The 122,304-nt window shown below is 38.0% G+C and overlaps 4 protein-coding genes and 1 pseudogene across 8 annotated transcripts; 2 read left to right on the top strand and 3 right to left on the bottom strand.

Moving 5' to 3' along the window:
- Positions 1-4,044: 4,044 nt before the first annotated feature.
- On the bottom strand, positions 4,045-10,935 carry LOC127626367 (dolichyl-diphosphooligosaccharide--protein glycosyltransferase subunit 1-like). Its single transcript, XM_052102106.1, has 10 exons — positions 10,560-10,935; positions 9,689-9,753; positions 7,901-8,207; positions 7,581-7,790; positions 6,983-7,175; positions 6,778-6,877; positions 6,532-6,670; positions 6,299-6,418; positions 5,924-6,169; positions 4,045-4,866 (listed from the first exon to the last, which is right to left on the bottom strand). The coding sequence occupies exons 1-10, from the start codon at positions 10,791-10,793 to the stop codon at positions 4,684-4,686; spliced, it is 1,797 nt and encodes a 598-aa protein (XP_051958066.1). The 5' UTR covers positions 10,794-10,935; the 3' UTR covers positions 4,045-4,683.
- Positions 10,936-13,710: 2,775 nt separating this feature from the next.
- On the bottom strand, positions 13,711-61,413 carry LOC127625910 (protein polybromo-1-like). 4 transcript variants are annotated; one of them, XM_052101357.1, is made up of 30 exons: positions 61,305-61,413; positions 58,817-58,964; positions 58,307-58,404; positions 57,941-58,088; positions 56,464-56,613; positions 56,041-56,151; positions 55,857-55,925; positions 55,660-55,758; positions 55,486-55,571; positions 50,328-50,419; positions 49,329-49,545; positions 48,510-48,651; positions 46,116-46,210; positions 45,608-45,887; positions 45,302-45,407; positions 44,340-44,979; positions 42,810-43,021; positions 42,487-42,672; positions 40,730-40,887; positions 40,359-40,613; positions 40,088-40,233; positions 39,256-39,413; positions 38,851-39,034; positions 34,223-34,424; positions 33,679-33,880; positions 30,743-30,814; positions 28,201-28,350; positions 27,670-27,719; positions 14,661-14,868; positions 13,711-14,380 (listed from the first exon to the last, which is right to left on the bottom strand). In XM_052101357.1, the coding sequence occupies exons 2-30, from the start codon at positions 58,952-58,954 to the stop codon at positions 14,217-14,219; spliced, it is 4,818 nt and encodes a 1,605-aa protein (XP_051957317.1). In that variant the 5' UTR covers positions 58,955-58,964; positions 61,305-61,413; the 3' UTR covers positions 13,711-14,216. The 4 variants fall into 4 exon arrangements, 3 of the variants coding, with proteins under 3 accessions (XP_051957317.1, XP_051957318.1, XP_051957319.1); XM_052101358.1 differs by lacking the exon at positions 28,201-28,350; XR_007968382.1 differs by lacking the exons at positions 13,711-14,380; positions 28,201-28,350 and adding an exon at positions 25,914-26,024 and having other exon boundaries at positions 14,833-14,868.
- Positions 61,414-61,508: 95 nt separating this feature from the next.
- Positions 61,509-83,941, top strand: LOC127626389 (guanine nucleotide-binding protein-like 3; annotated as a pseudogene).
- A 13,082-nt stretch (positions 83,942-97,023) lies between these two features.
- LOC127626299 (signal peptidase complex subunit 1-like) lies at positions 97,024-101,748 on the top strand. The gene is made up of 4 exons (XM_052102000.1): positions 97,024-97,186; positions 100,798-100,857; positions 100,947-101,033; positions 101,602-101,748. Exons 1-4 carry the CDS (start codon positions 97,151-97,153, stop codon positions 101,725-101,727), a joined length of 309 nt encoding a protein of 102 aa, XP_051957960.1. The 5' UTR covers positions 97,024-97,150; the 3' UTR covers positions 101,728-101,748.
- A 539-nt stretch (positions 101,749-102,287) lies between these two features.
- Positions 102,288-121,034, bottom strand: LOC127626298 (serine/threonine-protein kinase Nek4-like). Of its 2 annotated transcripts, none has more exons than XM_052101999.1 (16): positions 120,825-121,034; positions 115,438-115,704; positions 115,100-115,297; positions 114,629-114,736; positions 114,260-114,414; positions 114,002-114,134; positions 113,108-113,728; positions 112,861-112,914; positions 112,616-112,750; positions 109,295-109,429; positions 109,075-109,141; positions 107,311-107,417; positions 106,693-106,784; positions 106,276-106,493; positions 105,920-106,053; positions 102,288-102,422 (listed from the first exon to the last, which is right to left on the bottom strand). In XM_052101999.1, exons 1-16 carry the CDS (start codon positions 120,909-120,911, stop codon positions 102,324-102,326), a joined length of 2,610 nt encoding a protein of 869 aa, XP_051957959.1. In that variant the 5' UTR covers positions 120,912-121,034; the 3' UTR covers positions 102,288-102,323. The 2 variants fall into 2 exon arrangements, with proteins under 2 accessions (XP_051957959.1, XP_051957958.1); XM_052101998.1 differs by having other exon boundaries at positions 109,295-109,438.
- Positions 121,035-122,304: the final 1,270 nt, after the last annotated feature.

A 122,304-nucleotide genomic window follows, 5' to 3' on the forward strand; every position in this document is an offset into this window, starting at 1 on the left:
ACCCCAAGTCAGGTGCCACAATGTAACCTTTCAAAAATGCTCCTTTCATGTAGTTGCACAGCTTGAGGTTTTCTGACAGAGTGTGTGTGTATGTTTTGTTGCATGTGTGTGTCGTGGTGTGTGGACAGTGAGGGCGGTGTCTCTGTCACCGTGGTGATTTATGAACGTTCTCAGTTGCAAGCTGCACAGTGCAGGATATTGTTCTCTGACACTGACGGGTCTCTCTGCAGTCTGTCAGGGTGTGTGTGTGTGTGTGTGTGGGTGTGCTTGTAGGGGCTGCAGGTGAGCCTGGGCCGGCACAATCAATCAACGGTGGGTCAGTACAGTCCTGAGGCCTGAGACCACCTCACACTCGCTGCTATTGTTAGCGCTCTATCGCTAATGAACACTGGCCAAGTTAGAGTCTTTGTTTGGTGTTGGATTCTTCATAGCTTCTTGAGCTTTCTGCCAGAGCTGTCATTTAACAACTCAGCTTGGGAAGTGTGTGTGTGTGTGTATACAGCCACATTATTCTCCTCCAACCTCCCCCCACACCCTTACATACACCTCTTTTTCCACATCTCAGCTTTCATAGTACACCACATCAGGATACAGTACTGCTGGTAGATTCCGGCTCAAACAGAATGTAAGCTCCGGTTTGGTCAACAGCTAAACCGCAGCTTTGGCAGGAGCTGACTGTAAGTTCCAGAGAAAGCTATATGAGTAGGGCATCACCCATAACGAACTTCAGACTTGTCCTTATCAACCAATCAGCTTGCAGTGAAATCAAGACAAACCTCAACTTGCACACACGTGGACTTATTAATATAAAATATATGACATATGGCATAGTGTTAAAATCAAGTTGAAAAGTAGTTTCTTAAACCTAGAATGCATATGTGGGTCTAAATTGCACGGCTGTCTAATTTTTCGACTATAATTTTTTACTTTAAGTTGTCTTTTGATTTGCCAATCCAGGTATTTCCTCAGTTAAGGGGTCTTTGACCATGTGAAAGGACTTTTAACATTAAGTATAATATTTATTTTAATTATATAAGAATTTACATCACTACCCCTAGAATTAATATGTGGGGCATATGGTGTATGTCTTTTTTTGGTGTTCAATGCATTTAACGCTCTTGTACTATATTGACTGTTTCAACTTTTTCCTCTTTGTAATGTAATGAAATGTATGTTATGTATTCACATGTGTATAATGCAAGTGTAGCAAGTTGTCATTCAGCCCATGCTTTTATACATGACCTTACACCTGTTACAGGGACAGTCCCCATTGAGCAACCTGTGGTTAGTTGCCTAGTTCAAGGCAAGTATACAATAGTAATAGTTCCACAACCACTTCTTAGTGTGTCTGAAACTGCAACTTTTCTTAATTCAATACTCCTCACCACTCTGAACAACAAATATAGCAACATAAAGTAATATTCTGTAGAAAACAATTCTATCCTAGTCCATTCATATTGTATGTTTGTGTGGGTAGGGTTATGACATTTTTTATTTTACAACCAAACATGAAAATGTACCATATTTCTGTTATATTTTTTTTTCTCCCACATATATTTTAGGGGAGGTAATGTTGCATATGCATTCTAGGGTTAAAGATTACAAAAAACAAACTAACTTTTTGTGGTTCATGCCTAGGGTTAACAGTACATCCTCTTTTTCCCGGACATGTCCTCTTTTTCGGACCTTAAAAAAAGCGTCCGGCCGGGATTTATAAATTTGTGAAAATATCCAATTTGGCTATAGTTGCATTATGGTGTGAATCTGGTCTAATACTTCATTATGTGTGAGTGCATATTTGCATTGCTTTAACCCGTCTTTGTAAGTCCCGCCTTCTCACACAACAATAGGTCAATTATAAGAGGCTTGCAGCAACTATTGGCAAAATTCCTGCCTGTCAATCTCTTCGAGAATACGCAAAGCATTGTTGTGTTCGGAATCACACAGTTGCTTGACAGAAGCAGCAAATGAGTGGAAACAATGCCCAAACAAAAGTGCAAATTTACAGAAGATTTACACAAAAAATTCCCATGCTTTTGTCCAGGTCGAGATCCGTTGGAAGCAGAATGTATGACATGTAAAGATGGTACTTATGTGTCAGTTGCTAATAAAGGTGCAAGTGATTTAGAAGCACACATTAGCTCTGCGAAGCATAAAGGGTCAGCAAAAGGTGAAATTTCATCAGGTAAATTAACGTACTACTTTTTGCGACCAGGTAAAATGATCACTTTTCTTCATTTTCCATGGCCATTCAAAATACTAGTAATAGTACATGAAAGTACACTTATCAAATAAATGCTACTACTATTACTATTTTATTTTAGTACATTGGAAATGTTTTATTTATTAATATGTATTTATGTTATGCTAATAGTGTATTTTTCGCTGTTTTAAAGTTTGCATTCATAGTAACACTGTTTTGAACCCTGTTATGGAAGTATTTGAACCCTGTAGGTCCATAAAATGCAAGTGAATGGTGCTCAGGCCTTTGAAGCTCCAAAAAGGAGATAACGTCAGCATAAACATTAAACTCCAGTGTTTTATTCAATGTCTTCTGAAGCGATCCAGTTGGTTTTGGTTGAGAACAGAAAACATTTTTTTCACTGTACTGTACATCTTGACCTCATTCTCCTTGGCGATCGAGAGTTCAAGCTCGTTTACACTTCTTATAGCGCCATCTAGTGCTCTGTTTATTCATCAAGCACTAGGAAGTGTAATCAAGCTTGAAATAGAGCTTTAAAGGCCTGATTAACATTTACTTGCATTGTATAGGTGGTGTGAGGGTGAGTAAATGAAAATAATTTTCATTTTTGGGTGAAATATCCCTTTAAGCATAAGTATGTGCAACAGTAATAGTGATGCATGCCTTAGTTTTATAAATCTGTTAATAATATATGTGTATACACACTTATGACCCAAAATAGTGTGCTGACAGATGCTGTCAAGTTCTGTAACTATTAAATCCAGCATGAATACTTCAAGTAAAACACGCATATAGCTTTATTCTTTAAACATAACCATTCTCAAAATGTTTCTGATGCACATTAACAGATACCCCTCACTTTAACAAAAGCCATTTTGTTAGCACTTTGTCAGCAAATGTGTGAGAATAAGGGTTTCAGAGGGTTTCCCAACCTTGGGTGCAAAAGACTGACCACAAACACACAGAATGCTTGCCATTGTAGTCTCGCCATCCCAAGCATCATTGCTAACAGACATTGTCTTGATTTCCCTCCAGTGTGTATTTTCAGAATTATTATTGTACAGCATATACAATATGTCTGCAATATCATGGAGATGAGATTGACTTATTATTTTGGCACAGGAAATGGCCTTCTGGTGACCTCATAAGGAAAGTGATGACCTCAGGTTGGCCTCTACTAGCCTCTTGGGTTTGGCTGGTAATGGTATGCGGACACTATAAAAGTCCTGCATTGAAGAACCTTGAAGGCAAACAAGGTAGGCTGCAGAATACAAAGATGTCTAATATGTCAAAGTTTGGGAATTGAAAGTTGTTTATCACGTGAAGCTACAAAATATTGCATTAATGATAAACAGACACTTCACCTCCCCTGCATTCACTGATCAAAAAGGTATATCATTGCTACAAACTTATGGTGATTTTAGAAATAGAGTTTCATTCATATTTACATAAGCAGAGGGGATAAATTATGTTTACAACAAAGATAATGGTTTAAAAAGACCTATGAGATGACTCTACAATACATTTATGTCTAAAACGTAATAGTGCCCTCTTCTGGTCATAACATACAAGCTCTTTACAGTGAGGTAATACAGGTAAATAGGCTTAATTTTTTTTTAAACGCACACTTATTTACTGTGCTATGGTGGTGTAAATTAATAAAATAAAAACCTGTAGTAGTACCTACCCTTAAAAAGAGAGTCGTAGCTCAACTAAGTTTAGTCATCTATTCTACAAAGAGGTCTAAACTAAAGAAAGCCAAGACAAACAAAAAATTTTGCCATTGCATTGATGAAAAAACTGTTTTGGACCAGCAATAGTTTTTTTTTTTTTTAGACACATTGTTTATTTTAGACACCTTGTTTATTTTTCATGGATTGAAAATGTTTCAAACACCAGCAAATATCTCACATTTATTTACCCTTACAAAAATCAATCTCACTCCATTAATGGAACTGAAGTACATCATTTACAAAAATGGAAAAATCATACAAAAATGAGAAATCAAAGCCCACTGGCAAACATGCGCAAATCTGTAGTGAGTGGTGACAATTACAAAATCAGATGTTCAATATTGTTTTTGTTTTAGGATGGGGAAGAAACATTAAGTGCAAAGATGTTTTTCAGGTGTTTTACCTTAAGGTTATGGAACTAATTTTTAATTCACACCTGACCCCAAACCTTGTTTGCTGGACCATGAGACTGAAAACTGCATCTGACATTCAGCAACTTGAAAAATGTAAATAAAAAAAATCTGCATCCGAATAAACACATGAAACCCTCTTTCACAATCACACACATCCAACAAAAAAAGTTTAACTTCATGTCCCACAAAGGCATCAACATGGTGTTCACAGAATGATGCATAATGTATGTGTGAACATATTGATCTTTCAGTCCAGTCTGCACTGAGTATGTGTGACAGTTTGGGAGGGGGGTGTTTCATGGCCTTACTGAAGACTGGACATCTGATGTTTGATTTACAAGGCATCCAGCAGACTGTCAATGCGGCCAACCAGCTCGTGCCTTTTGCTTGCCAGAGTTTTATCAGAGTCGATGTAGGCATCCTTCTTCACCTTTCCAGCCACCAGCCTCTCGGCCTCCTGACAGGAACGGCACACCAGATCCTTCAGTTGGCCATCCAGCTTCTGGATCTCTCCCACCTGCAAGGGGGAAGATAGATAATTATAAAACCAGCTCATTTCGAAGGATTGAACTCCTCTATAATATCCACTGCATAAGTATTTCCTGCACAGCACCACTGCTAAATCTTTTTTCCTCACTGACTGCACATACAAACAAAAGTTAGATCATCCAAAAATGTAAATTCACTCATTTACTCACCCTTATGCACCATCCCAGATGTGTATGACTTTTTCTGCAGAACAAAAACTAAGATTTTTAGAAGAATATCTAAGCTCTGTAGGTCCATACAATGCAAGTGAATGGGATCCAAAACTTTGAAGCTCCAAAAAGTACATAAAATAATCCACAAGACTCCAGTGGTTAAATCAATGTCTTCTGAAGCGATCCAATCAGTTTAGGGAGAGAACAGACCAAAATGTAACTACATTTTCCACTCTAAATCTTGACATCTGTAGTCTCCTTGGCGATCATGGTTTCAAACTCAATTACACTTCCTATAGTGCTCTGCGCATAAGTCAAGCACTAGGAAGTGGAATCAAGCTTGAAATCATGATCATACCTTGAGACTACAATGGCAAGGTGTACAGTGATATTTAGGTCTGTCCTCACCCAAAATCAATTGGATCACTTCAGAAGAGTTCTAATAATTACTTTTATGCTAACTTTATGTACTTTTTGGAGCTTGAAATTATGGACCTACAAAGCTGAGATATTTAAAAAAAATCTTTGTGTTCTGCAGAAAAAGAAAAAAAATCATACACAACTGGGATGTATGAGAGAGTAAATGTTGAGAGAATTTTACATTTTTGGGTGGACTTCCTTTAATTCAATCTTAATTTAATTATTAATTTAAAATAATTTAAGTTAGAAATGAGGCAAAAACTTTTTACTGTTTTATGTGTACTTTTTGAAAGCAATGTTAAAAATACAAGCTTGTAAGATTAGATAATCTAGTAAAATCAGTAAAGACTGTTAGTTAAAATGGGGGGGGGGGGGGGCGTGACTGGGTTTGAGGGGTTGCCCCTCGCTGCAAACACAAAATCTCAGAGGAAACACTACACTTCCAACATATACCTTTTCAGCCAGATCAGAGCCCTCTGATTTCAGCCGGCTCTGTAAAGCGTTGATGTCATTGGTGAGGGTGCGGTGTTCGGCCTCCAAGGTCTTGCGGCCACTGTTTAGAGCGCCGGTATCGCGGGACTGCTTGTAGCGGTTCACAACTTCATCCATGTGGCGGTACAGACCTAGACGCTTGTTCACCAGAGTCAAGACCTGCTCTGTGATGGAAGCCACCTTCATGCGCACCTCTGCTGCTGGGTCCTGATGCAGGAAAAAAAATAAAAGCAATACACATTCACAAAAAAAAATTTCAGCAACAGTAAAAGAACACCTACAAATCTGTGAGCAATAATCCAAATAAATACACATTCCGCTGACTTTGAGATATACCTTTGTGATGGAGAAGTCAAGGCGTACATAGATGATCACCGTGAAGAAGAGGATGTAGAAAGCTCCCACCACCAGCAATGGCTCCTGCAGCATCAGGATCTTATTAAATGTGTAGTGAACCTAGCAAGCAGAAACTTGTTAAAGACACATATATCAAAACTATTTAACAACTCAACCAGAATCTTGACTTTTTTAAAAGACCCAATCAGACTCCGATTGTTATTCAGGCTTACCACAACATCCTGAATATGCTGCTCCACAAGATTGTTCTTGGTGGCAACGAGCACAGGTCTGCCAAAGGTGTCCAGGTAAGTATAATGCAGTTCATCTGGACTGCGGCTGATGGGGTAGGGAGTGTCCATGTGGATATTTCTGAGGAGAACATTGGGGATGTGGTCAATCTATCTGAAAATACTAAGAAAAATAAATGTAATTTTGAGAAGTGTTGATGCTAGTGCAAATCGGTGTTAGATGCTCACCTAGCTCCTTCAGGAAGGATCAGCTTCACAGTTAGCTGATCAATGACCTGGTCATCATAGACATGATCTACCAGACGCATCTTCAGGGCATACTGATCACCTAAAGGATTGTAAAACATTGTAATATAATTAATTCCCCGTAACTTTGTGGTAAATTATTGACCTGGAAGTTTACAAAGGATATTTTATTTTGTTAGCCAAGTACCCAAGTTGTAAAGATACTCGTAGCTGGGAAGATTGTAACCAATGATGTAGTGTGTTTTCCAGCCACCGAACAATGGGAAACGAGGCCGAATTTCAACTTCTACAGAATCTTCGAGAACTTGCAGGTGAGAAGTAGAGATGTTTCCGATCTCGTCGCGGTAGTACACATCCTGAGCAGAGGCTGGAAGGATAGTCTACGGGAGGACAAAATAGACAGTTCAAGAACAGCAAACCCAAACTTCATCACTTAATGAACGTATCCACTGGCACATGGTGAGTGAAGCAAATTGGGCATTTTTAAATTCATTCCAATGGAGGCCTAGCACAATGCTTGAAAGGTGGATTCTCACTTAAAATTAATAAAAAATGCCCACTTTACTCTCCACGTGCCAGTGAACATGTACCGTCAGTGATGATGGACCAGCACTCCATTTGAGATACTTTAAAGGGGTCATGACATGCCTTTTATTATTATTTTAATATGTCCCTTGAGGTTTACCTATAATATTATCAGTCATATATTTGTAAAACATGATAATTTCATGGCTGTGATGAAACTAAAGGCTACTGGCTTTTTTTATTAATGATGAGACCTTCACCTTGAAAGATTTGACGGAGGAAATACCGCTATCGGACTGTCTCTGGTAGTCATAGCGGGAGAAAGGCCCCTTTAGGTAGGCACCGGTGTGTCTCAAGTCGATGGTTTCCTCCACAGCAATGTTACCCCAATGAGAGACCTCAATAGTGCGGGTGATGCTGCTGATGGTTAGGAATGGTGTGTTGTTTTCATAGTGGATCCTCATAACATCCTATCCAAACCAGAAACCAATTTTCAACAATTTAGTTTGGGGTAAAAAGCTGGAATAAACACTGCCTATTCACTCCATTAATGTGACAATATTGTACTGAGGTCAGGCACCTGGCTGAATGGAGGTACATCTTTGAATGGTCCATACTCAATAGCCTCGTCACTCTTCGTGGGGTTGCCCAGCTTAGTGTAGGTCTCTACGGTTTTGGAGGCCAGGCGTACACTTGTGGTCTGGGAGCGAGTGAGGTATGGGGAGTACAAGTAGTGGTTCCCTTGGAAGACAACGAGCTGCCGTTCATCCTGTGTGATGTGAGTGGGGAAGGGCTTCAGCACGTGACTGAAGACAGTCTCAAACTTCACTCGCAGTTTACTCCCCGCAGCGAGAGGAGACGGCAACTTTGCCTCAAAAAATTTACCACTGCGAGGAGGAAGACACAGAAGTTTAAGCATCTCAAAGAAAAGGAAAAAAGAAACGCAAGCACTGTGCTGCTCAACGCATATATACATAATGAGGAGCAACTCTCATATACTCTATTCTGAGGCCCATTTCACACATATTGCTTCTGCAGCATGCAACTTTAATTTTAGTGCCCATAATAAAGATTCAAAGCAAGCATGTTGAATGTGTAGGCAGCATGGCACAGTGTAGTACTATATGCGACACTGCAAGTCGGGTTTCGTCACCAAGCCTATTTCTGATGTGTGCCGCACTTTGAACTCACCAGAAAATACTGTCAAAATTCACTGTAAATGTATACACCGATCGGCCACAACATTAAAACCACCTGCCTAATATTGTGTAGATCCCCTTCATACCATCAAAACAGCACCAACCCGCATCAGAATAGCATTTGTCCCACAATTGTACTGAGCGGTTATCAGAGTTACCGTAGACTTGGTCACTTCAAACCAGTCTGACCATTCTCTGTTGACTTCTCTCATCAAAAAGGCATTTCCATCCACATAACTGCTGCTCACTGGATGTTTTTTGTTTTTGGCACCATTCAGAGTAAACTTTAGAGACTGTTGTGTGTAAAAATCCCAGGAGACCAGCAGTTACAGAAATACTCAAATCAGCCCGTCTCCCACCAACAATCATGTCATGACCTAAATCACTGAGATCACATTTTCCCCCATTCTGATGATTGATGTGAACATTAACTGAAGCTCCTGACCTGTATCTGCATTATTTTATGCACTAATGCCACACGATTGGCTGATTTGTCGCCAGACTGGCTGGTTTGAGTATTTCTGCAACTGCTGATCTCCTGAGATTTGAACTTACTCTTGAATTTACTCCAAATGGTGCCAAAATCATAAGACATCCAGTGAGCGGCAATCTGTGGACAAATGCTTTGTTGATTAGAGGTCAACAGAGAATGGTCAGACTGGTTTGAAGTGACCATGTCTATGGTAACTCAGATAATCGCTCTTTGGTGGCACAAGGGGGACCTACACAATATTAGGTAGCTTATTAAGAAGCTACATAAAATAAATCGCATAAACATCTAAACCCATTATTTTAAAAAAGATGTTAAGACTCGATGCAAGTTACACACTTAGTGACAAGGCACACAAACTGCACTTTCTATTAAAGTCTAACTTAATTAAAATGGTTAAAGATTAGTTTATAGTCTACAGTTTGGGATTTGGGTATCATGTAAATTACTTTCATTTAGATGTAAATGTAGTCTCCCTTCTAAAGGAAATTAGATATCAAATCATGAAGTTTCTTATAATTCTCATACTTTATGGCCATTTTTAAAGGAAACACTCAATCTTGTAACCCAGAAATTACTGTATCCCTTAAGCAGCAGAAGCAGTGTCTATGTGAAAGCTCAATGAGTATCTGCCTTTGCAGCTACTCACTGCAGGCCTGATACTTTCTCCAGCGTTTACCTTTGTCCATGGATAGTGGTCTCTTTCAGCTCGAGGGCTTCATCCTCCTCATCCTCTCCTTTTACCTAGTGAGGATACAGGTTTTAGTTAGTGTTTTTTAAAAACATTTCTCAATTTTAATACAAAATAGTGTCAGTCAATAAACTTAAATTTAATGCCTGCTAAAGAAAACATTTGTCTACAGGTAATAACATCTAGAAAAGTCAACTAAAGTGCACATGAGCTCTTATGTACTAATTTAAACAAAGGAAAAGACCTATTAATAAAAGCAGGAAAACCACACCGAATTACAGTTTGAACTATTTACTGGAAACATTGTAAATTGTTGTAGTGATATAGCACGGAAGTGAATCCAGTCTCCTGCGCTTACGTGTCACGCTGGCACTGACAGAGCAAAGCGGAAGTGCGCTGCACACACATTGCTAATGCTAACATCTACACAGAGCACATAAATTATGCCCAGTGCATTACGTTGTAATTAATGTGAACAATTAATTTGAACCAAAATTGTATCATAACCATGCTGTTTAAGACAACATTTGTAAAAAAAAAAAAAAAAAATAATGTGTGCAAATATACAAATTACGTGCAATTATGTAGCTAGCATAGGCTATAGTACATGCAAAAGTTGCACCTCCTATTGTCCCTCATATATATATATATATATATATATATATATATATATATATATATATATATATATTTCACAATTCAATAATGCATAATATTGTCCTGAATTTAAAAAATTTCACATGCGGGGGGAGAGATAGTCGGTGACTTAAGTAATTTAATATCATCTGGCTATCACTCACTTCTAACTCTTTGCACTTATTTCTTATTATTATTCAGTTTTTAAATGATGTTTACTCACAGATGCACCGATGAAGGCGAGGTGCGGGACAAGCTCGGGCTCCAGCGCGAGCGTGAAGCTCTGCACGCGCGAGTGTCCATGATTCGCGAGCTGAATCTCCGTCGAGATCTTCGCGAGGTGAGTACTCAGATCCACCGTGCGCTTCACCTCCTCATTCACCAGCCCGTCCGCACACAGCGAAGCGCAGACAAAACAGGATATTAGCACAAAACTTGCCGCTCCGGTGCTCCACATTGTCTTGTGTCTATTTATTTTGATTTGGTGGGTATAGTGTACAATTTTTGTAATGATTTGCCTTGTCAATGTCTGTGTGCGCGCATGCAGTAAGGCCTCGCGCTGCAGGAGCTGCTGCTGAAGGATGACGCTTCATTCATTATCTCGTCGTGACGACACAATCATGGCGGACAATGAACATCACTCTTCAAAAGAATAAGTGCACTGATAGGTATTATTTTTTTCTTGCTATGAAAATGTTTCGGTTTTTTTATTAATACAAATATATTTTAAATAACGCCCTTTAAATACTATTATATATTATGAAAATATTTATGTCAAACTGGATTTGTGGGACTATACAAAAATGCACAACGAAAACTTTTGTTCCCTTTCAATTCAGTCATGAGTGCTGCGTCATAGCTGACACTGTGGGGGTATCCCTGCAGGCATTGCCAATCTCTGAAACTCTTTATAATTTTGCCAATTGTAATGGCCAGATAGCGCTTTGTGCTCCGCCTCCCTCGCACACATGCAAATAACAGCGGTGCATTGCACTACAGCCTTAGAATTGTCTCCTTCAGGATGCTGATAATCACTCTCTGGTACTCTGCACGGAAATTTAATTTCTCTCTACAAGATTGCCATCAAGATTTGTACCTATCACAGCATAGTTTTCTTCTACCCCCAGTGATGCTCCAGCGATCCTGGATTGCTACATTCACTGTTGAATGGCAGTGTGTAGAATTTCCGTTTTGCAAATGTTTCAATAAGCACATGAAAACCCTCTGTCTGGCAGGCGTGAACGCTGTTTTATATACAGCGGTGCTCATTGAGGCTGATTGTGTTCACTGTGAATGCATGAATCTCAAAAGATGCTGGCTCTCGGCCCGTTTTTCGTTCTGAAAGCCGAAGACATCCCCCACTTCTCTCGCTATAGGCTACTCCTTCTGTGGCTTCCGAGGAACCACACAAGGGAGGCATGTGAGGATGGGGAATAAACCATGGAGATTTAAGGAGGATTTATTGCCGGTTTTTGCCTTGGGTTTCTCCTCACCTCTACATCAGGGTTCTTCGCCCGTTCAACATAAGTGCTGGGCAGAGCCCATGCTGACACATTGCTCACAGAGTTTGATTGCATTTTTCGTGGGTCCATAAAAATTATAAATGCTTTTCTCTCCTTTCGCTTTAGCCGAAAAGCCGAAGCTGGTCCCCTTTCCCCCTGCCATACTCCTTCTACGGCTCCTGCGTGAGGATGGGATATAGAGCACAGAGAAGCTATAGAGGCTTCGCCTGCCCAGTACGCCCGTGACGTGCAGCATGCATGATGCGATCACGTTTGGCGGAGTTTATGATTAGAGGGGTGCTATGTCACTAACATTATCCCTGCCTTGCACAAAGTGCTCGTTGAGATTGATTGTGTTATTGCGAGCGAGTAAATACTCAAATGCTTTGCTCTCGACCTGGTTTATGTCAGGGATACTCTGTCACTGGCTTACATTAGTGGACATGTACATGCTCAGGTGAGACATTTACCAATATTTCCCCCTCTGGGCGGGAAAACATTATGAAGCGGTGATGCCTGAAGATTTCTTATTTAAGCCTTAAAAAAAAAGGCTAGGGGTTTCATGTTCTGATCAGATCTGACAACACGGCAGTCGTGGCCTACATAAATTGCAAAGGGGGAGTTCAATCATGGCAAGTGTTCGCTGATTGGTGTTTCTCTTGGTATGAGGACCCTGTACAATGCACCGTACAGCTGATACTTCACTTTTTACAACAACGTTTAGATGCAGGTCTCACCCATCTATGTTCAAAGTGTGTGTTGCTGCCATAGCAACCAGACATATCCCTATATGCAGTCTATCAATAGGCACACACCCTTTGACTTTGAAATCCTTACGTGGTGCGAGGCAGTGCAGATCATCTCGCCCCACCACCGTGCCAGTTTGTGACTTGCCACTTGTGTTAAAGCACACACAGGCCCGCAATTAGAGTGATTGGATTCAGTGTGTTTAGAGAACTCATTAAAGACTGTGCTGCTTCTCACTTTGGCTTCAGTAAATTGTGTCTGGGAACTTTAAGTGCTGTCGGTCAACAACACCTGCTAAGAGTTTGGACCAGGCTTATCAAAAGCCATTCTTAAACCCAGGAAAGGCTATGTGCCAAAAGTTTTGACCACTCCCTTCAAGGTGCAGGTTATTATCCTTCAGGCATTCTTCCCCTCTGTTTGCTTTGCACAAAGCAGAGAGACTACACACACTGTGTCCTGTAAGAGCACAGCATGCATTTATCGATCGCACGAGGCAAATGTGCCTTTTAGATCAGCTCTTTGTCTGTCACGGGTTGCTTTAAAGGGTTGGCTGTCTCCAAACAAAGGTTTTCACATTAGATAGTGAATGCCATTGTTCCTGAATATGACTCACAATGCATACAGTGTCATATTGAAGTAAAATCTCACTCCACTAGAGGCATGGCATCTTCATGGGCATTGTCTAATGGTGTTTTCCTTGAAAATATCTGCCTAGCTGCAGGTTGGGCTTCCTCTAGCATTTTGGCCAGATTTTACAACCTGGATGTCTCCTCTCTCTCTTTCCAGGTGCTTACTGTGAAGGAGAGGTAAACTGTGTATTCTGCTGCTTACGACCAGCTTATTTATAGATGGTCATCCCAAAAACCGCAGTTAGCGATCACTTTATATAAGTCTCCACTACCCATTTGGTTAGTCGCTTTTATATGTACTTATTTACACATGGTAGTGATTTAATTCATCCATGATGACTGTGCTACCCGAACCGGTTAGCATCATCGCCATGTATATCCATCTGTAATATTGTTTAATGTATTAATTTATGTCTAATTAATTTTTGAGCACAGTAGTAGCCAAAGGAAGTTACCACACTTATCATCACCATGTTGGAAATGTACTAACTGGTATTTTGACCGGAAACCAAATTTCTTGTTAGAGTTTTTTGCTACGTCAACAATGTTATGTAGTGCTACTGTTAGTTTATTGAAACAATAGGCAAATGGTGTCCATTCCAAACTGACATTTAGCTAATACAAGTGAAAAATAGGCTTGTTTTTTTTAAACACCATCTTCCGAACCAAGACAAGACCAAAATGGCCATTTCTACATTCTTTTAGAACAATCTTACAACAAAATGTAATCCTGTCACAACTTGCAATGCACAAACATTAAGTTCAACACTTAAAAGTTCAACATTTTATGAAAATGTTTAAATCAGTCTAAGAACATTTAACAACCAACATACAAAATCAGCCAATTGACAGTGCTTTCAAGAAAAATAAAATGGCAAAACCACCAACAAAGCCAACAGAATATATTTAGCATTACAAAACCCTAAACAGAACTTTATATCATAACCACACTGAAACTCTAAGAACGGCTCATCTCCTTGTATGAGAATATGAAGGAATTGTTCAGATGTTATAAGTCTGTTGAATGTTAAGTGTGTCTTGTAGCATTAGGTCCCGCAGTCGCCACAGAGCATCAGCCATAGTCTTGTGAGCTCCCTTACTCTTCAGCCAATGAGAGGGCAGACGACTCTCCTGCTCTTTTGTAAGGCGCACATCTTTCCTGCGAGCTGGGGAGACATACATATTCACTAATACAAGATATAAAAAAATCCAATATGTTCATAAGTGCATTATAAACACTGTTAAATGTTTTAATAACCATTGTATAAAATAAATATTTGTTTAATTCGAAAATTATTTGTATGTACTATTTGCTAGCATTACATAAATATCATATTTAGCATACTGTATATTGGCATTACATCGGCCCTAAGTTACCTTGCCATTTAAAAACACTCAACCACTAGCCTGATACATAACATGCAGTAAATATGGTAACACACTCACCCGTGAGTGTCTGGTCCCACTTGCTGACTGTAGTTGACTCAGCACTGAGTCCTTCGATATACTTCAAATATGCCTCTGAATGTAGAAGGCGCTGGGCTTTGGGTGGTGGATCCACAAATATGGGAGCAGAGGGCTGCTGCAGAGCGGGCTGCCCAATCTGCCCCGGGTAAGTTGGGGGGGCCTGTTGGCCTGATTTCATTACACCAATCTATAGAAATATACAATCTCTGATTTAGATCAGCTCACTTAAAGTGAAAAGCAAAATTTGACAACAACTGACATATTTAAAGGGGTCATAAAATAGAGAATACAATTTTCCTTGATATTTACTGTAGACATAAAAACATGTATGTACTGTACTATAAAAACATACTCTAAATTTCAGAACTCAAAACTTCCTCCCCAGCATTTATATTTGCCACCCTGCAGAAACATCTAGTTTTGAAATCTCTCTGTTCATGACGTCATGACACATTGCTCATTTGTATTTACACATCCTACAACATGCGTCATTGCACCCTCGGCCCCATCTACTGTCAAAATGGCAGGCCTTGTGTGGCTAACTGTTCCTAACATAACACCAGAGGGGACCCATCTGGACTATATTATGTAATTAAATTTTTTTAAACAATCTTACAATAATAAAGATTAGCAAAAGAAAAGAAAAAAAAATATATATATATATATATATATATATACACAAAATCAACATTTAAACCCCACAACCACCCCTCCCCTTACAATCCCCAACCCCGCCCCCAACAAACATCCCTGTGGTCACACATGAGTAAATTTACAGGAAAAAAAAGCAAACAAACACACAATCAAAAAAAATATATATATATATAATAATTATACTCTATTTCAACTATACTACTCTCTCCATGCCCCACACATTCCCTCCGAAAACAAAAAGTAATTTCCCCATTTCCGAACAAACAAATCTAATTTATCCCGTCTTCCAAATGACACCTCTTCAAAAGCCACCACCCTGCCCATCTCCGTGTACCACTCCCAAAATGGAGGTGCACCAGCTGACCTCCAACCCCTCAAAATAATTGCCTGGCGATCATCATACAGGTAAGAACCCAATTCTCTATGTGACTATTCCCCACAAAAGTTGTAAACACCTATAAAACTCAGATCTGGAAATCCCAAAATGTTTAACCAAATTTTCAAAAGATCTCAACAATCCACTCTCATATAGGTCACTGAGCGTATTAACCTCCCTCCCAATCCACTCTGACCAGCAGAAAGGGGACTTATTAATACATAAGTTTGGGTTCTGGCACATGCTTGAGGCAACATTTAAATAAATGTCTCAGTTAAACACTCTGAACACTTTTGTTCATACCGCATGCAAAGGGTAATTTCACAGGACCTGAAGTGGGAGACACACACTTACTCCATTGTGAAAAAGGCCCAGCAGAAGTTGTACTTCCTTCGCCAGCTGAGAAACTTCAACCTGCCACAGGCGCTGTTGATACAGTTCTACTCAGCAGTCATTGAGTCTGTCCTCTGCACTTCAATAACTGTCTGGTTTGGTGCAGCTACGAAATCAGACATCAGAAGACTACAGAGGACAGTTCGGACTCCTGAGAGGATTTTTGGTTGCCCCCAATTCACCCCCCACCCCACCCCACCCCACTTCAAGAACTATACACTACCAGAGTGAGGAAAAAGGCTGTAACAATCACTCTGGGTCCCACTCACCCAGCCCATTACCATTTTGAATTGTTGCATTCTGGCCGACGCTTCAGAGCTCAGAGCACCAGAACCGTCAGGCACAGGAACAGTTTTTCCCTCAGGCTATCCATCTCATAAACCATTAAAACCGCCCCAAGAAGATTCATATGAAAAATGATGAGTTTTGAATGTCTGTTCGGGAGACGTTAATTTCACAAAACAGTCATGCTGCAGTTAAAATTAGGCTTGCTTGAGCATTAAGTGTCATTTCAAGTTCTGGCTTTTGTATGTGGACGTGTTTTTAAAATGTCAATTGGTATTACTAGTTAGCTGCGACATAATGTATGATGCCCAATGGCATAGGGTGTCTTATTCATTGTGAAACTTTGTTTTCTTAATGGTATGAACCACACTGAAGGCCTAGACTGTAAATGCATGGTCCACTACTGAGTCTTACTTGAGTCTTACATGGTCTTACTTGAGCCAGCACTAAAGAAAATATGTCCACCACATATCTTCCCAAATTATTCAGCTTTCTGCGGGGAAAGATTTGTAGTGGTTTCTACTTAATTCACAGATGGCGTAGTGATTTTTGATCATGTGTCACTTAAGGTGTGGTTACGAGTGTACCTGATAACCCCTCCCCCTTTTTAATATGGGGCACCAGTAAAGAATACTATCTTAAAAATGTAAGAACACTCCCAAAAGAGCTGCTCGATAATTTAGAATTAATGTAAACTAGAGGAAGCTGGTCAGCTGATATACCTGAAGGATTTGTGAGAGTCTGGACAACTAGTAGAGTCTCTGATCATCAACACAATGAAGACACGGTTCTAATAAAATTTATTAAATGTATTAACTATAGATATGCAAGAGAAAATACCACAACGATTAATAATGCTAATAATGAATATGCACTGCTAAAGGATAATAAACTAATAACCAAAAAGGAAAGTACTGAATTAAACAATAAAAAATAAAAAAAATATTTGAACACAGAATGGATAAATGCAATGCTGTTGCACTGAATGTAGCAATCGGAAAGAATTGTATGGGAATGCTCCTTATGGGGAACCACCCGACGGCTATGGCATAATGGTGATAAATAATGCTTATTTATCCTTAAACAAATAATATACCTATTATCTGTAACAAGCTGACCCCAGGTAACTTTTATCTAAGCAAGTTAGAAAAACATATGTTGCAGGTATAAACTAATGCCAAGGTCTCTAGAAAGAGGTTGGGTAAGTTTATATTTATGTTCCACACAGTCGGGTGATCAGTCTGGCAGTAGAGACGTCTTCCACTGGCAATGCGGGTAATGTGTAGTTGGAAGGGTACAGAGTTGCAATCCAGTAGTCTTTGCCATGCTGGGCTGGAGGATGCTGAACTTCGGTTGCGCCAAGAGGGTGTTTAAAGAGTGGACTGGGCAGCTGGGTCAGCTGAATCTTCATAGGGTCCTTTGCAGGCTGGCTGTGTCACTGAAGAGCTGTGTTGGACAGGTAACAAGGTCCTTTGTGAACTGGGCTGCGCTTCTGGAGGGGCTGCAAGGGTCAGATAAGGTCCCTCAATGCTGGGGCCCTTTTTCAGCTTAAGTGCAGCAAAATAGCAATAAAGCAATATAAAAGGTTTTGCTTGCAAAAGCTTAACCTCAACTATCTTGTACCCTCTTTCCTCGTCAGGTCAGAAACACAGGACAAGGGTGTGTCTACCCGGGGACATATTTATCCCTTTCTGATGAGGGCGAGATTGAAATCTGGCGCCTTTCCGATCTTGGAGTGTGATTTGCCACTGGTGTCTGAAGTAGCCAGGGTGTTGTCCACCCTAGTGTGGAACTCATTTGCATAGCATAAAGTACATTGTTTAAACAGTGCCTTTAACATTTTACACCAAACCCTTTTCAAATGATTAAAGGCATCGTATAGAACAGAGACCAAACACAATAAGAAATGGTTAAGCCATCCTGCATGCATTAGTTTATCTGTTGATAGGTATGTCCTGTGAACTGTTGAGTTAACAGTCATTAATCATTAACATAAACTGTGCTTTGCATGAAGATGGAGTGGATGTATTGCAGATTATATTAATTTAAGGCCTCCACGCATATGTATGAATAGATCTCTGTGGCCCTCCACTGCTGCTGCTGCATCCGGGAGGTCCTGAAGGAATTTATGGCAGCTCTTGCCTAAACCTTAGAAATGAGTTTGAGTTAAAGTCAACCTGTAGTCCAATGAGAAGCCCTCTCCTCGGTGGTGGTTGGTGCAGAAGGTCCCCCTCCCTGACCTGTAAGAGGTGTCTGGCAGTTGTCTTTGCATCTTATCTGATGTTACTGAACATTTGTTTATGTTCATTCACCAAGGATCCAATCACAGTGTGGCATATCTTCTGCCACAACAGCAGTTAGAGAGGGGCCCTGCCATAAACTGGACCCTGAAATGCCATCTGTGACAGGGCGGAGGGCGGGGCCGCATCGTAATGCTACACACCTGGCCCCTAATCAGCCTAATCAAGCCTCAGAGAGGGATAAAGGCCATCTGGAGACTGCAGTGGGACAGAGAGAGTGATTTACGGGTAGCTGTCCAACACATTTGTGTGTTTGTCGTTTTGTTTAGTTCTTCATTAAACTATTATTTATATTGTAAAGCCGGTTATCGCCTCCTCCTTTCCATTAATCCCTTTACACCATCTTAACTGATGTTAACTACATGGCAGTTAGAGAGAGGCCCTGCCATAAACTGGTCCCTGGAATTCCATCTTAACTGATGTTCACCACAGATGCTTATTTAAGTGAACATTTATGGGGTGCCCAACCCATTCACATTCCACATGGAGAGTGACAATCCACTTATATTAAAATTTTACATTTTGACATATTAGAAAAAATAGATTGTGTGTCAAAAATAAAATTATAAAGACCATATTCCAACATTAGTGCAACAGACAAACCCCGAACTTCCCCCCAAACCAAACAAACAGAAAAAAGAAAATGTTAATGTGCACAACAGAGCCAACTGTCATCCATCCCTCTAAACTCAAGCAGTCCATGTATGCCTATGAGAACCTCCACGACAACTTTGCCATTGGATTGCTCAAGTCCGGTGCTTCTGTACAAATTTTGTGAGACAGAATTACATAACAGAGGAAAATCTATAATACAGACTCCAGCCAATAGACAGAATAAACACAGAGAACCTGTAGATTCATTCATAAAATTGTCTCGAAGGTGTGTTCCTTCACAAAACAAGTTCCAGCCGCTAGCGGAACCAGCAAAAAATTAATAAAAAAGTCTGTTCAGTTTCCTCGGACAGTCAAACAAATGTTCTGTGAGCCGGCTGTTCATGAGTGAAGCAAATGACCTAATCCTTCCAATGTCCTGCAAAAAATACTCCACAAAACAAACTCCAGCCAATAGGAGGCTTAAACACAAGAAACATGCAGATTCATCCACAGTTGTCCCAAAGGAGTGTTATTCCACAAAATAAACTCCAGCTGCCAGGCGGAGCCATCACAAAAAGATACAAGAAAGGCACCCGGCTTCCTCACAGTCAAGTGTATGTTCAATGAGTCAAGCTCACTTGGGGGCAGCATGAGAAACACCGAATGGCTTACTCACCCCAAAGACAATGCTTGCTGTGGGAATCCACTGCAACAAATTATTTTCAAGATAAGTATTTTTGTCTTGTTTTCAGGTAAAAATATCTAAACATTCTTAAAATGTGATTTATTTACTTGACAAGAAAACTGGCATAAGATTTTAAGTTTTGTTTTCGAAATAAATCTTATCAAATTAAGTGAACTTTAGACTTAAAACAAGAAAAAAAAATCTGCCAATGGGGTAGGCAAAATAAACTTTTTTTACGTAAAATAAAGTTTATTTTGCTTAAAACAAGACAATATCTTATCCCATTTTGCTTGACAATAAATAAATCACATTTTAAGAATGTTTAGATAATTTTACAGGAAAACAAGACAAAAATACTTATAAAAAAAATTGTTTTAAGTGTGTAAATACTTTACGGCTATCCTTAGTATCTATTCTCAATTTGGCCGGAAATATCAGTGCAAAAGCAATCTTCTGTCGAGTTTCTTGAAGGAGTATTACTACACAAAACAAACTCCAGCCGCTAGGCGGAACCAAGCATCCTCATACAGTCTTGTGTATGTTCAGTAAGTCTAGCTCACTTGGGGGCAACATGAGAAACACCAAATAGCTTACTCATCCCATTGTCTTTATGAAAGACAATGCTTGCTGTGGGCATGTAAATATTTTGCGGCCATCCTCAGTATCTATTCTCAATTTGGCCGGAAGCATCAGTGCAAAAGCAGTCTTCTGTTGATGTATGAGTTTCTTGCATTCCTTGAATCGATCACGTTTCTCTCTTGTCGAATTCACAAAGTCCGGGAACAAGAAAATGTTGTGGTTCTTCCAAGAAAGCCTTCCTTTGCTTCTCGCGTAGCACAAGATCTTTATAGGATGATCTCAGACATTTGTCCAGAATTGATCGGGCCTGTCTCCCTCAGCCGATCTCCGAGCCAGCACGCTATGAACTTGCTCGATTTTCAGCTTATGGCTTGTTATTTCGAGCAGACTTGGAAAGAGCTCATCTCGCAATTTCACCAAATCTCTGCCTTCCTCGTGCTCAGGAATTCCAACAATTGCCAGACAATGCTAAATGTCTTCCATGGCACTGTCCAAACCGAGTCCTTGGTCTGTGGCCCTGTCTGGGGTATCAGCTTGTGCACGTGTCTTTTAATATCAACCAATCAGTCAATCAATCAATCAATCAATACTTACAGTATCTCACAAAAATGAGTACACCCCTCACATTTTTTGTAAATATTTGATTATATCTTTTCATGTGACAACACTGAAGAAATGACACTTTGCTACAATGTAAAGTAGTGAGTGTACAGCTTGTATAATAGTGTAAATTTGCTGTCCCCTCAAAATAACTCAACACACAGCCATTAATGTCTAAACTGCTGGCAACAAAAGTGAGCACACCCCTAAGTGAAAATGTCCAAATTGGGCCCAAAGTGTCAATATTTTATGTGGCCACCATTATTTTCCAGCACTGCTTTAACCCTCTTGGGCATGGAGTTCACCAGAGCTTCACAGGTTGCCACTGGAGTCCTCTTCCACTTCCATGACGACATCACGAAGCTGGTGGATGTTAGAGACCTTGTGATCCTCCACCTTCCGTTTGAGGATGCCCCACAGATGCTCAATAGGGTTTAGGTCTGGAGACATGCTTGGCCAGTCCATCAACTTCACCCTCAGCTTCTTTAGCAAGGCAGTGGTCGTCTTGGAGGTGTGTTTGGGGTCGTTATCATGCTGGAATACTGCCCTGCGGCCCAGTCTCCGAAGGGAGGGGATCATGCTCTGCTTCAGTATGTCACAGTACATGTTGGCATTCACGGTTCCCTCAATGAACTGTAGCTCCCCAGTGCCGGCAGCACTCATGCAGCCCCAGACCATGACACTCCCACCACCATGCTTGACTGTAGACAAGACACACTTGTCTTTGTACTCCTCACCTGGTTGCCGCCACACACACTTGACACCATCTGAACCAAATAAGTTTATCTTGGTCTCATCAGACAAAAGAACATGGTTCCAGTAATCCATGTCCTTAGTCTGCTTGTCTACAGCAAACTGTTTGCGAGCTTTCTTGTGCATCATCTTTAGAAGAGGCTTCCTTCTGGGATGATAGCCATGCAGACTAATTTGATGCAGTGTGCGGCGTATGGTCTGAGCACTGACAGGCTGACACCCCCACCCCTTCAACCTCTGCAGCAATGCTGGCAGCACTCATACGTCTATTTCCCAAAGACAACCTCTGGATATGACGCTGAGCACGTGCACTCAACTTCTTTGGTCGACCATGGCAAGGCCTGTTCTGAGTGGAACCTGTCCTGTTAAACCGCTGTATGGTCTTGGCCACCGTGCTGCAGAGTGAATAGGGTCTTGGCAATCTTCTTATAGCCTAGGCCATCTTTATGTAGACCAACAATGTGAGAGCGATGACGCCAAATTTAACACACCTGCTCCCCATTCACACCTGAGACCTTGTAATACTAACGAGTCACATGACACCGGGGAGGGAAAATGGCTAATTGGCCCAATTTGGACATTTTCACTTAGGGGTGTACTCACTTTTGTTGCCAGCGGTTTAGACATTAATGCTGTGTGTCGAGTTATTTTGATGGGACAGCAAATTGACACTGTTATACAAGCTGTACACTCACTACTTTATATTGCAGCAAAGTGTAATTTCTTCAGTGTTATCTCATGAAAAGATATAATCAAATATTTACAAAAATGTGAGGGGTGTACTCACTTTTGTGAGATACTGTACATAGTTGTCTGGAATTTTTCCTGGTGAGCTCACAATAATAAATACAATAAAGAGAAGAAAAAAATAAAACTGAGAATATCATCGCAAGTGCAACAGCAAATCAACATCATGCACCAAAGGGGACAACATAAGAAAACAGCCCATCATTGTATGGTATATGGTACAGATGCGTGAGTCCTGGAGTAGTTAATAACATGAACAATCCTACAATAAGTACTAATTAGGAAGACTTCACTTTAATTGCCCTGAGGCGTCTACCTGAAGGTAAATGAGTTAACAGGCACTTAGCAGGATGTGTGGGATCAGATTTTCATTCCTTTACTTTGCATACGTGACACATAAATATCAGAAATTGCAGGAAGATCATGACCAATAATCTTTGAGGCAGATCAAACTATGCCACCGATCTGCCTTTTCTGCTGAGCTGTGGAGTTGCCAAACCACACTGTGACAGAGAAAGTTAATACGCTTTATATCACTGCTCTATAAAAATTGGACATACCATCTTTTGATACATCAAACATTTTTAGCTGTCTTAAAAAGAAAAGTCTTTGATGGGCTTTTTTTTATAATGACTGTTAGGTTATCAACCCATTTCAGAGATGCAGAGATAGTAATTCCCAGGAACTTGAAGCTTTGTACATTTTCAATATCCTGGCCATTGATGGTTAATGGCAGAACAGCATTTTGTGGCCACCAGAAATCAAATCCCATTTCCTTTGTTTTTAAGACATTCAACTTGAGATTATGAGTACAACACCATTCAATAAGTGTAGGACACCTCCCTCCTGTAGTCTGATTCATTATTATCTGTTATAAGACCAATCAATGTTGTGTCATCTGCAAACTTGTAAATTAAAAAAATCACAGTGTGAGATACAGTCATTAGTGTATACAGAAAATAGTAAAGGAGACAGGACACAGCCTTGGGGAGCACCCATACTTATAGACACTGAACTCGAGAACTTGTTATTAATTTACGCTACTTGTGATCTGTTTTGCTGGAAGTTCAGAATCCAAAGGGCAAGGGAGAATTACCCTAATTTATCAAAAAGTTTAACCAGGACAACTGTATTAAATGCAGAGCTATAGTCCACAAAGAGAGCCCTCGCATAGGAGCCCGGAGCTTCTAGATGTTGCAAGATAGAATGAAGACACAGTGCCACATTATCGTCCACAGACCTGTTAGCCTTATAAGCAAATTGGTAGGTGTCCAGACAGACCAGAGACTAAATGAGTACCAAATGCTCAAAGATTTTCATGACAACAGAAGTTAAGGCCACTGGTCTGTAGTACTCCAGAGTATCTCCAGAGCCCAAGGATTTAGAATTCTTTGACATGTTGACATCTTAGAACAGTTATTTAGCAGAGTGTATCGAATCTCACCGGTTATGACATAAAAATAATTAAAATTAGCAAAGTGTGTAGAGCTCGCCGTTCACACGTCTGACCCTTGATTCATCCATCTGGATTATTTGTAATTATTTTGTATATAAACATGAACTACACAGACTCTTTGACCACTGCCATGTATTTAGCTACTTTTAAAAGATGGGGTGTCAAGTTAAAACTCTGAGAGGGAGAAGAAATTCTCTGTCATTCAGCTGCTGCCTCTGTCTTGGATACGTTCTTTCGGCCACCTGCGCAATTTTTAATTGTTGGTGTATGTAAACATAGGATATCTTTGACGATGGACGTCTTTGACCGTTTCAGTGTGTTTCCAGTGATGTGCACCTCATTGCGCCTTCAGTATGCGTGTGCGTAATTTCACCATTCTTTGGACTATGATGTGTTTTTTGGCTCATGTCAGCATGGATTGCTGGTGACCAGTCAAAATACGATTCAAGCTTTGCAAAGGAATTGTTATTGAAGAATAATGCAGTTACAAAACACTTAAACCATTTAATTCATGAATATTTCAAATGTCATGACTGTTTGATATTTTATGGTGTCCTGTGTTAACAGTTGTGCTTGAGATGAACAATTTAATATATTAAAGATGCAGTGTGTTATGTGTAAACTCTTGAATTTTGTTTTACAATGTCAAGGTTCATTCTCTTCGATTGAGTTTGCTGAATTTGAGGGGCAGCATAATGTTAGCCAATCATAACAGTGGGCCTTTAATTTGAAGTTTTAAGGAGGCGTTGAGGGCAAAACTGAGCGTTTTAGACAGAGGGTCAAAAACAGTGTGGAAAATTATCATATATTACTAAATAGTGACTGTTTTGGTGCAAAAAAATATTTTATAATATTATCATTGGACCTCAGGTAAGATCTTTTTTTTCTTTTTCTTTTAAAGCACTTCATGACCCCTTTAATTGAAGTGCATTACAAAGGTTCTTAAGTTTTACAATTACAAGCACAGTGTTTCCATGCAACGACAAAGACATTTTAAATAGTACATTTTCTATTCAAAACTCTATTTGCTTTAGTGCCCAAGCAGGAATTCTAACTTAGAAGCCCAGTTTGCACCTGGTATTTCCCTACATTCATCTTGGGTGATGCAATCACAAGTGGCAAGCACTAAAGATGGGTATAAATTGGGTTCAAAATGCTTTGTGATGATTACTGAAACCACAAGATAGTCTGAAATGCATGTAACCAATTCACATTAGTAGTGTAAATGTTAATGCATCCTGATGTCATCGCGGATAACAGCAAAGGACTGCCTACTTGCCTACTATCCAATTTATCGAGTGATTTTTAGGTGTTGGCTTCATTAATATAATTGCCGGCCACATGGAGGGAGATTATGCACGCATTAAGGGGGTTGCACACATAACGTGTCTGGCGGACGACATGGCATGTTCTAAAATTCAAAAACAACTGTTTGCTACGAATGTATGCCCAGCTACGACTCCGGAGGCTGCTCAAATTTCTGCTGCACCACGGAGCGCAACTTCCATAGTTTTCTATTAAATTGGACACAAATCATTATCAAAAGACATAGATTATTTACTCTTGTCATTACTGGATGATATATTGTGTATATATTTCTTTCATAGAGCCTACACAATGTATTGTGAGATGTATAGATAAATTGCATAATTAAAATTAATAGTTCCATTTGCGCAATAACACCAGATTAATACACTAACCTGCAAACTCATCAACATCACTTTGGTCATGCTTGAAGGGAAAAACTTTGTTAACTTTTGCGTGAACTGTCTGCCACCTGAACCGCATCAACATGCCCTGTGTTTCATACCTATGCCGTGTCCAACCCGTGACGCGGTGTGGCACTTCTCGTCTGGTGTGTGACCACCTTTAGAGTCTGTCAGTGGGAGGTTGTTAATCAATTGACCGTTGAGACTCCCTGCTGATTAAATGGAAACCAGCAATGGAAAAAATTATCCAACATGTTAGAAAAAATCTTTCTGTCGACAAGGCAGGCTCTTGTGTTCTCTTCAAGTGACCAAGGAGCCTTTTTATTTTACTGAAGAACTGACAAGATCTCAAGATGATCTGAACGTCTTCATCGCACTCATCTCATATCTGCATATCATCACAAACGCTTATCGTAATCCATATTATTCTGTCACCAAACAATATTCCTTACAAAAAAGGCTAATAAAAACAGAAAGCTGTTGCATAACTGTCTGATTTTATTAAACGCATATGAACATACTCGTTCTACGGAAAGCTTTAAGGGGATAAATACACAATTACCCACTTTCCACAAGGTAAGGTTTCTCTATGAATTGTTTCCTAAATCACTTTTTTACAATTCTTTCTGCTCACGCGATATTCCTATTGTTATTTCGGTGAGCTCAATGTAACTGAATAAGACAGAGAGAGAGTTGCGGTGAGTTGGTATGTGTGTCACTTTTCCACTATTTTGTAACTTCTCGATGAAACCATGATCACATGTGGTCACATGAATCACATTTGAGGTGCAAGTTAATACCAGGGCCAGAAGCACCAGGTTCCACTTTAAAGCACACTTTAAATATAAAGCCATATGACACCCACCTTTTTACCCAAACATTAAAGTTCATCAGGGCCATTCCGTGTAAACTCAACAAGTCTGGGGCTCAATTTAGTCTTTTATATATAATTTTTTTATTATAATTTTTTTTTTTTACACGAGATAGGTAGGTCTTATTAATATCAGCTGACTTCAGCACCGCTTGTTGCATTATATGCCAATGATGTATATTTTTTTTTTCGAAGTTTCAGAACAAACTTTCTTTTTTGTATCTGAATTATTTAAGGCTCTATATGATTAAATCCCAGAGATATGTGGCTCTCAGTGTGGCTACATCTGAAAACTATTTTAATTTGACCCATTTTAAATTGTCGAAATCCAAATGTGGGTCACATGGTACAATATGACACAAGTTTTCTTGTCTAACCAAACAAAGGTCTGCAGTACAAATTCTGTTGAAACTAGAAATATACCTTTATTTAATAACATTCAAATCTTGATTTTCAAGAGTCCAAATATACATCATTATTAAGAATATGTGACATGTGGCTCTTCAGTTTGATGTTAGATGTATCTTTAATACTTCTGGAGTTATAGGCACTCCAACTTTGTAAAAACAACAAAAAAAGATTTTTCCCATTTGTTTACTTACACCATTGGCATGAAACAAGGGTTGCTTGATGTCAACTGATTATAGTAAGAGTAATAGACCTACCAATCTCTGTGTAAAAATAAAATAATGACAATTCCACGGCCACCAAGATTGTAGTTTTGCTCCAAAATTATAGGCGAAATTTTATTTTGACCCCCTAATTGCTAATTAATTAATTAATTTTGCCAAATTAATGGATTACTTAGTAAATATCGATCAATGACATTTAATATTTTGGTTTTCATCATAATTTATATTCATATATCTTAAAAAAAAGTATTAAAAAAATAAAAACTTTAATCCAGGAAAGGTTCTGAAATTTGGTTGAGTTGACATGGAATAATCCATAAGCATTTAGAATTCTAATAAATATGTCAGTATTACCTGAGTCCCATAAGTGTTTCCTGTAGAACCTGGGGCCATTCCATTCATACCTGTGAAAGAGGTACCAGCATACACTGTGACCAAGATACTTTTAAAGTTCACTGATACCCTGAGCTCTTTAAGTTCTTTTCATGTGTATCTATTGAGATAAATGCTATTGTCTAAATGAAAAAAGGGATACATTAATTGTTACAATATGCTCCACCCCAACATCAATAAAAGAAATGCGTCAACATAGAACACACGGCTGTGCTTATTAAACAATATCTTGGGGTTTTAAGTGCAAGCCAAGTCATTCTACTGAAGTGGTACTGCCTCTTTATCAACAAATAAAATGTTAAGAGACAGTTTTCTGGTGAGAAGTCAGATTACTTGGGAGTCTGTTTAATTGGATTTGATATGGCCAGGGCAGACTGGTTACTCAATTGAAACACTGAGCCTATGGTACAGGTAGCCCCTCTTGTTAGGATTTCGAGAGGCACACAGGAAGCAACTGCAAGTGGGGACGTGTGGCTGTGAAGTGGTCCTTACCGAGAAACGGCATACCAGGCATACCCCATGGGAAGTGGTGGGGTAAAGCAGGCATCCCCATGAGATGTGGAATCATGCCGGCCATGTTAATCATGCCATTGACAGGACCCTGAAAGGGATGCATGGGCGGCTCGTAGCTAACCATCATGCCTTTGGAGGGAGAGGAGGAAGGTGGCGATACAACACATGCATGCTTCAGTACATCATGCAACTAATTATAGTTATGTTTCCATTCAAGTTACGAATGCATTTTATTTTGAAAAATCGGAATATCACGAATAAAGAAGCATTTACATACCTCGTGTTTAAGAGAACAAAATCGTCACTTACATGACACTTATGAGGAAATTAGCACAAAATAGAAATGAAAATGGAAGTTGAAGCCACTGTGACTCTTATAAAATGTAATCAATAAATAGCGTTCAGCAGCAGATGCCTTATGTCTGCGATAGTGAAAGCATATCAGACAGTTCTGGAAGGTAATAATAGCCATTCATTTTGATGACAGAATTTGGTGTTTCAGAATAACCAGAGCAATTTGAGATGGTATGCATTGACATTCATGACATTGTCTGAGCACATTATGTATTTAAATGGCTTGTTTAGGCAGTCACATTACTTTTTTATATACAGTTGAAGTCAGAACACTTGGAAATCATTAAAAATCATTTTTTAACCACTCCACCGATTTAACATTAGCAAACTATAGTTTTGCATTTAGAGTCATTTTTCCAAAAAAAATGTAAAGACAGATTGTTTCACTTTAAATGGACTGTATCACAATTCCAGTGGGTCAGAAGTTTACACACAAGTTAACTGTGCCTTTAAGCAGCTTAAAAAATTCAAAATAAAAAATTATGTCAATCCTTTAGACAATTAGCTTCTGATGGGAGGTGTACTGAATTGGAGGTGTACCTGCGGATGTATTTTAAGGCCTACATTCAAACTCGGTGCCTCTTTGCCTGACATCATGGGAAAATCAAAAGAAATCATCCAAGACCTCAGAAAAAAATTATTGAGGACCTCCACAAGGCTGGTTCCCCCTTGGAAGCGACTTCCAAATGCTTGAAGGTGACACGTTCATCTGTACAAACAATAGTTCGCAAGTATATACACAATGTGATCACACAGCCATCTGTCTCCTAGAGATGAACGTTTGGTACAAATAGTGCAAATCAATCCCAGAACAACAGCAAAGCACCTTGTAAAGATGCTGGAGGAAACAGGCAGACAGTATCTGTATCACAGTAAAACAAGTCCTATATTGACATAACCAGAAAGGCTGCTCAGCAAGGAAGAAGCCACTGCTCTGAAACCACCATAAAAAAGCCAGACTACAGTATGCAAGTGCACATGAGGAAAAATATCTTTTGAAAAAATGTCCTCTAGTTTGATGGAACTAAATTGAACTGTTTGGCCATTATAACCACTGTAATGTTTGGAGGAAAAAAGGAGAGACTTGAAAGCCGAAGAACACCATCCCAACCGTGAACCATGGGGGTGGCAGCATCATGTTGTGGGGGTGCTTTGCTGCAGGAGGGACTGGTGCACTTCAGAAAATAGATGGCATCATGAGAAAGGAATATTATGTGGATATATTGAAGCAACATCTCAAGACATCAGCCAGGAAGTTAAAGCTCGGTCGCAAATGGGTCTTCCAAATGGACAATGACCCCAAGCATACCTCCAAAGTTATGGTAAAATGGCTTAAGGACAACAAAGTCTTGGTATTGGTATACTCAATCCGATAACGAAAAAACTATTTTTTTTTTGTGGGCATGTAACTGAAAAAGCATGTGCGAGCAAGGAGGCCTACAAACCTGACTTAGTTTCACCAGTTCTGTCTGGAGGAATGGGCCACAATTCCAGCAACTTATTGTGAGAAGCTTGTGGTTAGCCAAAGCGTTTGACCCAAGTTAAACAATTTAAATGCAATGCTACCAATTACTAATAAAGTCTATGTCAACTTCTGACCCACTAGGATATAAGGAAAGAAATTAAAAGCTGAAATAAATACTTATCTCTACTATTATTCTGTCATTTCACATTCTTAAAATAAAGCAGTGATCCTAACTGACCTAAGACAGCGAATGTTTTATACAATTAAATGTCTGGAATTGTGAAAAATGAAATGTATTTGGCTAAGGTGAAAGTAAACTTCTGACTTCAACTGTATATTCATATAAAAATCCTATAGGAATATATTTGGTTTATTTTATTGATTAAAATCCATGCAATGTGCAAGGATGACAAAAGCATGCTGCATTCCAAATCATATGTATTCTGATAAAAAATATTAGTTTTGGAATTACAAAGACCAAAACATGGCAGAAAGAAATCAAATTAATTGGATTAAGATAAAAAGTGCATTGGAGATGAAAATATATGCAGTTAGGCTTCTTATTGCAGCTCTTTGTGGTACCAGAAAGGTGTGTCCATCACACCTAAGAGGGGTTACCTGCCATAGGTGTCATGCTGTGGCTAAGCATCCCCATTGGGGTCAAGGGAGGTACCACCCCCATGACCGCCTCTACTGGAGTACCTGCTCTTGAGGAGTTCTGCTGGTGTGCCGCCCTTTCTCGCTCTTGCTGCTCCGCTACCTTAGCTGCCCGCTCTGGATAGACAGCAAAGTAAAAAAAAAATGATTTGATGTCACATGGAGAACCTCAAGACCTTGTATTCAATGCATCAGTTTCCATTTATGATTTGCAGACAATTGTACTGAGCACTTTATTGAGCAATTTATTAGAAACACTATGGTCCTCGGAAATTACCCAGCATGGTCTTCTGCTTTTGTTGCCTCAAGGTTCGATGTGTTGTGCATTCTGAGATGCTATTCTGCTCACTACAATTGTACAGAGTGGTTGTCTTAGTTGCTGTCATAATTTGAAAAGAATATATATATATATATATATATATATATATATATATATATATATATATATATATATATACTAGGAGCCAAATATTTGGAATAATGTACCGATTTTGCTGTTTCGGAAGAAAATTGGTACTTTAATTCACCAAAGTGGCATTCAACTGACCACAAAGTATAGTCGGGACATTACTGATGTAAAAACCAGCACCATCACTATTGATAAATGGTAAATGGTCTGCACTTATATAGCGCCTTTTACACTGCGTCTCATTCACCCATTGAAAAACACATTCACACACCAATGACGGTAGAGCTGCCTTGCAAGGTGCCAGCCTGCCACTGGGAGAAAATTGGAGTTCAGTGTCTTGCCCAAGGACACTTCGGCATGTGGAGTCTTGTGGGCTGGGAACTGATCCACCAACCCTGCGATTAGTGGAAAACCCACTCTACCACCTGAGCCACAGCTGCCCCATAATGGTTGATCAATAATTATTGATAAAATCTAGACAGGCCCTATTTCCAGCAGCCATCACTTCAACACCTTATCCTTGAGTAGTTATGCTAAATTGCTAATTTGGTACAAGAAAATCACTTGCAATTATATCAAACATAATTAAAAGCTATTTGGTTTGTTAAATTAAGCTTAACATTGTCTTTGTGTTTGTTTTTATGTTGCCGCAGTATTCAATAGATTGGCATTTCTTAAGGTCAATATTAGGCCAAAAATGGAAAAAAAGAAACAACTTTCTCCAGAAACTTGTCAGTCAATCGTTGTTTTGAGGAATGAAGGCTAAACAATTGCCAAAAAACTGAAGATCTCATACAAATGTGTACATTACAGTCTTCAAAGACAAAGGACAACTGGCTCTAATAAGAACAGAAAGAGATGTGAAAGGCCAGATGTACAACTTAACAAGAGGATACATCAGAGTCTGTAGTTTGAGAAATAGATGCCTCACATGTCATCAGCTGAATTCTACCCGCTCAACACCAGTTTCATGTACAACAGTAAAGAGAAGACTCAGGGGTGCAGGCCTTATGGGAAGAATTGCCTTATGGGAAAAAAAAAGTTTGAGTGGGCAAAGAAACACAGACATTGGACAACAGATAATTGGAAAAGAGTGTTATGGATTTTAACTACATTGAGCTTTTGTGGGATCAGCTAGACTGTAAGGTGTGTGATAAGTGGCCGACAAGACAAGAAGTGTGGGGTGAAATGTCATCTGAGTATCTGGACAAACTGACAGCTAGAATGCCAAGGATCTGCAAAGCTGACATTGTTGCACAGGGAGGATGTTTTGATGAAAACTCTTTGTAGTAGTTTAAGAAGTTCTGAAAATATTTATTAATAAAAATAGTATTTTTTAATGTTATTAATGTCCTGACTATACATTGTGATAAGAGGAATGCCACTTTGGTGAAAAGTACCAATTTCTTTCCATAAGAGCTAAATCTGTACATTATTCCAAACTTTTGTCCACCAGTATGTATATACAGTATATATATAATCAGAACAATTGTAGTGAGGTATTCGAGGGTACAGGTATCCAGCTTTGTGGCCCCTGACCTTTCTGAAGTTGAGTAGCCCTGCTCTAGTGTTTGCTCAGAATGGTGCCAAAAGCAAAAAACATCTAGTGAGCGGCAGTTCTGCTGACGGAGACTCCTTGTTGATGAGAAACGTCAACAGAGAATGGCCAGACTGGTTCAAGCTGACAGAAAGGCTATGAAAGGCCTATCATATAACTTCTGAAGACACAGATTCAACCATTGGAGTCTTATTGATTCATTATATGTTGCCTTTATATGCTTTTTGGAGTTTCAAAATTCTCATTTAAAATTTCATTTTTGAGTCAACAATTTTTTGTAATTTTTTAAAACATATGGGGTGTAACAGTTCGATTTTCTGATATAGATAATTTCTGTTGTCACTGTGATTGTCAAATAACAAACACCATAAGTGTTCAACATCACATACACCAGAGATGTGTTAAAAAACAATAACGATATATCCAAAACATGTCATTACGATTTTTTCACCCCCTTAGCATAGTAGATCACTAAATAGCATTTATGTGAATAGCATTTGTGTTAAGGCAGTGACAGTGCAGGAAAAATTGTTATGATTTCCTTTAAATACTCTTGTCATGATGAGTACAAATCTCTGATGAGCTATTGAAGAGATTGGACAGATTTGCGCCGTGTTGAGTAACTCTCAAGTAAGATTGTGAGCGTGCATGTTTGATTGACAGACCACGTGGGAGCGCACATGTGCGGTGTATGAACGTGCGCAGACCGACCGCACCTCTCATAACGTCAGCCATGCTCGGATATTTGTTGTTGTTTTTTATTTGTAACATCCTCTTGCAGTTGAATTCCCTCTCTAAAGTGATTTAGCAATGTAGAGAACAATTGTAAATCCTCATGAAAATAGACACCTCACAATTCATACAGATTTGATAGGTTGCTGATAAATATACAGTATTTCTGATTGGCAGAATAGATAATCACATGAATAAGTAGGCGCACAGGTGTTCCTAATAAAGTACTCAGTGAGTGTATGTATAGCAAAGGATAGTGTGACGTAAACTTTGTTACTTCACCTTCATACTCAGCTTTCTTGGTGGCCTCCAAGTTTCTCCACTCTGTGCCCACCAGACGACTGAGCTCTCCAAAGGAGAAGTCAGGGTGCTGGGCCTTAATGATAGCTCTCATCTCACTGCTAAAGAGGATGTACCCACTCATGTTGATCTTCCTCTTTGCCCCTTCCTTCTTTGACAGCCCCTTAATTGACTTTGGAGTAGACTGTGGCACAGAATTATGTATTGATTATCTAGTCTTGGCCCATGGGCACACGCATCTGATTTATTTTGCACACAAAAATGCCAAGAGCTCCTATACATTAATCCATTACTGAACGAAATACAAATTAAATACAGCCATATACAGAATATTACAATGACAACCTCTTATCTAAACCCCTTAACTAAATTAACTATTATAGCCACCCCTTCTGAGATCTGTTGTTTTAGATGCATAAAGCATGGAGGGTAAATGAATGACAAATATAGACAATTTATGACCGGTTTTGGTTTTTATTGTACACAAAAGACCTTTATTCTCATGTGACAACAGCAGACTGCATACCTGTGCTGGTGCATAATGTAGCATGTCCATGTCACTGGTCAGCGGAGTATGTAGCTGTGGCATGCAGTGAGCATCACAGCCATCATCATCCTCACCCAAATCCTCCAGCTCTTCATCAGTCATGTCCGCAAACTTGGCCTCCAACTCGTGAATCTTCTTATCCAGCAGTGGAGACGGCTCTTTCTGAGGCACAATGAGCTTTCTGATGGGATAACAGAAAGTCAAATCTCAGGGATGCAAACTCTGGGATTTTTAAATAAGCTTAAAGCACCCATTACTAACTATTTTAATCATTCAAACATAGAAAATGAACAGCACAATTTCTCATTGTGGACCTTCTGCTTCTTTTTCACATATGAAAAATCTGAGCACAAGCTGATCTTTGAATAAAGGTCATTAATCACTATTATGACATTTATGTAAAATATTTAGTTTTTCTTCATTGACTCAGATCACTCTTTTAAAATTTAAGGCCACGTCTGTTTCCAGCGCAAAGTGCGAATGTCTAAATTTAGTTCCTACATTTGCAGTCTGGAGCTTCCACCAGCAGGTGGTAATAAAGTTAATTTCCAAACTCTGAAAATATAGCAATAAATTATTAAAATAATTAAAATAAATTATGTCCCTGACAATAGCCCTTTAATGAAAAAACTATGTGTGCTGATTTGTGTTAAACTATATTTCATGTTTTTTTTTAATTTTTATTATTGAATATATATATTATCATGTATTTATGATCAAATTTGTATTGGTATTTTTCCAACTATCTTCGAAGCTGATGGAAGATGTTGGAGAGAGTAAAAGGTTTGGATTTGGTATGATTTTTTGGACCTCTTAGTTATTTTAAATTATATTTTAGTGTCTTTTGAAGTGTGTAAAACAGTTAAAGGATGGGCAAGGAGGAGGCAAGAACCGGCTTGTCAATATAAATAATAATTTAATGAAAACTCAAAAACACATAAACAAACACACATGACGGACATGCCCGTAATTCTCTCTCTCTCTCGAACAATCGTCACCGGCCGCCTTTATCCCTCGCGCGCCTCATCAGGCCGATTGGGGACCGGGCGTGTGATATTCTGACCCGGCCCCGCCCCCCTCCGCTCCACAAAGTGTAATTTGATTTTAGATTTAATTTGATTAATTAGATTTTTGTTTGTGTTTAAATAAATTAATGTAATGTTTCCAAATCAAAATAGACCCGTAGAACTGAAATGCATTACGATAAAGTCACTGTTAATACTAGCCATGATTTGTGTGTCAGTAGATGGAAATGATTCATAATTCGGTACTTATATTCTCTATAATTTACCAGAGTATAAATGCAAATTCTGACAAGAACCACATTTTCCATGTGCATAAAAGGTGTGTCACTATCATAAAAATATGCCTGACATTCTTTCTTTAATGCACAAAAGAAGTAAATCCATATTTCTATTCTTCTAACTTATTTCACAGTCAATTTTTACACTACCAACTTCTTATGAATGTGCTGTCTTTGTTTACATTGCTGGCGCTTGAGGAATTAATTATATATTAGCAGACGCTGCAATTACTGGAGAAGAACCTCAAATCTGAGGTTCTTCTCCGATTTGCTCGTGTAATTTAGCCAATCCCACTTGCACCTAGACTTAGCGCATGCAAAATTTCTTGGCCATGCCCACTGACTTTGTGCTTATGATTTAAAGCATAGCTTAGCGCTAGCACTCTTAAAATTGGGCCCACTGAATCAGAGCTGTTTTTGTTATGCCATAAACGGACGGTCCATGACGTCCGAAGCTTTTTTCCGAAGCATGAGACTTCTAAGTGCTAGGATGCTGTTATCACAGTTTATTTTGGTTCTGTTTCATGAAATGCTTTTGGTTTGTTTTGGGTTTCCTATGTGTTTACTTGCATGGTCTGTTCCTCTGTCTCTGCCTATTATCAGTTATTTGGTTTCACCTGCCCTCCTAGTTTGTCATCCTGATTTCCCACACTTCATATTCCCGTTTTTGTTCCTCCTTTCTTGTGTCTGGACCTGTCTGCATTTATATTCGGATTCCCCCGATTGTGTTTCTTTTAAGCCGGGCTCTTGCTACCCGACTGTCAGACTACCTGAATTACAGTACTACTCACATTATGCAACAAAGTTTGTTGTTAGCTGTTGTCTTCTTGACTTAGCAGAGCTAATACTACACAACAGAATGCAGACAAGGTGCACAAACTACAAGATCTTTGACCAAGAGGCAACCCCGCCCAACAGTAAAACATTGTTTTCTCACATACATTTAAGTGAGAAATTACAGTGATCCCGAGATTTATCCAGGAATGGAGGGTCACGATAAGCTTGCTGTCCAAAAGTTGTCTGTGCACTTATTTTGTCAGACAAACAAAAGAAATGAAAAACAAAATATGGCAGCAACAACGTTTGGAAAGACGTGGTCTGATTTGGGAAAGACTGGAGGTTGGAGGTATAAAATAAAACAGTGTCAAGTAGAGTGTGCAGACCATATATTTATTTGTTACAAATTATTGTTAGTTTATTGCAATAAACCATAATTATGATCAAATTGTGGCTTTCCATTCTTGTACATAACAATGCATGATAAAGGCTGGAGCAGTTTGTTCCTTCATCACTCACACTACAAGATTCTGTGGAGATAATATCAATCATGGCATGAAAATATCCCAGCGTCTGTGACTGCTCAAATCTGGCTCTGATCATGTCGATGAACTGCTCATACTTAATGTGCATTGCCGATCGTTGGGAGCACCGATTTGGCAGCAATCCGGCTATTTTTTTGGAGACCTTGGAAATCTGTCTGCGACAGCAAAATTGCCTTTAGTGAGAGCCCGGCTTTAGTTGCATCTTTCAGTTTATGCCCTCCAGAAGGTCAGTTTTGTTTTGCCCGCATTGATGCTGAGGACTTTGGATGAGCGTCTCAATCAGCTCCCTAGATCCACGGACAACTTACCACATGCCCCATTGAGAGCGAGAACCCCTAATCGTGACCACGATGAGGTTACCCCATGTGACTCAACCCTCCCTAGCAACTGGGACAATTTGGCTGCTTAGGAGACCTGTTTAGAGTCAATCAGCATACCCTGGATTCGAACTCGTGACTCCAGGAGTGGTAGTCAGCATCAATACTCACTGAGCTACACCAGGCCCCCCATAAAGGAGATTATTTTTAACGTTCTTCTAACAACTCTAATATTTAAAAGATTGTTTCCCATTTATGATAATTATGGGTGAAAGACATTTTAAACAACATCTCTATTTGAGAGAAAATAAGGCTTAAGAGACTTCAGAAGACATAATGACATTTCCAGTGAGGGAACATAGTGAGCATTGATGCTCCCTGGTTTTAACAGTGCATTCAGGGAATTTTTTGGGAGCAAACATTACAGTGCACTGGAACAATTTTGTGATTGAGACTAGAAATGGCAGGCTCTCTGATTAGTGCCCTAAATAGGGAGCTCATTGAGATGCTCTCCAAGTGGTTTTTAGTTTTTTGTTTTGTTTGCCACAGTCATTTGTTTTTTTTTGTATTCTGTTTTTTCAATAACGTTTCTTATTTTTTTCTACAGCTGTCTGCAATTGGGTCTGTTTATGTATGCTGTCAATTAATACCTTACCAAGATGGTCATTTTGTCAAAAATATTAAGCGTTTTTGACCATATACCCTCCCAAAATGTGAACATTTCCACATAAAATTGGATTAAAAAATGTGAAATAATCATTTTTATTTCTGAGTTTCTAAAATACAGATTTCCCTTTTCAAAAGCTTTAATATATATGATTCATATTCATGTATATTTCATTTATAATGTCTATTTTGAAAACATATGAAAGAAATTATTTCACAGCTAATGCTATAAATTATACAGGAGACCTAACTAGGAACATTACAAATATAAATTTTACACGTTATATTTATATATAACATCCTATCTGCCGCCCTGCGATGGACTGGCGACCTGTCCAGGGTGTCCCCCGCCTTTCGCCCAATGTTAGCTGGGATAGGCTCCAGCCCCCCGCGACCCTGTACACAGGATAAGCGGTTGACGATGGATGGATGGATGGATCCTATCTGCCAACAACCAAGAAATACTGTGTCCAGGTGTACCTAGGAGAATTGGTGCTGTTTTAAAGGCAAATGTGGCCACACCAAATATTGATTTAGCTTTTTTTATGTTCAATGGACTTGTATGAGGTTAATTGATAAATAAAAACAATGGCATTATTTTTGATGACATCCTCACTATGCAACATTTTTCACAAGTGCCTAAAACTTTTGCACTGTACTGTATATATATATATTAAAATGTTTATTGTTGACATGCACAATTTTTACTATTCACAAGTATTTACACTGATTTGCAAAATACGTGGTCTCTTTAGAATAACGGTGTTTCACAGAAGTGTTTTGGTTAAACACATTTTAATGAGAAAGTTGAATGGCTTCTTTACCACATCCTTGCTAAGCATGATATAACATTTTGATCATTGACAAAGGATATTAAAATATATTTTTTATTAAAAGAATAAAAGATTGTTTAATGACAAATGGATTGCATTGATCTCATCTTTGGACACATAACAAGGAACAAGTCAAAACAAATTTTACTCTCAAATGTAAACTTACCTGAAATAATAGATTTCATCCTCAACTACTTTGGCAGACAGAGTGAAACGCTTCAGGCCTTTGAATTTCTTCATTTGCTTCTCACTCTCAATGTAGCGGCTCTCACACAATAACACATCATCCTCTGTTATTTCGGTTGGCCGGCATGACAGGAAATATTTGAAGGAAGACACTGTACACTTCCCTGAGAAAAAAAATACATAAAAATAATCAAGATATGATGCAAAGTTTTAATCAAACTAACCTATTACTTTATGTAATTACAGTAATTTCGAAGTACATAAATCAATGTGTCAAAATACTGGAGTGCCTGAATCAAGTACCTTCACCTGTCCTTGTAACTATACAATAATGCAATTTTTAAGATGGACCTTTACTTTTAAGGTAAGTGAAAAATACTGTTACCTGCAATACATGTCATAGGGCAGGATTCTTCCAGGTTGCTAAGGAATACTTCCTTTTTGTAGAACATCTTAGTGGGTTCATGGTCTGTCTCTTCAGGGTGAATGAAGATGGGCCCTAAGAAGTAGGGAGCTCCATCTCGAACCCACATCTTCTCTATCCTATTACAACACAAATCCACAAATATATCAGGAGACACAGTAATCAAACAGTTCATATGTTGATATATCTAATATAAACACAAGCCAATCTGGTCCCCTGCAAGAAACTCAATGTCCCACACAGTAAATAAAGAACAATCTTGTTGTTAATAACATTTTACCCTGATGCAAAAAGGTAAAGGTAGGAAAGGTAGTCACCAGAAAATGTGACAACAGGGGAGTCTGGTGTGCTAGTGTTCCAGCAAGACTTTTTGACTAGCTTCTTCGACACAACGTCGAAGTGAGCGACAGACGGGGAACTTGTTTTCAAGAGAACAACAATAAAGTTGGTTTATCTTTCAACCTGTTTTGTAATGTAATTCATTACCGTGATAGTACTGTATACCGTGATTAAAGCTGTGATGTGAAAATGTTATACCTTCACATAACTAATTGTGACATTTGGTTGGAGATGAGGGGTTGAAAATGTTTAATTACCATGACATTTATAACACATTTATTTCTTATGGATCAGTGCAGAATAAAATGCACTGATAAACTGTGCACAATAAGACCAGGAATGTGTATTGAGAAAGTAAATAGTGTCAGTTTTCAGTTTCATGTTGACTTTAAAATTGCGACTTTAAAACAGAATGTAAAACTGCGACTGTTTGGTTTTGTCATTGGCACTCTACCTGCCCACGCGGTTGCGCACAAGCCCATGGGAGCGGATGTACACACAGTCTCCCACTTTCAGCCACATTTCATTGTAGCAGAGCTGCTCATAGTACCGGCATCCTGGCTCTCCATTACTGATATCCATGGGAACATCCTCTCTCTCCTAAAGACAAAGTTTAATGGTCTGACAACATCTAGTAAACAAATTAAAGTTCATGAAGTTCTTAAAGAATTATGTTGTCTTATAGTAAATGCAACAACACAGGACAGCATTCAGCTGGCTCTCACCTTATCGATAAAAGAAGGCCCAGCTTTGCTGTCCTCTGCCACCTCATTAGGCTTTTCGCTATCCTGCTTGGGTGCAAACATAGAGGCCACACGGACAACAGGCAATGGCATTTCACGAGGGACAAACTTCACTGAGCTCAGGGGCATCGTCCACATCTTGATCTTTTTGAAGGACTTGGTCTTGGCAGAGTAACGAGACTCACAGACAAAAACATCTTCAGGTCTGAAGGTGTCAGGCTGAAGCTTGAAATACTCCTGAAATAAGTAATGTATGAAAACAGATACATAATGTTTTACAATTTAATAGTAACACAAAAATATGTTCTCTTTATAGGGATATATGTTTCGGAGTAATTGCTGAATGGTTTTACCTTCACAAACATGACAACACATTTTCCCAGTATTTTACTGACGGGTATTTTGTTGTAATAGTCACTTTTAAAAACTTCTTTCTCCAGAAATTTGCGTGTAGCGAGATGGAACGTTTCATTGGGTCTATAGAACCAGCAGCCATAAAGCCATTTCTCTCCTTAAAAAAAAAAAAGGCAGAATACAGTCAAACAAATCAATCACTGCATGAATCCCTCCTATGGGATTCATAAATTAGCCCAACATTTGGACCAAAAAGTTTAACTTTCTTTTTTTAGTTTTATGATGATAATGAAACCATTTCTACTTCCCTGAAGTAATAACAATACAATTATGCACTTCAATTGGGATTTTACGCTATTTTGATCTTATTTACACTTAAGTTTCTCAATTTACCATAAATTTGAATATGCAAATAAGCACATTTATTAAACTTTATTACAGTAGAAACCTACATTTCTAAAAGTTGAAACATGGAGAAAATGAGAATGTGACATACACTGGAGGCAGATTGCTGCCATCTGGTATGCAAAATATAAATGACTCGAAAATCATGTTGTGACAATAATAGCCAGTAGATGGCTGCAGGGTCATCTTAACAGTAAAGTGTTTTGCCATGGTGCTGGTACAGAATGAACTCTGAGTAAGGCTCGACAAGGCCACATTTATAACTTAGAGCTGTTCGAAAATGTCTTTGTTTCCATTACGGAAAGATACGGTGTTTTGTGTTCCCACATTTGAAAAGGTATACTTTCGTGCATTTGGGTCACTCCAAATTTTTTCTTTGATCTTTGTTCTCTCTGTGTGTGCATGAGTGTGTGTGTGTTCTACGTTCACACTTATGGCTGTGTTAGTCTCACCCATTTATTTTATTGTGAGTGTGTGTTCTGTATTGTGGGTGTGTTATTGTCTCACCCCCTCTTTTCTGAATGTGTGTGTTTTGCATTGTGGCTGCTCTGTGATATAGTCTCACCAGTTAATTTGTGTGTGTGTGTGTGTGTGTGTGTGTGAGTGTGTATTTATCACTTTGTGGGTACCAAATGTCCAAATAAGGATAGTAAAACCCGAAATTTTTGACCTTGTGGGGACATTTTGTCGGTCCCCATGAGGAAAACAGCTTATAAATCATACTAAATTATGTTTTTTGAAAATGTAAAAATGCAGAAAGTTTTCTGTGAGGGTTAGGTTTAGGGGTAGGGTTAGGTTTAGGGGATAGAATATAAAGTTTGTACAGTATAAAAACCATTATGTCTATGGAAAGTCCCCATAAAACATGGAAACACAACGTGTGTGGGTGTGTGTTTGTGTGTGTGTGTGTGTGCGTTTTGCACTCTGGATGTTATAATTTCACCCTCTCATTTCTGTGTTTTTTTTTCTTTTCATTGTGGCTGATTTATTGATTGTATTTGACAGATTAAAAAAATGCTCTGTTATGGTCTTTCACATTCATTTTTAATGGTTGGTCAATTTTGACCATAAAGACAAAAGGTGTCGCTTTGTTTTTACGACCACTTAAGACCACTTAATCGAATCATGGCAAAAAAACATTTTGTATGTTCAGAAGGCAAGTGGAGGAATGGACACCAAGTCTTGTTCCACTCAGATAAAGGAAACCAAAACTGACCAGACCATAGGAGGGTTAAAAAAGATTAAAGTCTACATTCTCTTTAAACAGTGTTAGAGAATGACATACATAATAATTAAAATGTATAGCAAAATAGCAAAAATTTGCTTTCTTACTTAGTTTAAAGTGTAATACCTGCATCGTCCTGCCAAAGGCGCTCTATGCAGACAATGTGTGGCTGCAGGTTTGGTTCTGTGGGTTCTACATAAACATAGTCTCCCACATGGTACATGTTGTCTTTGAAACTGCAGTCCTGGCTGTAGGTGCGTTGCAAGGTTACCTTCCACCCACCACCTGTAGACTCCTCACTCTTCTCAGCCTCTGCAGATCAATACGGAAAGATTCTTGAATAGTCATTTGCACCACACAACTGAAACACTGCGTGACGCTAATTCACGTGTCTTGCTGTTAGGACACACATTAATACAGTTAATTCCTGAATATCACTGGAACAGTACCTTTCTTCTCTTCCTCTCTCTTGAGTTTGTCCTCTTCATACTCTTTAGGCAGCTTCTCTTTCTTTTCCTTCTCCACATCACTATGCAGGTGTTTAGTGGTGTAGCTGAGGGCAGGCGTCAGCAGAATCTCTCCATTCTTACACAGCTCATCTCTGATTCGGATGAAGAACTGCTGGAGCTCTACAGAATCCTCAAAGATCTCAGAGTCCGTCCTATATTCCCCAAATCAAATGGACAAAAACATGACAGTGAAATGCATTTCACTGAATAGATGCATCTTATTTTACTGGTGCCCTCCTCTCAGTCACAATGTCTATGCACAAAAAAAGGCAAGAGCTGGCTGAATAAGCCAGTGTCAATCTGAATGGCTTGCTGCTACTCAACTTCTGGGAATCAGAGTCCACATGTTTTTATTGGTCCACCAAGTATTGGAAAAGGTATGGGACTGCTCCAATGAGCTCTTCCAACGAAGAACTAGTTGATGGGTTTGGCAAAGTTTAATGCATCAAATCTTTGACAAAAGTGTTTGAAGCACTTTGTAGCAAATAAAATACATATGAACTAACGTAACTATTTATTTAGATTAAAAAAAAAAGTTCTGTCAAATACTTGCTGCTTTGGATAGACAGAAATTCTGATCATAAAATCTGCACACATTTTAAGCTAATTTCTACAGTGTGTTTTGTACACAAATCGTTCACAAATCTGAATGGGTTCTTTTCCACACCAGTATATTTAGGTGTTATTTTCTATTTCAGATTTATCCACCCCTTAACAGCACATCAAATATTAAGCTGCAAAGTGCATCTGACTTTGCAATTGCGACTTGCCAATACACATAAATCTGGTTCAGCGAGGCTTCTTGTGCCCAAAGTGGTACTAAAATAGTTATCTCTAGACATATAAAAGGGATAGTTCACCCAAAAATGAAAATTCTCTCATCATTTACTCACTTTCATGCCATCCCAGATGTGTATGACTGTATTTCTTCTGCTGAACACAAACAGTAGGTCCATACAATGCAAGTAAATAGTGATCGGCACTTTAAAGCTCCAAAAAGCACAGACAGTCAAAGTAGAAGTAATCCATACGACTCCAGTGGTTTAATATATGTCTTATGAAGCGATGCAGTAAATTTTGAGTGAGAAACAGATCAATATTTAATTTATTTTTTCACATTCTAGAGCTTTATGGTAAAAAAATTACTTAAATATTGATCTGTTTCACACCCACACCTATTATATTGCTTCTTCAGACATAGATTTAACAACTGGAGTCATATGGATTACTTATATGCTGCTTATATATGATTTTTGGAGCTTTAAATGTCTGGTCACCATTCACTTGCATTGTATGGACCTACAGAGCAGATGTATTCTTCAAAAAATCTTTGTTCGTGTTCTGCAGAAGAAAGAATGTCATTTACATCTGGGATGAAAGTGAGTAAATGATAAGAGAATTTCCTTTTGGGGTGAACTATCCCTTTATAACTCTAGAAGAGGTGATTAGGAATTGGTTATAGAACATCACCTATGCAGATGTCTGGCTTTCTCCAAGACTTCAAACATTTGATCCTGGAACACATCCAGTCTCCTATAACGGCCCTTATCCACATTTGCTCTGATGATCTCAAAGTTCAACAGAGGCTTATCAGGGTTGTTGGGGTCAACAGCTGGAATCTCTGCGAGCGAATCGCTGTAGCAACGTCCCTCATCATCCTGGTGACCAAGCACTGACACAAAAAGATTGCGAATAAGTTCCTGGATGAGTCGTGCTACATCTGGGACATGTGCATCTTCGCCTCCCTCTAGGTCTCTCCTGGTCTCCAAAAGCACTTTGTGAAGCACCAATGCGTCTTTGTAGATCAAAGATGCGGGCTCGTTGTAAGTACAAGCGTTGTTGAACATCAAAACTAAGTCCTCCACCAAGGCGTCAACATCCTGGTACTTGTTGGCAAGCATGTGGCTTTTAATTTTCTCCATGTCCATAGGTCTTTTGATGGCCACGTAGTAGTCAGGTAGCTCAGAACGGGATGGAAGACGGAGGAAGATTGTGCTGAGACGTCGTCTGCGTTTGTCAGTGTAGTTCTTCACCGATTCATAGAGCTCATTGAGTTTCTGCTGCAGAGGAGTCAAATACTTCGACTTTTTAGTAGAAAAGCCACTCTTCCCTGGAATGACAATGGAACACTGAAAAGGTAAACTTCTGGTTTAACAAATAATGTAAACTGGGGGCAGGATTATCTGTGATAAGCTGTTCAGAACTGAATTGGCTAGCCTGTATAAACAATAGCATATCTTGGGCAAAGCGGAAAAGAGTGGTAGATGTGTTTGGGAAACAATCATGAGTGATGCAAAAATTACACACTTCATATTGAAACTGGATTATATTTGCTGGTTTAAGTTAATTGGTGAAACATTGCCCTACAAAGAGCATCCTACAAATGTTAATGCATGCGTAGAACTAGACAACACTAAGACAAAGTGACGTACTCATTTTCAACTTGGGTGAAATTATGTCATCATCATCAGGCGGGGGGCCGAGTTCTCTTCGTTTTTCTCTTAATATCTTCTCCAGAATGTTGGCATCATTATAAACCTACAGTCAAATCAGGTAACATGCAAGTCAAGAAAAAATATCTGCAGTCTGTATCTCACTGCTTCTGTTCAAAGCTTCACAAAGCTCAATAATTCAGTGGTTCTTTTCATACACGGTTACTCTATAAAGTCTTACAAAGCTTATTGATAATCCTCATATGCTGTCACAGGAAACGTATAGAGCCCAGAGTTTACACTCACTCGTGAGCCTTCTTCATTGTAGTGCCGTGCATTACGGAACATCAGCTTCATGTCCTCCATCATGGAGTCCTCACTGGGGTACCTGTCGGAGCGGATGTTGTGGTCTATGGTCCTTAGGTCCATTGGTTCTGATATGATTTTGTAGTAGTCTGAGTAGTCTTTCTTTGAAGGCTTTACCATGAAGAGTTCGCAGAGCCTCCGGCATGTGCCCATCTCCCGAGCCTCTGCCACAGCTGCGTACAGAGCCTTCAAGCGGTTTTTCTTTGTGTTCTTCTTATGGCTGCCATATTAAGAACATAAATCATGTCAATAAAGACCTCAAAGATTTCAAAATGGGTGGTACAGCTGAATCTATGAAATACTCATGAAGGCTTAGTGATCAAAGACAAGCTCTAGAGAAGAGCTGCAGAGACGAAAAACTAGAAGTTCAGTAAATCTACAGTAGATGTATGCTTGACTTGAAAACACTCCAGTCATCATTAGCAAAATAAGTAGGTTAATGGTGTACCTCTTGCGCTTGGTGCTGCCTCCATCAGAAAGAGTGGACGAGAGCATACTGTCCCCATCTTCATCATCCCTCCTCATTAGTTCTTTCCTCCTTATCTGAACATACACACAATAATACAGCGCAATAACTATCAAAGGTTGCCTTTTAATATTCTCAAACACTTGAGACACAAGGGTATTTCACCCAAAAAAAAAAAAAATCTAATTCTGAACCAATATGACTTTCTTTTTAGTATGGAATGCAAAATTTAATAGAAAGTAGGGATGGGCATTTCTAGTAATTTTGCACTAGATTAATCGATTAATTTAAATTTAGAATTTAAGTTCAACCTTCAAATTTTGAGCACAATGCATAAACAACAACATCTAGATTAAAAAATTACAAAAAACAACATTTGCACTCACACATAGAAACATATATTCAAGTCTTCTGAGGTGGTAAAATCACTTCAAATCACAATATTCAAGTGGTGTTTTCACTGATTGAATATTTAAAGTTGAACGACTACTCGATTAATCAATTACTCATGCACATCCCTAATAGAAACAACATTTAAAGAATGTACTAGTGGCTCTTTTGCATGTCACTGCAAATGAATGGCTTTGAGTGGCAAGATCTTCAGAGAGTAACAACTTAAATTTCTATTTTTCTCACCCAAAGCTGCTGATGACTTCAGAATATAGAATATAGCACAAGAGTCATGTAATACATAGTCAAGAGACTACTTTTATTATGCTTTTTTGAAGCTTGAAATCTCCAGTCCTCATTTAAAGCAATGGAAAATAGCAACCGATACGCCTTAACAAATTTCTCTTTTAGTGTTCTAAGAAAGAAATCCGTATGGGTTTGGAACTAGGAATGCTAACTCATGAGGGATGAAAAAGGCAGAAACTCACAAGTCCACTAACATTTAATAATAATAATAATAAGCTAAAAGCACCCTTTTCAAGCTTTTTAATTATTCAAATTTAGAAAAGTAACTGCACAATTTTGTAGAATTTGCAAATTTTTTCAGCAAGTATGCTACTAGTTTTTTAGATTACATTACACTTTAAAATACACATAATCAGATTCCTGTTACTTTTGACATGAATAAAACAAAAGACTAACCCATAGATGAATGCATACATTTAATGAATTACAATTATGACATTTGTGTACAATTCTAAATTTTTGGGGGGAGATTTGAGAATAAATTACGCCACAATTAAATTAATACCACACATATTTAATATCCTCTGACTCACACTGCTCTTTTAAAGGGCTCTTTTAGGGGCAAAATCTGAAAATGATCAATTAACAATTTATTGCCATTGTCTAATCATGTAATATTTTATTATTTTATAATTTAATCATGTCAAAAGTAACAGGAATCTGATTATGTGTATTTTAAAGTGTAATGTAATCTAAAAAAACTAATAGCATACTTGCTGAAAAAAGCATATCCTGCCTTAATTTGCTTTTTTGGACCTTCAGAGTTCTGGCTACCATTCAATTGAATTGTAAGGACCTACAACCTACATAGCTGAGATATTTTTCTAAAAACCTTTGCTTGTGTTCAGCAGATGAAAGAAAGTCATACACATCTGGGATGGTATGGTGGTGAGTAAATTATGTGAAAATGTTAATTTTGGGGTGAACTATCCATTTCAAATTTAAAACCCAATTTTTTATATATATATTTTATTGACATAATTTAAATAATGCATTTAATAGAAATAATCATGTACAAAACTGTAAACTAAAGTATAGGAACAGTGCTTCTAATGGAAATGCTGGATTTTTAAATGTTTATTTAAGTCATCTCTTGGAATAGCCTATCTAAAGGCAAACAAAATTAGGTTTTTCCCATACAATAAGAGAGTATTAAAACAGATTTTAGACTTAGCAGTTTTTACAGAAGAGTAATACTGACAGCTTGGTCAACAATTAATGGAGGTCCAGGCTCTTAATCTTACGTTTTTCATTTGTAGGAAGTACCACAGGTTAGACAATGGATGGCTCATCATTGTGTAGGTCAATGTAACTATTGTTTCTATAAAACAAACTAGACTATAGCATTGTGAATTGGCAAAAAAAAACAGAAAGTAGAAAATTCTCAGTTTAATTCAAATGAGTTCCACAGGTTTTGTGGTCTGTGCCATGCTGTTTAGTGTAATTCACAAGATCCAGTCAAGCATGGTGTATGACACGTCCACACAAACGTGCCACACTGTACAAATGGGTGGAACAAATCTTCTTTTATTATCAAGTAAGAGTAGTCTTCATTTTAGCTTACCTGTCCATCTAGGGCACTAAAAATCATCCCAACTGTCCCACCAATATGACACCCCTGGCACAGTAACTCTAAATCTGCTATTAGCACAGAATGGAACACAAACAAAGTTGTATTACCTGCAATATGTGCTGCAACTTTAGGACGCGCTTGTAGATATGAGTGTTGGGATCATTGTAGCGCTTTGCATTCTCAAACATCAGGTTAAGATCTGCATCTATCTGTTCCACACTTTCATACTCATTAGTCTTCATCTTACCCCTGAAGAGAGACAAAAAATAAGTAACATAAACATGGACGGAGGAACAAGTTATACAATGGCAATGTTAAATACTTGATTCTGATTGGTTAACAGATGTTTTAAGGTGCTGATTTTGATTCAGTAATTGCACGACTATAAAGTAGTTTTATATTATTTCGCCAAATTATTAGCCATACAGCCTGCCATAGCAAAATAACCAAATAAAAACAAAGACATTTGCTATGCAAATTGGATAAAAATGACAAACTACTGTATTTTTATATAATCCGAAACACATAGACATTCACACGCACACAGAACCTTGGAGCTTAGGTAACTTCAACACACAAGAGCGTTTTAGGGATGAAAACCTGCATTGATTTTCAATAATTCAACAGTCTATCATCAGTTATGCCTTACAACCTGGTAAAACTGCAGAATGAACAATTGATCAATTAAGCATATGTTTACACCAACATTTTGCCACCTACTGGTAAATCATTATAAAATAATTAACATTATTATTTTAATAAAATCTGGGTTTAGGCAGAGTTTAGCAAGCATACTCTCTGTTTATCACTGAAGACATCTGCATTGAAACAGTGTGGGTAATTTTAGTCAAATAATTTTTTAAAACAGCACGTTCAAAACTAAACATCCTGCTAATCATGCAATGCCTGGTGTTGTTCTGTTGTACCTTATCTGCTGGAGGGAGATTGGATGGCTGATTTGCTGGAAGTAGTCGGGGTAGTCCTTCCTGGAGGGCAGCTGAAAGAAGGGCTCGGCTAATAGATGCCCCTGGCTGTTCCTGCCACCCCGTACTGTCTCATACATCTGGAAGATGGGGTTACTCATGTCTACACTGGAGTTGACGGTCTCAGCCTCTGATTCACCCTCATCATTATGAACAGAGCCTTGACGACATGGATACAACAAATCTAATTAATTTACTATATATGCCAATGCACAAATGTTTACCAAATCAAAGTAAGACACACATTAAATTTGGGGAAGTATATTTTGTAGATTTTAAAGCGAAAGTTCCCCAAAACATTTTTAATTCTCTCATCATTTACTCACCCTCATGCCATACCAGATGTGTATAACTTTCTTTCTTCTGTAGAACACAAACAAAGATTTTTAGAAGATTTCAGCTCTGTAGGTTGATACAATGCAAGTAAATAGTGACCAGAACTTTCAAGATCCAAAAATCATATAAGGCAGTGTAAAAGTAATCCATAAGACTCAAGAGGTTAAATCCATGTTTTTAGAAGTGATATGATAGGTGAGTAGGTGTGGTTGACAAACATATCACTATTTAAGTCCTTTTTGTGAAATGTGAAAGTTTAAGTGGAGATTTATAGTAAAACATTATTGAAATATTGATCTGTTTCTCATCCAAAGTGATTGCATCGCTTCAGAAGACATATATTAAAACACTGGAGTCATATGGATTACTTTTATGCTGCCTTTATTTGATTTTGGAGACTCACTTGCATTGAAAGGAACTACAGAGCTGAGATATTCTTCTAAAAATCTTCATTTGTATTCAGCAGAAGAAAGAAAGTCATACACATCTGGGATAACATGACTAAATGATGAAAGAATTTAAATTTTTTGGTGAACTATTCCTTTAAGTCTGATGCTAAAACAACCTGTGAATTGTTACATTTAAAAATCATTATGTCCAAGATACCAGTAAGAATGGCGTCCTCTTCACTTTCTGATCCATACTGTAGAGCTGTAGTGATGGAGGAGAGACGGTCTCCTTGTGCAAACTTTCTATTCCTGCTCACAAAAATATATATGATTTTAATGACATCAACACTGTTAACACTGCATGTCATCAAAAAGTAGAATCGAAATGTGTATGTTTGTATATATATATATTCTTAATTTATTTTCAAGGTTAAATCATTGGCAGATCTTTCAAGGCTTTACTGGAGAGGAGAGGTATCCAAGTCACATCAGCTGACCACTGGTGCTCCTCTAGGATCAGTGCTTGGACCCCTCCTCTTCTAAATATACACAACATCACTCTGACCGATCATTGAGGCACATGGCTTTTCCTACCACTGCTACGGTGATGACATGCAGCTCTACCTGTTGTTCCAACCTGATGACCCTACTGTCTCAGCTCGTATCTCTACCTTCCTCTTGGACATTTCGGTCTTCGGTCTGGTCTTCAATCAGCCAAAAAAGGCAATGTCAATTCAAGGCTTTGACTCTAGCCTTCAGGATAGCCAATGGAACCACACCCTCTTACTTAAATTAAATTCCCCAGGTCTATGCTCCAACTCGCTCTCCGTGGTAGATGAACGAGTTGCGCCTGGTTGTCCAATCACAAAGATTCATCTCAACATCCAGAATCAGCTGAAAACACATCTGTTCCACGAGCACTTAACCAATCAACACTAATTGTACTTACAACCCCAAATCTGAAAAAGTTGGGGCAGTATGAAAAATGCTAATAAAAACAAAAAGTGATTTGTAAATTATATTCACCCTTTTCTATATTGAAAGCACTACAACTACACATTATATAATTTTTTTACCTTGTGGATTTCATTATTTTTTGAAAATGTACAGTAATTTCAAATCAGATGATTGCAACACACTCCAAAAAAGTGTGATGCGAAATCTGAGATGTTAAACAGGTGAGGCAATCGTGTCATAATATATAAGAAGCCTCCAAAAACAGCCTAGTCCTTCAAGAGCAAGGATCATTTGAGACTTATAAATTTGCCAACAGATCTTACAGCAAATAATCCAGCACTTAGAGAACTATGTTCCCCAAAGACATATTGGAAGGATTTTAGGCATTTCACCCTCTACAGTGCACAATGTAGTTAAAGATTCAAGGAATATATTCAAACCTCAGTGAGTAAAGGGCAAAACGAAAACTACTTCTGAATGTGCGTGATCTCTGATCCATCAGACGTCACTGACTTAAAAAACATAACTAATCTGTAATAGATATCATGAGCATGGGCTTGGAATATCTTTAGTAAACCTTTGTTAGTCAACACCACTCGCCGCTGCATCCACGGATGCAAGTTAAGACTTTGCTATGCAAAGCAGAAGCCATACATCACCACTGTCCAGAAGCTCTTCCAACTCTTTGGGATCAGTCTCATCTTAGCTGGAAAGCAGAATAGTGAATATGTGATTTTTTTGGTCTGAAGAGTCCACATTTCAAATAGTTTTTGAAAAACAAAGCTTTTGTGTTACCCGGGCCAAAGAGGAAAAGGGCCATCCAAGCTGTTATCAGCATCAGGTCCAAAAGATAGTATCTGTATGGGTCCGGGGTGTGTCAGTGCCCATGGCATGGGTAACTTGCACATCTGTGAGAACACTATGAATGCAGACAGATATGTACACATTTTGGAGCTACATATACTGCCATTCACCACAGTCTTTTCCAGGGACATCCCTGCATTTTCCAGCAGGACAACTTCAAACCACATACTGTACGGATTACAAGTGCATGGGTGTGAAGCAGAGAGTGCGGGTGCCAGATTGGCCTGCCTGCAGTCCTGACCATCTCCAGTTGAGAATGTGTGGCGCATTATGAAGCACACCATATGGCAACAAAGACCCCGTATAATTATGCAGCTAAAGACTTACAAAATGGATGAATGGGGGAAATTCCACTTTCTAAACTTAACAAACTTGTGTCTTCAGTGCCTAAATGCTTAATAAGTGTTATTAGAAGAAATGTGTAGTTACACAGTGGTAAACACTCGAATGACCCAACTTTTTTGGAGCATGTTGCAATCATCTGATTTGAAATTATTGTACATTTAAAAAAAAAAAAACTATTCAATTCACAAGGAAAAACATCATATAATGTGTAGTTGTAGTGCATTCAATATGGAAAAGGGTGAATGTAATTTACAAATCATCCCTTTTTTTTTATTAGCACTTTTTTCGGAATTGGAGTTGTACTATTGAACTTAACTTGCACTTACTGTACAAAAACAAAAAAATCTTGTTCGATGAGTTTGGCAGTAAAACACTGTAGATGTTGTTGAATTTTGTATGACAAATTGCTTGCTATGTTCTTCATTTGTAAGTCGCTTTGGATAAAAGCATCTGCTAAATTACTAAATGTAAATACGAAGTGGCACAGCAAAGATATTATATTGTCAGTTGTCAATATATATGCTTTAACAAGTTATGGTCATTATCACAAACTATGCCAAGAAAGGATGATCAGGATCCTACAAAGCAAAGGATACATACTAAATAAATAAATGGGCATGAAATATTGATTTAAGTCAACATTATTTTATAATGTGAGACTGTGATGTGATACAAGAGACAAAAAACAAGCACAGCTATAGGGCTGCAACAAACTATTATTTTGATAATCGATTTATCAAACGACTATTTGAACTGTCACAGTGTGTCACTGCTATGTTCTCAAGGACTCTTATTTTGATATGGTTTTTTGTCTTATGTCATCAGTTTGCCATAAACTACATTTCCCATGATGCACTGCCCTCATCAGCCATCTGTTCCCCATCTTCCTCACCTGTTCTCCTCTTCCTCATCAGCACCTGTTTGTATAAATACCCTCTAGTTTTGTTTGCACTTTGTCAGTCCTTGTTCCTTGTTACAGGTTTTCATGTTATCACAGATGACTGTTAAGTTTTATAACCTTCTTCTTCATCATCTTCTAGGTATTCTTGTCTTCTTTATGGATTAAACAAAAGTTGAATTTAGATCCTGCTCTCTCGCCTCATTACTACAAAACTTTAAAAGGACGATTATTCGACTATTCAGCCATTATTGCAACGATTAATCATTAATCTTAACAAATTATTTAGCTTGTGCCCTGACTTAAAAGGTTGTATTAAGTGTGCTTACTAACAGTAAAGAGGACAAAATCATCCATCAAAAAAACCTCTAAATGGCATGAATTAAAGGGGAAAAACTACATTTTATTAAGTTTAATTCTGTAAAGAAATTCACTGCAAAAAATCCTATTTTATCAAGTGGATTTTCTATAAATCCTTAAAACAAGATAATTACATATAATATATTTAGATATTAAATATAGATCTTAAATATAAGTTTATTTTGTATATAAGTGTATTTTTTTCACTTGGTTATAATTCTATGAGTGCAGTAAAGACAATATACTTATATTCAAGATCTATTCTATAAAAGCTTCTCAAATATTTCATATGATGCTTCTCAGGTGAATGCATCTTTTTTTTTAAAGGATGTTTAGACATTTTAAAATATTTGTATTTTTAATATTATAACATTCTCAGATAACCATTTTTTTCTTCATCAGTATAGCTGTAAAGCAAATGTATGTTGATTTAAAGGAGTTTTAGATATTTATATTGGAAAACAATAAAAAAACTATTTTGTTGCATTGTATAAAGACTTCCTCTCTCACCTTTCTGTTCACTTCAATCCATCATTAACTCACAAAAAAAAACCTCTAATTAAAAAAGCTGCGTATTGCCAATTTTCTTCACAATAAGAGATGCACAGTGACATATATTATCATTCAATAAATTGCGTGCCATCATGTTATAATCTAGCTGCAGCAAGCGCACGCTCTTGAGGGATGAGCATTCACGCGCCAGAGTGCGCATCAGCCGGGCGTAGTTTCAATATCTCCCCCTTAGATTGGGACATTTGCGCAACTCACAGACGAGGCAATGACCACACAGAGAAATTACAGGTTCAGAGTTTGTAGTTATTTACATGACCTGCTTCCGTATTATTTGAACTTTAATAAAGCTATAATGCATTAAATATAACTGCATTTAAGATACACTGGGATGTTTCCTATAAAGACACTCAACATGCAAGTTTTGCTCCAGCTCCACTTATTCCACAACGAGAGTGCATCTGTATTTACTTATTTTGTATTTTTGCATAATAATTCCCTCATACTTTGCGATCTACATCATCTGAAGCTGTGAAAGTTTAGAGTGCATCTGGACTGAGCTGTGTAATTCTTCCTCTCCTCAGTCAGGTGCGAGCTGTAGTACTGCTCTTGCACGTCATCATTAGAGTTTAACGTGATCTCATGTTACGTTAAATGAGATCAAACGACTATTCGACAACGAACAGTTTTGTAGACAATTATTTATTGTTGACGTTGTCGAAAACCTCGACTAATCGTTTCAGCTCTACACAGCAATGTAGCAAATAGGTCATTACACAAAGATATTTAACAGCAGAATTCCACGATTGGCCAAACAGAACCTAACCAAACATAAAGTATTGCAGAGAGCCATTTAATAATTGTTAATAACAATAGCAGTAAATGGTGACTCACATTAAAGCTTAAAAAACAACTAAAGTGTCATAAAAGTAGTACATGTGACTTGTGCATCATATGTCAAATCTTCTGAAGGCATACAATCACTTTGTATGATAAACAGACCCAAATTTTAGTGATGTGCACTCAATTAAAAGAAAATCATTGATCAGATCCTGTAAAAAGAGCAAAAATCAAACATGGCAATACGTCGCTAACATCAAAATTCATGACGTGTGGTCACAAGATGCACAAAAACTAATAAGAAGACTTTGAATGTGACGCATGAGTCATGTGGAAAACTTTTATGACACATTGTGTTGTTTTTTAAGCCTTAAAGTGTGTGATTATTTACTGCTTTTGTATTCAAATTGCCAATCAGAACATCCTTTAAAATATCTACTTTTGTGTTCAGCCGAATAAAGTTATACATGTGAATAAACAATGACAGAATATAATTTTTTTTGGTAAACTATTCATTAAATACCTATAATATGATTAGCACTTACATCTATGACTAACTTACATGACACACCCCTTATAAGACCTCATTGAGGTAACATACCTGATCCTGATGCTGGTTTTAACAGGTTCAGCATGTTCAAGTTCCATCTTCCTCTGTGCAAAGATCTTTTTGATGGTGTTTGCATCCTGAAAATATTCATAATATTCATAATTCAACAGGCAAAAGAATGCAGGTCTAAGATATGAAAGAGGTTGCATTCCAGGGATACATTACTTTAAACACTTGTGATCCTGGTTCGTTGTAGGTTTTGGCATTTTTGACTAACAGGTCAATATCTTTTGCCATATGGTTTACACTTTTGTAGTAGCCCATCTATTGAAAAAACAAACAAACAAAAAACAACAACTTACAAATAAAATAAAGAATAAATGGTAATAATACATATGCTATACACGAGTGGTGAAAGATACCTGTCTTCTGTGGGCAATGGCCTTCAGATCTATTGGATCTTTAATAATAGCATAATAATCTGGATATTGCTGAAATGGAAGGTAAATTATCAATCAAAAATAATAATAATAAAAATAGCAAACATTGTCCAAACAATGGTCTGTACAGTGGCTTTAAATATAATCTGGAATAACTGTCACAAACCATTTTAGAGGGAAGCCTCTGGAACAGTTCACTAATGAGACGTCCGTGTTCTGTGCAAGTCAGCACAGCATCCAGAAGCTGCCCGAGAACTTCCTTAAGGCTTGAGATAGACTGGAAACACAAAACAAATCAGAATGAACTTGTCTGGACACATATAAATCACAGTTCACAATCTGAAATAAAATGTGCTTCATGAAGTAACATATAAAATAACTGGTTTTATTCACATACCAAAAATCTTACCATCACTGAATCAACCTGAATATATTAGATTACACCAACAAAACACATTTTAAGGGGTTAGATCAGGTATAAATAGCTCCTTAAAGTTACCAGGTTTCACAGTGTAGGTGACCAAAAGTATCTCTTAAAAATTAAGGTCTAATAAGGTGTAAGTAAAATCCTCAAAAAAGCATCTCTGACCTCCTCTTCAATGAGGCCTCCAGGGTTTTCCTGTGTGTCGTCACAATAGTCATCATCTTCGTCATAGTCCCCTCGCTGTATAAACTCATTCTTTGTGCGAATATACAGATCCCAAAGCTTACAAGCAGCTCTGTACTCTGGAGTCTCTGGCTGCAAAAGAAAAACTGCACTTTTATTTGTAAAAAACTTTGTATTTTTGCAGTTAGAAAATTTCACACTTGACCAGTGTCAGATCTAAAACAATAAATCAAGAACAATCAATATCTCAAATCCTCTGATTGGATGAGCAGTGTTCCAAGAGTGCTGATATACAGTCCAACAGCACTAGGATGCTTCACTATTTGTTATGTTATGAGTGAGCAATAGAGTCCTTGACTTAAGTGATTTGGACAACAACACTGGAATGATCATGACTGTATCAATGGAAGGGAATGAGAACAATTCGTTAAGAAACACAGATTCATTATGAATGAAGCACAACTAGTTCCAAACCAGAGTATGAAAGCAGAGGGTGGAGTTGTGCTTGAAGCTTGAGAAGAAATGCAAGAACTAACTGGGCAATTTTAGTTTGAAACATTCATATTTGAATATTATTTACTTGTCTGCTGAACTGTTGTATAAAAGCAATATCACACTTGTAATCGTGCTATTGGTCTAAATGTCAGCATGGCTGTGATTACCTGCATTATCATGCCCATTCAAAACAACAGAACTCTTGTTTGTATAATATTGTATAAAGTGATAGTTTACCCAAAAATGAAATTTCTGTTATCATTTACTCACTCTCATGTCGTACTAGATGCATTTAATTTTTTTCTTCTGCTGAACACAAACAAATAATATTTCAGCTCTGTAGATCCTCAGAATGAAATGTAATGTGTAACAACATTTTAAAGCTCAAAAATGCAAATAATGGCAGCATAAAAGTAATCCATAAGACTCCAGGGGTTAAATATATATCTTTAAAAGTGATATGATAGGTGTGGTTGAAAAACAGATCAATATTTAAGTCCTTTTTTACCAAGAATTTTTCTTCCTGCCCAATAGGAGGCGATATGCACAAAGAATGAGAATCACAAGAAACAAAAGAAGAATGTTGAAGTGAAAGTGGAGCTTGATAGTAAAAAAGGACTTAAATATTGATCTGTTTATAACTCGCACTAATCATATAGCTTCTGAAGATATGGATTGAACCACTGGAGTCTTATGGATTACTTTTATGCTGCCTTTTTGTCCCTTTTGGAGCTTCCAAATTTTGGTACCCATTCACTTGCATTGAAAGGACCTACAGAGCTGAGATATTCTTCTAAAAATCTTTGATTGTGTTCAGCAAAAGAAAGTCATACACATCTGGGATGGCATGAGGGTGAGTATATGATGAAAGAATTTTCATTTTTGGGTGAGCTATCCCTTTAATAATAAAGCACTTCCAATTATTTATAAACTGTATTGAGATCTGTTTGTGGTAATAGCATACTTTGTAGTACGTCTTGGCATTGTTGAATAATAGCTGAAAATCGGCTGTGAGATGTTCAACATCATCATACTCTTCCATCTTCAGCTTCTGCTGGATCTTCATCATGTCAATCGGCTGAGACACCACATCATAGTAATCCGGCTGGTTCCTGGAGGGAGTTACCGATTGTTTTATACATTATGATGTAAAAACTGCACCTTTCGGATGTTTTTTCAACGGTCTCAACAAAATCTAACCTGGACCAAAAAGAAGTTACACTGGGAAATGTCCATATTTAGATCCTAGTGGTAAACTATGATGGTGTAGAAAATGTTAATGGTGTAAGAAATTTTCAGTTTGAACCAAATAAACCTGTTTTTAACTAACCTTCTCTTTGGTGCTCTGATAAACAGTTCACACAGCATCCTGCCCTGATCATCCTTATAGTCTCTGATAGTGTTGAACAATTCATGACACACAGCAATCTGTGATGAAACAAACAGGACACAAATAAGGCATGAAACACCGCAAGTAAATACATTTTTACTATTTATAACTAGACTTTGTAATGTTAGAGTAGAGCAGTTAAAACATCAATGCACCATTGTGGGTAAGGACCCACAATGGTACATTTACATTTATGGATTTTGGCAGATGCTTTAATCCAAAGCGATTTACAGTGCACTTATTACAGGGACAATCCCCCCAGAGCAACCTGGAGTTAAGTGCCTTGCTCAAGGACACAATGGTGGTGGCTGTGGGGATCGAACCAGTGACCTTCAGATTTACAGTTATGTGCTTTAGCCCACTATGCCACCACCACTCCCACAAACTGTGTTAATGTGCAATCTCTAAGGTTCTCACATTAAATACATATGTTAAATGTTTTGAACTCACAGGGTCAACAGTGGGAATGTATGTGGTTCTTCTCCTCTTCCGACTGGTTGAAGGTATGGATGTGCTTTGGCTGTCCTCAAAATCTCCTCCACTCACACTGCTGGACGGAGACGTGGCTCTCCATCGTTTGGAGCCCATCGCAAAAGCCCTTTTACAAACAAAGGATGTCAATATTCAGGTTAATATTCAGTAAACCATTAGTTTACTACATACAGCCGGTCCACTGTTATTGCTTTTGTAGTAAATAACCAGTAATCTAGTTAGAATAATCTTACTGTACAATATTAAAGTGAAAACTGGCTTACTAACAGAATTAGTGGCAACTAATATATCAAGACTGAGTTTGCTTTTTAATAAAATGTACCATTATAACAATAGTTCCTACCAAAATGGCATCATTAGAACAGTTCTTAATGCAACAAATCTGTGGTAACTTGGTATGAGCCATCACTGTAATACAAAATACATACACTGCCTAGCCAAAAAAAAGTTTCATACTCTAATATTTCATTGGACCGCCTTGAGGTTATACCCTGCAATTAATTGTGGCATTGTTTTGACAAACTTATGCAAAGTCATAACATTTATTTCCGCCCAGAGTTGCATACATTTTTGGATGAGATCTTGTACTAACGACTCTGAGCACTCTGTAAAGTCTTCTCCAACACATCCCAAACACTTTCAATGGGGTTAAGATCAGGACTCTGTGGTGGCCAATTCATGTGTGAAACTGATTCCTCATGCTCCCTGAACCACTCTTTCACAATTTGAGCCCGATGAATCTTGGTATTGTCATCCTGGAATATGTCTGTGCTGTCAGGGAAGATAAAAATCCATTGATGGGATAACCTGGTCAACCTGCTGAGCCTAGACCTGACCAACTGAAGCAACCTCAGATCATAACAGTGCCTCCAGAGGCTTGTACAATGGGCACTACGCATGACGGGAACATCGCTTCATGCACTTCGCTTCTTATCCTAATGCAACCATCGCTTTGGAAAAAGGTATATCTGGACTCATCAGAACACATTATCTTTTTCCATTGCTCCACAGACCAATCTTTATGCTCCCTGTTAAATTGAAGTCGTTTTTCAGATTAGCCTCACTAATAAGTGGCTTTCTTTTGGCCACACAGCTGTTTAGTCCCAATCCTGTAAATTCTTGTTGCATTGTGCATGTGGAAATGCTCTTACTTTCACTATTAAACACAGCCGTGAGTTCTATTGTCAATTTTTTATGATGTGTTTTCAAGTGTTTTAGTGATCTCCGATCATGATCATTTCAAGACTTTTCTTGACCACATTTCTTCTGCGAAGTTGACGGTTCAACACTATCATTCCAGGTTTAAATAATGTGTTGGACAGTTCTTAACCCAATTCCAGTAATTTCAGTAATCTCCTTAGTTGTTTTCTTAGCTTGAGGCAGGCCAATAATTTGCCCCTTCTGAAACACAGTAACATATTTTCCATGACCACAGGATATGTCTTCCAACATGGTTGTTTAAGAAATGAGAAGATAAACACTGCATCAGTTAGGGTTTGAAGAATTGTTGCCAGCAGAAACATATTCATCACTGCAATAATGATTCAATCATAGGCTCTTAAGTATCTGCTTATTTACAGCAAATCCAAATGGTAACTTTATTTTTTGCCCAGTCAGTGTAAAATAGAAATACAATAAAATGACTCAAAGATTCTGGATGCTTCTTGCATTGTTAGAAGGAGATACCATATTAATTTCAATATTATTTGCTACAGTAGTAACAAAAGCCTATAACTAAGGTATTTTATTGGAAACTATGGATACCATTGTACATTTTTGTAAGGGGAAACCAACTGGAAATTATTCCAAAATCAAATGCATTAATTATCAATCAATATAGCCTAAAGATTTTGATTGCTTTTGTAGTAATAAATTAAGAGTAATCCTGTAGTACAGTAATACTAGTTGATTCCAGCTTACTAACAGAATTATTGGCAACAAAATGTCTAGACATTGATGTGCTAGTTATGAGGACGATAACAGTCTATAGTTTTAAAACAGACAGGACAAGAATCATGGCAAAAAAAAATCGCTGATTGCTATATATCAATACAAAAGAAAATATCTACTGCACAGACTAGATCTTATAATGCTACTTACAATAGCCTCTACATTACATAACTGATATTTGGGGAGAAAATGGATGTTATGAGAGAAAGCATGAACCTGTGATCGGAAGAACGTATTATTATTGTTTGCTGGGCAATGATGATGGTGATGGTCAGGTGGTGGGACCGTTATGTGTCTGCACACTGCACAGGCAAGCTGTATGACACATACATCAGCACAGGCAGATAAAAACAATGGCACGCGCGCACACACACGCACACACTGAGAGGCGAGCTGGGCCGTGCAACACTCTGCGCGATGATGCGCGAGCTTTATTATAGCTTGAACAGCAGTCATGGCAGCACATACACATATCGGCGCGAGCTGCAGGCCTTACCGTCAGAGTCTGCTCAGCTGTCTCTCTAAGCTGTCTGAGAAACGAGACACATTCAACACTGAGGCTGATTGACTTATTAAGAAAGCAAGAGGGAAAAAAAATTAACCCCTCACAGTGCGAAAGCGAAAGCGGAAGCGGAAGTGAGGAAGATGCCCACGCGCTGCTCTGTGTGAGACTGTAGCGCGTGCAGTATCAGCAAGAGATATGAAGAGACCAAGTGAGTAAAATTCTGAAATAACTGTAATTATTTACACATTTGAATCACTCTAACATAAGGTAAAGCGTGACATTAGTGCAATTATTCGTTATAAGGCAACGACAAACTAACAGGAGCACGCATATGTTAGATTTCGGCTACTTTGGTAAAACTCTGTAACGTAACTCGCACGTGTCTCTCTTTTAGAGTTGAGGAAGGCGAGCAAGCGCGTATCATGCGATGCGCCAAACGCTTCAAAATACAGAAGAAGGTAAGATATTTCAAGTTTTAAGACTCATAATATAAGTTATTTTATGCCTGGCCATTGTCATCAAACGTCGTCACATTAGCTTAGTTTCACAAAGCAAAGTGTCATGGTAACAAGGTAATTCCATGGTGTCCGAAGGTACATCTTAGAGTACTAACTAAATAACTTGGCATTCGAATATGGTAATCATTCATTACTGTGGTATTACCATGAGACCATCTCACTATGATACTGCATCTGTTTTTGTTTGTTTGTTTTGTGTAAATTATGGCGGTCCCAAATTCGATTTTTAATATTTAATTTTTTTCTAGTCAGTTTAAAGGAATATTCCGGGTTCAATACAAGTTTAGGTCAATCTACAGCATTGGTGGCATAATATTGATTACACAAAAAATATTTTTTTTTACTTGCCCCTCCTTTTCTTTTCACACACAACCAAAAATCTGGTTGTGTGTGATTAAGGCAATGCAAGTAAATGGGACCAATCCGTAAACATTAAAATGCTCACCGTTTCAAAAGTATAGCCACTATACATAAACAATAGGCATGTTAACCTGATTTTAGTGTGATAAAATCACTTGCTAACCTTTTCTGTGTAAAGTTATATAGATTTTTACAACTTTGTTGCCATGACCATGTTATGTCAACACCCTAAAATGATTGTAAAAAAAGACTATTTAAACTTTATAGCACAACTATTACATTAGTTTTAACAGATGAATGAATGTAAGTGCTTTTATAAAAGTATAAGCTTCACATTTCTACCTTTTAAACCCTGCAAAAATGTTCATCACTGTAACCTTGATTTTTGCCTTTTATTTATTTATTAAACATTATGCCACAAATGCTGCCAATTGAGCTTAACTTGTATTGAACTCAGAATATTCCTTTAATTTCCTGTGATTTCATTAGCCTATTTCTTCTATGTGTTGTGTGTGAAATACACGTGGGCCTGTTAATATACATATTTAAACTAAAGTCTGTCCTTCTTTTAAGCTTTTTCACGGTACCAACATTTCAGTATTCGGTACCAATACCAGTGAAATTTCACAGTACTCGATACCATTTTCGGTACCAAAGCAAAAACAGGTTACTAAACAACACTCTTATTAACAAAGTCTACAAAACATTAGCAGCAGAACTAAGAACAGAAATATGCCATTGAGTAACACTTTAATTTAAATATATTATTTTTTAATTATAACAAAACTGAACAATGTATGTTTAAAGTATTTTTGAAGACTTATATAAGATTTGCTTCAACTTTTGCAACTTTTACTTTAAGTTTTTACCAAGTACTAAAAAAACCCAGAAATAAACAAGCATACAATAGAATAAAAAACAATTTCCAAACTAATGTGCAAAGTGTTTGTATTAATAAAGCTGCATATTGCCATTTTTCTTCACAATAAGAAATGCACAGTGACATATATTATGATTAAATAAGTTCTAATCTAGCTGCATTAATCGTCCCCGAGGCAGAGTCTCTCTCAGCCGGGTGCAGTTTCAATCTCTCCCCCTTAGATCAGGACATTCGCGCAACTCATTGAAGAGGCACCGACCACACAGAGAAATGCCAGTTTCTGAGTTTATAGTTATTAACATGATCTGCTTCTGTATTATTTGAACTTTAATAAAGCTATAACACATTAAATATAACTGCATTTGTAATGCCTGGATGTTTCCTTTAAAGAGCTCCGGCCCCGCTTATTCCACAACGAGACTGCTTCTGAATTTATTTATTTTTAAAATTCCCTAATACTTTGGGATCTACATAAAATGAAGCTGTTAAAGTTTAGAGTGCATCTGGACTGTGATCTGTGTAATTCTTCCTCTCCTCCGTCAGGCGTGAACTGCAATGCTGCTCTCGCGCGTCATTAGTTTAATATTATTTAATTTTACATTAAATGAGATCAAACGACTATTCGACAGTGAAAAGTTTTCTCGTAATTTTTTTTATTTTCGATAATGTCGACTAATCGTTTCAACCCTAATGCAAATGATATTATGCTTTTAAACTCACCTGCTTTGGTTGCTTCAATTAATCCAGGTGTCTTGTCTTTCAGGTGCTTTATTAAGTTTGATGTGTTTCCTCCTCTTGTCAGAAAATTGCGAAAGCACCGTTTACAAATAGGTTTTTGCTGATCTATGATGTTTCCCTTTTCATCAGACTCAAATACAAAGAATTTCCAAACCTGGCTTTTTCCACTTTTCTTTTCGACAAGATTCAGTTGAGACTCTGCAGCAGCAGCTACTTTGCTTGTCGTCATCTTTTGCTTGTTGTTGTCACAGTTCTTCCTGACACTCCCAGCACTTACACTCCACGTTCTCTCTCCCGAATACTAATCACCCGCACCTGAAACCTGTTCCCACATCAATCAGCTTCACAGCATATAAGCTCCACTCTCCCGTCACTCTTTGTCTGGTCTCCCACGTTGATCACAGACTCACTTACCTGCTTCCTCTCCTAGACGTTTCATGGTCTTCGTCCAGAGCTCCTCGCTCCTTTGTTCCAGCAACGTTCTACGTAGTTCTCCTCTCCAACGCTCCTGCGTGTTCAAGCTCCTCACTCCATCGCTCCATCGTCAAGTTCCTGTGATCTCCTCTCCATTGCACTGCGGTGTGCACTCAGGTTCACCAGCTCCCCTTAATCCCTCAATAAACTACACCTCTGGGTTTAACACTACCATCGAGTCTGAGTATCTGTTACAGTTGTGAGCGTTAAGTTCCCGACTCTGATTGTGTACTGGGTAGACCCGGTACTCGGTACTCCGATACTTTCAGAAATTCTGGTATCGTAAACATTTTTTTTGTTTCTGTACCGACTTGGTACCGGAGTACCGGCATATTTGACAACACCATGTAAACATGGTTTTTAATAGATGATTCATAATTAGTTTATTTGTTTATATTTATAGCAGTTGTTGTTGTTGTTAAAGCACATTTGCGCTATATAAATATTTTTTCACGTCAAGGTTCGAGAACATAACCGTAAACCATGGAAAGAGGCTAAGAAAAAAGGTATAAGCAGAAAGCCAAAGAAAGATGTTGGGGTACCAAACAGCACACCTTTCAAAGAGGAAGTGCTTCGAGAAGCTGAACAGAGGAAACAGGAGGTATGATAAAATTTCACAAGTAATAATTTGCTTGATAATGACCCTCATAAACTTTTTTGTTACTGGACAATTACTGCACAGGAGGTTATATCTTTGCACTAAACAAATGTATCATCAAATGTGGTTCTTCTAGCTTGAAGCCTTGAAAGAGCAAAATAGGATTATAAAGCTGGAAGAAAGAGCAGTAAAGAGGAAGAAGGAAAAAGAGGCAGGTGGCACTGAAGCCAAACCAACAGCTAAGAAGGCTAAAAAGGTAAATAAGGTGTAAATGCTGACACAGCAAAAAAGAAAAAACCCACCTCAGTTTTCACAGACTACATTGTACAGTTGCAGGGGGAGAATGCTTAAATAGCAAAGGCCACAGCAGCCAAAAAGTTCTAAAATGTTTAGATGCTGCGAGCTGAAAAAGGCAAGTTAACAACCAGCAGAACATGCACAAAACTTTTATATTGACTACAATATGTTCTTTAATTGGTATGACCATAGTCATCATTCACAGGGTTGATCTTAAGTTCCATTGAATTCTTCTGCAGGTGATTGAGGCCTCTGAGGTGATAGTGGAGGTCTTAGATGCCAGGGACCCTCTGGGCTGTCCTCAGCTAGAGGAAACCATCCTGAAGCATGAGGGAAAGAAAAAACTAATGTTCATATTGAACAAAATAGGTACAGTCCCCCTTGCATTGCCTTTGACCGATAGACGTTTTATTGACATATACATTGATTACTTTTCATTTTTTTTATTTTCTCCCACTTTTTCTCCCCAATTTGGAATGCCCAATTCCCAATGTGCTCATAAGTCCTCGTGGTGGCTTAGTGACTCGCCTCAATCCGAGTGGCGGAGGACCAATCTCAGTTGCCTCCATGTCTGAGAGTGTCAATCCTCGCATCTTATCACATGGCTTGTTGAGCGCGTTACCACAGAGACATATTGTGTGTGGAGGCTTCACGCTATTCTCTGCGGCATCCACGCACAACTCACCATGCACCCCCACCAAGAGTATGAACTCCATTATAGTGCCCACAAGGAGGTTACCCCATGTGATTCTGCCCTCTCTAGCAACCGGGCCAATTTGGTTGCTTAGGAGACCTGGCTGGAGTCATTCAGTATGCCCTGGATTCAAACTCACGACTCCAGGGGTGGTAGTCAGTGTCTTTACTCACTGAGCTACCAGGCACAAAAATACATTGATTCTTAAAAATATTTTTATTTTATAGATCTTGTTCCTAAAGAGAACTTAGAGAAATGGCTCAAATACCTTGAAGCTGAATGCCCAACTTTTGTCTTCAAAGCATCAACACAACTGCAGGACAGAACTGTGGTGTGTATGAGCGGTGGTGCTTTCTAGACTAAGAATTTGATCTTAATTCGAGGAGCTGAACTTCAAAGTTCACATTCTTGTTTTCTTTTACAGCAACAGAAAAAGCAGAGAGTATCTAATGGTGTTTTGGATCACAGCAGAGCAGCTTCATGTTTTGGCAGCGATTCTCTCCTACAGACACTTTGTGACTTGGCTAACAAGACAGATGACGAGAGCATGCTCAGAATTGGTGTTGTCGGTAAGATTTGTTATTGTATAGACCACTGTAGCACTGGGTGGTAAGTTGCTATATGCCATGCAACGGAAGAAATGTCAACCGGTAGAGATTGTACTGTATTGTGGTTGATGCAAATGCAAAAATACAGAGTGGGACTTTCCAAAACATTTCAAGATGAGAAATTTAGTTTTTTCAAGTGTTGAGTTAGTTTTTAAGGGGTGTAAAACAGAAGGAATGTTAAGTTGCTTAGTGATGTTGTGACTTCCTGCATTAAGATAGAATTAAATTAATTTGCAGTCACAAGAGTTCAGAACTTTTTATGTTATTTACAAAAATACAGAATATAAATAATTTTAAATATTTAATACACTTGACTGGATTATCCAATAATAGGTATTACTACAATGTAATAAAAGCATTTATTTGTTGAATGTGAATTTTGACCTTAAACAAGGCATTTCGAATCCTGAACCTAGTTTAAGTCATTGCTGACCCTCATTACCCAACTCTACGTGTTATAATTTAATATATTTGTATAACACAAATAATCCAATATTAAGGTGCCTTACACTGTTGCTTCTTCAGGTTTCCCTAATGTAGGAAAGAGCAGCATCATCAATAGTCTGAAAGGAATCAGAGCATGCAACGTTGGTGTTCAGAGAGGATTGACCAGGTAAAGCTTTTCCATTTATTTATTTATTGCCATGTACAGTGTTCCCATAATCATTGAAAGCCTGGAAACATAATTAATTGACCTGAAAAGTCATGGGGAAAAAAAACAACTTTAATGGTAACTTCAGTTTGCCAGTAAAAAAGTTTTCTTTGAGGGTAACCACCTGTGGGATTAATTTGTATGAACGTTACTAGGTATAGGCCTGTTGCGATTTATTAAATAACCATCTGATCGAGGTTACTTGAGAACCATGATCATTGGGCATTCTAATTCCATTCACATTTTAATGCCCAAATAAGGGAATTTTAAGATAATATACTGTTTAACTGCTATGGATGGCACGTTTGTGTGTCATTTAGTTGAACTCTGAGTCTGAGCATCACTGATCCGCACTACTGAGTCGTGCGGACGTCAACCATCTCCTGTCCAGAAGAGCCTCAAGCGCTCTGATGCGTGCACTGTATAAACGGTGGCAGTGAAGGCAAAGTGCTCCGGTTTCACTAAACGATCGCGTAATGGCAATTGTTCCTGGTTCATACACGGAGTGACACAGAGGAAACGCACGCTTCTGTGGAGTGATGAAACAAAATTTCGACGGTTTTGCTTCATGACAAATAAGGGCTTGTGGGTTTAATCAGAGCATTAAAATAATGTGTGAAAGTGAAGAAATTAGGACAGAAATATTTTTCTATTAATATAATAAAATATTAATATATATTTTTTTTTTTATAAAAATATAAAATTAGTTAAAAAAACAACAGTGTAAATGTAAAATTGACCAAAACTAAAGATGACTAAAAAGAGAGACATAAAAGAATTTGAAATATTTTGATTTTTAAAACTTTATTTTTAAGTTTTTAAAGCCTTAAAATTAAATCACATCCCTATTTTATTATTTGATTTATATATTTCAAGTTAAATGTGTAACAATGACTTCTTAAAGTGTATGAAGCACACATGCAGAAAAAAACACACCTTAAGAAATTTGACAAATTATAAGACAGTTAATAGTGAAAGCAGTAAAACAGACAATTAATCATCATAATTTGTTTGGCAATTAATCATTAGCCAAATTTCATAATTGTGACAGCCCTACTAGGTAACTACCGCTGATGATATATGAAGTGACCTCCCTTTAGGGTCCATTTGAATCTCAGATGTTTCTCGTCTTATTGGTTTACAAATATCTCATATGAATAATAATTTTTCAAGGATTGGTTCCTGACAAACAAATGTAAATCTACTCCAAAACAAAACTCGATAAATTACAGTCCATTCAGACCCCTTAATTTATTTTCACATTTTACAATGCATCCGGAAAGTATTCAGAGCGCTTCACTTTTTCCACATTTTGTTATGTTACAGCCTTATTCCAAAATTGATTAAATTCATTATTTTCCTCAAAATTCTACAAACAATACCCCATAATGACAACGTGAAAGAAGTTTGTTTGAAATCTTTGCAAATTTATTAAAAGTACAAAACGAAACAAATCACATGTACATAAGTATTCACAGCCTTTGCCATGACACTCAAAATTGAGCTCAGGTGTATCCTGTTTCCACTGATCATCCTTGAGATGTTTCTGCAACTTGATTGGAGTCCACCTGTGGTAAATTCAGCTGATTGGACATGATTTGGAAAGGCAGACACCTCTCTATATAAGGTCCCACAGTTAACAGTGCATGTCAGAGCACAAACCAAGCCATGAAGTCCAAGGAATTGTCTGTAGACCTCTGAGACAGGATTGTATCGAGGCACAGATCTGGGGAAGGGTGTAGAAAAATGTCTACAGCATTGAAGGTCCCAATGAGCACAGTGGCCTCCATCATCCGTAAATGGAAGAAGTTTGGAACCACCAGGGCTCCTGGAGCTGGCTGCCCGGCCAAACTGAGAGATCGGGGGAGAAGGGCCTTAGTCAGGGAGGTGACCAAGAAACCGATGGTCACTCTGACAGAGCTCCATCGTTTCTCAGTTTAAATGAAACTCATTTCTCAGTGGAGAGAGGAGAACATTCCAGAAGAACAACCATCTCTGCAGCACTCTACCAATATGTATGGTATAGTGGCCAGACGGAAGCCACTCCTCAGTAAACGGCACATGACAGCCCGCCTGGAGTTTGCCAAAAAGCACCTGAAGGACTTTGACCATGAGAAACTAAAGTCTCTGGTCTGATGAAACCTTTGGCCTGAATGGCAAGCGTCATGTCTGGAGGAAACCAGGCACCGCTCGTTACCTGGCCAATACCATCCCTAAACTGATGTGGTGGCAGCATCATGCTGTGGGGATGTTTTTCAGCGGCAGGAACTGGGAGACTAGTCAGGATCGAGGGAAAGATGAATGCAACAATGTACAGAGACATCCTTGATGAAAACCTGCTCCAGAGCGCTCTGGACCTCAGACTGGGGCGAAGGTTCATCTTCCAACAGGACAACTCTGAATGTCCTTGAGTGGATCGAGTTGAACCCGATTGAACATCTCTGGAGAGATCTGAAAATGGCTGTGCACCGATGCTCCTCATCCAACTTGATGGAGCTTGAGAGGTTCTGCGAAGAAGAATGGGAGAAACTGCCCAAATATAGGTGTGCCAAGCTTGTAGCATAATACAAAAAAAGACTTGAGCAAAGGCTGTGAATGCTTATGTACATATGATATTTTAATTTTTGAATTGTTTTATAAATTTGCAAAGATTTCAAAACAAACTTCTTTCATGATGCCATTATGGGGTATTGTTTGTAGAATTTTGAGGAAAATAACACATTTAATCAATTTTGGAATAAGGCTGTAACATAACAAAATGTGGAAAAAGTTAAGCGCTGTGAATACTTTCCGGATGCACTGTATGTTGTATTCTTATGCTAAAATGCTTTATTTTATTTTTTTCACATCAGTCTATATACTCCTTGACCCATAATGTCAAAGCAAAAATCTGATTTTGTATAATTTTGCAAATTTATTAAAAAGAAAAAAATGAAATATCACATTGACATAAGTATTCAGATCCTTTGCTATGACACTTGAAATTTAGCCCGGGTGCATCCCATTTCTCTGGATCATCTTTGAGATTTTTCTACACTTTGAGTGGAGTCCACCTGTGGCAAATTCAATTGATTAGACATGATTTGGCAACACACACACCTGTCTATATAAGGTATCGCAGCTGAAAATGCATATCAGAGCGAAAACCAAGCCATGAGGTCAAAGGAACTGCCTACAGAGCTCAGAGACAGGATTGTGTCGAGGCACAAATCAAAATATTTTGGCTGCATTGAAGATTCCTAAAAGCACCTTGGCCTCCATAATACTTAAATGGAAGAAGTTAGAAACAACCAGGGCTCTTCCTAGAGCTGGCCACCCTGGCAAACAGCAATCGGGGGAGAAGGGCCTTGGTAAGAGAGGTGACCAAGAACCTGATGGTCACTCTGGTTGAGCTCCAGAGATCATGTGTGGAGATGAGAGAAACTTGCATTAAGACAACCATCAATGGAACACTCCACTGATCTGGGCTTCATGGCAGAGATGCCAGACACACAAAAAGATTATCTGGTCTGATGAAACTAAGATTGAACAGTTTGGCCTCAATTCCAAGCATCATGTATGGAGGAAACAAGGTACCGCTCATCACCTGCTCAATACCATCCCAACTGTAAAGCAGGGTGGTGGTAGCATCATGCTCTGGGGGGTTTTCAGCAGCACGGACTGCTCAGGGTTTAAGGAAACCTGAATGCAGCAAAATACAGAGATATCCTTAATGCAAACCTGGTCCAGAGCACTCATGACCTCAGACTGGGCCGAAGGTTCCTTCCAACAGGACAATGACCCTAAGCACACAGCCAAGACAACGCAAGAGTGGCTTATGGACAACTCTGTGAATGTCCTTGAGTGGTCCAGCCAGAGCCCAAACTTGAACCCAATCGAACATCTCTGAAGAGACCTGAAAATGGCTGTCCATCGACGGTCCCCATCCAACCTGACAGCTTGAGAGGATCTGCAGAGAAGAATGCTAGAAACTCCACAAATCCAGGTGTGCAAAGCTTGCTTTATTATACCCAGTAGGTCTGTCAAATTAAAATGAGAAAATGTGATGAATTTAAGAAATAAAAATACATATTTGAACGCTAAAACTGTGCATTAAAATTTTGGTTGTGTGCAAAGCACTGCCGATGACTTTGGATCGATCGTATTCTTGCGCTCAAAAAGGCTAGACAGCACAACAAATACAGTTTAACAGAAAGCAGGTGTCTCAGGATCTCAAAACAGCATCTAAAAAAACAGCACTCCTGCATGAGAAGCAGAATAAACTTGGTCGTTGCGTCTTGCTCTCTCATAAGTGTTTCTCATATTAAGCAAATTTTTATTTTTTTTTAAATGCTTTGTCAGGAAAGGAGTTCCACTTAGAAATGTGTGTCTTGCTAATCTCTCGCTCTCTTCCGTTCTGTCCATCTGATTGAAAAGCCCCGGGCGTGGGCTCATAGTTTGAGCCGTTTCACCACCGAGTTTAGCCGAATACCACTGCTATCTGAGAATATTGCTACCCTACATACAACTGTAATTAATATAAAACAATGTGGTATTTCACTGTTATTATGAAGCTTATGTCTGGAGTAGTATACTGTGGCATCAGTGCAAGTGTAACATCATGTTGACTGCCTATTGAAGCATTTCCCCCCCTCATTTTACTTTTGTCTTAACATTTGAGAATATGGACTGACTAAAACTTATTTTATGCACATTAGTTGAAAATAGAATGCTGGCATGTTCTTTTCAATAATATAATGTTGCTGTATGGTTTATGTATTTAATGCACCCTCTTGTGGACAAAGGAAACAACGTCAATTTAAAAATCAGCTGACTTAAAAATGTGAATTTATTTTTTCTGCCCAATTGACAGACCTAATACCCAAAAAGACTTGATGCTGTAATAGCTGCCAATGGTGTTTCAATTAAGTACTGAGTTAAGGGTCTGAATACTTATGTCAATGTGATATTTCAGTTTTTTCTTTTTAATCAATTTGCAAAGTTATCAAAATGGCTTTTGCTTTTTCATTATGGGGTATGGAGTTTAGATTGATGTAAAGCATTTTAGCGTAAGTCTGCAGCATAAAATGTGAAAATAAATTAATGGGTCTGAATACTTTCTGAATGCAGTGTATTGTCCACCGATATAGGATTTTGCCGATAACCGATTAATAGTTTTTTAAAATTGATACTGAATGAAAAAACAACATTTAAAATAGGGATGCACCGATACCGCTTCTCACTTCCGATTCTGATACTGGAAATCTCTGTATCGGCCGATCCCGATCTGATACCAGTGTTGTTTTTTTGCATAATCAGTTTAGAATATCTTTACATTATTGTGTGGAACTAATTGGGAGTACTCTTTAATATGTAAAGAAACACAAACCTCTAACTACACATTATATCAATATAAATGTATAGCTTATTAGAGAAACACTTTATTATTAACTAGTAGAGCCGTGGCTAAAAGTATTGGCAGTGACATAAATTTGGTGTTTTGCAAAGTTGCTGCTTCGGTATTTGTAGATAGTTTTTTACATGTTTCTATGGTATACTGGAAAAAAATGATAAGCATTTAATAAGTTTTAAAGGCTTTTATTGGCAAAAACATTCAATATATGCAAAGAGTCAATATGTGCAGTGTTGACCATTGTTCTTTGTAACGTCTGCAATTCACTCTGGCATGCTGGATATCAGCTTCTGTGCCTATTCCTGACTGATGGCGATCCATTCTTGCCTTCTTTGTGCTCGGAGTTGATCACAATTTGTGGGCTTCTGCTTGTCCTCTCACCTTTTGAGGATTGACCACAGGTTCTCAATGGTATTAAGATCTGGGGAGTTGGCTGGCCACGGATCCAAAATTTCAATGTAATAATCTCAGAGCCACTTCGTTTTCACTTTTGCCTTGTGACATGGTGCTCCATGCTGGAATATGCACAGATCATCACCAGATTGCTCCTGGATGGTTGGGAGAAGTTGCTCTTGCAGGATGTTCTGATACCATTCTTTATTCATGGCACTGTTTTTGGGCAGAATTGTGAGAGAGCCCACTCCCTTGGTTGAAAAGAAACCCCACACATGGATTGTCTCAGGATGCTTCACTGTTGGCAGGACGCATGGTAGCGTTCTCACCTTTTCTTCTCCGGACTATCAATTTTCCAGATGTCCCAAGCAGTCGGAAGAGGGCTTCATCAGAGAAAATAACTTTGCACCAGGCTTCTGCTGTCCAATCCTTTTAATTCCTGCAGAATTTCAGTCTGTCCTTGATGTTTTTCTTGGAGAGAAGTGGCTTCTTTGCTGCCTTTCTTGACACCAGGCCATTGTCCATAAGTCTTCGCCTCACTGTGCGTGCAGATGCACTCACACCAACCTGCTGCCAATATTGAGCAAGCTCTGCACTGGTGGTGACATGATTCCATAGCTGACTCCTCAGGAGGACATGGTCCTGGTGCTTGCTGGACACTCTGGGATGTCCTGAAGTCTTCTTCACTGCAGTTGAACCTCTCTCCTTGAAGTTCTTGATGATCCGGTAAATGTTTCTTGCATTTGTTTGCAGCAATTTCCTTGCATGTGAGGACATTTTGATGCAAATCAATGATGGCTGCACGTCATTCTTTAGAGGTAACATTGCTAACAAGAACAATGATTGGAATCACTTGTTCCCTCTTATAGCAATCAGTCTGCTCTTATAATCCAATCAGATTCACCTGACTTGTACTTGTTCACACTTTCCCAGGTGCTGCTGATTTGATTAGTGAAATTATGTTAGCTGGTCATTTTGTGCCAGGGCCAAAAAACAGTGAAATTTGGGTTTCACTGTTTGTTGTTCGGGAGTAGCACGCAAATATTGCGCACTGCCCTGAAGGCTAAAAATAGCCGCGAGTGTGTGTAAACAGAGCAGCACCATTCACTGACGTGCTGGTGCTGTGCGTGCCTTTTATATATTTACTTCTTAAACACAGCCTTTTGTGAATCACAGACATCTTCAAGTGGCTGATCACTTCACTTGTGGTGAGGGGTCTTTAATATGAAACTGGGCAAACTAGTGAATTGCAATATCTTATGCTATTTTTAACGCTTCTATAAGATTCAGTAATATTTTTGTTTGTATTTTGCGCTGTTACGCTCGTTTAAATTCTCCAAAAATGTTGTCACACACACGGATCACTTGATGATTATCTAATCAAAATTACAAAAATACGTATTACTGTGAGTATAAATCATTTATTAAAATCTGAGTTTCTGATTTGTTTATACATTTCTCTTGACTGCATGAAGATATTTTTCTCAAATTTCTCACTAACTTTAAATACTTAGCTGGCTAAAGCATAAACGTGACTGGATCTAAACTAATGCAAATAGATGGTAATACATTTTATTTAAACATTTATGTTGGACTTTTGTGTTTTTTGTCACATTGTTCTAACTGCTTGAGGGTAGCTTTAATGTTAGCTTCCTCTCAGCCTAGTCTGCAAACATACTGCTGTTCTTTATTAATGCAGCATCTATTCAAGAAATTAATTACTTTATAATGATATGACAACATGTATTGTATACACACCTTTTAGTTGTTGGTGTTTTATATCTGCATTGTTCAGCTCCGTTAAGTGTTCCTCTGCATTCAATGTGCAGTCTCACGTGTCAAAACAACCGCCTACGAGGCATCAATGATCGTTTTTATTTCGCCTCTAGAGGCCGCTCTCATACTGTATAATGACAGCGCGCCCTTCACAGTTGCTCCAGTACCGGACACAATGGGGGAAATTATCGGTGTGGATTTTTGCAGATAACCGATAGTTCCAGAAATCGTTATCATTGCCAATTAATCGTCAAAACCGACATATCGGTTGACCTCTAGTCAAAAGGTCTGGGAACCCTGCATGTTGATATGAATTTGAAGCATGATGAACTGTATTGATCTGACCATGACATGAAGTCTTCAATCAATCCAACACTGAACTTCAAATCCCACCATGCATTGTATGTACTTAATTGCATTGTGATACTGCTCCCAAAACAGTCTTCCACCTTCCATACAGATGTATGCAGGAAGTGCATATTTCTAAGAGAGTGAAGATGATTGACAGCCCAGTGATCATGGCAGCCTCTTGTAACCCAGGAGATATTATGGCCCTCAGGAGCCTGCAGGTGGAGGAGAAAGAAGAGAATCCACTGGAAGCAGTCAGGACTTTACTCAAACAGTGAAATCAGCAGCATGTAAGGAGAAGAATGTTTTTTATATTTCAGTCCACATTTACACATTCATACTTTATTTCTTAGACCAGGGGTCTGCAACCTATGGCATGTGTGCCAGCATTGGCACGCGGAGGGGTTATGGTGAGAGAGGAGTAGACTGTTTTACTTATATAAATTCCGCACCTGCATTCCATTCTACAGCTTGATGTAATCCGCCCTCATGATCATGCAGCATGTTTTCATGAGCTGAATGGGTGGCTAAACAAAAAGTTAAAATGCGACTAGACTGCAGTATACCTAACAGACTTGTGCAGTGCGTGGAATCCATTTGTGCATCACGAGCTGGCAGCGCTACACCTTCGGTTAATCACACAAGTAAACGCGCCCGCTTTGCTTCGGTCAGGGTGTGTGAATGACGGCTTACCTTCCGTAAGGAAAACGCCACTATTAATCCTTGATTTCCAACTCACCATGTAGGTACACCCAAGGACTGATTAAGACCTGAGAGGCCCACTGGCCGGTACAGCATGGAGGCCCCCATGTCGTGACTACGTTCACCTTTATGCGCTACAGAAAGCTTGGCTGATTTGGTTGGATTTTTCCAATAGACAATGTCTGACATGGCCATTTATAAACTCTTTCAACTGCTTTTATTTTCAGCAAACTTAACATGTGTAAATATGTGTATGAGCATAAAAAGATTCAACAACTAAGACATAAACTGAACAAGTTTCACAGACGTGTGACTAACAGAAATTAAATTTATATATATATATATATATATATATATATATATATCATGAAGGAGGGAATGAATTTATTCACACACAATGTATTTTCCTGGATAACTAAATACCCGACTGGTAGATAATGCACAGATGAAGTAGGTTCTTTGCCAGAGAGATGTTGACAACTGTTGTAAAACTATCTTTCAAAATGTTGAACACATTTTAATTGCATTTATTTTTGTTTCCAGTTTCATTAGAATTTTTAGTTAAAATAAAGTTCTACGTTTGAAATCAATGTGTCTTGCTTTATTGTGTAGGCTTAACACTAACCCTGCTTAATGAATATTACCCCATAGTAGTACCACCTGTCGTCCAACCAGCGCTATTACGTAGTTCGTCGTTTTTTTTCTGCAACCAACGGACCATTCAAAACTTGGTCGACTAAGATTCTTCTCACCGACTAACCTTTGGTCGAATATCAGGGGGCAGCCCTACTTTAATAGTGTTTAGCCTCCCATTCATCTGCGTGATCATGTGGAAGGATTACATTAAGATGTAGATTGGAATGCATGTGCAAAAAACTTAATATAATAAAAATAGCCTGCTCCTCTCTTGCTGTTGCTTGCGTACTTGTGATTACAATGACATAAGAAATATTTATGATTCCATACAATTGAGTGATCAGTAATCAATTAAGCAAATTTGTGACATTAACTGTTAACTTATTTTGTTCAAAAGGACAGGCTTTCTTTCATTAAAGCACTTAAGATGCTCTGTGAAAATTGACATAAATCCGGCACAGCCATTGACTAGGAAAATATAAAATGGCACTCCATGTCAAAAAGGTTGCCGACCCCTGTGTTAGACCATATATCCATCTGTTTGTAAAAACAAGCAAACATTCTTTGATAAGAAATTATATTTATTGTAATAATTGTTTTACTATATTTTATATTATGCTCTTAAGTGCATTACCGTAGACACTGATTTCAAAATCAAATCACTTTGTCACACTACCTGGTACACAAGTGCAACAGTAGGTGAAAGTCTTGTGTGCAGTTCAGAGCAACATATAGCAGTCCTGACAGTGATGAGACATATACCAATTAGAATAAACAACATATTTACACAACACATTTACACAACACAATTTACTTTTCAAATGTACGCATACTTACACAACACTAATTATATATAATGTACAGTAAACAATACACATACAATAAAAATAAAAGAGTATATAAAAAAATATATATATAGTAGTTGTATTGAGGACAATATATTTGACAGTCCAGTGTGAAATATAAGATTAATAAAGTGCAGTGCTGATTATTGATCGTGAGAGATTTTCGAAAGTCTGGTTCCTTGGGGGAAGAAGCTGTCATGTAGTCGGCTGGTGCGGGTCCTGATGCTGCGATACCACCTGCCTGATGGTAGCAGTGAGAGCAGCCCATGACTCGGGTGGCTGGAGTCTCTGATGATCCTCCGAGCTTTTTTCACAAACCGCCTGCTTTTTTCACACCCGCCGATTTTGCTTGCTTTTTCAAACAGATGGACAGATCTTAATTATTTTCTATGGTAATTGCCAGCATGTTGCAGGTGGTATCTATATAGAGCAACTTGAATTAAACACATAACATTCCTTTTACTTAGTTTTACATAACTTTTCATATGTCTATTTCAGATAATGCTGCAATATAATGTCCCAGACTACAGAAACTCTTTGGAGTTCTTGACCACATTTGCCAAGAAACGAGGCTTCCTGCAGAAAGGTGGAGTACCGAACACAGAGCTGGCAGCTACAACATTCCTCAACAACTGGACAGGGTTCGTTTTGGACCGTAGTCGTAATTTCAGATGATTTAATGCTGACATATCTCTGTAAGGGTGTGAGTTCGAGAGGTCATGAGCCCTTGCCAATTGGAGTCAGTCAGTTTATAATCAATCATACAGATGCAGTGGTACAACGGTGTATGACCTGGCGAGTTCTGATGAAAATCATATGAATTATCATGCTACGTAGTCAGAGGAGATTGTTTTCCTGGTTGCTGCAATATCCTGGAAGTTACTGCACAATTGTAACATGTCACAGTTGTAATGCCCATATTTTCAAAATGTGTAAAAGTTTAATAAAAAGTTAACGTATATAGTTTTCAGAAATTGTGTGATTGTTATTGCCATATAGATATAATCCATATCCCTGCATATAATCAGTGACTTAAGTCACTTGGTTTGAAATTGTGAAAATCTGTGTAACAGTCGGGAGCTCTTACAGCAAGCTATGCTGCCCTAACAGACCTTGTTACTGCACAAGCCCTCTATATTTGTTGCACTTAATTGCAGAATTGTTCTTCCTGTCATGTTGTTTTAGGGCTAAACTGAGTTATCACAGCAGAGTTCCAGAGCGACAGGGCCTCCCCTCTTTCCTCTCTGATGCCAAGGTGACAGATCTGCAATCAGGTTTGGATATGGACAAAGTGAGGAAAGGCAATGAGGATGTTATCAAAGGTATGTCTCAGATTTTGTTGAATCGATTTATATCTGAAATCTTCCTATAGTATTAATTTAGCAATTTTTTTGAACACATCAGAAAATAAAAATTTATTTTTGTGTATTCATGAAAATGTATCTGTTGTCAGGTATGGGATTTCCAAATTTAGCAAGCAGTATAAGTTTTAACTCAAAGGGCTTCACTGCTGGTGTGCTCGATGTAAGTGAGCTGCCTAAAGAGACGACGTCAACAACAACCACTGATGTGAAGGTGGTGGACATGACCGCCAACACGGAGGAGGTACTTAATATTCGTATGAGAACTATAAATGCTCTGTAATGACAAATTTGACTTCTGGAGCACCTTCTGTTATCTTAGACTATGAGAAATGATGAGTCTGTTATTTACAGATGTCTTTGATGACTATCTAATCCAACTCTGATCTCTCTGACAGAGGTCTTCTACCTTGAGACTAACTCAGTGCAAACATACTCTATGCAAGTATGCAGACACAAATGCTTTGGCAATACATTGCAAGTGTGCTGTCCCATTGTACATATGCAATGTGTGTTGGGGCACCTGCACGCTATCCCTCTATTTGTCTTATGATACTGCACCCTCCTTTTGTCCCGTATTGAAAACTATTCAAAATACATAAATTCTTGATTAGTGTACAATGGCACTAAAGACCCCCCTTAATGAAAGTTTTAAATGCCAAGGATGCCTCAATTTGTTTATTTCAATCACTTTTGACATTTTAAAATATCTTAACAAGGGCTGCACAATTAATCAAAATAAAATCGAAACCGCGAATATGACCTTGTGCGATAATTAAATTGCAACGGGCTGCGATTTAATTAAATAAATAAATAGTCTGCTCCCAAGTTTAATTGCGTGGCTCTGTCCAGTCTATATTAAATTAGAGCATTATTAAAAAAAAATTCAGAGAGGTTCTGTGCTCCACAACTCCCTCTCATGCTTCGAGTAACAGAAGTGCTCTGAGTTTGGTTCCATTTCTCACTAAACGCTTTATTTACACTAAACTGGCGTGTCCTGCATGCAGCGTTATTTTTATTATTATCTGCGGTAGCAGCATCTCAGTCTCCTCAAGGCACAGGTATCATAATAATAATGCAGTATACAAGATTGGATATAATTCAAACATCTTTATTAAATGCTTGCTGAGCAAACGCCATTAACAGTTAACACATGCCGAGTCCAGCAACATCTCTTTCTCCATTCTCCGCTCATTTGTTTACTTCACGAGTGAGCGTGTCGCCCTTATTACACTCTCCAATGGAAACAAGTGAAAGCGGAACTAATATTACCAACATCCAACAAAATGAAAAGGAACATGCATATAATAAATCAATATAAAATATTTAGTTACTATAATATAATGCATTGCTAAATTAAATATAATAAAACAATTAATACAAATAATTCAATTTAATGGTGACAAACTAACCACAATTTTCAATTTAAATGTAATTACCCCAATGGGTTATCAATTCAACTTCAGTTTGACATTAAGCCTCATTCTTTAGGACTATCTTATATACAGTAAAGAATAGTTTGTATAAGCCAACTAGATTTTAAGGCCTAGAATAAAGAGTTAAAATTATATTTTGTGTATACTGAATTATTCAATCAACCAATGTTATTTTTGACAGCAAAAACTAGGCAACAACTATGGTTTTACAAACAGGGACATTTAGTTAACAGTAACATTGAGCAGAAAGTTTACATATAAAAATAATTTTTTACAGAGCTGATAAAAGTTAAATGGTCAGCATCGATTGATGAAATGAAAAGAAAATTGGAGATCGGTATTGGATGTTGTAATCCTGATTGGAGCATCCCTAATATTCAAGTTGACTGTGTTTCAAAATCTAATGTTGATGATTAGTGGGCTGAGATCCTGTCACAAAATGGACAAAAATGGGTACATGGTGGATGGTAACATTTGAATATGAAGAAGAATTCGTTTCACTGTTTATATATTTATTTGTTTGTGGTTGAACTGAAAAAATGTCTCAGTTTGGTTCTTTTTAAGAGGGTTCAAGTGTGAAAACCCCAGCAGCCTTTTTGCAGTTGAACATTTGGAAAACATTACCATCATAATCGCAGTTCAAATCGCAATATTTTTCTAAATAATCGCAATATGACTTTTTGTCCAAATCGTGCAGCCCTAATCTTAACTATATTACAACAATTTCTGATTTGTTGTTCTTGTAGAAAATAATTTAATACATGCCTACTTGACAAATAAATATATATTGCCTTTTCCATCAGTCAGAATGGGCTCACTTTGCCCATCCAAGGAGACAAATCCATTTGTTGCAGTGATACAGGGGTTTAGGAAAGTGTTGTGATAGTTCTTTCTGCCATCTAATGTTTTAGGAGAAAATATTCAGTAAGTCTATTACCATATTGTACACTTTCATATAAAACATGTTAGTAAACATATTTATTATCTTCATTGAAAAATACTCTGTGTATTTGGACATGTGCACAAACCCCATTTGAGAGGAAAGTATGTGTTATAAATGTGTGGGAAGCAGGAGAAGGCAGATGGGAGATTCGGATCTAAATGCGGTTTTAATAACAAGCGAAGAAATAAACAAACACAGGTACAAATAAAAAGTCCACAATGGGAAAATCAAACTAAACACTATATAAAGTCCAGGAGTACACAAAAACATCAAGGGCAAACATGAAAGAACAACAGGAACAATTAAATGACATGTAACCATACAACGAACGACAAAGGAAAACAACAGGGTTTAAATACACAGACACAATGAAGACTAAACGAGACACAGGTGAGAACAATGATAAGTGCAGGCAGTGAGGGAGGCCGGGAATTGTAGTTTTTTTAGACAAAGACAAGTGAAATACGGAGCGGACAACAAGGAAAATGTGACATGGAACGGGATAAGTGACACGTGAAACAGAAAACACGGGGCAGACAACACGGAAACGTGACAGTATGCAGCTTGTGGGTAAGATGCAATACCCATTGGAGCAGTTGAGGAAGCTAGAGAACAGTATGGGGCTAGGGGCTAAATTTGAGAACATTTGAAATAAGTTTTAATTAAATGTGATTCATAGATGTACAAAAAACGATTTAAAGCTGAATAACAACCACAAAGTCAGAAGGTGAAATATTGACCTGTTAACCCTTCATCGGTCTTGCTGATGTTTCAGACCCATTTAGAACCATTTTAAAAACTGGTCAAAATAACCTGCAAGACCACAGAAGGGATAACAAAATGAAACATTTTGTGTTATATCTCTAAACATTTGTATACAAAAAAAAATTATTTATTTTTTTTGTTTGTTTTGATGGTCCTGACCATCTATTGGTTCCATTGGACCAACTATTGGTTCCATTACCAAAACTTATGCAGCATTTATAAAGTATGCTATACCTGTCTTGGGTCATAAATGACACTCAGACAATAGGAGAGCTAGAGGAAATTCTGGTGGAGCTTTTGACTGATAGGAATGTGTATGATGTGTTTTGAGATTGTGGAAAGAGCTGGTCAGTTTGAAATGAATTGGATCCAAACATTGCATCCGAATATATACATTGTTCACTCAAGCAAAGCAGCACCATAATTCATGAATGAAATGGTTTACTTAGATTTGCAACCAGTCCCAAGTGTTTTTAACTGCCCCATACTTCAATAAAAGTTCCTTTGTAAACAATTATCTGATGGTTGTAATTAACATCATAGTTGGTGATCATTAACTACAAATGGCTTTCTTTTGTAGATAAGTTGGTTTTTAGTGGGTTTTGTCACGGACATGATACGCGTCAGGTGAGTTCAGGTGTGTTAGTGGTTCCATCTGCAAGGTCCAATTGTATGGCAAGAACAGTATTAGTTAGATCGTCATCTGCTTGGAATATATTGGATTTAAAAACAAGGCATATATCCAACATATGTAATTTTAAAAAGACTCTAAAACAGATTACAATTAATAGTATTACATCAGTTAATTTGTGACTGTTTATAGGTACTGATATTGTCAAATGCTGTATGAGTGTGAATGTGTATACGTGGATAAATGTATACATACGGTAATGTTATATGAATGTTATATTTATGTATGTTATATTTGTGTATTTTAACTGTACATATGTTTCAGTACTTTTATGGGCCCCAGGAAGACTAGCAACCACATTGTGGAAGCTAATGGGGACCCAAATAAATAAATAAATGGCTGCACTGTTGGACTGATGTGTTGTATTTAGCGCTAAAAATGTCAACAAAAAAACGTAACCTGCTTCGAGGTGAATCACATTACAAACTTTGAGTTGAAGCAAAAAAAGTATTTGAAAATAAAACAAAAGACAACGTACTAGATGTCTTTCAGTGAGGGCATGAACTACAATCTGATGAAGCATTGCAAATGACAATCAAATTAAAATATAAAACTTTTAAAGTTGTTGATTCTAGAAAATGTTAAAAAAAAATTGCAAAATATTCAGATATTTCATTGGAGAGTAGGAAAACCATCCCGATTGCATCATTCATAGTACATCATTTTAGTGGGTGGTCACTGCAGCAAACAATTCTCTGATTGGTGGAGCGTTTCAGGAATTCCACAATTAAACACTATTTCTAAAAAAATTGTTTTAAATAATGCAACTCTCTGTAGGTCTGTCTTTAAAGGTTTATAATCATTAAAAATGGATTTGCCTATGGAAAAACGAATGAGATTTTTATTTCCATTTTTGCTTTCAATTTAACTTCCATAAAGGATAGTAAGAACACCTAAAATTTCGTTTGCATATCTAAAAGTATTTGCGTTCATGTGACTTGCAAAGACTGTTTCAGGGCTTATTCTGTTTGATATATATAATGTGCATGAATACCTCAATACAGTAACTGACTATGATGTTAAAATGTTGATTGGAACTCTTTGTTTTCAAGCCTGAGTTTGAAAATCCTGTTTCCACAATGGTGACAAAGATATGTCAATTAACACAGAAGAGTAAAGGTATGTTGTATTGGTATTACCTTTTAACACTTTTGTGTCATTTTCTTCTACAAGTCTCTGTTTTATTTCTCATCTCCTACAGACAAATCAGCTAAAACTGTAAAGTTTATCCCCATCAACACTGACCTGACTTCAATTCAACAGAACAACAACAATGATGATGCATATGATTTCAACACAGACTTTGTGTAAAATGGTAGCAGCAGGGATTCAATGAGCAGAGATCTGTTTTTGGCACAGTGTTTGTGTTCTTTGTGTTGGCAGATTAACATGGACTGAAAGGTATCAGGTTCTGGAACAGCACCCAGTTTGAGTGCATATTATAGGATATCTGAATCTACATAAGCGTCTGCTGATGTTAACCCTAATTTTGTGTCTATGTATTAAAACAATATGATTGTTCCATCTGATATTTGAGATTTCAATCATTTGACTATGTAATTCCATACTCTTGCATTGCATACAAAATTTATATTTTAATGTATTTTATAGTTTCTGTTAGAACAATTTTCCATTATGTTCAAATGGACACACTTTCCCCTAAGCTTAAGCTTATGAAGGACGAAACGAGACTTGCTGAGGTAATGTAACCAGTGAAGCATAATCATAAAACAAAAAAACATGCATCTATAGAAATGTTTATAGTACTACAGAATACAAATGTAAACAAAATTGACCATACAAAAAAATAAGTGGTTAAAGTGTTGTCAAATACTGGATTATACATTTTAAAATTTCACAGGTCTGTGTGTTGAAGACATAGTTTACTCTTTAGTTTAAATTGCCATAATTTACTAATGTCGTGTTGTTTTAAACCCGTATGACTGACTTTCCTCTGTGAAACACCAAAGGGAATGGTAGGCAGTGTTAGCCTCAGTCCCACTTTCATTGCATCGTTTTTTTTGCTTTTCCTTACAATGAAAGTGAACAGTGACTGAAACTGAACTTTCTGCCTAAGATCTTCTTTTGTGTTCCTTGAAAGGAAGTGCTGTGGGTTTGAAACAACATGAGGGTGAGTAAAAAATGTTTTTGGTTAATTAACCCTGTAAGCTCTGAAGCTTTCTTAAATATCTGATGAAATTAAACTAAAATATTGAGCTAGTAGTGCGTCCACAGTTTTCCACTGAAATGGGAAGATACATACCACGGACATAACACAAAATGTAATAGTGTTATAACTTTAGACGGCGAATGCTGAGGTAGTGCATTGGTGCTAAATGTTGCATCCTGGCCTTTGTTGTTTCAATGTTAGTCCCAGTAAATTGAGTATTGATAGGTTTGATAATGATCTAGCAAGATCTTTATGAAGGGTCCATGTTTTGCAAATAATTACTCCATCAAAGCAGTTATCAAAGTTATCATGTGAAAACACAACAGGTCAGAAACGTTTTTATGAAGTTCAAACCAGACTATTTGTCTGCGTGTCTCCGGATTGGTTGGAATTTACCAGTGGGATCTGGAATGTACCACCTGTCCCAAATATCAGAGAAAGAGGAGGTCCTGCCCCATGGTTTATAATGTCCATTCCAATGGAGAAGTTTAGCAGCCCTCACAAACTGAGGAGAATACCGATTCCCTGCTCCAGTTCCTGGAAACATATCAAAACAACTATTAGGAACTGAGAGAATTATTTGAAAATCATTTGCCTCCATTTTTGGAAAATGATACATTTCATGTTACATTAAAGTTTTACAGTTCAAGAAACTACATGAATGAATAGTACTTTTGACAAACATGTTCAACGTGATGTACAATAACATAAGATGAAGACTGGAGCTTCTACCCAAATCACAGACTTTTGAAATACTCCACGCCATTTTGTAGTGCGAGTATACAAATTATGTACTACAACTTAAATAGGGGAGTGTTGAACACTTCATGTTTGTCCTAAGTAGTGAAAGGTGCAAGATTGCCTGGCCATGTTGCTGGTCTGACAAAACCATCGTAATTAAAAGTAAATATGGCAAATAGCTAAATTTGTGAAGATGTCACCTTACAAATGGGAGTTGAATGCTTTACAATCACCTTCGCTGTGTGAATGTCCATTATTTAAGATACAAGTTTTGGAATGAGGTTGGCTAATGTGTCATTTGGGAGACAGCTAGATCACATCAGTATCCTAGAAAAACCCATTTTATTCAACAAAAGCGTGGTCCCTCTCTTGGTGGCGACTATGTTGAGATCACATTACAAGCTGAATATTATTTAATGTATCTAAATATTACCATATCATTGTATAATTTCAGTTGTGGAATAATTTAATCATGGGGCACAAATATGCCTGCAAATTAAGATATTTCTAAAATGGCATCATGAAGCCGAAAACAATTGTGTGATGCTGCATCCACATCAATAGATGTTAGTATAGAAAGTCAAAGTCCACAGTCATATCAGCCAGTGAAACATAAAAAGATTACTTGCACCTTTAAAAGGCACCTTTTTTTTTTTTTTACAAATTTAATTCAAGTCTTATGCTTGAGATTTAGATTACAAGGCTAGGTTAGGAATAATGCAATTAAGTATTTCACATGCTCTTGAATTCCATTTGGGTCCTGTGTTATTGAACACTAGAGGGTCAAAAAACGTCTTTACCAAGGTGTCGGACATGCCACATTGGATTGATGCTTGTAGAATACAGTGAGGAAAGGTGATGTTGTGATGCTCTCTGCTAAAGTCTTACTGTAAAGTTCCTCCCTAGAGTAAGGGGAGGGGAAAATAAAAACAACAGAAAGCCATTAACATGGTCCACAGAGGCCCAGACCTTAACCAAAAAGAGGATTTTAAACTAAGATTCACCATTGGAAACATAACTAAGGAGCAGGCTTGACCAATATGAAGATTGGTACAAGTGTTGCATGCTGAACAGCTTTTATCAGTCTGAATAGCTTTTCAGCACTGATAAAGGAAGATAACAAGTGATAAGTTTACTATAAATTCTCCTCCCTTCCACATATGCATGAAGAATGTGAATCGACCAAACAAAAGATGAAGAATGTGAAAGTGCCAATTGATAGTATTTCAGAAGATATATATATATATATCTATATATATATATATATATATATATAGATATATATATATATATATATATATATATATATATATGACTGTCATTGTGGTATTATTAATGACCACATAAATTCAACATGGCTGGCTATTATTTTCTATCTGGACAGATGTACAGTTTAAGTCAGAAGTTTACATACAACTTAGCCAAATACTCAAATAGATCACTACTTTATTTTAAGAATGTGTAATGTCAGAATAATAGTAGAGATAATGATTTATTTCAGCTTTTATTTCTTTCATCACATTCCCAGTGGGTCAGAAGTTTTAATAAACTTTGTTAGTATTTGGTAGCATTGCCTTTAAAGGGGGGCATGGTCATGTGTCATAGCAGTAAGAGATACCTCTAACACATGTCTCTCTGTCCTCTCTGATGCTCTGCCGTGCCTTTTAAGTCTCCCTACACCATCACTATGATGAGAGACAGGTGTTAGAAATAATTATGGGCCAGGTGACAAGCCTTACCGCGCTCTCTCTCTCCAACAGACTGACACATGGCCATGCCCCTATGCCACAAGGACATTTCTACAAAAAATAAGATCTTTGTCCCGTGTGCATTTGAAAACCGTAGTCTGGCTTTTTTATGATGGTTTTGGAGCAGTGGCTTCTTCCTTGCTGAGCAGCCTTACAGGTTATGTCGATATAAGACTAGTTTAACTGTGGATATAGATACTTGTCTATCTGTTTCCTCCAGCATCTTCACAAGGTTCTTTGCTCTTGTTCTGGGATTGATTTGCACTTTTCGCACCAAACTACGTTCATCTCTAGGAGATAGAATCCGTCTCCCTCCTGAGCAGTTTGATGGCTGTGTGGTCCCATGGTGTTTATACTTGCATACTATTTTTTGTACAGAGGAACGTGGTATCTTCGGACATTTGGAAATTTCTCCCAAGGATGAACAAGACTTCTGGCAGTCCACAAAGAGGTCTTGGCTGATTAGTTTAGATTTGTCCATGATGTCAAGCAAAGAGGCACGGAGTTTGAAGGTAGGCCTTAAAATACATCCACAGGTACAATTCCAATTGACTCCAATGAGCCAATCAGAAGTTAACTGGCTAATTGCCTAAATGCTTGACATAATTTAACTGATACATAGTTAACTGGGGGCCTGGGCAGCTCAGATAGTATTGACACTGACAACAATACCTGGAGTCACGAGTTCGAATCCAGGATGTGCTGAGTGACTCCAGCCAGGTCTCCTAAGCAACCAAATTGTCCAGGTTGCTAGGGATGGTAGAGTTATATGGGGTAACCTCCTCGTGGTTGCGATTAAGTGGTTCTCTATATCAATGGGGCATTTGTTGTGTGTGGATCGTGGAGAGTAGCATGAGTCTCCACATGCTGTGAGTCTCTGCGGTGTCATGTACAGCAAGTCACGTGATAGGATGTGCATATTGATGGTCTCAGAAGCAGAGGCAGCTGAGACTTGTCCTCTGCCAACCGGATTGAGGTGAGTAAACCGTGCCAACACGAGGACATAGCATGTAGTGGGAATTGGTCATTCCAAAATTGGGGAGAAAAGGTGATTTAAAAAAAATAAAATAAATAATACTCATTTTAAAAAAGGCACCGTTAACTTAGTGAATGTAAACTTCTGACCCACTGGAATTAAGATATAGTCTATTAAAAGTGAAACAATCTGTCTGGAACCAATTGTTGGGAAAATTACTCATGCGCAAAGTAGATGTCCTAAACGACTTGCAAAAACTTTAGTTTGCAAATATGAAATCTGTGGAGTGGTGAAATAATTAGTTTTCATGACGTTAAAAAGAGTGTATGTAAACTTCTGACTTCAAGTTTTAACAATTAAACAAAAAAAAAAACATTTGAATTATTGTTATGAAGTAATAATGAAGTAATTAAATAAAGACATACATATACACACGCATATATAAATATATAAATGTGTATATGTATATATATATATATATATATTTTTTTATGTGGTTTAACAGTTCATGCATCATAAGGGTCAAAGTTTATGTTCAAATATATATGAAAAGAAATAGAAAATATCAATAAAAAATTTAATCCGAAGAAAAAAACAATTTCAGGGAAACATGCTTCATTGGTATTTAAAATATATTCACCTCGCTGGACGGTCATTGCACTTTAGTTTTGCATAAACTTCAGTTATGCAATTCTGAATTAAAGCAAGAAAATAACACGAGCAACATTTGTAAACTGTAAGGAAACATTCAGAAATATGTATTTAACTACAATCTGAACGCAATTAAATTTGTATAATTGACGTATAATAATTTTACAAGTACAAAATATCTGCATATATGGAATTTATACAGCTTCAAACTAAATGAAATGTAACAAATGGGCAAAAGCCTAAACATTTCAGGTATGCAGACCTTATTTCTTATATTGCTTTGACCCCTCTTTGGCTCTTCATCCAAAACGCCAAATCAACGTCAACAAGTCCAGGTACCCTTCAGCCCTGGGATGTATTCCAGAAAACTGGGTTAATTTACCATCAGATTAACCCTGAACTATGGGTTGATTAACCCAAAACCTGCTTACTCAGGGTATGTCGGTTCCAAAACACCTGTGTCGAGTTAGTTTAATCAACCTACTGCTAACCTCGAGTTAATGCGCGTGCACGGCGAACATATAAAGGCATTTTCAATGGAACTCCGAATTCAGGAGTCACCATGGAAACTAAGGGTGAACAGTTACGTGCCGCGTACTTCTCCGAAGCGGAGTTAGAAGTTTTAATGTTGGCTTATGAGGAGTTCAAGCCCATTATAATGAAAAAAAAAGCAATACAGCTGCATATGCGAGGGAAAGACAATTGGCTTGGCAAAAAATAACCGACAGAGTAAATGCGTCCTTTTTTTTTTTTTATTACATTTTAAATATGCTTGCCTTTGTTAATTTGCAAAGTTGAACAATTGTCTTTTTGAGCATGTGGCATGACTCGACAAGCATTTACTTTTCTCTACATCAGTTTCTTAAGAATACAGTGCAATGTATATTGACAAGAAATATTTAGGCCTCTTGTTTTATAAGGTGTAATCCTTCTGGAGCCAAAAGAACTCTTTCCCAAGTCAAAATGAAACAAAAAAACATTCTCCAAAAATGTAACATTTTATTTTAACTGTTGTAAGATCAATGTCTTAAGTTACTTTTACAGTATTCTTCCTATATAGCTAATAGAAAGAAGGCTGATGCCCATCTAACTGGCGGGGGTCCACCTCCACTTCCTCTCACTCCATCAGAGGAGTTGGCTCTTTCACTTAATAAAGGTCGCCCTGTGGTCGATGGTATTCCAGAGGGCACTTCGTCAGACTTTGCTACCTCCCACAAATCAAGTGACTTGGTACAATGTAGGTATACTATATTAGTACTTATGATTATTTAGTCATACGTTTGGACAAAACTATCTAACTCTTGTCATTAGGAAGAAGGCTAAATGCTTCCCAAATGCAGTCATTGTTTCACTTGTGCATTATGCATACACATTCTATTTTACAGCATATGCTGTATACAGTAATCTGGTTTTTTTTATTCTTGCATGTTCCTAATGCCTTTATTCAGTGTCTGTCATACTTTAGTAATTTACACATTGAGTGTTTTTTTTTTCTTGCAGTTGCTGATGGACGCATTGTATTACTGGATCCTCCTGAAACCACACAGTCTGTCACAATTGTTAGTGGTGCATTTTAAGAACCAGTTGCTTTTAGATCTTTCACTTTGTCTGCCAGACAAAGTAACCTTGCATATTTCCACTCTAGAATGATGATGAAGAGACCACATCTGCTGTGACTGAATTAGAAAGTGCTGGGAGACCCACAGAGGTATGATGCATATACTGGACAATGCATAGCTTTTTAGATGGAGTGAAAAATGTGTCATGGGGATGTACATGCAGATGAGGGTCCATCTACCTCTACACATAATCTTAGCAGTGTAAGAACTTGTCCCTGGTTGTCCTTATTTACATAGTGTTACTATGTGGCAGATTTTCTTCTTTAACCATCTTATTTACTTTGCCTTCCTAGTTGTCTGCAAAGGAGCTGTATAAGGTCCATCTATTAAGGCAAATTAAAAAAACTGACATGGACCTTATACAGCTTCAGCTAGAGGAGAAAAGGCTGGCCATTAAAAAGGCCAAACTTGAAATAGAACTACTGGAGCATCGCCTTAAGGCTTGTGTGTGTGTGTGTGTGTGTGTGTGTGTGTGTGTGTGTATAAAGCAATAAATACAAATCTGTCATGTCTCTTATTTCAGGATATGAAGAAATAGAACAGATTAAATAAAGTGATTTTGACAAATCATGTCTCTAAGCATTCTGCCATCTCTGTGGTCTGCTAGATTCAATGGATGTTGTTCTAGGTCATCAACATCAGGACAGAAAGGGGATGCCTCTCTCCTCTTATTGTGGCAATGTTGTGAAGTACCACACAAGCAACTGTGATGTCACATGCCCTATTTGGAGTGACCCTGAGCCCACGCAGACACTGAAACCTCGCCTTCAGAATGCCTATTGTCATCTCCACCTTGGCCCGTGTTCTGCTGTAAGACAGGTTGAAGCGTGTCTGTGGTCCAGGCTTAGGATCAGGGTAGGGTGTCCTCATATAGGGGAGGCAAGGGTATCCTCTGTCCCCCAACCATAGAAGTGTCCTGTAATGTTTGAGGTGTTTTGTAAATGTAATAAAGACTACAAGCATTTGTCTAACAAAATGTACCCTGTTGAAATTTGTTGCACAGAGATGACTCTCTAAATATTCTGGCATCATATACAGACCCAGGCCATTTTGCCTCAACATTAGTGATGAGGTGGGTTGCATCACATATTACCTGTGGAGAACAATAATTTATTATTTGTAACACCAATATTAAGGAGCCAAAATATAGCTATTACCTGCACATTGCTATGCACACACTTCCTATTAACATAGTCTCCCTCATTGATAGATGGAGCTTTAAAGGGTAACTAAACACCTGCTCAGAGTCTGACTCCACCCACTAGAAATATTTAAAAATGCAGGAAAAGTGGGCAGACCCCGGCGGGGATAGAGGGAACGAACCGAGCGGGGGCACCTGAGACTCGTAGTGACGGATTAATTGACAGCTGCTGTCAGACTCTATGTTATTATTATTCCTCACACGGTCGCAAGACGACATGTACATGAATCTGGCGTGGTGAGCTGGAACCTGCTTACGTCAGCTGTCACCGCTTACGTCACGAAGTACCGCAACAGCCAATAGGAAAATTCAACTGCAGTAGCCACCGTTTAACCTGAAGAGGGCAGCACTCAGACGTTTTTACGCCATATATTGTAGAATTAAAACACTTTATACACAAATGTCAAAAAAATTACTTGAATCAATGACCAGTACTAATAAAGCCCCATGCTTACAGATCATTAACTAAAAAAAGTTGGTTTAGGGTTTAGTTACCCTTTAATAGGAATGTGGGTGCCATCAATGCAACCAATCACGTTTGGGAACCCTGAAATTAAGATTAATTACAAGTTTAAGTCTGTGTAGCCTTTACGTGTGTGTGTGCAGTCAAAATAAACCTATTAAGAAATGTCATTTAATTGAAGTAGATGACAGAATTTCTGAGAGCAAACCTGCCACCCTGTGGAATTCTTCTTTAATAAAGCGCACAGGTTTATGGCCAGGGAACTGTACAAAAGTGTGTAGAAACCGTTTCAGTGCCATGCATACTGTAACGTTAAGCGTTTTAGAATGTCCCTCTACACACTATTGCCTTTCCCACATGCTCTGCATCGCCCACATTGTAGAGAAAACTCCCCGTAGCAAAAAAGCGCAGAGCAATACAAAGAATTTGTTCGGCACTAAGCGCTGACCCGCGGTTTGTTACGTTTGAGATGTGTGGTTTTAGTAGGTTTGTTAAATAAATTAACGACTCCCTAGAAAAACGATAGCGCTCCTGCAAATATTCGTTAGGATAAGAAAAGACACCGATACGTGGTCTTATCACCCTCTCACGGCGAATAAAACCCCGTATAATCTGTGCCTCGTCCACAGGATCCTCATCAAAAGGGCACGCCATGCTCGGAAACCTCTCTGAAACAAACTAACCCTGCAACATAACCTGCTCCGGAGCAGGTTATCATCAGAGCAGTGGCGTGTCCAGGATTTTATATTTGGGGTGGCAAAGAGGGGGCAAGAGCTGAATGAGGGGTGGCAACTAGGCTTCCCATGATATAGGCCTATGTAAAAAAATAAAAATAAAAGTGTTATACTGGTTATGAGGGACATGTGCTTATTTTAATGAATTTCTGATGTTCAGAGAGGGCTAACAGTAAATTCTGAACTATCAGCCATTTCAACTGAAAGATGAAGGCTGTAATACTAACGTTGGATAAGAAATCTTTAAAGTACAATCGTTTTCATTCTGTTTCTAACATTGTGTGTAGGAGTATGTTTTTGAGTGTGTGTGTGTGTGTGTGAGAGAGTGAGAGAGTGTGTATGAGTGTATGTGTGATAATGTGTGTGCATGAAAATGTGTGTGTAAGCATATTAATGGGGTAATCAAGGAAAAAATGTCTTTTACTTACTTGCCCTTTCAAAAAAATCCACTTGTGTCGCCGCGGACAATGTTGTCGTAGGCCTAATGAGCTAACGATAGCAACTTTGCATTGATTGAAAATATACATAAGTCATTATAACAACCACCACTCAGGTAACTTTTGTAGATTAACGAGCAAGATAGACACATGATTGACTTTACCTGTTTCTGTGCATTAAAAAGAGAACAGTCTAAACGGCTTCAGCCTGGTGGTCGCGGGCCTGCCACATGTTGTAGTTTTGGTGAAATGATTAAAGAATGGGGGAGGGGTGAACTTAAGATATGCCAGTGACATCACTATATGACGAACACTGTCCCAATAAATATTATTTAGTTTGCACAGACATTTTATTGCTTTGCCATTTTAATATTTGCTTAGGCTATATTTGCTTTTTACGGAAGCGTATTGCATTCACTTGAGAAAAAAAAATCTACTCTGTTTTTCTGAATTAACGACTTAATTATCTCAGAATTACGAGATAATTTTTCATGAAAAAAAATATTTTTTTCTGTTTTTCTGAATTAATGAGATCCCTCAAAATCCTGTCAGGAGCTCTATTTTAGCTGGATGCGCATGAATTTATAGAGATACATTTTAAACTTGGCCTTCAATACAAAGACATTACTGTCTATGACATTTGTAATACTGTCATGGCTGAGACACGCTTTGATCTTCCAAAGGACACTAATCAAGCAATAGACTTGTACTTGCATTTAACACGAGAACTACCGGAATTCTAGAACTACTAGAATGGCCATAGCGGTCATTCTGACCGTTCATACTAGACTGGACCAAATGTCATGTCATATTTACATTCGACACTTCTATTGAGGTTTTAGAATGAAGCTTCTAATGTCTGTCGTCATATTTTATGGCGTCATCACCCTAAAAATGTATTGAATAAAATAGAATAATATGGATCAAATGGAGCTAAGCTGAACATGAGATAGTCCTACATATCATGATCTTTTTTGTAATATATATGCTAGACTATATAAATACATAGGCCTATATATTATATATTAGCTGCTAGACTGCCCCGGAAGGTGCTTGCCTCGCTTTGTGTACAGCAAGTTTTTTCCACCACAGTGAAAAAGTTTTCGAAAGTCTAAACGCCAACAAACATGGATTGAGGCGGAATATTTCGTTAGATAAAAACATGTTGTGAATTTTGGAAATTATTACATCTATCCTTTTTCAAAACATGTTGACTTTTGGACTTTACAACTCTGGAGTTATTGGAAACATGCAGCCACCACTGATACAAATACAAATAGATACAAATTTGATTATTTATATTAAATTATTCTCTTTGTAAAATAAAAACAAATCAATACAATAGCTTATAAAAACATCACCAATGTGTATTTCAATGCATAGTAAAAACCTTAGACATGTATGAAACACATATAGGCCTAACCCAAAATAACCAAAGCGGTTAATAAAGAATGAACATTCGCTAAACTGTGGGAAAACTGATTTAGAAAGCAATATTTGTTTTACAGTGAGCAAACATATCATGCTGTAAAACTATAATGAAAATAGTATGCTGTAAAATCATTATGAACGAATTCTCCTAAAAGTGGGGTCACTTGAACAAAAAAGGGGGCCCCCTTTTAGGAGAATAATTTAATATAAATAATCACATTTGTATCAGTAATTAGCTACAATAGCAAGTTCTGTGGTTGTCGATGAACTAATACATTTTCACATTCATTAGAATTAAAATTTCGTGTCCTGGTGTTTATTATTAATATAACAGATTCATTTATTCATGGATTTTGATTCCAGTGGTGGCTGCATGTTTCCAATAACTCCAGAGCGTTGTAAAGTCCAAAAGTCAACATGTTTTGAAAAAGGATAGATGTAATAATTTCCAAAATTCACAACATGTTTTTATCTAACGAAATATTCCGCCTCAATCCATGTTTGTTGCGTTTAGACTTTCGAAAACATTTTCACTGTGGTGGAAAAAACTTGCTGTACACAAAGCGAGGCACGCACCTTCCGGGGCAGTCTAGCAGCTAATATATAATATATAGGCCTATGTATTTATATAATCTAGCATATATATTACAAAAAAAGATCGTATTATGTAGGACTATCTGCGTTCGCTTGGCGCTCCATTTGATCCATATTATTCTATTTTATTCAATACATTTTTAGGGTGATGACGCCATAAAATATGACGACAGACATTAGAAGCTTCATTCTAAAACCTCAATAGAAGTGTCGAATGTAAATATGACATGACATTTGGTACAGTCTAGTATGAACGGTCAGAATGACCGCTATGGCCATTCTAGTAGTTCTAGAATTCCGGTAGTTCTCGTGTTAAATGCAAGTACAAGTCTATTGCTTGATTAGTGTCCTTTGGAAGATCAAAGCGTGTCTCAGCCATGACAGTACTACAAATGTCATAGACAGTAATGTCTTTGTATTGAAGGCCAAGTGTAAAATATATCTCTATAAATTCATGCGCATCCAGCTAAGAGCTCCTGACAGGATTTTGAGAGATCTCATTAATTCAGAAAAACAGAACAAAATATTTTTTTTAATGAAAAATTATCTCGTAATTCTGAGATAATTAAGTCGTTAATTCAGAAAAACAGAGTAGATTTTTTTTTCTCAAGTGAATGCAATACGCTTCCGTAGCTTTTGATACATTTACATTTTAATAGCAATTAGTAATTAATCCCAAACCAAGTAAGATCATCTTGGAGATATGTTAAATGTTGAATATATGTTTTAATTATGTTTATGTAAAATTAAATAAAAAGCTTTTAATATATTAATTTAAAAACATTTATATAGTTAACACATATAATTTCTCCACATGCTTTTTTTGTCAAGTTTTGTCTCCTGAAATCACTGTGATTTGAATGACAATTTCAATACCATTACTCCTGTCAGAATATGCGATTCAAATGAAAAATTTGCTTTCGTGATTCGTGGAGATTCTCACAACTACAGGCTACTCGGAGTCCACTCTGGACAAGACGAGCGCATTCTTCCTCCGAGACGAGTCCGCGCGCACAGTTAGGCTACTGCAGCAGCGCTCGCTGCGCTCCGTCACCCGTGGATTTACCGATCTGCCGTTTACACTAGCCTGCTGCAGGGGCAGAAATGCACTTTATCTACATAATAAAGACATCAGACTTAAAACTAAAACTATTGTGAATTATAGATCATATTTGATAAGTACTTTTTGTGACCCAATCGATTGAAGTAGCCTATGGGGGAAGTTAAGCCGACGCCCCTCCGTATCCGAGCTGTCATCTGGGGTGGCAAATGGGGTGGCAAAGCTATTTTTTAGGGTGGCAGCTGCCACCCCGTGCCACCCTTGTGGCCACGCCCCTGCATCAGAGAGTCAGTTGCTATGGTTACTTACATAACCCGAAAGTTACCTCCGTTTTTGGAACCGAAAGCAGAGGTTATCCGCTTACTTACTCCTAAACTTACCCGGGTAAGTCACATAACCTGCTTTCTGGAAATCACACCTGGTCTTCTGGGAGGACAGTGAACATGCCACAGCGCAACCATTCCTGATTTATATGCTATACTCATAGAAAACATATGAGCAATTTCTGATAACATGATCTACAGATCGAATTAATTCCGCCTCTGGTGACGTCATTGCACATGCCCATGACCATATATGGCCTGAAAATGGCATCTAGATTATTGCCTGACTTAAAAAAAATAAAATAATAATAATTTTCAAGTAATGTATTATTGTATTAAATTGGGATGGGTTCTTATTTTGTTAATATTTAAACTGAATAATTGCACAACGAGTTGTGAAATGCAATCACTGGAGGAATTTTCCTGAACGTGCTCTGTTCTGCGCAGATTAAGCGCATTTTAGCCCGTTTAGAGTTTCTTGGAAAGAGGTCCTGCAAAACTCTACAAACGCATTTAAAACAGGAAAGCTCATCTGCCTAGAAAAGAAAAGAAACCCTATCTGCTTTGTTTTACGGTTTTAGGATGCTTTCAATGTTTAAATCCATTCCGACCCATATGGTAAGATTTACGTTTTTAAAGAGTAGCTAGACAATAAAATTAATAGCACTAGTCAACATCTTGACATATGGTGGCAGATGCTAACGCGTTAGCGATGGTCCTGCAAATACATTTGAAAATGTAAACTGCAATACATTTATTTATCTTAATTGCATAAGCTGCAGTCATTATATTGATCACACCAACAAAAAATATACTCCTAAAATGTTTACATGTAGTGTGTGCACAGTAGCTTTGTCCAGTCGAATGCTAATCATTGTAAATGTCTGTATATTTATGTCAGAATATGTCGTAGAAGACGCATTCAGTTAAGTACATGCACTGAGCCAATTATCTTGCCTAACGTGGTCCTGTTAAAAGCTGCAACTTCAAGATTAATTATTGTGTCCTCTGTATTTGACTAGTATGACATTTACTCCAAGGTAAATAATTTGCGTATTTGAGAGATCACTAAACTTTGTAAAGCTAACAATACAAGTTGAGAAAGGCTACAACAAAAAGCAGGATAGTACAGGAAATCACGCTACATGGTCAAACTCAAAAAGTGAATCATTTGAGTCATTCAGGTTCCTGGGCACCATCTCACAGGACCTGAATTGGGAGACCCACAATGACTCCTTCAACTTGAGATTCAGGTTGAAGGATTCCATGTGGGTTCAACCTGCTACAGGTGCTGCTGATACAGTTCTACTCCAGTCATTGAGTCTGTCCTCTGCACTTCAATAACTGTCTGGTTTGGTGCAGCTACGAAATCGGATATCAGAATACTACAAAAGACGATTGAGAGGATTATTGGTTGCCCCCTGCCCTCCTTTCAAGAACTGCACAATTCCAGAGTGAGGAAAAAAGCTGGAAAAAAAATCACTCTGGACCCCACACACCCTGCCCAACTTTTTGAACTGTTGCCTTTCTGGCCGACGCTTCAGAGATCAGGGGCACTGCACCAGCTGTGCGTAAGTTAAAATTTAGCCTTTTGGGGTGCCACAAGATGACACCATCCTATACAAATCGGGTCCTGCATTGGACACTGTGCTAACCAATCTCCAAGAGAGCTTCGATGCCATTCAAAATGCATTTTGGGGACTTAAGTTGCTTCTAAACTCGAGCAAAACTAAATGCATGCTGTTTAACCGCACACTGTCTGTACCCGCCATCCTGACTAGTATCTTGACTTTGGATGGATCTAGACTAGATTACGTGAATAACTATAAATACTTAGGCACCTGGTTGGATAATTCACTTTCTTTTCAGTTTCACATTAACGAGCTTCAAGCCAGAATTAAATCTAGAATTGGCTTTTTATTCAGAAATAAAGCCTCCTTCACTTATGCTGCCAAACATACACTGGTAAAAATGACTTTACTACCAATATTGGATTTTGGCGATGTCATTTATAGATCTGCCTCTACCTCCCTTTTGAAAAGGTTGGATGTGGTCTACAACAGTGCCATCCGTTTTGTCACCAATGCCCCTTTCAATACTCACCATTGCGACCTATATGCATTAGTGGGCTGGCCCTCTGTACATACTCGACGCCTGACCCACTGGTACCATTTTATATATAAAACAATATTACGCAAAACCCCTCTGTACTTGAACTCTCTCCTTGTTATTGCCCTACCTATCCGTAACCTGCGCTCTAGCAGGTACATCTCCTTAGGACTACAAAAGCAAATACTTCTTTCGGCCGTAACTCCTTCCAGTTTGCTGCTGCATCCGACTGGAATGAGTTACAAAAGACTATGAAACTTGAGAATACCATCTCTCTCACTTCCTTTAAAAAACGACTATCAGAGTTTCTGCCGGTCCGTTGCACATGTTGACCCCTTTATTATAAATTAATATTTAATTTATCTCTGCTCTAGTTGCTTTTTTTTTCTCTCTCTCTCGATAACAACTTGATGCCTTTACTATTGATTATATTTCACTAATTGTTTATATACCGACACTGTCTATTTTATTGCCCAGAAAACTTGTATTTTACTTAAAATTTTGTTCCTTGTGTAGGCCTATTTAATTGTATAATTTCATGTGTAACTATTTGTATGTCTTGCACCTTAGCTTTATCTTGGCCAGGTCGCCGTTTGAGAACGTGTTCTACGTGCTCACCTGGTTAAATAAAGGTAAAATAAAAAATAAATAAATGAGCACGAAGTCACTTACGCACTACTAAATATTTGAGCGTTGCACCATTAAACCTACATATAAACTAAATATTTACGGAAGCCTCCGACAAGGAGTAACCGATGGAATAAAAAAGCAGACTGAAATTGTATTACGTCGATGAGCTCATGTTTTGAGTGACAGGCATCAATCATTTCGACATACATTATGATGTTGACATTTGAGAGAGCGAGAATATGAATGAATGTACTGTAGCGTCTCATTAGCATAAAACCGAGCAGTTTTCAGGATGCATCGCCCGGTGTCAAGTTAAAACGTTCAAAATGTATGTTATTGAAATGTGGAAAGGTTTTTCCAGCCTGTTGTATTAGTATTTATCACTCATTTATTTTAGATACAGTTCCTATAATATTGTTATTTATACAGGGCAAATATACTATTTATCAAATCATATTTTAAAGGGGATTTAATTTATTACAGCGGACAGTTACTAGAACATCAACCATAACAAGACCAAATTGAAGTTCATGGATTTTTAACACTTCGGTGTATAAATATGAAGGCTGTTTATTGGATAAATACAGGTAAACCTCATAATATGCGACTATGCGTTACTTTACGGAGAGCTTACGACCTATTTGTTAAGTCTTGCCTTAAGAACATGTGGTGCAACCAAATTAAGCACTGACTTGGTTACAAACTAACTAGTAGTTATAAGCCCTTAGTGTGAACTTAACGTCCTAACTTACGTGAGAATTTATGCACAGCTGGTGCAACCCTACCGTCAGGCACAGGAACGGTTTATTCCCTCAGGCTATCCATCTCATGACAATAATTATGGGCAATTCACCATCTAGTCTTTTTATATTTATCCCACACATCCATCTTCTTCTGCACTACATTCCCTTCCACTGTATATAACATTTGTATTTAGTTTTGCAGTTCACATTTGTCTTATTGCGTATTCTACTTTATTTTATATTCAATTTGTAATTATTATTTATGTCTTGCTGCTATTTTGTATTCTTGTGCACTGGAAGCTACTATCACCAAGAAAAAAATCCTTGTATGTGTAAAGCATGCTTGGCAATAAAGGCTTAGAGCAACATACAGTATACACTGATCAGCCACAACATTAAAACCAACTGGCTAATATTGTGTAGGTCCCCCTCGTGCCACCAAAACAGTGCCAACCTGCATCTCAGAATAGTATTCAGAGATGCCATTCTTCTCACCACAATAGTACAGTGCGGTTATCTGAGTTACCGTAGACTTTGTCAGTTTGAATCAGTCTGGACATTCTCTGTGGACACCCCTCATCAAGGCGTTTCTGCCCCTCACTGGATGTTTTTTGTATTTGGTAGTAAACTCTAGACGGTTGTGTGTGAAAATCCTAGGAGATCAGCAGTTACAGAAATACTAAAACCAGCCCATCTGGCATGGTGTATATTCCATATAAAATCATATTTATTTGGATTATTTTGCAGGACTATAAAGGACAGAAACTTGCAGAGCAAATTTTCCAAGGAATCATTCTAGTGGCAGCAGTAAGTAATTGTGTCACACAACACCTTCAGCTTTACATCCATCATAGCATTATCTCACCTCTGACCTGCCCCATCTCTTTACCCTGCAGGTGATCGGATTCATCTATGGCTTATTTATTCACCAGTTCGGGTGGACAGTTTACATAATGTTGGCTGGATTCGCAGTATCCTGTTTGGTATGTCATAATAACTGCTTTTAAAGGAATCGTTCGCCCAAAAATGAAATTCTCTAATTTACTCACTGTAAAGCCATCCTTGATTGTGTTTGACGTTTTTCTTCTGCTGAACATGAAGATTTTTTGAAGAATATCTCCTCTCTATAAAGGCAGCATAAAAATAATCCATAAATCTCCTGCAGTTAAATCCAAGTCTCTTGAAGCGATCCAAATGGTTTTGTGTGAGAAGTTCAAGCTCAATTACACTTCCTAGTGTAATGGCGCTAGGAAGTTTAATCAAGCTTAAAATCATGATCGCCAAGAAGACTGCTGATGTCTATATTGGGGAAAAAGTTATATAAAGTTATAAAGTCATCATTCACTTACATTGTATGGACATACAGAGCTGAGGTACTCTTCTAAAAATTTTGTTTGAGTTCAGCTGAAGAAAGCCATACACATCTCGGATGGCATGAGGGTGAGTAAATGATAGGATCATTTAAATCTTGGGGTGATCTATCTCTTAAAATGCAATACAAAACAAATCCCTCATGTATGAGAGTTGTTATGTCTGCATTCTCTTCCTCAGCTCACTCTGCCTCCCTGGCCGATGTACAGGAGAAATCCTCTCCATTGGCAGCCAGCCATACCCGAGACATCTGGAGAGAACCGTGACAAACCTCAAGAGAACCTAAAGAAGAAAAAGCACAAGTGATTCACAGATTTAATTTGGATTTGGCACAGCAAACCATTATGGATAGAGTAGAAACATATAAAACCTACATGAAAATTCAGTCATTTCGTCACTGTTCGAACATTCCAATACGTAATAAAGATGTCCATTTTTGTGATTGGTACATTGTGTGACACTTATTTGTTTGACTGGATTTGACTGGATAACCAACAGGTTAATTAATGAAAAAGCACATAATTAACTAAAAATGTAATTTATTATAAATCATTCCTTACTGATCCATACTTATATACATTTACACTTTGTCCATAAATAGGGGAAGAAAAACAAAAGTTTTGTGATAGGAAACTTGAACCCAATCTATATTAACATTTTTAATAGAAGTAAAAGTTTCTAAAAATGTTTATGCTTGTGTGTATTTGAAATGTGCATAATAACATCAGCATTGTTGCACATCTAGCGTTTGACTCCCATCACTATACGTGTAAAATGGGTAAAAATTGTAACAGTAATTATTGATAAGAGGCTTCAATCAAGAGTGTCTTTCTGTAAAGTCTACTGTCCATCAGCAGAATTGACATAAGTGTTTGAAAGTGGATCCCTCATCTGCATGTGGCTCAATCTTTAAACGCGACATCCTCAAAGAACTGTAGCTGTCGTACTTTCACTGCATACAACTTATATTTCTCCTCTCCCATTTGCTGCTGCAATAGGTGCTGCATAAAGACAATAAAAAAAAATAAGAGACCATTTTATAAATGTCATTAAATTAGTTACTGAGCAGCAAATACCAAGTATAAATTCAAAATGCAGACTTGTCTAGAAACAGTTATGACATATTATCACTTTTGAAAGAGTTTGATGTAAACGTCAACCATGTCATTTAAAGGGACAGTTCACCCAAAAAGGAAAATTCTCTCATCATTTACTCACCCTCTTGCCATCCCAGTTGTGTATGACTTTATTACAGAACACAAATGAAGATTTTTAGAAGAAAATGTCAGCTCTGTAGGTCCATACAAAGGGAATGGTGACCAGACCTTTCAAGCTCCAAATATCACATAAAGGAAGAATAAAGTAATCTATACGACTGCAGTGCTTATGTCTTCAGAAGCTATATAATAGGTGTTTGTGAGCAACAGATCAATATTTAAGTTTTTTTTTTTTTTTTTCAATAAATTTCCACTTTTATATTCTGAAAGTGAAAGTTGATATTTATAGTCCCAAACACTGATCTTTTTCCTCAACCAAAGTGCTTCAGAAGACACAAATTAAACTGCTTGGATTACTTTATGCTTATTTTATGTGATTTTTGGAGCTTCAACTGTCTGGCCACCTTTCACTTGCATTGAAAGGAACTACAGAGATGAGATATTCTTCTAAAAATCTTAGTTCGTGTTCAGTAGAAGATAGAAAGTCATTCACATCTGGGATGACATGATAGTGAGTAAACGATGAGAAAATTAATATATTTGCGTAATATAAATATATTAATATAAAACTATCCCTTTAAGAATACAAAGCTGCAAAAATGACTCATATAGAATGTGCCTTGGAATTCACATAAGAACAATGAGTGCATTAATGCAGGGTTTTTTTTTAACTGGTGTCCGAGGACCTCCAGGGGATGCTAAGGGGTCTGTAAAAAAAAGTGTAAAAATGTCAACCTTATTTTACATTATTACAGTTTTGTTATAAATCGTGAGATTAATAGTGATGTATCGTTTTTAAATAAAAACAAAAATGCATATGAATTCATATATTATGAAGAAACAAAACATTTATTTGTAAGAAATAAGGGTTGTAATAAATCTGAATTAAACATCTAGCATTAACAAAAAAAAAGACACATTTGGCACTTTTCCACTGCACGTTACGGTTTGACTTGCCTCAACTACTCGCTTTACATTTATGAGCTTGCATTTTCACTGCAGTTTAGTACGCCTCAACGTGGGTGGGATGATCGTCATAGTTGCGCCATCTCTACTACCATGACATCATCTTAAACGCGACACAAACTGACCAAAACAATAACACAACTGCTAGCGTTTAGCTACTAGCTCATTGTGCTGCATAAAGCAGTTGTTGCATGGTGATTTTACACAAGTGTAACAGTTAAATTGGCCTGGTTGTTTTAGAAGCAAGCATCCAGTAGCTTGTCAACTAAATAAAGTGAAGCTTTTAAGCAGAGTATAGAGTTAACATAGCAATATGTACCATCCTGAGTCCAGGGCACTCTCCCTTCCATTGCTCGCCGGTTTAGATAGCGTCCATTTGGTAGTACCACTTCCACGTTTCCTTGACGGTTATGTAGTCACTCTTAAGTTTAATTTTAATTTTTTTTTCACTTTTCCCTATACTGTTGGTAGCTGTGTGCGGCCAACAGCTGAGACACTTCCTGAGAGACTTTAATGATTCGGTCATCGCTAACGAGTGGACCGTCTGCACCTCGTTTATTGACCACGGCGTGGTTTTGCGCACAACCATTTATTTTCATAATTCCAATGTCTCGTGAACAAATGATACCGCTATCAGTATGGATACTAATCAGTGATCTGTAGGATTTTGACGTCACATTTATGGGGGCTTTGCCAATGCACGGTACATCTGCACTCAACTCTGCTTACTTTTTGGGGGTTTTCCACTGTGGATAGTACCTGGTACCTGATACTTTTTTTAGTACCACCTCAGTCAAGGTTCCAAGCGAGCCAAGCCAATACTAAATGTGATGTCAAAATCCTGCAGATCACTGATTGGTCAGGCAGACTTGTCACTACCAACGTAATTTCCGACACGCAACATAAACCCGCTAGTTTTAAAGTTAGCAACAGCGATAACAGTATAATTTGTTCATGCGACTTACGAATTGTGAAAAAAGAAATGGCTGTTGCGCAAAACCATGCCATGGTCAATAAACAAGGTATAGACGGTCCACTTGTTAGCGATGAGTGAAACAAAAAAGTCTCAGGAAGTGTATCAGCTGTTGGCTGCACACGGCTACCACCGGACCTACCAACAGTGTAGGGAAAAGTAAAAAAAAAAAACTTAAAAGTGACTACAGAACCATCAAGGAAAAGAGGAAGTGGTTCGACCAAATGGACGCTATCTATACCGGCGAGCAATGGGAGGGAGTGCCCTAGACTCAACCACGATGGAGGATGGTATATTTTGTTATGACGATCAGCCTATAATCCCACCCACGTTGAGGTGGCACTACACTGCAGTGGAAATGCAAGCTCAAACGTAAAGCGAGTAGAGTTGAGGCGAGTCGAACCATAACATGCAGTGGAAAAGTCCCATTAGTATCGGCTCTCGCTTGGAACCTTTCCGAGGTGGTACTAAAAAAGTATCAGGTACCAGGTAGTCTCCACAGTGGAAAACCACAAAAAAGTGAGCAGAGTCGAATTGAGTAGAGATGTACCATGCAGTGGAAAAGCCTAAAAAAAGTTTACAAAAAATTGTGAACTACATATACTTTCATATTGTGAAAGTACATATTTTAGGGGACCTGGGGTAGCTCAGCGAGCATTGACGCTAGCGAGCATTGACGCCGACTACCACCCCTGAAGTTGCGAGTTTGAATCCAGGGTGTGCTGGGTGACTCCAGCCAGGTCTCCTAAGCAACCAAATTGGCCTGGTTGCTAGGGAGGGTAGAGTCACATGGGGTAACCACCTCGTGGATGCAATTAGTGGTTCTCGCTCTCAATAGGGCATGTGATAAGTAGTTCGTGGATCACGGAGAGTAGCATGAGCCTCCACATGCGGACTCTCTGCAGTGTCAATATGTGCTACGTGACAAGATGTGCGGATTGACGGTCTCAGAAGCGGAGGCAACTGAGACTAGTCCTCTGCCACCCGGTCTGAGGTGAGTAACTGTGCCACCAAAAGGACCTACTAAGTAGTGGGAATTGGGCATTCCAAATTGGGAAAATATTATTATTATTTAAATTTTTTTAAGTACATATTTTCCATATACATTTTTAATAATTAATTTGACTTCTGTACAATGACAATATACAAGCCAATTATTTATTAATTTAGCAACATGTTTTTATAATATAAAATTTAAATTCTCAGATATGTTGTCTCTCACGATCATATTTGAGAGTCCTTGGCATCAAAACATTTGAGAACCCATGCATTAACATAAGATCACCCACATTTACATTAATATGTTCTATATATTTCGTTTAACATAAATACGTTAGCTTGCCTCTCTCTTGTCTTCATCTTCTTTCTGCATGATGTCCAGGACTCTGTCCAACAGCTTCATGCCAAGTCCTTTAACTACATCTGTACGCAAGTGCTCAATCACTCTCCTGATCTTTGCTGGACCTGTGCTATCATCTAAAAAGAGAAAATTTAACATGTCATGCCAGCAAACTATAGCAATCAAAAATAAATACAACTAAAAGTGTATCCCTTGATAATATATTGCCTAAATTCACATATAATGTACTAATTGTTAAACTATTAAACCTTTGCAGAATTTAAGAGAACTGGCAGACTAGTTATTTGGAAGAATGTTAGAGCAACCACAACAACAAAAAATTATCTGGAATTACCAACCTAATGGAAAGTCACTGATCTGCAAGTCTCCCTGACCCTCTCTGGCCTTCCCATGAAGCATCAGAGTATCCCTGTACTTCCTGTTTAACCTGAACTCAGGCAGTGGAGTAGAGTGCCCTTTTGGTCCATCAGGCTCATAGGATACATCTCTGGCATCCATGTGTAATGTCTGTGTCATCATTTGCACCAAGTCTTGCATCTCATTGGTCTCGCACTTTCTGTAAAAAATGAAACAAACAATCTGATTCAAGGCCACTTGCACATACACTCATGACACAATTAAATAATATTACAGATTCAATACAAGTTAAAAGTATTCAACAGCATTTGTGGCAGTGTTGATTACCACAAAAAAAGAGGGTAGGAGGGGGGACAATTTTTTGTGTGTGACTGGGGTCTGTGAGAGGGAGGTCTTACCGTTCTAGGTAATCTCCTTCTGACCGCTCAGTGGAGCTGGTTGAGGAGCTACATTCATCTTCATCAGAATGTCTCCATAAGGACTTCCTCTCCTGATACACACAGACAACCACTACAGTTCAGGTAAGGTCCCTTTTGATCAATTAGTCAAGATCTTTCCCACTCATTTTGCATATTAAGATAGCATATTATATTTTGCATTTGCTTTGTGATGAATAAGTTGAATAAATGTGTCTACATTTGATAAAATAATACATAAATTGATCAATTGTCACACATTATACATACATTTCTGCAAATACATGGTGAAATTATTTATTTTTCACATATCCCAGCTAAGCTGGGGTCAGAGTGCAGGGTCAGCCATGATACGGCACCCCTGGAGCAGATAGGTTCAAGGGCCTTGCTCAAGGGCCCAACAGTGGTGTCTTGGTGGTGTTCGGGCTTGAACCCCTGACCTTCTGGTCAGTAACCCAGAGCCTTAACCACCAGAGCCTTAACCGCTGAGCCACCACTGCCCTTTGTGTGATGTGTGGTGATGGGTGCATTTTCGTACTTTGAGTGAGGATTTTGTCCCATATTGTCTGTCCCGAGTCAGAGTGTAAGAATCAGACATACCTTTTTTGTTTCCATGGTTGTGCTGGGAGGTCTTGGGCAGTCTAGTTGATCTTTCTGCTTACTGCCTAATGAGGGGACATCATAGGGCACCCTTCTGACCGGACACGCTGATTCAAAGAAGAGTAAAGAATCTAAGTAGTCATATACAATGAAACGGTACAAAACCTTTTCATCCATGGATGAATTCATGGATGCAACACCTGTGTGCTTTGATCACAATGAACAATCTAGAGCCCTTATGTATTCTAATGGGCACATGCAGAAACATCTTGCTTTGATCTACCAGAACAGTTTTCACACTTGAGTCCTCTCAAAACACTGTAAGTGGACCAAAACGTTATTTTTTTCTAAAAAGCATTCACATTTTCTCTGGCCCTACAGGTGGACTCTTTTCTAGACTCAGATCTAGTAATATCTAGATAATATAAATTTGTCTTATTAATATTATTATACAATAGTAATATAATTCTGTTACAATGTCTTCAATTTGACGGCCTGTTGAAAGGTGGTCCAGAAAACAGAGTATTAAATTACATTTTTTACAAAAAATATTAAGAGGACCTTTGTTGAGTCTGTGTGACATTGATAAAAAAGAAAATCCAGATTCTGTGACTCATCTCTACCTTATCGTGTTATCATTACCTTGGTATGGCCATTATTTAGAATTTTTAAGTTGCCCTGTAATTTTTTTCCTCAATAAAAAAGTTTTATTCCTAAAGAAATTAATAGTAATTATTTAACATATGTAAAAAATAATGGCCATTTACATGAGGAAGACTCCAGTCATATCAGTTACCTTATAAAAGACCTTTTATTCTGCATGGAGAGGGTTCATTTATGGGGGCAACCATGTTAGGATCACCAGCCGAATACTACTGGCTTAATTTCAGTAACCAGCCTATTATTGGACATTTTCACTCATGGCTAAATGTGAATGGATAATTTCTACAAAGGCATCAGTAATTGAAAACTGTTGCATTTGAATGATGCTGCATCCAGGCCCCTAGGTGTCAGTGCAAGTCCAAGATATCATAAATTAAAAATTACTGAGTGTAACTTCAAAATAAATAAATAAATAAAATAAACTGACATGGTTTGTGTCCTGTTTTAAGCGAAGAACATCACAGACTTAAAAGATAAGAGTGCACATTTTTCAACGTTAAAATACCTTCCCCTATTCAAGTTTAATCTAAAGAGACCATATAAGTAATCCATTACTGGTGATTTTCTTCCAAAGTGTAAACACTATGGCGCTATCAAAACATTGCTCGGTTTGTTTGAGCATTCCAATCAGCTTGACCCAGCAACTTTGGCTCAACCAGTGGTGTGGGTTTGGGTCGGGGACTATCTGTTTGTTTGGCCAACGGTAGATGGGGGAGTGTTTGGGGAACCTATTTAAAAGTCATAATTTTCTTAAAGATGCATTCAGTAACTTCTGTCTGTGTCATCTTGGTCTTACACTGACACCCAGCTGCTTGGCTGCAGTATCATTTAAAATCAATAGTTTTTAGAAAAAATTAATGAGTGCACCTTTAATTATATTTGGTCGTGCATATATTAAACACTTAACATATTAAGCGCACCATACTCAGACCACCTACCGAGAAGTCTCAATTTGCTTCTCTTTAAAGGGGTATGAGATCATGTGAAGCAATTTTAATTAAGCCAAAATTCTTGCAAACCCCCGGGAAAAAAAACAAGTGTCAAAAAACCACAAGGAAGATTCTATGCACAATTTAACAACACTCAAATAAATCCCCAAACCTTGTTGTCTTGAGTTCTCCTCCAATTGTTTTAGTCTTCTCCTTTCCCTGGCTGATAGTGGACGATTCTGGAAGTAAAGCAATATCTGTTAGAAAAAGCAAGTAGCATGTAAAAACAAAGATTTACTGGCATAAAAGCTGGAAATACACAGATTAGATGTAATAAGACACCATCACATTGTCTAAAGTGGTCTAATCTACAGTATTATATACAGTGTAACCTGTTCCTCTGCTGTGTTCTTGGTAGGGGATGAGAGACTGGTGGATTTGTTTTTCTCAGAATTGGCTTTTTGCCCACTGATCTCTGATAGGGCATCTTCAAGAAGAGGTGGCAAAGGCCTGGGCACTGCTTTGACCTGAAAAGTCTAAATACTTTTAGTGAGTAAGACCAGTGCCGGGCAGTATTAATGATATCAGGAAGAAGTGAATACATTTTCGTTCATATTTATTTTTTGTCAGGCATTTAATTTGATTACAGTGGCCCCAAAAATAATTTGAACACTTACCAACACAACCTTTGATCACAAATGCAATATTTCCGAGCAAATATTCCATAAAAATAGGTTTGTTTGGTTACAAATGATAAAACAATAGATCTACTGTTAAAAAAGAAGACAAAAAAGTATTTGGAAACTTTCTGGTTGTCTAACGTATGTGGAATTTCATATACACATATTTAATGTCATGAACTACACCTGTGGATATTCTGATACCTGTGTGAACTTGTGGGGAAAACCTTTTTGTATTTTTTGTTTGAGTCACACTTAAGTTGTTTGTAGGTCACAACTGAAGCAAATATACATGTGAAATATAATTTTTTTTTTAAAGATTTTTAATAACACTAATTTTATTAAAGTAAAAACACTAAAGTTGTGAATTTTTGGTGGGGAATTTATGGTATTTAGACCTTATTTACCTTTAAATTACACCATTAATTTTCATATAGCATAAGCACATTTTATGTTATCTTTACTCCAATAAAAACCTTATATTTCATAAACTTATAAACATCAAAATATGTCATCAAAAAACTATTACATGAAATGACAACTATGGCCAGTAGATGGCTTCAGGGCTGCATGCATTGGATAACCTCTAAAAGCAAATGTTGTAAAAAGTTACAAATTGAATATAAACTCAGCAAAAAAGAAAAGTCCTCACTTTCAACTGCTTTTATTTTCAGCAAATTTAACATGTGTAAATATTTGTATATTGTGTATGTGTATTGTCTGTAAGCTGTTAGTGTCTTAACGACCTTTCCACAGGTGCACGTTCATTAATTGTTTATGGTTCATTGAACAAGCATGGAAAACATTGTTTAAACCCTTTACAATAAAGAACTAAAGTTATTTGGATTTTAACAAAATTATCTTTAAAATACAGTGTCCTGAAAAAGAGACGTGTCTTTTTTGCTGAGTTTATATTTAGACATTATAAAAAAACTATTATTTTTTTACTTATTATAAGTTACCGAGTTTTTTCCCTTCTTCAAGAATGAACAAATTGATGTTCACGAGTTTGCAGGTTAGTGTATTAAACTGGTGTAACAATGCAAACCGAATAATAAGAAATGGCTGCGTAAATTATGCAATTTCTCTATCTGTAGCATTGAATGGGCTTCATTCAAGCTGTCAAACCACAAAAGACATACTTGTAACTGAAAACATATTGTATAAGGCCAGTATATACCAAGGCCCCCCAACACTGCACATTTTGTATATCTCCCTTATCTGACACACCCAATTCAGTTTGAATAGTCTCTACTAAAGAGCTAATGAGTTGAATCAGGTGTGTTTGATTAGGGAGATAAACAAAATGTGTAGGGTTGGGAACCATTGGTGTAGGCTATATGAAAGATACATAAACACAATATATCATCCAGTGATGGCTAGAGTAGATAATCTATAAACTATGAGAGTTGCACTCTGTGGTGCAGCAGAAATTCGAGGTGCCTCTGGAGTCGTAGCTGGGCGCCGCCGTCATTCATTGAAAACAATTGTTTTGATGTTTAAAACGTGCCATGTTGTCCATCAGATGTATCTAGTGTGCGACCCCCTTTAGACCTGTATAATGTGGTGATGGGTATGTGTGGACAGGTTTATGATGCTGACAGGTAGATGATGCTGATCTTCAAATCAAGTGATGTGCACATATTTGTGTGATGTTAGACTGAGAGGTAGTTAGCCTGATATGAAATCAATGGAAGTCTATGAGATATCCTTACTAATATAGTAAAAACATCCTATGTGTGTTCTGCTTTGTGGTCTCACTCCTTAATTTTTGTGTGATTGTGCTCTGTGTTGTGTCTGATTTGTTGATTTTTATTTGATAAATAAAACAAATTGTGCTGTGTTGTTCTCTCCCATTCATTTCCTATTGTGGGTCAATTTTGACCCGAACATTACAAGAATAGTTATTTTTTTTTTAACAAAAAGAAACAAAATTAAAATGGGTAAAAAATGACCAGAACAATTTATGAGAGTTAATACAATCACAGACAAGTCACCTTAAGACCAATTGGTTAAAATTAATTAAAAAAGTTAGTTCTGAGAAAATTTCTTGCATTTGTAGATACCACCTGGTTTGATATTTTGTTTTCTGATGCAATGATCAAAAGATTTCAATGTGTGACTTTCACCAATCAGCCACAATATTAAAACCACCTGCCTAATTTTGTTGTTCCCCCTTATGCCACCAAAACAGCGCCAATCTGCTATTCTTCTCACCACAATTGTACAGAGTGGTTTTCTGTGTTACAGTAGACTTTGTCAGTTCGAATCAGTCTGGCCATTCTCTGTTGAACTCTCTCATAAACAAGGTGTTTCCATCCGCAGAAATGCCCCTCGCTGGATATTTTTGTTTTTGGCATCATTTAGAGTAAATGAAATACTCAAACCAGCTCATCTGGCACTAACAATCATCCATGCAATTATCTAATCAGCCAATCGTGTGGCAACAGTGCAGTGCAGTGCATTAAATCATGCAGATACTGGTCAGGAGCTTAAGTTAATTTTCACATCAACCATCAGAATGGGGAAAAAAATTTACATTGTTGGTGCCAGACGGGCTGGTTTGAGTATTTCTGTAACTGCTGATCTCCTGGGATTTTAACACACAACAGTCTCTAGAATTTACTGCAAAAAACATCCAGTGAGGGGCAGTTCTGCGGATGGAAACACCTTGTTTATGAGAGAGTTCAACAGAGAATGGCCAGAATGGTTCGAACTGACAAAGTCTATGATAATTCAGATAACTGCTCAGTGCAATTTTGGCGAGAAGAATAGCATCTCAGAATGCTATTCTGAGATGTGGGTTGGCACTGTTTTGGTGGCACGAGGGGGACCTACACAATATAAGGCAGGTGGTTTTATTGTCGTGGCTGATCGGAGTATATGGGGCCACTGTATATGAGAATATGAGTGACAACATAAAATGTCAGTTTGAGGGCCTGTATTGATCAGATGAGATAAATACATTTTTGAACAAAGGTAGTTTAAAAATAATATATCTATTTGAGAAATTTCAGTGTCCACACAACTCACTTTATTCTGGTCATCAAGGGACTTGTCCTTCTTTCTTTGTCTGCGCTGACGTGACATGGATGGTTCAGAGGAAGAGGAAGAAGGCTGAAGAACTGCTTTGGAATGATCTGCAGAGGAATCTAAATAGGGTTCCTCCTAAACATAATTACAAAAAAATCTTTAAATTGGTTTAAACTATAGTTAAAAGATTGAACAAAAGCAATTTGCACTTGAAAAACATAACCAATAAAAACGCCAAATTTTACCATCAAAACAACAGGAACAGGCTTAAGTAGTTTCTCTGTGGAGTCCAGACTTTCCTGTAAATGGACAGACATTAACATTGACTTTAATGACAAGCAAAACAATAAAGAATCATTTATTCTTGAGAATGTTTCTTTTGGCACCTGTGAGATCATAATCAAAATTGAAAAGTTCACAAACCTAAACTATAAGTTTAAGGTTTTAAAGATACATTTTTGCATCTGAATCCGAATAACCACAGTAACATACCTCACTCTCCTCCATTGAACTTCCAGCAGCAACTTCCTGGATGCTTAAGCTATGATTTTCATCAACAGCTGCTGAAGCTATTTGGCTCACTGTTTTTGTCTCAGCATTACGAGTTAGTTCAAAAGGCTTGTGAAGAACATGATCTATCGCTGCCTCCTGCAGTAGTTTCATAGTGTCGTCCTTGAGTTCCATGCTACCATCAGGAGTCTTATTCTCGTTTAGATACTTGGGTCGGTCTGAAAATATGGATGCGGCTGAGCTTTGTGATATCAATCCATTCGCTGTCATATTATCCTCTGCCTTGCCGACACCCAACACCTGTTTTGTAGGGTGTGCCTGAGGAGCACTAGGATCTTCTTTCTCCTCTCTTTCTCTCCTCTTGCTCACAGATGGTGGTTTGTTATTGTTGGGTTTTGGGTAAGATGGTTTGGCTTTTTTGATCATCTGTTCCTGGTCTTGTGGTTGGACTTCAGTGTCTATGTTGCTAATAGTTGCTATAGAGTGACCTGTTGAGTTGAGGATGTCTCGACTAGGAGATTTGGGGGGTAAGTGTGAGTTATGAGATACGTTGTCCAACGCACCATTGCAAAGTTTTTGTTGATCTAAGTGGCTCCCTTCAACCTGTGAAATATATTGTGTTAAGCAAAACAGATAAACGATGGACACACACACAGGGGTCTAGACATCATTATAACTTTTAGAAATAACTATATTTTTTCCCACCCACATTTTCTGAGATTTTGGTAGAAAAAAATTTAACCATCTACATTAAATGTCAACTTCAGCCCCGCCCCTTCTGGATTAATCCCTCCATCTTTTGGATATTACGCCCCCATTTGTAGATCTCCGGCCCGAAGCTATACCTACTTGATATACCTACCCATTTAATTTTACCTTTTTTCCTCGACTTCTTGAATCAGAGTTGGGACAATGTGGCCGACTCTCACGATTTGGTTTGGTTGATGCATCTGAGCCGGAGCTGTTTGGTTTGATGTTTACTGCAGTTTTCCGTGATTTGGCAGTTTTCCTGTAATTTCGGACACAGAATCTTTGAGAACTTTTTGTTTCTACAGCTAGTGAAGCATTTTAACGGAATTATAAGGAGACATAGACATTCAGTAGAATTTCCAGCTATTCTATGAGTGCACAAACTCTTTTGTGGCTTCCAGAAACACAGAGATCTGCTGCTTGATGTATGGCTGTCGCAGGATGTGTTTGACATCTGGCCTGTCCTCTGGTTTCTTACAAAGCATCCATTTGATCAGCTCTCCCAACTGGGAGTTGTACTTAATTGGCATCTGGGGCAGCTGGACAAAGCAAAACAATACCTTAAAATATTAATATTATTAAAAATATACAACAAAACAAATAATACACTATACAAAAAAACAAATAACTGAAATGCAAATGATATTTTTTATGTAGATGAAATAATAACTGACATGTAAGCAAGCCTCTTTAGATCTGATGCATGCAAATATTTACAGTTCATTGACAGAGATGACAAATATCTTCCAATACCTTCCCTTCTACAATCCGATACACCAGTGAGTTCATGTCTTTTGCATTGAAGGCATGTTTTAGTGTGGACATCTCATACACACAGCATCCTAATGCCCACACATCTGACTGTAAATACAAACGAACATGCAACTAAAATGAACAAACATAAATAATGAAAACAATCCTTGATTGATCATTTTAAACACAAAAGATTAAATCTGGGTAAATCTCAGGAAAATATGCCCAGGTCACATTGTAAATAACAAAGCATATATATTTTTTGCATTACAGTGATAATAATGAGACTTTTTTGCATTACAGTGATCAGAGTTGGCGAAGAAAATGTGCCTAATTGGCATGAAATAATATCACAACTGTCCTAATAATATTTTGGTTTTGGGATAAAATATGACCCAAATATGTTCTTGAGAATTTTCATGAAATTTACCCATTTAGTCTGTGATTGTGTATTGTGTCTACACACAGTACCTTGTAGTTGTAAGGTTTGTTGGAGAATAGCTCTGGACTCATGTAATAAGGTGTGCCGATTAAAGTGCTGGCCATATCATTCTGATTCTCTAAAACCCGTGCAATGCCCAGATCACCCACTTTGATTATGTTGGTCTTGGTCAAGAAGATGTTCTGTGTTTTTAGGTCTCGATGAAGGATGTGCTTCTCATGTAAATACTACAGATTACAAGAACAATACTGTATTTTATATGGCTTTATCATTCAGCAGAAAAAAGTCTGAAATTTACACAAAGTTTGGCTTTTTAAAATCTGGTCTGGTCTGGTCTTGGATGGATGGATGAATGGAGGATGCTTACCTGAAGAGCCATGGTGATTTGGACAAACCACTCAACCACCTGTCTCTCCGGCAGCAGTTCTCCCTTCTGCTGTTTGAGTCTGTGGTATAGATCTCCTCCCTCACAAAAACCCATCACTATATAGAGCTGACAGTCCTCGCCTTCCCATGATTCCCGGTACGTAACAATATTAGGGTGCTTGAGCTGTGAGAGGAGCTGGGCTTCCTGTTCCGCGGATCTCCGTTCACGCTTGGAAGATGTTCTCAGGTTCAGCTTCTTGATCACATACTGCCAAAACAATACAAGATGTAATGCTATAACTTTGCACATAAAGAAAGGATATATATGTCAGTATGTCACACACCTATCACTGCTTGATATATCCATCCATTTTCTTACTGCTTTTTCCATTACGGTGACCCTAATGCAACAAGGAGAGCAGAGAGGCCCAGACAACCCTGTCCCCTGCAACTTCTTCCAGCTCAACCCGGGGGATACCCAGCCATCCCCCAGACTAATTGGGAGATATAATCTCTCCGGCGGGTCCTGGGCCAACCTCGGCGTCTTGTCCCAGTTGGCCATGCCTGGAACCCCTCCAACGGGAGGCACCCAGGGGGCATCCTTACCAGATGCCCGAACCACCTCAACTGGCTCCTCTCAATGTGGAGGAGTAGCGGCTCTACTCTGAGTTCCTCCCAGATGGCCGAACTCCTCCCAGTCACGGAGAGTGAGTCCTGACACCGTGTGGAGAAAACAATTTCAGCCACTTATATCCGTGATCTTATTCTTTTGGTCATTACCCAGAGTTCATGACCATAATGGAGGGAAATGATGTAGACCGACCAATAGAGAGCTTTGCCTTATGGCTCAGCTCCCCCCTTCACCACTACAGTCTGGTACATCGACCTTATCACTGCTGCCACTGTTCCCAGTCTGCAGCCTATCTCACACTCCCTTCTCCTCTCACTCGTGAATAAGACCCCAAGATACTTAAACTCCTCCACCTGGGATACATTTTCTCCCCTAACCTGAAGGGGGCATACCAACCTTTTCCGTGAGAGAACCATGGAATCAGACTTGGAGGTGCTGATACTCATTTCAACTGCTTCACACTCAGCTGCAAACCCGTTCCAGTGCATGCTGGAGGCATCCATGAGACAGTGCCAAAAGGACCACATCATCCGCAAAAAGCAGATCCACACAGAATCCACTGCCACCTTTTTTGCCTGCAGATACCTATCTGCTGAGTTAGGAGTCCCCAGAGCCAGGCTTCCCTCGCCACCGGTGTCCACCAGTAGATTCTTGGGTTGCCACCAACAAGCTTTTGGCCAAAGCTGCACCTGGCTACTTCCACAATTGAGGTTTTGAACAGGGTCGATTCCACCTCCTCCAGAACATGGGAGAAGTTCTCACACAGGTGGGAGTTTAAATCATTCCAGACAGGATCCTCTGCAAGTTGTTAACAGCTCATATCACAGTGGCAGGGCGGGGCCGGGTCGTGATCCTACACACCCGGTCCCGTATTAGGCTAATTAAGCCTCCGTGAGGGATAAAGGTCGACTGCAGGGGATCGTGTGGGAGAGAGAGATCGTTAACGGACATGTCCGTCATGTGTGTGTTTATGTTGTCTTTTAAGTTTATCATTAAACTATTATTTATATTGAAAAGCTGGTTCTCGCCTCCTCCTTTCCATTGATCACTTTACACTGGTGCCGGAACCTGGGAAGGAGGAGGGATACACCGTAGTAGAGTTCTTGCCACTACCGTCCACCCCAACGGAGCAGCCGCAAAATTGAAAATTTGCTGATAATTTACTCTCAGGCCACCCAAGAATTTCTTTCTTCATCAAAACAGAATTTAAGATTTTTAGGATTTCAATTCAGGCCTCCTTCTTTTGAACAATGCAAATGAATGTAATTTTTTTTGACAGTCCAAAATGCATATTTAGGGTGCATCAAAATAATCCACATGACACCAGTCAACAAATAAAGTTCTTCTGAACCCAAACGATTGATTATTTTTAGAAACAAAAAAATACTTATATACTTTTTAACTACAAATGTTTGCTTCCGTACATCTCTGTGATGTGCGCTCATGAGAGGGATGACTTCAGATCATTGGTAAGGTCACACGTGGAGGAGGAGGCATTGAGGCGACCCTCTCATCCACCGGGACAAACTCTAAAGGCTGCCCGGCGACCAGTCACTCACCTAGGAGCACTACCCCCAGGCTTGACCTATCAAGTACCCTTATATAAACTAATATAATATTTATAAAATAACTAATGTCTAATATTAACATTAACAAACATAGTTCATATACTGCATAACAGATCATTAGTTCATGTACATTAAAATAGTAAGAAGTTGCATAAAACTTTAAATACACAGTAGCAGAAAAGATATGAGATCCCTTTGGAATTACCTGCATATAAAGCTGCATTATGCAAGATTTTTTTGGTTAAAAATGAAAGATTTCCATTATTCATGGAATACATCAACAATCAGTATTCAAAACAATGTCCTTACCTTACCCCAATTCACTACGGTTAGCCTATAAAATGATTTGTATTTTGTGCTTTTAGGTTCGATTTGGCACGCAATCGTTGGTTTATGTCATTCATCCTTGCGTCATTACGTCATGTCCGCACACACAGGAAAGAAGTGCCGGCTGGAGAAACGAACTATGCTGTTCCTCTCAGTTCAGTAACACTCACACAGTTCATCATCGTTGCAGTCTAGATGGAAGTTTATCTGTTCTCCGTTTGATTACGTTTTTTACCTGCTATAATGCTTGGATATGTTTTTTGGTAGGGTTGTTGAAGCTTATATTGCTTGACATGTTTTTATGAATCGAACATTATATGTGTGTTAAGCAATCGTGATGTATCCATGTTATCAGGTGAAGTTACTGTGACATGTCAATGTATGACTTCTGAAATTGATTTTTGGTAATTGTTATATTGCATATTTAAGCATATAATTTGATCCCCATCATTATTGAATACTCATTTCATGTTTTTAGTTCATGGTGTTATTGTGTACATTGCATAGACATGCTATTGTACTAACTGAGGCTGGACAATATAGTATAAAAATAATAAAGTCTTCTATTGAACTCGTATCAGCCATTTCACGAGTTTAACCTCTAAAATTTAAAATTGTAGTCAAATTCAAACAATAATAGTAGATAAAATACTTGAATAATCATATTAAGATATATGGTACTGGTGGTGGCTGAGGAGAGTCCCCTGTTCTTTTTTAAAAGTGCTTTGAGTGTAATGTCAGAATTATTATCTTTTTATTTAAGTGTAAAATTAATTCAAATTTGTAAATAAGAGTGTTGTTTATCTTCATCAAAGCAAGTAATATTTCAGTTTCAAATGTTTAATCATATAACATAAGATCAACATGAAAATAGCACATTATGACTCTGGCTCCAGTCATGATCACACACGGTCAATGTCCAGTTAAGCTCAAATTGGGGAGATCCATCTGCCACAAGAGTAGTGCCGAAACACGACAGACGTAATCTATTCTACTGCAAATTGCTTGCAATTTGAAGTTTCAACCACAGATGTCGCTTGAGAGCACAAATTACGTAATGCAGCTTTAAGTATAAATTTGTCTTAAAATCTGGTTTGATCTTTATTATATATTCACAGTGTAGGCTGGAAAAATTATGTGAACCCCATAGGCTAATGACATCAACAAAAGCTAATTAGAGTCAGGATGGTATCCAATTAATAAAACGAGATTGGAGGTGTGGGTTAGAGCTACTTTGACTTATAAAAACCACTCAAACATTTTGAGTTTGCTATTCACAAGAAGCATCTGCTGACATCGAACATGACTCACAAAAAAAAAAAAAGAAAAAAAAGAAAAAAGAGATCTAAAAAGACCTATGATCAAGAATTGTTGCTTTGCATAAAGCTGGAAAGGGTTATAAAAGGTATCTAAAAGAGCTTAGACATTCATCTGTCCACAGTTAGACAAATTATCCATAAATGAAGATGATTTAGTACTGTGGCTTCTCTCCCTAGAAGTGGCTGTCCAGCCAAGATGACTCATATGGCACACCGCAGAATGCTTAATGAGGTAACTGGAACTGGCTATACATGAGTCTACTATGCAGAAAACATTAAACAGGCATGATGTCCATGGCAGGACACCACTCAGGAAGCCACTGCTTTCCAACAAAAACATTGCTGCGCACCTGAAGTTGGCCAAAAACCATCTTGACCTTCCACAATTCTACTGGGAAAATATTTTGTGGACTTATGCAACTAAGTTTGGATTGTTTGGGAAGAACACACAGCACTACGTATGTCTTAAAAAGGTCACCGCATACCAACATGGAAATATTATCTCAACGGTGAAGTACGTTGGAGGGAGCATCATGATTTGGGGCTGCTTTGCTGATTCTGGGCCTGGAACGCTTGCTATCATCAAAGGGAAAATTAGTTCCAAAGTTTCTCAAAATATCTTACAGGATAATGTCAGGGTGGCTGTGCGCCAGCAGAACATCAGTAGAAGTTGGGTGATGCAGCAGGTAAATGACCCTAAACATCGAAGTAAATCCACTACAGAATGGCTTAAAAAAGAAAATCCACCTTTTGGAGTGGCCCAGTCAGAGCAAAGACCTTAGAGAGATGCTGTGGAATGACCTCAAGAGAGTAGTTCATACCAGACATCCTAAGAACATGGCTGAGCTGAAGCAGTTCAGTTCTGAAGAATGGTCCAAAATTCCTTCTGAACGTTGTGCAGGTCTTATCCGCAGCTACCGGAAACAATTGGTTGAGGTTATTGCTGCCAAAGGAGGATCGACCAGTTATTAAATCCAAGGTAGAAATGTTCCATTCCACTGTGAATGTTTAAAGGGATGTGTTCAATAAAGACATGAAAGATTATATTTGTTTGTGTGTTGTTAGCTTGAGCGCAGTGTGTTTGTCAATACTTGTGACTTTGATGAAGATGAGATCACATTTTATTACCAATTAATGCAGAAAATACGCTAATTCAAAAGGGTTCACATACTTTTTCTTGCCACTGTATTAAAAATTTAATTCACTTGAACTTCTGATCTGAACTACTGATTTTTGCCAAACAGCTTTGTATCATTGTACAGTGTTTAACTATAAGGAATATTACATGAATATATATATATATATATATATATATATATATATATATATATATATATATACACATTTTGGTAGATGTGGCAATCTGTCAGCTGTAAAACAAACACATTAACTGAGATTACAAACATGTACTTAACCGTAACACACAAGGATTCAGTTCAGCCTGGCTATTGGTTAAATATATAAACGAGTGTTACTGATTAGCAGCATGTTTGCACTTACTCTACTCAAGTGTTAACCAACGCAGACGTAAGCATCACTCTACCTGTTTACGGTCTGATTTGTGTCTGACCAGGTTCACCTCGCCGTAGCTCCCCTTTCCCACAACTCTCACAAAAAGATAATTTTCCATGATCCTCCTAATAACAATCCTCTCTGTATCACATAGCGACTGGTATTCAACCCGTCTGCAGAGGTTAAACTACAAGCAAGTGCGTTTTCCTCAAGCACGGTGATTTGTCTGTTTCAAACTTGTTTTGGGTGACACACAGCACAGGAAACAGCAGAGCACAGCTTCAGCGTCACCCAGGCAACTGCCTGTGTGTGTCTGCTGTTTGTACAACTTGTGCACAGCGACCTCTATGTGCTCAGCGACAAATATGTCACACGATCATAAACATATCAACACTCCAAGCGAAATCCAAACGTAATTTTTGCGAAGGGTCGTTATACTATAACGAATCCATCACGAATCACAAATCCTTTCACAAGGCCGTTAGCGAAGGGTACATTGGGATGCTCACTTTCTATTGAAATTCGCCCATGATGTAACAAAACATTCAACAGGGAACTACAAATGGCACACCCCTGTTTACATGTTCAAAAACCATGGTCTTGTACCAGTATGTACAGTGTATTCAGATATTCAGACCCCTTTATTTTATTATTAAAACCTTATTTATTCTTCACATTTTGTTTGCTAGTATGCCTCTTGTGGCTAGGGGATTGAGGTTTACATACTGCACAGCTACTTACCAGCTGGCTACCATTAAACTCACCCCCTAAACCTCACTCACATCCGGGTCACGGCACCACTGCAACCAGTCCTGCTCGACTCGCTCCAACAGGACTCGAACCGGTGTCTCAGGCATGGGAGGAAGGAGCGCTATAATGAGGAGGTTAAAGGCTACAACCTCTAGTGCCAGTCGCTAGTGGACCTCTTGAGGCCAGGGGAGAGAGGTTTACACAATGCACAGATACTTACCAGCTGGCTACCGTTACACTTAGTGTCATTGTCCCATCGGAAGATGAATCTTCAGCCCATTCTGAGGTCCTGAGTGCTCTGGACCAGAGTTTCATTAAGGACATCTCATTAAGGTATTTTGTTGCGTTCAGCTTTCCTTCTACCCTGACCAGTCCCCCAGTCCCTGCATCTATCCAGACAAAATGTAATTCAATCAATACAATTTAAGCTCAATCGACAGCATTTGTGGCATAATGTTGATTTACAAAAATAAATAAATAAATAATAATTCAACTCATCCCTCCTTTTCTTTAAAGAAAAAAGCAAAAATGTAGGCAAAAGTGGCACTAACAATGAATGGGGCCAATATGTAAATGTTAAAATATTCACTGTTTCAAATGTATAGCCACAAGATGTAAACAATATAAATGTTAACATGATTTTAGTGTGATAACATCGCTTACTAACTTTTTCTGTGTAAAGGTATATCAAATTGTACAACTTCGATGACATGAGGTTGTAAACCCTAAAACTATAAAACGTAAAATTAAACAACTTTACA

The sequence above is a fragment of the Xyrauchen texanus genome, chromosome 32 (genome assembly GCF_025860055.1).
Source record: "Xyrauchen texanus isolate HMW12.3.18 chromosome 32, RBS_HiC_50CHRs, whole genome shotgun sequence".
Taxonomy (NCBI): domain Eukaryota; kingdom Metazoa; phylum Chordata; class Actinopteri; order Cypriniformes; family Catostomidae; genus Xyrauchen; species Xyrauchen texanus.

What these genes read in the sequence shown, in the direction of transcription:
- LOC127626367 (XM_052102106.1), bottom strand. Translation starts at nt 10,793, where the DNA reads ATGTGGAGCACCGGAGCGGCAAGTTTTGTGCTAATATCCTGTTTTGTC. An exon ending in ACCACTATCCATGGACAAAG is followed by an intron (nt 8,208 to 9,688) that starts GTAAACGCTGGA and finishes TCCTCCTCGCAG; the next exon opens with TGGTAAATTTTTTGAGGCAA. An exon ending in GCTCTGATCTGGCTGAAAAG is followed by an intron (nt 4,867 to 5,923) that starts GTATATGTTGGA and finishes TCCCCCTTGCAG; the next exon opens with GTGGGAGAGATCCAGAAGCT.
- LOC127625910 (XM_052101357.1), bottom strand. Translation starts at nt 58,954, where the DNA reads ATGGGCTCCAAACGATGGAGAGCCACGTCTCCGTCCAGCAGTGTGAGT. An exon ending in AGAGGCTTCCCTCTAAAATG is followed by an intron (nt 55,926 to 56,040) that starts GTTTGTGACAGT and finishes CTTCCATTTCAG; the next exon opens with CAATATCCAGATTATTATGC. An exon ending in GGCCTTCTTTTATCGATAAG is followed by an intron (nt 40,234 to 40,358) that starts GTGAGAGCCAGC and finishes CTTTGTCTTTAG; the next exon opens with GAGAGAGAGGATGTTCCCAT.
- LOC127626299 (XM_052102000.1), top strand. Translation starts at nt 97,151, where the DNA reads ATGCTTTCAATGTTTAAATCCATTCCGACCCATATG. An exon ending in AATCCATTCCGACCCATATG is followed by an intron (nt 97,187 to 100,797) that starts GTAAGATTTACG and finishes ATTATTTTGCAG; the next exon opens with GACTATAAAGGACAGAAACT. An exon ending in GATTCGCAGTATCCTGTTTG is followed by an intron (nt 101,034 to 101,601) that starts GTATGTCATAAT and finishes TCTCTTCCTCAG; the next exon opens with CTCACTCTGCCTCCCTGGCC.
- LOC127626298 (XM_052101998.1), bottom strand. Translation starts at nt 120,911, where the DNA reads ATGGAAAATTATCTTTTTGTGAGAGTTGTGGGAAAGGGGAGCTACGGC. An exon ending in ATCGGATTGTAGAAGGGAAG is followed by an intron (nt 114,415 to 114,628) that starts GTATTGGAAGAT and finishes TGCTTTGTCCAG; the next exon opens with CTGCCCCAGATGCCAATTAA. An exon ending in GAAGGAGATTACCTAGAACG is followed by an intron (nt 106,494 to 106,692) that starts GTAAGACCTCCC and finishes CATTTTTTACAG; the next exon opens with AAAGTGCGAGACCAATGAGA.